The sequence below is a fragment of the Coptis chinensis genome, chromosome 9 (assembly GCF_015680905.1).
Source record: "Coptis chinensis isolate HL-2020 chromosome 9, ASM1568090v1, whole genome shotgun sequence".
In the NCBI taxonomy this organism is placed as follows: Eukaryota; Viridiplantae; Streptophyta; class Magnoliopsida; order Ranunculales; family Ranunculaceae; genus Coptis; species Coptis chinensis.
The window spans coordinates 62,863,351-63,006,651 of NC_141464.1; the positions used below are offsets into that span (position 1 = coordinate 62,863,351).

General features: G+C 37.4%; 9 protein-coding genes, 1 non-coding gene and 2 pseudogenes across 21 annotated transcripts in view; 4 read left to right on the plus strand and 8 right to left on the minus strand.

The window, feature by feature from the left end:
- The first annotated feature begins 22,117 nt into the window (after positions 1–22,117).
- Positions 22,118–23,696, plus strand: LOC147477251 (uncharacterized). The gene is made up of 3 exons (XM_086583948.1): positions 22,118–22,887; positions 22,961–23,110; positions 23,252–23,696. The coding sequence occupies exons 1-3, from the start codon at positions 22,246–22,248 to the stop codon at positions 23,522–23,524; spliced, it is 1,065 nt and encodes a 354-aa protein (XP_086440074.1). The 5' UTR covers positions 22,118–22,245; the 3' UTR covers positions 23,525–23,696.
- Positions 23,697–27,089: 3,393 nt separating this feature from the next.
- On the plus strand, positions 27,090–29,623 carry LOC147477252 (chaperonin CPN60-2, mitochondrial-like; annotated as a pseudogene). Its single transcript, XR_015209795.1, has 10 exons — positions 27,090–27,094; positions 27,251–27,296; positions 27,396–27,452; positions 27,609–27,686; positions 27,769–27,862; positions 27,983–28,082; positions 28,161–28,261; positions 28,744–28,849; positions 28,941–29,018; positions 29,151–29,623. The product of XR_015209795.1 is annotated as a chaperonin CPN60-2, mitochondrial-like (transcript).
- Positions 29,624–31,944: 2,321 nt separating this feature from the next.
- Positions 31,945–32,026, minus strand: TRNAS-AGA (transfer RNA serine (anticodon AGA)). Its single transcript has one exon. It is a non-coding gene; the product is annotated as a tRNA-Ser (tRNA).
- A 614-nt stretch (positions 32,027–32,640) lies between these two features.
- LOC147477254 (uncharacterized) lies at positions 32,641–37,837 on the minus strand. Its single transcript, XM_086582735.1, has 5 exons — positions 37,259–37,837; positions 37,103–37,166; positions 36,254–36,418; positions 33,370–33,435; positions 32,641–33,221 (listed from the first exon to the last, which is right to left on the minus strand). The coding sequence occupies exons 1-5, from the start codon at positions 37,555–37,557 to the stop codon at positions 32,979–32,981; spliced, it is 837 nt and encodes a 278-aa protein (XP_086438861.1). The 5' UTR covers positions 37,558–37,837; the 3' UTR covers positions 32,641–32,978.
- A 4,809-nt stretch (positions 37,838–42,646) lies between these two features.
- LOC147477255 (uncharacterized) lies at positions 42,647–50,932 on the plus strand. 3 transcript variants are annotated; one of them, XM_086583423.1, is made up of 6 exons: positions 42,648–42,809; positions 43,780–44,903; positions 45,054–46,591; positions 46,809–46,910; positions 46,980–47,154; positions 48,098–50,932. In XM_086583423.1, the coding sequence occupies exons 2-6, from the start codon at positions 43,908–43,910 to the stop codon at positions 48,302–48,304; spliced, it is 3,018 nt and encodes a 1,005-aa protein (XP_086439549.1). In that variant the 5' UTR covers positions 42,648–42,809; positions 43,780–43,907; the 3' UTR covers positions 48,305–50,932. The 3 variants fall into 3 exon arrangements, with proteins under 3 accessions (XP_086439550.1, XP_086439549.1, XP_086439548.1); XM_086583424.1 differs by lacking the exon at positions 48,098–50,932 and adding an exon at positions 47,361–47,633 and having other exon boundaries at positions 42,647–42,809; positions 43,780–46,591; XM_086583422.1 differs by having other exon boundaries at positions 42,649–42,809; positions 43,780–46,591.
- Positions 49,424–52,377, minus strand: LOC147477256 (S-locus lectin protein kinase family protein). The gene has a single exon (XM_086583430.1). The coding sequence runs from the start codon at positions 52,166–52,168 to the stop codon at positions 49,703–49,705; it is 2,466 nt and encodes an 821-aa protein (XP_086439556.1). The 5' UTR covers positions 52,169–52,377; the 3' UTR covers positions 49,424–49,702.
- Positions 52,378–54,397: 2,020 nt separating this feature from the next.
- LOC147477257 (G-type lectin S-receptor-like serine/threonine-protein kinase At4g27290) lies at positions 54,398–59,527 on the minus strand. 2 transcript variants are annotated; one of them, XM_086583426.1, is made up of 8 exons: positions 58,745–59,526; positions 58,077–58,597; positions 57,120–57,221; positions 56,849–57,018; positions 55,947–56,157; positions 55,199–55,436; positions 54,896–55,046; positions 54,398–54,791 (listed from the first exon to the last, which is right to left on the minus strand). In XM_086583426.1, exons 1-8 carry the CDS (start codon positions 59,365–59,367, stop codon positions 54,483–54,485), a joined length of 2,325 nt encoding a protein of 774 aa, XP_086439552.1. In that variant the 5' UTR covers positions 59,368–59,526; the 3' UTR covers positions 54,398–54,482. The 2 variants fall into 2 exon arrangements, with proteins under 2 accessions (XP_086439552.1, XP_086439551.1); XM_086583425.1 differs by having other exon boundaries at positions 58,077–59,527.
- A 287-nt stretch (positions 59,528–59,814) lies between these two features.
- LOC147477258 (cysteine-rich receptor-like protein kinase 10) lies at positions 59,815–70,346 on the minus strand. Of its 3 annotated transcripts, none has more exons than XM_086583432.1 (7): positions 69,018–70,346; positions 62,448–62,549; positions 62,181–62,350; positions 61,401–61,611; positions 60,753–60,990; positions 60,447–60,600; positions 59,815–60,358 (listed from the first exon to the last, which is right to left on the minus strand). In XM_086583432.1, the coding sequence occupies exons 1-7, from the start codon at positions 70,288–70,290 to the stop codon at positions 60,071–60,073; spliced, it is 2,436 nt and encodes an 811-aa protein (XP_086439558.1). In that variant the 5' UTR covers positions 70,291–70,346; the 3' UTR covers positions 59,815–60,070. The 3 variants fall into 3 exon arrangements, with proteins under 3 accessions (XP_086439558.1, XP_086439557.1, XP_086439559.1); XM_086583431.1 differs by having other exon boundaries at positions 62,181–62,359; XM_086583433.1 differs by lacking the exons at positions 61,401–61,611; positions 62,181–62,350; positions 62,448–62,549; positions 69,018–70,346 and adding an exon at positions 61,073–61,339.
- Positions 70,347–70,493: 147 nt separating this feature from the next.
- On the minus strand, positions 70,494–75,694 carry LOC147477259 (G-type lectin S-receptor-like serine/threonine-protein kinase At4g27290). Of its 3 annotated transcripts, XM_086583428.1 has the most exons (8): positions 74,270–75,694; positions 73,591–73,692; positions 73,324–73,502; positions 72,519–72,729; positions 72,011–72,248; positions 71,678–71,831; positions 71,246–71,584; positions 70,494–71,072 (listed from the first exon to the last, which is right to left on the minus strand). In XM_086583428.1, exons 1-7 carry the CDS (start codon positions 75,549–75,551, stop codon positions 71,279–71,281), a joined length of 2,472 nt encoding a protein of 823 aa, XP_086439554.1. In that variant the 5' UTR covers positions 75,552–75,694; the 3' UTR covers positions 70,494–71,072; positions 71,246–71,278. The 3 variants fall into 3 exon arrangements, with proteins under 3 accessions (XP_086439554.1, XP_086439555.1, XP_086439553.1); XM_086583429.1 differs by lacking the exon at positions 70,494–71,072 and having other exon boundaries at positions 71,179–71,584; positions 73,324–73,493; XM_086583427.1 differs by lacking the exon at positions 70,494–71,072 and having other exon boundaries at positions 71,179–71,584.
- Positions 75,695–86,134: 10,440 nt separating this feature from the next.
- LOC147477260 (uncharacterized) lies at positions 86,135–87,394 on the minus strand. The gene is made up of 2 exons (XM_086583437.1): positions 87,005–87,394; positions 86,135–86,926 (listed from the first exon to the last, which is right to left on the minus strand). The coding sequence occupies exons 1-2, from the start codon at positions 87,297–87,299 to the stop codon at positions 86,685–86,687; spliced, it is 537 nt and encodes a 178-aa protein (XP_086439563.1). The 5' UTR covers positions 87,300–87,394; the 3' UTR covers positions 86,135–86,684.
- Positions 87,395–91,495: 4,101 nt separating this feature from the next.
- Positions 91,496–102,078, plus strand: LOC147477261 (uncharacterized). 3 transcript variants are annotated; one of them, XM_086583434.1, is made up of 9 exons: positions 91,497–92,221; positions 92,728–92,811; positions 94,653–94,719; positions 99,298–99,546; positions 99,642–99,851; positions 99,936–100,025; positions 100,129–100,233; positions 100,316–100,667; positions 101,835–102,078. In XM_086583434.1, the coding sequence occupies exons 4-9, from the start codon at positions 99,475–99,477 to the stop codon at positions 101,924–101,926; spliced, it is 921 nt and encodes a 306-aa protein (XP_086439560.1). In that variant the 5' UTR covers positions 91,497–92,221; positions 92,728–92,811; positions 94,653–94,719; positions 99,298–99,474; the 3' UTR covers positions 101,927–102,078. The 3 variants fall into 3 exon arrangements, with proteins under 3 accessions (XP_086439562.1, XP_086439560.1, XP_086439561.1); XM_086583436.1 differs by lacking the exon at positions 99,936–100,025 and having other exon boundaries at positions 91,496–92,811; XM_086583435.1 differs by lacking the exons at positions 91,497–92,221; positions 92,728–92,811; positions 94,653–94,719 and adding an exon at positions 95,157–97,714 and having other exon boundaries at positions 97,965–99,546.
- A 7,299-nt stretch (positions 102,079–109,377) lies between these two features.
- The window catches only part of LOC147477262 (G-type lectin S-receptor-like serine/threonine-protein kinase At2g19130), a 40,672-nt pseudogene continuing 6,748 nt past the window's right edge, over positions 109,378–143,301 (minus strand). The window contains exons 3-7 of the transcript XR_015209796.1: positions 136,276–137,247; positions 134,885–134,986; positions 134,656–134,787; positions 127,926–128,593; positions 109,378–109,755 (exon numbers count right to left, since the gene is read on the minus strand). The product of XR_015209796.1 is annotated as a G-type lectin S-receptor-like serine/threonine-protein kinase At2g19130 (transcript). The remainder of the gene's footprint in view (positions 109,756–127,925; positions 128,594–134,655; positions 134,788–134,884; positions 134,987–136,275; positions 137,248–143,301) is intronic.

The window sequence follows — 143,301 nt, forward strand, 5'->3', positions numbered from 1 at the left end:
TGTTCTAGAGAATAGGGTTTTTAGAGAATAAAATAATAAAAATGGGGGCAGATATAAAAGCTGGATTGCTGGAGGGTGGAATGCGACGATTCGAACTACGAGGGATTCGTGGAGTTGTTAATTAAGGTGAGTAGATTAGTTTTCTATTTCACGAAACATGTTAATTATTCTGTTATTAATCTTTGTCCTGTTGTTGTTAAACACTTGTTAAATTGTCGTTGTTAAATTTTGTTAAACTGTCATTAGTGGTTAAAACTCAAAATTTGACATTGAACTGTTGAAGATTTGATTGGGCCGTTAACGGCAGTGCGAGCCCAAACAAACAATTGTCCGGTATATTGTTTGTTACACTGTGTTGTTGAAGTAGATTGATTAAAGTGTGGTTGGGATGGGTTGTTGGTGATGGGGCAGCTAGTGTAGAGTGTGTGAGTGCTGGAGATGGGCGCTGGTGGAAGCTCAAAGCAAGTTGTTAATGGCGGCCAGAGAAATCGCCAGTAAAGTTTATGTTAATTGTTTTTGTTGTTTTGTTGTTGATTGAAGATGGGTGGTAGTAAGGGGATGAATGTTAGGTTGTGGGTTGATGTTGGAGGAGTTAGGGATGGATACTTGGTTGTTAATTGGAGAGTGGGGGCTGTTGGGAGCTTTAAACAGCTTCAATGGCGGTCGAGTTTGAGTTTTCAAAGGGTGAGGGAATCGAGTTTTTATTGTATATAAATATGGGGTTTTTGTTCAGGAGTGAAACCGTGGGATTGAAAGGGGAGGACGAGTGGTGGTGTGGTGGTGTGGGCGTATGAAGCTAGTCTTGATGGATGGAGAAGCAAACTGGAGAAGACGACTCTGTTCTCTGGTTGGGCCTTCGGCCAAATTTCAGTTTTGTTTGGTTGGGCCCAAAAATCTATTTTAGTTTTGGGCCGGTTTTGATATTAGTTGTTGGGCCGGACCAGTTTAATTAAGTTTTGGACCGGTTTTAGTTTTAGTTCTATGGGCCAATTTCATTTGTTTTGTTTGGGCCCGGTTTTGTTTTAGTTTTGGGCCAGTTCAGTTTAAAGTTTTTGGGCCAATTTCTAATATTGTTTGGGGCCAGTCCATAGGACTTAATAGAGATTCAAATGGGTCTTTCAATATTTAGACTTTCGGGTTCTATGGTTTGGGCTTGGCCAGTTGGGTCCGAACCATTACCTTGGTCATGAGCCCATGAGTCATGCACCTTTGACCTTAGCCATGAACCATGGCTATGACCCTGAACCTGTTGAACATGGAAATGACAGTTTGACTTTGACAATGACATGTTGACTTTGATCGTTGGCCGTTGACTTTGACCTTTGACCGTTGACTGTGGAATGTTGACTTTTTCTAGATTTTTCACACATTTAAGAATATGGACAAATGTAGTAATAAAATATTGTCGTAAATTGTATAACTTTGTTGGTCATTATCTAATTAAGATTTGAGTGTGTAAAGCATATAATATATTGGCACGTAACAAGCGGGGAATTTTTATAAGACTTAGATATATATGTTTTTATGAGTATTAAACTACATACGGACTTAGATTCATGGACTTTAGATTTTTGGGATTTGATTGTGGACTGTGGACTGTTTAATTGTGCTACGTTTTATGTTGTAAATTGTATGGACAAATCAAATGCTAAAATGCTGTGGAAGCTTGTATAAATTTGGTTGTCATTATCTAAGAAAGATTTGACGTTGATATTGTGTATATTTTGACACGTGACGAGATAGAAACTTTAGGAGATATAATATTCCTAAAACGCTATAAAAATATTATACGATACATTTTGAAGCAATTGTGACATTATATAATATGTTGGGATATATATATTAAATGCAATAGTTGTGGAGAAATAAATGTATAAACCCTCCATTATTTTATCTGTGAGATGCTAGTAGAGTATTTGTGGATATTTCCCACGGGAGTGTGGCGTAGTGCAATAATACATTGGCACGTGAAAGAATGAAAGTGGTTACGAGATATAATTGAGATATTTCTAAATACTGTGGCTTAGTGCAATAAGGTATTTGACCTGCACGTGATATAGTGGAATTATTATGAGTCATAAATGTATGAAACCTGAATAAATTACGTAACGAAAATCCTAGAACCTAGCTACCACAACTCATGTCATTTGCCCTGTGTGGACGTGTGCAATTTGATTGGCCCTTATATAGGGTGTATATATAAGATGTTGATTGACCCATGTGTTGGGCAATCGTAGCCGAATGGTGGCTTGATTATTCCGTTCGCAAAATTAGAACGAGACGCGCGATATTTTATGCCGAATAGTGGCAGTACTTACATAATGGCTTTCGTGTGAGGGTTACCGGGTGCGCGCATCCATTTCGGGTAGTAGTTATGCACGGAGTGGTTCATTATGTAAGGGGAGGCATGTGGATGTACATGCTCGGCGTTGGGAAGCGATTGTGGTAAACCGGGAAACTAGGTATGACATAGATACGACGTGATTTTAGGGACACGCAAAGAAAGCCTTAATTAATATAATTATGGCAATATGTTGGTTAATGATATATCTTTAGATAGATGATTGTATATGGTTTTGCAGAAGGGTGGGTCAAACTAATTACTCGTGTAGAGACGACTCACTTTGTAATTGAGCATAAAATGCGGTACGTATATAATATGCTTGGTTGGTTATTTGTTTAGTTCGAACTGGTGTGCGCCTCGTTAGAGGAACTACATGTCTTATTTAGTATGAGTATAGTTTGTGGTGTGGTTAGTGGGAAGTTAAGGTGCCTCAGTGGAGGAACTACCTGCCTTAGTTATTGTACTTAAAGATGTTGTATTAGTTGTTGGGAGTTAAGGCGCCTCGGTGGAGGAACTAATTGCCTTATAGATTGTGTATGTATATGTATATATATATGTTGTATTTTAGAGCTACTCACACCAGCATTTTTTATAATGTTGACCCGATTTGCATGTTTGCTTATCGGGTGTGTTCATTAAATGAACATAGTTGATAAGTCTTGACAGGTTTCATGTTGAAGAAGGTTGGTTGTTGTTTGTGGTTTGCGTTAGCGTCGCATTTCAAGATAGGTTTTGTTTTCCTTGAGGTGATATAGATTTTCAGTCTAGACAATGTTGTTTTATATTTTCAGTTGTATTTAAATAAAAAGTTATTGAAAAGAGATCTGTAACCTAATATTATTTGTAAATTTTTGTAACAAAGAGGACTTTTGTTTAAGTTAAAATTTTTATTGGTTTTTAATTATCCGCATATTTAAACTGTTTATGGGTTTTTGGGAGTTGAGAGTACGTCACACCTCAAAGATCGAAGAGTCGGGAACAAATATTATTTTTCCAAATTCTGTCGAAATTCGGGGTGTGACAAAAATCCTGGAGGTCCACATTTGAAATGCATATCGAATGAGGAAGCGCAGCTAATCATTATCGAGTATCACAAAGGCGAATGTGGAAACCACTCAGCTGGTAGATCGTTGGCAAATAAAATCACGAGGCAGGGATATTTCTGGCCTCAAATGCGAAGAGATTGTCTTCAATATGCGAAAAAAATGTGTACAGTGCCAAATACATGGGAAAGCCATACATGTTCCAGCTGAAGAGTTACATTGTGTCTCAAACCCATGGCTTTTTGCTTTATGGGGTATGGATATTGTCGGTCCACTAACACCAGGGAGAGGCAAAAGAAGGTTCATGTTGGCGGTCACAAACTATTTCACAAAGTAGGTAGAAGCTATTGCTTTGCAGCACATTAAAGAGCAGGATGTCATAAACTTCCTTTTTGAACGAGTCATATGTCGATATGGGTTACCCTATGCCATTATATAAGATAATGGGCCGCAGTTCGAGGGAGGAAAGGTGAAAGCTTTCTTGGAATCTTACAAGGTAAATCATTTCACATCTGCACCATACTATGCTCATGGTAATGGGCAAGCCGAGACAACAAATAAAACCATTATGGATAATATCAAGAAAAAGTTAGAAAACAATAAAGGTCTTTGGGTAGATGAGCTAAACAACGTTTTATGGGCTTATAGAACGACACCTCGAACGGCCACAGGTGAATCACCTTTTTCTTTGGCCTATGGCATGGAAGCAGTAACTCCATCTGAAATTGTGGTGTCGACATCCAAAACCAAAATTTTAGTGAATGGTCAAAATGATGAAGGAATGGCTTCAAAAGTTCTCAATCTTGAGGAAACAAGGGATCAAGCAAGGGTAAGGCTCGACACCTATTATTGGCAGCTCAGAAAAGTTTTCAACAAGAAAGTAAGAGAAAGACATTTTCATAAAGGGGATTTGGTCTTGAAAGTGGTTACCCAAGCTACCAAAGAAAAAAGGGCTGGCAAACTAGTAGCAAGTTGGGATGGGCCTTACATCATTCACAGGGTTGGGATCAATGGAGCTTACTACTTAAAAATGGATGAAGGTGTAATATTACCAAAGCCTCAAAATGTAAGCAATTTGAAAGCATTTTATCAATAAAGAATTTTTCAAGTATCATGATGTATTTTTTAATCAAGGTTATACATTCAATAAAGATATTGTCATTCTCAAAATCAATATTTATACAAATATAGCAGATCTCCGTATCTTTAGAATTATATGATTGATAACTGGTCAAACAAAAATCCTAGTGATCTGTAGATCTTCATCTCGATACCAGGTCAAACAAAAACCCTGGTGATCTGTAGATCCTCATCTCGATACCAGGTCAAACAAAAATCCTGGTGATCTGCAAATCCTCATCTTGATACCAGGTTAAACAAAAAATCTTGTTCTTGCCAGCAATGCGAGTTCAGGTCAAAAAATCCAGTTATTGGCAGAAATGTCGAGTTCGGGTAAAAAAATTCAGTTCTTGGCAGTAATGTCGAGTTCGGGTAAAAAAATCTTGTTCTTGGTAGCAATGCCAGTTCAGGTAAAAAAATACAGTTCTTGGCAGAAATGTCGAGTTCGGATAAAAAAATCCAGTTCTTGGCAGCAATGTCGAGTTCGGGTAAAAAAATCATGTTCTTGGCAGCAATGCTAGTTCAGGTAAAAAAATCCAGTTCTTGGCAGAAGTGTCAAGTTCGGGTCAAAAATCCAATTCTTGGCAAAAATGTCGAGTTCGGGTAAAAAAATCCAATTATTGGCAGAAATATCGAGTTCGGGGAAAAAAAATCCTGTTTTTGGCAGAATGTGAGTTCATGTTAGAAAATCCATCTTTGGGTAGCAATGCAAACTCACATCGAGATCGTGATGACAGAAAGTATGGAATATGTGGTATCGGGTGATCAATACTACCTTATAGAATAAGGAAAAAATAAGGTATGTCTTTATAAGTGATATTTTTTAATCAAGAAATTGGGCTAGAGAGTCTCATTTAAAAAAAAACAACTCTAAAGCCCTATCCATAATTTTTTTGGGTTTTAATACCCCTACATTGTTTTTATTCGTCATAAGTGTTTTTTTATAGAAAATCTTTAGAATATAAGCTTTTGACTCGAGACTAGGTGCCACCTGTTATTTTTTAATATAAATTATTCTCTTTTTCACCCTTCCAAGATAACTACTTGTAGATAAGATAACTACCAGAATAAAGATTGAATAAGATAACTACTTTTAGATAAGATAACTACTAGAACAAAAAGAGTAGATTTTGGGTTTGAATAGAATTTAGCAAAAAGTACGTGTATTGCTCCAAAAGTTAAATTTGACACTACTACCTGTTTTCATCCGAATGTGGACGTTATAAACTTATACATTTTAAAATGCAGATGCACCATGTTATAAACTTATATATTTTAAAATGCAGATGCACCACGTTATAAACTTATATATTTTAAAATGCAGATGCACCACGTTATAAACCTATATATTTTAAAATGCATACACACCATTTTAAAAAATAATACAAAATGCATTTGATTATTTATTTTGTGGGTTTGATTAACTACTATTAAATGAAACGGGTTGGTTTAGAGTTTATTGTTTATAAATTTAGAATATAGGGATTAAGGTTTAGTGTCTTAAGGTTTAGGCTTTAGGCTTAGGGTCTAGTTTATAGGGGTTAGGGTTTAGTGTCTTAAGGTTTAGGGTTTAGGCTTAGGGTCTAGTTTATAAAGATTTTGGGTTTAATGTCTAGTGGTTTGGAGTTTAGACTTAACGACTAGTGTCAAATGCCTCCACAAAATATTGGAGGCATAATATTTTTAGTTTTTTCATTAAAAAGCTAGTGTGTGGGGTGTACTTTCACAGATATAGCATCGGGGCCACTCATATAGGCACAAGTCTTGGTGTATTGCAAAGCAAAGAAGTATTGTCCAAGGGCTCTCATTCCTGCGCAAGACTCATACACTCGATGCACCCTAGATGCCCTCTTTTTTCATTATATGCATTTTTAAATGTGAAGGCAAGTAGTTATAAGTGAATTTTTGTGTGAAATTTAATTTTTATTTTGTATCCCACTATATTCTTCGGTAGATAGTCGGTTATGTTTGTTTCCAAGTGAGGATATTTTCGTCTATTCCCCGTAAAGTTGGATAATGTGTGGTTAGTTCGGTCAAATTGGGGTATTAAATTCTAAACAAATTTAAGAGGAGTCTTAGGACTACTAAATATTTATAACTAAGTCCTCTAGACTAATTTTCTGATTTTTTAATACGATGTCAATATCGAATGTCGAATATCGACGTTAGTTTAATTATGGAGACATTGTCGAAGGTCGAAGCATGTAATAATAATTAAGGATGCCAATGGACGAGATAGTGCGATAATATTTCATTAAAAGGGAAAAAGCGTAGGCTAAACAGCCTATTACAAATTGAAATAAAAACTAAAAATATAGAAAACAATGCTAATCATCATCTTCATTGTCATCGTCATCATCATCTTCTTCTTCATCTTCATCTTTATCATCTTCATCTTCATTTTCATCATCACCATCTTCACCATCATCCTCATCATCACAGGTAGTGGAAGACTCATCGCCATCTTTAACGAAATCATAGCAGTATGGATCTCTCAACCATTCATCATCATATTCTTCTTCCTTTTTTTTTTCTTCTTCTTCTTCATTTTATTTTTCTTCTTCTACTTCTTCTTCTGTTTTTTCCTCGTCATCGAGTAGTTTGTAGTAGGACAGTCAGACCAGTGAGGAGGCCAATCGGACATAACAATAAAAATGGCTAAGATAATAAGGAAAAGGGAGATAAAAGACATGTTTTTTTGTCAGTTAAACTAATGAGGATTGATCAGTAGGGAAATTGTAAGAGATTATTCAAAATAAGATGTTTAAAGGGTTTTTATAGTGGTAAAAATTTATACAAATGAGAGAATTTAATGGTGATTAACAAGAAAATGAGGAATATTAATAGTAGGTGAGCATGAAAATGATGAACATTAATGAAAAAGTAACTCTTTGTTGTTTGTGCGCGGGACAATTTAAAGTTTGAATGATAATTAAATAAGGGTTAATGACATGGTTTAATTCAACGGATGTTGGTTTTTGAGCCAGTTGGTTAGAGTTATTGTTTGACAAAATATAAATATTTATTTATTTTATCTAAGCATGGCTAAACAAAAAATCCTGGTGATCTGTAGATTTTCATCTCGATACCATGTTAGAAAATTATGATTCAAAAAGCAATGGTATATATTGAGATATATCGATGTTAAACCTAAGTATCGATACTGCTTTTGGTTGGAGTGGTATCAAAACTCAATTTTAATTTTCAAAATATATTCTAAGTATCGATACTGCTTTTGGTTGGAGTGGTATCGAAACTCAATTTTAATTTTCAAAACATATACGAAGTATCGATACTGCTTTTGGTTGGAGTGGTATCGAAACTCGATTTTAATTTTCAAAATATATACTAAATATCGATACTGCTTTTGGTTAGAGTGGTATCGAAACTCGATTTTAATTTTCAAAACATATACGAAGTATCAATAATATTTTTGGTTAGAGTGGTATCGAAACTCAATTTTATTTTTCAAAATATATACTAAGTATCGATACTGCTTTTGGTTGGAGTGGTATCGAAACTCGATTTTAATTTTCAAAATATATACTAAGTATCGATGCTGCTTTTGGTTGGAGTGGTATCGAAACTCAATTTTAATTTTCAAAACATATACAAAGTATCGATACTACTTTTGGTTGGCGTGGTATCGAAACTCGATTTTAATTTTCAAAATATATACTAAGTATCAATACTGTTTTTGGTTGGAGTGGTATCAAAACTCAATTTTAATTTTCAAAACATATACAAAGTATCGATACTACTTTTGGTTGGAGTGGTATCAAAACTCGATTTTAATTTTCAAAATATATACTAAGTATCGATACTGCTTTTGGTTGGAGTGGTATCGAAACTCGATTTTAATTTTCAAAACATGTACGAAGTATCGATACTGTTTTTGGTTGGAGTGGTATCGAAACTCGATTTTAGTTTTCAAAATATATACTAAGTATCGATACTGTTTTTGGTTGGAGTGGTATCGAAACTCGATTTTAATTTTCAAAATATATACTAAGTATCGATGCTGCTTTTGGTTAGAGTGGTATCGAAGCTCGATTTTAATTTTCAAAATATATACTAAGTATCGATACTGTTTTTGGTTGGAGTGGTATCGAAACTCAAGTTTAATTTTCAAAATATATACAAAGTATCGATAATGCTTTTGGTTAGAGTGGTATCGAAACTCGATTTTGATTTTCAAAATATATACTAAGTATCGATACTACTTTTGGTTGGAGTGGTATCGAAACTTGAGTTTAATTTTCAAAATATATACTAAGTATAAATACTGTTTTTTAGTTAGGAGTGGTATCAAAAATTATATTGTTCTTTTTCATGGATGGTAAATATCAGATGTATGACATGCATAATGAGTTTATAACAAGCAAAAAGATATATTTCCATGATTCAGAAGGAGTTTAAACAGATCCAGAGAGATAGTTAGATCATTGTATCAAAATATTACAATCAAGAGATGTCAGAAACATAAGACTAAAGCTAGGAGGAGTTCTTGGTGGGCTTTGCATCAAGGCACTTGGTTTCAAGAAGGGTGTTGAGGGCAGTCCGCATTTTGATTCCCTCCAAGCAGCTAGGTGTACTGATGAACGAGTCTGGATTGAAAGGTGGGGTACTTATTGCTGTATTGACAACTTCAACAGTAGGGGTAGCAGAGTCCACAACATCTTTTTCCAGATCAGCAGCAACAATGTTGGAAGGCATCTTGCTCTCGTCGTCAGAATCAAGATTATATTCAGCGATGACATCAGCAGAGAGATATGGTCGATCTGAAACTCCTCATTGTTTAACACAATACTTCATCTATTGGTCAGCTATAACCAGATCAAGCTTAGCTTTTTGAACTTCTGTTTCAAGACTAGCTGCCTTTGTCTCGAGATCAGCTATCTTTGTCTCGAGATCAGCTGTTTTTGTTCTTTCTAGCTCGAGGCTCACTACATTTGCGTCATAAGATTCCTTCAATTTCGAGACCAACTCAGTATTCTCCTCAACAAATTTCTTCATCTCGGCGTTTGTAGAATTGAGTTGGGAGCAAGTGAAAGGATGTTTTTTCTTTTCTGCTTCCAAAGAACGTTGTATTCTTTCCTTCTCTTGTTTCAGCTTGTCATTATCTTCTCGAAGAAGGCGCAAGGTCCTCAGATCATTCTCAAATTGGCCAACAACAACAACTTTAACCTAAAAGGAAGATAGGATTCATGAATATATTATACATCATGAGTAAACTAGGACAAGAGTACGACCAAAGTTGTTTCCTCACCTTTTCAAGGGAGGAGCACAATATTTGAAAATGTTCGGTTGTGCAAATTTTAGCCATTGATGATCTATCTCGAAGGAGTATAATATTCATGACAAGAGCTTCTCCGAGTCCAGGTGTCGGAGGATCAGAGAATAAAGAAGCAGATTTAGGAACTTTTTGTTTATTTCGAAGGACGAAATCAGTGACATATGCTTCAGAATGAGAAGAGGAGTCTGAAGCTGTGGGTTGAACAGTGGGTTTGTGAGTGGCTGGTATAGTTGATGATTTGGCAGGCATAGGAACAGATGTTTCAGTGGTGGTAGTTTTTGCAACTTACGGTATCCTTGAGGTGGGTGGTGCATCAGTGGAACCAGGTTCTTTTCTTTTCTTGTGGAGAAAACCGGTATCGACTTCTAAACAATTAAAAAAAATTAATATTTGAAATATAAATATCTCAAACATCACTTGGTTCAATTGTCTAAAAATCCAGGCTATGACGGGATGGATACAACACATGTCAAAACCTAAAACCCACATCATAAACAATCTTAACCACAAATTCAATCTCCAAAATTCTCTTTATTACTTTATAAAAAATCTATCTTCCGTCCCAATAAAACATCAAACCACTCTAAGAATAACAGGTCTTCAACATCGTATTTTCATGTCATATGAAAAGAAAACTACGTTATTACATACTTCCAAAAGATCAGACCTAATAAAAATAAACTCCCGGACTGCTCCAGATCAAATCCAAATCAAACGCCGCGGTTCCACTGCCTTCCACCTATGTTCCCAAGAACACACCCACGTTGCCAAAACAAAGCAAACATGGGTCAGCAAAATGGAATTTGCTGGTATGAGTAGACTAACCACATAAAACCATTATCATACTTTAATTATTCAAACAATCACTTTATATTATCCCATAACTTAATCATTCACAGCTTGGAAGACAGGTAGTTCCGTCATCTCAACCGGCATAATTTCTTCCCAAGCAAGACTTCCATTATATAACTCATTATAATAACTCGTTTTAATATCTAAACCATTGAATTAAAACTTATCGATATCCACTGCTGTATAAGGGTAGGACCGCGTCCCTACACAAAATGTTATTAAGTCCTACCCTCCTGCAAAAGAAAGTTATAACTTCTATATAACATATGTAGATATTATATTAGGTATTCAAAAGTAAACCCAAACACTCGCATAATCAAAGAATACAACTAACCCGCAAGGCTAATACCTTAGTTCCTCTCTAGGGCAATCCAAACAATCTGGTCATTCATGGCACATTCAATGAATACCCGGGTCATTCATGGCACATTCAATGAATAACCCTATATAACGCTAACGGGCCATTTATGGCACATTCAATAAATGCCCACCTAACATATGACATCAACAGTCATAAAACTCAATTCCAAAACTTGAGGCGTGGAGAGTTCTAAAAAAGTGAGGTAAATTGTTTACGCATTATTGAAATTTATTACATATATTATTTTAGAGAACGAAGGAGTATCTTGATTCATGTATTTGGTTTACGTGTTATTAATTAGATTAATGTCTAAGTGTCATAACGGTGCATATCATAAAAACTGAAATATCACATAGTAGTTAATACACATACACACGTATATCTAACGGTCTTAGCCTAAAGCCAAGCATGCTAATAGCCTAGACCTATCCTAATAACCCAAATCATAATCCGAGTTAAAAGGTCAAATTGGGTTAACTGGTCAAAGTCAACCCTAGTCAAAAGTCAACTCTGGTCAAAGTCAAAGTCAACCTGCCAATGGTCAACATCAGTCAACCAACCCCAAACTCCTATAACCCAAAAGCCCAAAGCCTAAGGCCCAAAGTTTAAACTTAAGGCCAAAATGAAAATATCCAAAAACACTCAAGCCTACTTTGTTCGATTCGCCCAAGCCCAATCTAAACTTATCGCTCATAAATTATAACCTCGACCCACTTGGATTTATAAAACCATCCCACAAAATAACTTAAAACCGCCCAACTCAAAACTAAAACTTGGACTAAAGCCCAAAACTGAAACCAAATTTTAAACCAAACAGATTTTCGCCCAAGGCCCAACCGAAATTCACTGTTCATCTTCTACAGCAGCTCCCCTCCACCGTCAGCCACTACTAATCCACCACTCGACCACCTCCATCATCCTATCGGTTTTGACATTTTGGTATGATCTAGGAGGAACCTGGGAAGAGCTACCAATTGTTGTTTTTTGCAAAAACCTTTTCAGGTGTTTGGCTGATTTGTCTTGAACATGAGGAATGCGAGAGCCCATATCTGTGTACAATAAGCAGTAATTATCAAAAACATCTTGCAAAAATGGATAATTATAGAAATCGGGAATCTTTTGTTTAATTTTGGGAAAAAGATCTTTAGTCATTTTAAAATCATTTAGCATATAATCAAAATAACATTGAGGAGTGTTAGCATGCAATTCAGCGAAATCAAAAGTTTTTCTTAATATTTTTTTAGATGAACAAGGTTGTAAGGGACATGGAATAGTTTTGCATGGTATAATAGATTTGGAAAGTAAAGGATCTTGACCTCGAAAGACGGTATTTTTTAAGAAATATAGAGGAGCGACATAATTGTCGATATCTGGAAAATTGATATTCAATTTTGGATTGCCATATTTATCAGCACCAGTTCGAGCAGTGATTTCTTCATCAGTGCCTTTTAAAAGCTCCATTACTCTAGTGGATTCTCCAAGACTTCTCATCGAGGCTGGTCTTGGTACTGAAACAAGGTCACAACGATAGACCAGTCAGATAGCAGGTCCGAGACAGAGGGTTGAAAGATGGGTTCAAGGGATGGGGTGCTATAAAATAACGTACCTCTAATATTAAAGACATGATGTGCCAAGGATGGAACAACGATAGAAGCAGATGACTCCCATTGTCTAAATATAATGATAGGATATAATGGCCACCTGAAATCAATATCTCGATTTATCCTTATGATGCCTGCGCAGTTGATTCGTTTTTTGGGATAAAAATAGCCACTAGACTCCGATATACCGTTTTTATTCTTTTCATTACGTTCGACAAAGGTATAGTGTTTTTGAATGTCGATAAGACGGATTCTTTGGGATCTCCGTACATCGGATACAAGGTGAGAATTATAGTAATTACAAATGTGTAGCAATCTCCAAAAATTGCCTGTGCCTTGGCCAGGAGAGATGGTCAGATAGTTCAGTACCTCTCGATCGAGGTCAGATAAGGGAAGGCGCAAACCAGCAGCTAATTACCCAACAGTAATAATGGTTGTTTGAGGATCGCCACTTTGGCATCTAGTTCCTCTAATACTTCTAGCGTAATGTCGAAGGTGGACAGTGTCTGGTATCTGGTAGGCAGCTTTAACTATGTCTAAGTTGGGTTTTTTTGGAAAACAAGGGTTCAAGCCACTACTCCATATGCTATTATCGTTCATAACTTCGCGCTCAGACTTTGAGCTCACAGTCTCAAAAGGATGGCATGATAAGCCATCAGCCAAATACATAGGACACCACTCTGGTTCGTCAGTCTCAGTTCTTTGTGATGAGGAAGACGAGCTGATTCGAGTTGCATATTCAATACTTTCATTCGACATGTCGGTATCACTAGAAACAATAAATTTTTTATTAGAATTATATCATTTATCTTAGCTACTATCCCTATATTTAGTATAATTGTATAATATATTATTTATTAAACACGTATCGAGGTCTCTGGATGATAATATCGGGATTCGAGGTGAAAAACTGTGTCTCAAATGCATACGTTCTTGATGTTGAAGCCAGGATTGTTTTGAGAGGGTGCGTATAAAGTTAACACAAGTTTTTCTCCTAGCCATATTGTCAAAAATTATAATTCAAGGTCTAATTAGTATAGAGATATACAGATAATATGTGAGTACTCAAAGCCTAAGCCCTAAGTATAATAATTTGGAAAGAGAAACAGGCGAGATTATTCAACATGTTTAAAGACAACGATAATTAGTATGTAGCTTGTTAAGTTACTCTTTTTACTAACCTGATAAATGTACAGAAAGATTTGGTGACGATGATAGCAAATACAACCAAGATTAAGCTTTCCAGGTGATGTTAATGGTGGTGGGGTTTGGGTTTTTTCTCTCAAGATTTTTCACAAATAAGTGAAGAGAGAGAAAGTGAAATAAAGCTTTTATAATTTTGATGCAACTGGTCTATTTCCAGCTGTAACCGCTTGATTTTTTGAATTTTGAAATTGGTAAAGTTGTTCTGGTTTTGAAACATTCAAATTTTTCGTGGTCGAAATTTGAAAGTTTTGAGAGGGGGCGATGTCGTGGGCAAATATCGTCACCCCGATATTCCAGCCCAAACATTGTGATTCGATATTTCGCACTATAATTTGTATGTTGCAGGTTTAAGGCGGGAAAAGAAGGGAGAAGAAGAGAATGGACACGTGGCATTAAATGATTGGATAAAGTTATTATCACAACATTATATAAAGACTGGAAGGAAGAAGAAAAGATTCATTCCAAATTCATTAGAGAAAAAACAAACAAAACCAGAACAAAACCAGAGCAAAGAGAGAGAGAAACTTGTAACCACTGTTACTAATCAATAAAAGTCGAAGTCACTTCGATCTTTGTTCTTGATTAATGTTTAATTGATTATTGTTGATCTTTGAGAGACTTCTTTGCAAACTACAAGGGGGGGCGAGTGTATACGTATAATCAAAATACAAGGGCGGCCGGACGGAGCTAGAAATTTGACTTAGGGGGAGAGTGTTTATAGTATTTGTTAGAAAAATGGATTTGCACAAATCCATTGAGATATGAATTAGTAATTTGTCTTCCAAGTTATCCCACATTGAGATGAAATGAGTTTCTCTTGAAATAGTACGTAAAGTGAGAAAAACCTTTTCAAAATGATACACTGATTCGAAATAGTGCATTATGCCGAAAAGGTATGACCTTTCGAAATATGCATTGGTTCGAAATAGTGCATCATACTGAAAAGGTGTGACCTTTCAAAATAGGCACTGGTTCGAAACAATGTTTTATGCCGAAATGGTATGTCCTTTCCAGAACATGTGACTTTTCAAAGAGTTGCTTACTTTTTCCTAAGAGTCACTGTGTTGGTTCGAAGAGACACCACTCACCTATAAATAGTGGATGAATTTGGAGAGAAAGACACACCATATCACACAGAGTTTTGATCTTTCTCTTCTTCATTTGTTCTTAGTCAAATACAATGTTGTGTTCGCTGATTCTATAAAATTGAAGTGTTAGCTTTCTATAGAAGGAAATCCGTTCTATCTTGGGAGACAATTTCCCATCAACCTTCAAGCACTGTGAGGGGAAAAATCTATCTTAAGGACATAGTGATCATCACTAGGCTTGGATTTAATAAATGGTAAATTAAGTTCATTTGTTGAACTAAAAAGTTTGTTTGTTTGATGAAATTAAAGGTTTGTTCATGATATATTTGTTATATCAATTTGATTTCTTGTTTACTTAACAACAAATATATTTTTGGTACAAACTTAAGACAGATTGTTTTTTTGCCTTGAATTAATTTGATCTAATTAATTTTTGCTATACTTATTGTTTAGTTCAAATGCACTAACAACTTTGAAATGGATTTTTTTTGTTCACGTCGCGTGAATAAGCTGAGGAATCATAAACGCAAAGGGTTGCTATATTTCGAATATAGATAAGTTGGTCACTGAAGTCGTACGGTTTTATTGGTAAAGAAAAAAGTGGGACAATAAAGGAAATCAACGCCTAAATGCCTAATAACAGCCTTTCAGTTTTTGATTGGTTATGGCTTGGGCCTAGTTAGTAAAAGGTGCGCATGTTTGAAAGAACACATGTTCGAAAAAGGGGCTATGTTCGAAAGGTACACATGTTCGAAAAGTAAGTACAATTAAGTTTGAAAGGCCACAAAACTAAATAAGTGGTACCACACCTGTTGGCAAGAGACGGTTTACAAGGCAACTGTTGGTGCCAGAGACGGTTAAAAGCATGGTCTTTTTCTCTTACTGAGAATGGTAAATTGGTTCATCTCATGGTTTGATAACCAGTAAAGGAAATCAGAAACAACAAGGTACTTTTCACACCTTCCAATTTTGAACCTTCTAAAAAGGACATCTCATGCACTGTTTGTCTTTTACTAAAAAGGTACTATAGACGCCCATTCTTTCTCTCTCAAATAGAAGCAAGTTCACATATTAGTTTGTGAGTGTATCTTCTTTACTAAACAGAATTTTTTTATGCTTTCTTTTTTGGTTTTAAAGAATAACAAAGTGTGTTTCTATTTCATAATAGAAATGACAACACCACCAGGTTCTCCTATGCATGTTGTTCCTATTTCATTTGCTAGACCTACTAGTTCGTTGAATGGTATGAACATTTTGGTCCCCGATGATGACCTTATGTTCGTAGAGGTGGAACTCAACAACTATGGTTGTCTACTAGCAATGGTGGATACTAGTTCAACTCATACATTAATCTCTAAGTATGTATCCGAGGTTATTAGATTGAAACTCGCAGAATGTAAAGGCTCTATGAGAGGCTTGAACCAAGAAGCTGAACCGATGAAAAGACTCTCTTTGGAAGTTGACATTAAGATAAACAACTGGCAAGGAAAGGTGGACCTGATGGTAGCTCGCTTACACCATTTTCAAGTCATTCTTGGAATGGACTTCTTGAAAGCAAACAAGGTGGTGGTAATGCCACACTTGGAAGGGGATTATGATCCAAGATTTCAAGAATCCTTGTTTTATTCCAAATGTTAGGAATGGCGGGTGCTAAAAGGGTTCTAAAAATATTTTTATTTGTAAGATGTATGTGTTTTACTATTACGCCAAAGAGTGCCAATAAAAAAGATTGCATAAGATATTGTTTTGTAAGCAAAATTGAGATCTTAGAAGTGTTTTCGATACTATATGAATGATATGTAATATTCTTTAACAAGACGCCTCACTTGAAAAACATATATCTAAATGGTTTTCCAATTTATTAACTTTGTCATGAGAAATTGAAAAATGTGGGGGATTATGTATCTTCTTGAATTAATCAATTCAAAATTGGAAATTTGTTGAAGCATTATTCAAAAGACAGCAAATGTGGTGTTTTGCTCTATGAGAGATGCATAAATTTCAAGAAAATCCTCAAAACAAACGTGCATAGCGAGATCCACTATGAAATCATAATTCATAGCATTGGACAAGGCTGGAGAAGAAACAGAGTGGCTTCGAAATTTCTTAGAGGATATTCCGAACTGGGCTAAATCTGTGCCAGCAGTGTGTATACACTGTGACAGCCAATCTGCTATTGGTAGAGCACAAAGTAGCATGTATAATGAGAAGTCTTGACACATACGTTGTAGACATAACACTGTTAGACAATTGCTCTCAAATAGAGTTATCTCAATCGACTATGTAAAGTAAAAAGATAGCATTGCAGATCCGCTTACAAAATGTTTAACAAGAGAGTAAGTGGAAAGATTATCAAGGGGAATGGGCATAAAGCCTTTGAGATAATCAACCAAGAGTCCTAATAATGGAAAAACCAACCTAGTTGACTGGAGATCCCAAGATCTAGGTTCAATGGGCCAACTGAATTATGTATGTGACTCAGTTAACACTAGAGAGTAATATTATACTCTAACTCATTCCTATATAAGACAGTGCATATCTGTCGTGAGAACCAGGATAAGTCAAGCTTTTAATGATTTACTATATCTTGGAAAATTATGTTATCCAAGTGGAGTATTACAGGATACTCTTTATAGAAATCACCTATATTAGTGTGAATTTTAAACCAAGAAGTATTCAAGTCCAAAATGAACACAAACGTGAGAACCAATATACTTATTGAGGGGTGTAGGGGTTTGTAGGAAACTTATTCTAAAAATATATTTATTGTTAAGTAAACAAGAAATCAAATTGATATAATAAATATATCATGAACAAACCTTTAATTTCAACAAACAAACAAACCTTTTAGTTTAACGAATGAACTTAATTTACCAATTATTAAATCCGAGCCTAGTGATGATCACTATGTCCTTAAGACATATTTTCCCCCTCACAGTGCTTGAAGGTTGATGGGAAACTGTCTCCCAAGATAGAACGGATTTTCTTCTATAGAAAGCTAGCACTTCAATTCTATAGAATCAGCGAACACAACATTGTATTTGACTAAGAACAAAGGGAGAAGAGAAAGATCAGAACTCTGTGTGATCTGGTGTATCTTTCTCTCCAAATTCATCCACTATTTATAGGTGAGTGGTGCCTCTTCGAAACAACATAGTGACTTTTGGGAAAAAGTAAGCAACTTTTTGAAAAGTCACATGTTCTGGAAATGACACATCATTTCAGCATAAAACACTGGTTTGAACCAGTGCCTATTTCGAAAGGTCACACCTTTTCGACATGATGCACTGTTTCGAACCAGTGCATATTTCGAAAGGTCACACCTTTTCGGCATGATGCACTGTTTCGAACCAGTGCACCATTTCGAAAAGGTTTTTCTCACTTTACATACTATTTCAAGAGAAACTCATTTCATCTCAATGTGGGATAACTTTGAAGACAAATTACTCATTCATATCTCAATGGATTTGTGCAAATCCATTTTTCTAACACTATTTCTAAAAATGAAATAGCATGAAACGTGTTTACAACTTTGACTATGTAATTAACAAGGGATAACAAAACGTATTAGTAGATGAAGTAAAACATTCAAATTATGAACATATATACCCCATGGAGTTAAATATCAATTTCGTTTTTAACAATACCTTTTGTTTTCCCAAGCTCTGAAGACTTAAGTTCCCAAGTATTGAGCAAGAGAAAAGTTTCACAGAAGTCAGAAGTGTGGATTTGTCATTTCACTCATTTTGAGGTGCTAAAAGCCTAAAACAGTAAAACCAATATTTCTCAGCAAAATAACAAGTGGAACAAACACTCTAAGGCTGTGTCCAATGGCTCCCTATCCCCTTAAAAGTAGAGCTAAAGTCAACAGATTTTACTCTCTATCATTAATTTCCTCTTAAAAATAGAGCTAAAGTCAACATATTTTACTCTCTATCATTAATTTCCTCTTACAAGTAGAGCTAAAGTCAACTGATTTTACTCTCTATCATTAATATATACAAAAGATTTTACTCTCTATATATAGAGAGTAAAATGAGGATAGAGAGTAAAATCTTTTGTATATATACAGAGTAAAATGAGGATAGAGAGTAAAATTTGTTGACTTTAGCTTTACTTTTAAGGGGACAGGGAGCCATTGGACTCAGCCTAACAACAAAAAAAAATCAAAATCAAAATCAACAAATTACAAACAAATAGAAAAAAAAAATAGTTTAATATCTAAAATGCTTACATCTTTTCTAACATAATTTCTTGACTTCTTTTCATCAGAATTAGCAAATCCTTGCTGTGAATTTAAATAAATTGGCTTAAGAAATTATGGAAGGATTAAAATGAGCGATTTTCCCTTTTTTTTTTTCAAAACTCATAAAGATAAAGTGAATAGTTAAGACAGAATGAGACCTTATTAAAGAAAGGGTACAAACGGTATAAGAAGGCTTTACTTTTTTATATTTGAAGATATTTGGAGAGAGCAAGTAAACCGTGACTTTAGAAGGATTTTCTGTTTGACTTAATTTTGTGTTACTTGACTTACTTCTATTTTCGGGTCCCGTCTCTTTATATTCTCTAAGAGTAGATTAATGATAAAATATTTGGATTTGATATGACGCTCCTACGTACACCTAATCACTTATTATAAGAAGACTATGTTGTGGCTTCACGTTTAAAAAACATAGTCAAAAAGTTTGAGGGAGCATAGTAAAATATTTGAACTTATTTTTTTTGGGCTGGGGGAGGGGAGGGGTATGATGAACTTCTATGTATTTAGAAATTTTCATACTGATAATACATAAAACATAATGATTCTTCAAAATCTTTGAGGGGGAAATTGCCCCCTCCACTCCCTGTCTCCATCCATAATCATATCACACTATGTCTAGCTAGGTGGATGGCTATCATAAACTTTTTATGGAATTTTGAATAACATGAATGTATATATGCAACCGAAAACTGCACTGCGTGCTAGCATTTTTCCAGGAGCAAAAGTGTGCCTTCTGAAAAAATGGCTATTGCAGTGGACCTAAACAGTATACAAGATACACTTATTAACACTACACTACTTGAACAATACCTGATTTGTCCAAAACTTGTAAATTACTACCAAACTGTTCAGGTTAATCCCAACTGACACCTTGACCTAGTTCTCAAAAAAAATGTAAAAAACAAATAATGAAAATTGTTAGGGATAGTTTCGAAATACTAAAGTAAAAAAGAAGGATCTTTGGTACAATTTTCACAGAGAGAGGAGACGACAAAAGAGAGCACAGACAGTGCAGCAATGTCGGTTCTTCAAAACCAAAAAAATGGTCCCGTAATACAAAGTATACAACAGTCGATGCTCACATATAGCTTCCCTACAAAACCAATCATTCCATGCAGAGCGGGGGATCTGTTCCCAGTTGTCCAGAATCCTCAATGTCTCTACATAACCAGCAATAAAGCAACCTTGTTTCTCTCATCTTCTGACACGTGTCTCCATCACTCTCTACGATTCTTCCACGTCACTTTCCCAAAGCCGCCAATCGCCTCTCCTACTATTTCCTCGTACAACAAACCCAAGATTCTCTCCCTGGTCTCACATTCATTAAAAAATGACACGTAGGGGACCACTGTTTGGAAATCTTACTGTGGGCTCCACTGAGTAAGAGTAATTATTCGTTTGAGATTCTTACAATGAAAACGATGCTTGTAGATCTATAGAGAGATTGAGAAGTGGATATTTGCACCTATTTTGTCCATGTGGCAGTGTGGGATTGGTTGGAACCTCAGCATTTTATGTGCGGGAGTTTTTATTGAAGAAAAATCTTACCGGATCGGATCCATACGTATTGAGTTGATCACGCCGATTGGATTTTGTTGGACATTCCTCAAAACCTCAACAATGGATTGACTGCATATCTATCTATCATGCGTGTGTACGGTAATAACATATTTTGTTTTTGGTCTTTCTTAATTTTCTATCAAAATTCTTAACTTCATTTCTATAGCATATGCAGTTATATGAAATTTTAAACTTCTTCTCCGAAACTATCCCTAAGTCACTCTAACATCGCCGATATGACCTAGGTGACCGACACAGTAGTTATTATTAACAACCGTCACTGGATCTGTATTTCAGATCAGTGCACGTTTAATAGTTAAGTTACGACCACTGTGTCAGCCAGATGAACTATTATTGCAATACGCGTCTGTTTTGACTAACCCGATACATGATTTTGATAAGATTTCACAAAAACTTATTCGATTTATCAATTTTAAACACTTGGTTGTGAAGATTTCCAAAAATAATTGCGAGGTATATCGATTTTCAAAAGAAGAATATATTTGCTAATAACGACAAATCGGACCAGACTTTTTAAGCACATTTTAGTAATCTATATAGATTTCAAAAAAAAAAAATATTATATTAACTCATTTACACTTGCCCAAATAATCTTTTGTTGAGATTTAGTTGTATTAGTTTTGGAATCCAAATTCAAGATTGAGCATCTACAAAGGATTGTTCCAAACTAAACACCACTGCACCTTCTCTGCTGTTCCAACCCCTATCTTTTTCTCATAATACCTTTTTAATATTTAGAACTTAATTATGTTTTTAAGCTAAAATTAGTAGTAGGGATGATATTAGTAGTAGGGATGATGGAGTGACTAAATTTGTAATGCCTATAATGAAAAAACAGGTCAAGGATTTCCATTTATACTAAGCTACCACATGGTTCTTCAGCTAGCCCAAATCATAGATTTGATTCACAATCTTCATTACCAAATCTTAAGGTATCTATTTAGTTAGACCACAAAGATGGCTCACCAATCTAGACTTGGACCACTTCACCATCTCAATCCCTCATTTCCTCTTACATTTGAACCATCCCAAGTCTAAATCCAACTAGACTAGTTCAAAATCTTGGACTTTAGAAAATTTCCACAAGAATGTGTCGATATATAATGCAACTCCACGCTGAAATCTTGAAAACAGTAGAATTTTGTCGAAATATCAGGAAATCAAACCATTAATCTTCATTAACTCAACATTACAAAAGTGGAAATTGCAAAGTTGGAAAATACAAATATACAATCTGGTGTTGAAAAGATTTGGTAATGATATAGAGATGATGCCACGTGTCACCACTTTATTGTAATGTGAAGACAAAAAAGAAAAAAAAGAAAAATGTCCAAAAACATGTCCTTTACTGAAAACATTTTTTGCAGAGATGATTCTGGTGGTGGTGATTTGCGCACCCCTTCTTTCTTTGCCAGTAGCATGCTTGTTTCTCTATAAAAAAACCCCTCTCACTCTCACTCTCTCTCTCTCTCTCTCTGTTTGAAGCATAAATGGCAACTTCATTTTTGTTTAGGACAGCTTCAATGGAAAACAAAAACAACAACAACATGATGTATGTTGAACAAAACAATGAAACAACAAACATGGGTTTTTCAGGAGAGCAAGAAACAAGGACTAGTACTGAAACTGCGAAAAAGGGGAAGAAGAATGCGAAAAATGGTCGAAACAAACAACCCCAAAGAGGACTGGGTGTGGCTAAGCTTGAACGTTTAAGGAAGGAGAAGTTATCAGAGTTAGAACAAGTTGAAGAACTCCAACAACCACAACACCCACTTCTTCAAAATATCCAACAACAACCATTTCCTTTTCAGTATCCATTTTCTTATTTCAATGGGTCGAAAAACCATGTTTCGGTCCCAATGACTAGCTTTTTTCCTGTTAACTATCCTATTGAGAATCAAACAAACATGGGTATGAGTGGTTTTAGTCCTTATAAGTATGGGAATGGTGGATTTGCTGGTGTTTCGATTAGAAGTTTTGTTCCGGAGCGATTCGGCGTTGATCAGGTTCCAATGGAAGAGCGTAATGAAGCTGGATTTCAGAATATGAATAATCCATTTGTTTGTGAGAAAGAGCTACCTTCAATTCAAATGATGCATTGCTCCTCTGATCACTGCAATCACTGCTTCAAGGTACTGTTACATTGATTTTTTTTTTTTAACATTGTTACTAGTCTTTGTTCATTATTTATATTGTTTGTTACAGAAGAAACGTATCAATGGAGAGACTAATTGGATGAATACTGACAATGAGAAAATGCGGATGAATGGCTGTAATGATTCTCTTGGATTAACCCTTGGACGCCGCAGCCCCGTTGATAATGGAGGTTTCAAAATAGATCTCAATGCTGATGAGGTTATTATTTTCATCCTTCCCCTCATTATCTCTGTTATTTGATATCTTGGAAAAACATGTTTCTATTTTTATTTACTATTGAATGTGAGATTTTTTAAAGATTTTAAGGTAAAAATTTATGGTTGGTGGGAATATTTACAGGAAGTGGAGGTAATGGCAGTACATAGGAAGAAAAACGCTGTGAGAGGAGAAACTGTGTTAATGGAATATGAGTTCTTTCCAAATAACAAAGGTTGCAACATCAATGGGGGCAGCACTAGTACTAGTAGCAGTAGTTGCAGTGGTTCTGGTTATGGTTCTGGGTTCAACAAAGAGTGGTCAGTTTCAGATGGAACAGTAGTGGGTAGTGGTGAAGCTTCTCCTACTACAACTACTACTAATTTTCTTGATTTGTCACTCAAGCTTTCCTGTTAGACCTAGAAAGGTGCTTTAAAGCTTTCTATTTGGGCTTTTGTTTTTTGAGTTTTTCCTCGTTTGTCTATCTCTGTGTAATGTAACAGACTAAACTTTGGAGAACACAGTTTTTTATTTTGCTGTTGTTGTGAAAAAGAAACCAACTGATGAGATGGTTCACTTTTTCTCTTGATATTAGTATACTGCTTTCCTCTTTTCTCTATTTATGATTTATATCTTCCATTTGTGATCTTGTGTTGGTTCATTTTTGAGTAAATCTATGGCTGGAACTTAGAGGTTCTTTTGGTATGTTTGAAGTATGAGCCATCTTTGTTGGTGGGTCACAATCATATTTTGTTTAAATTGAATTTTCTTTGATACTGATGAATGATGACAACTGTTTTACTTATTTTTTCACTAATATACTTAATTTTGTGAAAATGAATCTAAGGTTTCTGAAATTTAAATTAACGAGTCCTGTTCAGTTTGAAGTTTGTAGAAATGTCCTTGGTGCAATTTGCCAGCACTCATGAGAGGTGCCAACGGGTCGGTTTTGGGTCGGGTCTTAGCGGTTTCGGTTTGGATTTTACTATTTGCAGTTTCGGTTCTCAACGGTTTTAGTATGAGAATTATAGAACCCAACCCAAAACCATAAAAACCTATGGGTTTTTATCGGTTTCGGTTCTAATTCGGGTCTTTATTATTTATTATGATTATTAAACAATTTCAATAATTTAAATACTAAAACTTGTATTGTTTTTATTTTTATTTTTTTATTTTCCTACACGATAATATTTTATATATAATTAGTGATGTATCAACAATCATATTTACATCAATTTATGAATATGTATCAATCATACACGTTAAAACATTTACTATTCATGTGATAATTTAAACCTTTGATATAGAAATTAAAATAATCAAATATCTAACCTTATAATTTTAATTTTTTTTTACGTACATACACATATAATTGTTTCATTGTATTAACTCAATCGTTTATACGTGCAATCACATATATTTGTTACATTGATATATTTTACGTGCATACACATATATTTGTACACGTGTATTAATTCGCATTTTAAATCGAACATGCGAGTACATGCATCTTACAATTACATCTCATCACTAATTTTTAACATGAATACTATATATTGGTTTAAAATAAGTGCGTGTACCACAATATATCAAGCATGTGTATCCTATTTAAATATACACGTGCATAAGTTAATAAATATAAAATGTATTAGTTAATTCATAATATACACGTTGACATTATTATTAACAATCTATGATACACTTGTTTAACATATAATTATAAAATATACATTTAACAACACATATTCATTATTATGCTATATATATTTAATAGACTTTTACACGTAAAAAATATCTTTTATATTATGATGTATGAGTTTGATTATCTTAAATGTAATACAATATTAAATTTTATATATCGAAATCATAATAATCGGTTTCAGTTTCGGTTCGGGTACCCACGGTTTTTACTATTCGGTTCAACAGTTTCGGTTTTTTATCGGTTCGGTTTTTAATGACCCATTTTAAATGGGTCTAACTTTTTAAGACCCAGAACCGAAACATTCGGTTTTAGTTTCGGTTCGGTTTCAAGTAATCAGGTACCTATTGGCACCCCTACTCATGAGTTTGTTCATTACCCTTCTGGAAAATATGATTTTCTTTTATAGTGATATTATTAAGATTTTATCATAATAATTAGGCCAGGTAGTGAATACTTTACTGACAAAATGTCTAAATTGTTAAGAAAATAAACAGCTAAATCTTATGTGTATCTTTCACTAAATGCACTACATAGTACATACTCGGTAGATATTAGTTTGTGAAATTCCCCATTCCAACGGAAGTTCAATTTTTTTTTTATAAATTATCTTGCCTTCCGTTGAATTTTCTTTTTCTCTTTTTAGTTCATTTTCCATTTAACAAACAAGTAAAACCAATATTTTCCTGCAAAGTTAGGAGTATTTTTATTCTGAACCAATATTTTCCTGCAAAGAAAAATAAATTAGTTTTCCCATTGCATTGTTATTTAATTGGATTCACTTGGATTTGGTAAAATCCAAAATCTCTTTGCTATAAATTGCTGAGCTTTGGGAGTACAGCTAGTATGTAGAAGTTTAGAACAGTAGAGGCCTATTTGCTAATAAGTAACGTGGTTGCCTTCAAACATCTCTTTCATGAAAGTGTCTTGAAAAGTACTGTGACTGATGAACTGATCTAAGGCATATTCTTTCATAGAAGAAATACACTATTAGACTGTTGGTGCGAATTTTGTTGTGTTCATGATCTCATTTGTCTATTGGACATTTTAGCTACTAGTGTATCTTAAATATTCAAGACAGAAGACCACTTTGCCCAAATTTACAATATAATTAAAGATTGTAAGGAAGTTGTCTTTCTTGGAGTTTTTGTCAATCATATTACAATTTACAATTATGAATCCACACTCATATCTATCATTTTTCGGACTCCCGAGCAAAGGAGTGCGCGCAATGAGCCATTAGACATGTCACATTAGTGCGTGCAATTGGTCCCGTGGGGTACAGCCGTACAGGGTAGCTTAATATGCCTTCTATGTTGTGTATGATAGGGGTGTGTATGGATTTGTGATCTTGAGATTAAAACTCTGAATTTTGGCATACCATAAAGCAATTAGCAAATTTATACGGATTCAGTTATTACCTACATTTGTAAGTAAACTTTTTGTGAGTCTAAATAAGAAACACACAAATAGATGAACAAAAAAGAAAAGAACGAAAGCTGCACTATAGTAGCCGGCCTTCTGGTCTTAAATTCACGGAGGAAGTGGAAGAACTCCACCAAGAAACTGAAGATCAGAGGCTAGCTTTACTACAGAGTGCGCAGGTTTCAAAACATAAAAGTAACTAATACTACAGAACTCCTAGCAAGGAAGAGGTGGTCCTATTTCCCACAATTGAGTTAGTTCTTCTTTTAATGACCTGAAACACTAGGAACATCTCCCTGCATTTGCCTAATGAGGCTGGTCATCAAGAACATGAGAAGAGAGAGAAAGAGAGTACTTTAATCCATATTTCTAAACGAGGTGATATATAGTGGGGGAGTGGCTCACATAGGGACAAAGACAGTGCTACTGACAAGTACTTTCTGTACTGGTACTGAGACTCTGGAGAGAGAATTGCTTTTGGATCTATCATTTCATTGGGTAGTCAGTGAACACTCTTTCGTAGCAGCCTTTCCCTTGGTATGATTACTTTAGATGTCTACCTTGGCGAGTTGGCGTCTCTGGTCTGTGTGATTCACTAGCTTAGGAAAATACGATCGTATAAATCTATCTAATAAAAAAATGGTGGTGGGCCCTCGCAGGCCTCCATCCAAGCCGTTACTCATTGGGTTTTTCTAAGTTGTGGCATACTACTGTTTCAAGATATCCTAAGTGGTGTGCTATTCTCTAACTTTTGGTGCGGTTTCACAATATCATTTTCTATAATATAATATAGGGTAAAACGTTTAGGTTCAATTCTCTTTTCTTCTCTTCTCGATCTGCAACCCCACTCTCGGACCCATGTCGTATGCTACTCTATCCTCTTCTTATCTTCCTTTTCCTTTATTTCTCTTTTACTGAAGTTTGGATCTTGATTTTCATGTTTTTTTTATGTTTGAGAAGGTGGATTATCTTCAGTGGATATGTACTGTGGCCGTTTTTTTTCTTTGTTGTTGTTTTAGTTCAAATGTTTTTAAGTTTGGTGTTATAAGGGATAGAGGGGAGTTGGTGAGTTTTAAGGAGATTAGTGGATTGGATTTTGGAGATGGTATTCGATTCGAGCGTTCGAAATTGTTGGAAAAGTTTCAGAAAGAGGCTACTACTTAGTTGAACTTGAGTAGACCTCTTGTGAGGTCAGGAGTTAGGAAACCTCAGCTGGCTTTGGTTAGTAATGCTTTTTCTGGTTCATCTTATTTTGCATTCTTGAATATGTAATCTTTAGTTTAGTTTAGTTTAGTTTGGTTAGTAATATGTAATCAAATGAATCTGTGATTTGTACTGATGTTCACAGTGATTGAGAATTCTAATGACAATATGTAGGTAACAATCTCAAAAGATGAAACAGTTGTTCTTGATGGGGCAGGTGACAAGAAAGCCATCGAAGAAAGATGTGAGCCGGTATGTTGCATTTCATCACTCAATGTCAACGTGAGACCTATAGTAGCCTTTATAATTGATTTTGTTGTCTTTGTGATGACAGCTTAGGTCTACAATTGAATTAAGCACTTCGGAATATGACCAAGAGAAGCTACAAGAATTAAGCAAAGCTTTCTGGTGGTGTTGCAGTTTTAAAAGTATAGTTCCCTCTTCCTGGTCAATGATATACTTAATTTCCATTCATTCAGATGATATCAGATTCATGATGCTTGCAAGTCCATAAGAACTGACTTTCAGTTGTGCTAACTATTTTGCAGTTTGGCGGAGCAAGTGAAGCTGAAGTTGGTGAAAAGAAGGATAGGGTTATTGATGCTCTAAATGCAACTAAGACAGCTGTTGAAGAGGGTATTGTGCCAGGTAATTTTTAATTATTTCTCTGTTTTCCATAGTTTGTTTCTACAGTACAGTGGGATCCTTAAAGAATTTTTTTTTCAGGTGGTGTTGCTCTTCTTTATGCATCAAGGGAGCTGGACAAGCTGCAGACAGCCAATTTTGACCAGAAAATTGGGGTTCAGATAATCCAAAATGCTCTGAAGGTAAATACTAAACACTGCCATATTTCTGTTGCAATTTGTTTCTCAAGTTTTGTTTAAAAAGGAAGAGTTTGTGTTGGCTCAGTTTTCTAGCCAACATAAGGAGATACTTGATCATGATACTTGTACGCTATCAATTCGTAATCCCAGTGTATTGGTATCTGTTATCCCAGTGTATTGGTATCTGTGATTATACTCATGCTTTGTAACGTGCTAACGTAAATGTTCTTCCAACTTTAATACGTCAAAACCTTCTTGAAGTGTCCATATTCATTATGTAATCGTTCTTGGACCCCACTGGGATATGTCAGTTGTGTTACATGAAGGGTTGTGTACGATTGTGATCATACTTAGCTGATTCTTAAATTGCAATCACTGTACAAAAGATGCCAAGTGAAGTTCGCTGTCATCATGTTTATTTGTCGTGCCTGATCACTGCTGTTTACTCTATACATGACTTTTTTTGGGGGAATTTTTTTCTTCAGACCCCTGTGCATACGATCACTTCCAATGCTGGTGTGGAAGGGGCTGTGGTTGTTGGCAAGCTGTTGGAGCAGGATAATACCGATCTTGGATATGATGCAGCCAAAGGTTTCTAATTTGTTTTGTAGTTTTAGTTTGATTCACTGTTTGATGTTTGATCTGATGTTAACTTTTATTCCCTGCTGCTTTGGGGATCAAGTGAATACGTGGACATGATTAAGGCTGGAATTGTTTATCCTTTGAAAGTAATAAGAACCACATTGGTGGATGCTGCTAGGTAATTTTAATCCATTCTGTAAAATGCTGATTCTCTTCAGTTACATTTTCAGATTTTCCTCTTGATTCATAGATTATAGTTGGTTCCTTCTTTTTGATTGGTTGACTTAGTTTTTTATTTCTTTTTGTACAGTGTGTCATCTTTGATGACCACAACTGAGGTTGTTGTAGTTGAGGTTCCAAAGGAAGAGAACAGCAGTGCTTCAACAATGGGTGGTGGTATGGGTGGCGGTATGGGTGGCATGGATTATTGAAGGCAGTCGTGGACCTGACATATATCCCTTTCTTTTGAGGAGTGACATTAAATTGGAGAGAGCATTGAAAATCAATCGAGTCAATTTTTCGATTTAATTTTGATATACCAATATGATTTGATAAATCTCTGCTTTGGAAAAAATGTTTCTTCCCTTGTCATGTCAAGAGGCAGGATGTATTCATAGTGAGAGTGAGGATGTATTCATAGTGAGAGTGCTAGCTCATGGGGACGTTTGTTCTATAATAGTTGGTTGTTTCACCTCCATTGATTTACTACTCATTGATTCTCAGATTTGAGGCAAAATTTTACTGAACATATAATAAGTAAATGTTAAAAAAGGTTTTTGTTCACTAGGCCACTCTGTAACATGTTTATTAGATTTGGAATTGATAATGAAAATAAGGTTGAGCTCGTTTGCAAGCCAAAACAATGTGGGTTTGAGCTAAACAAGATTGATTTGCAAGTAGTTAATGGGCTATATCACCCTCAAAACTTGAAAGAAGGGATGCAAAATTAGTGAGAACTTAGCTGGTGTCTACAGTGAGAATTTTACTTGTATTTTGCAGGTTTTCGGAAGGAACTTTGGGTAGAATAACTCAATTGCTGTTCAGCTTAATACTAGATTTGATCATTTGATGACATGGTCGTCCACAATCTTTTAAAAAGAATTGGCGTCACGTTAACAGATGCTCTGGGCTGCTATAACTTTCGTGGTCTTTCTTTTCACTCCAACAAAGAAAGAGAAGTTCGTAAAATTTAAACTGGTATAAGCAACTCGAAGCAATATGCAAACAGTTTAGCACTATAAGCTTTGCCTATATTGCTAGAGCAGTCACAAAGCAAAATTATGCATTTTTTACCCAAATCAGAGATTCATCTATCTTAACCGATCAAACTTTTATGGGCTCTCACCTTTACAAGACCTATGATTAGCAAATTGCAAAGTGCTCCCCAACAACTTGAAATTGGTTACCATGCACATCAATAAACGTTCCATTTCTTCAAATGAATAGACACGGTGTTCAATAACCAAACTAAAGACAGATTAGTAAGATGAACCAGCTGATTACATATTACATATTACATATTACATATTACATATTACCGCTGATTGTCACGCGACACAGTTGTTCAGCCGATCTCACAGTAAAATTAGAACTATCCTTTCTTTGTTAAATCTCTGAGTTCGTAAAAGGTTGAGCTTTATCAATATCAATAAGGCCGGCCTGAATAATTTAAGTAATGACATTCAACTGAATGGTTTGAAGAAAATCTAGAGCAATATTTTATTTGAAGCTTGCTTTTTGAAAGTGTACTAAAAAGGCCATCTCACAATATTTTTTGCTGGTAATAAGTTTTTTAGTTCCTTATTGATTGGTACGGCTGGTATGTAATTTGACATGCTTTGTTCATTGCATACATCAAGTTCCAACCACACCTGGTTGTTGAATTTTGTTTACGTTTAGGATCTGCTGATCAATAATTTTTTGTTTACAATTCTCTTTCAAATTTATATTTTCTGAAAGGTTTATAAATTTCTAGGTGTCTCCAAAATTCTGGAAACTGATAAAAGATTTCAACAAAATTTTTATACTGGATATGTTGTGGTACATTAGCTTTCTATCAGAAGCTCGAAGTTGGTGCCACAGGCCGGTTCATGCGTGCCGGAGGGCACGGGCAAACCCTAGTGCATATATAAATTATAACACTTAATACATATTCAACATTTAGTATGCTGTATGCATAACCCTTATTGCCCTTAACATCACTTTCTGAAGTAGTGAGATTGAAAATGAGATGAATTCATATTAAAAATGCCGTGAAACTGGTATATAGTGAGTTGATATGACCTCTTGAAATTTTGTTTGCATCAATTTACCTTCATTGCAAAAAAATCTGAAAACTTTCGAGAGCAATTTATTTTATGGTTGAACCTAGTTACCCTCTTCAATTTAGTATCTGACTACTGTTTCTGGAATTCCAATTCCATGAAAATCTTATTCTTTATCCAAGAAATGATTTTCAATTTGATGACCTAAGAGTTCCACCATTAATTCACATCCGCCAAATATTCTACTTGCTATCTGCAAAGTCGAACCGAAAATCTGAGATGGATGATCATGTTGATTCTCAAGTGCTAACAACTTTGAGTACTTAACAAGTGTATCCATGTCATATATGGGACATACATCAAGGAACTGGCCAATAGATTCTTGAGTAATAATTGCTGCGACGACGCATGTGCTTAATAGAGGAGTAATCCTAACAATAGTTTCTAAGATCAGGGATATCCCATTATATTTATTTGAAATCCATATATAATAGTCCATGGATTGCCCAAATCACTCGGTAATAGACAGGACGCATTTAAAGGGAGGTGTATAAATTCCTAGCAAATCACAAAGGGGCATTTTATTTCAGTGGTGTGTTGGCCGGTTGATCAGAAATAGATCATATGTAAGACAGTGCTAGAATACTCATTGATCTTTAAAATATTTCAACAAGATTACTTGAACTCTTTCCTTCATTACCATATGGCGACAACAAAAAAATGGAGCAGAGAAGATTGATATATCTAGTTGTTTAAAGCGAGCTTCCATGTATATGGCGCTTATGCTCATATACGTCAAAATTATTAGTAATAAAAATTTGAGCATTACAGTAGTAGGGACGTGGACGGCAGGATTCGAACCTGCGCGGGCAAAGCCCACATGATTTCTAGTCATGCCCGATAACCACTCCGGCACGTCCACCATTTTGCTTATAAGAGGAAAGTCATAATAATGCTTATTTAAAAGCAAATTATCAAAAGAAAAAACATTATCTCAAACAAGCAATAAAATCTCGCCAAAATGTGACAATAAGTGACATCATAAGTGATTATCGAAAAAAAAAAATAAAAAAAGTGACATCATAAGAACATCTCTCACCATTGAGTGTGCATCAAGATTTAGAATTTCAAACTCATCTAAGACACGTGTTAATCTAACAGTTGGAATCACCCCCTACCAAAGGACACCCATACCCTTCACAAAGACACAAACTAATTTACCAATTTACCCTCATCCAGATTTTCACAACGAAATGTGTCATTTGGAATAGACGATGCCACGATGGCGTATGCATTAGCGAGTTGACGTTACCTATTCTCCTTGCAAGAGCAATGAAAGAGAAGGATTACACCTCAGATGCTATGATATCAGTAATATCACTGTACAAACCCATTAGCAATTGATTAGAATATTTCAACCAAGAGTCCCCAGTTCACCACCTCGGATAACAGTTGAGTTTAAAGATTGTTGTTGTAAACACGTAACTGTTCTAACAAATGGCTAAAACTGAATTTGAAATAAAACCCTAAAACATATAACCAGCAAAAACTAACATTACTTTGATTTAGTTAACTAAACAACAAGGGGCAAATTTAAAGGCCCCAACGTTTATCGGTTTATGTACATACAAGATGGACCAGCAAGGCCACATTACGCCAAAATGAATCGTTTTCCACACGCATATTCCCCTCTCATGCGAATCAAGTCACTGAAATTCTTTTCATCAATCGTCAGCTAGGCACCCACGGCCAAGGAAAGAACAGAACATAAATGGTCGAATTCCAGGAAATGTGGACATAGATTGAGCCCATTACCTAATGTTGTTAGGGAAAGAACCCACAGACGAGAGCCTTCACATCATTCACTCACACTGCTACAGTTTACTTGATGAAACCAAGGGTTCTGAATGGTTGACACCTACACTCCACGAATGATCGCTACCATTTGAAGCTCTTTGCATGCTACAGGGATCAGGAGATTTGGTTTGTATTAGAGGAGGCTGGTGTAACTCAACAAAACCCTTGCTCCCCTCCCCATAACTTCCTATGCATATGGTATCACCTCTGCCTCGCCATACACCGTCTTGAACATTGTTTATGTCCAATGTTCTGGATTCCTGATATTTATCAAGGGAATACTAGTTATACTCAACATAAAAGAAAAAAACATGGCTTCACCAACAAAAGCACAAAATGAATTGCAGTTACTTGTCTAGTTCAAACATAATAATAACTTTGCCATCAGAGTTTTCAAATAAGACAAACCTGGCATAATGTGCAACAGGGGCAGATGAGATGGTTGACACAATCATCCAAAGGACTGTCGCTACCCTGTATAGGCAAATGTAGCACATTAGACGTGTCTTCAGCACAACTGAAAATTCGAAACTATTAATCAAGAATATAAAAACTTATTCAATTGGATAGCACTTTCATATGTAATTATGTAAACCTAAAAGCTGAAAATGCACAGTTGGTGTAATTTTTGGTAAAATATGCAAGTATGACAATAAAAATTTTGGGTTGTGTTAGAAGAAAATTGGACTGCAATAAACCATATCTTTTATCTGAACAGCCTAGGACCAAGTATTACCAAATATAGTGTATCAGTGTATGTAGTTCTGTTAGTAACAAAATCGGAGTTGGCAAAGACCCTGGTATCTATGGTGTTCCAAGTCAAACTCCGTACATATATTTTTTCCAAAGTGCAATCACTAAGGGCGTTTGAGGATGGATATGACGACACCAAACAAACGAAATTAGAATTAGAATTATATTACAGATAGAAAATTACAAGTTAGCTTTATCAACGAAACAGGGAGTGGAAACCCAAGCAGAATAACTAGTGTGAGTTGTTAAATGCTGAAACTATCTTTCTTTTTCTTTTTTTAGGTTGTTGACAACTAATAATGTATGAAATCGAGATAAAACTTTAACCTCAAGCTAAAGTTTCAACCCAACCAACATGTCCACGTTACCACAGCATACCATGCACAGTAACTAAAGTGTGCAGTGTGAAATGTGGTTTAGTTTAACTACATAGATTGCCGAGAGTGAACAAGTAGCAGGGTATTGCTACTTAGGAGGCCTAATTTTTTAACAGAAAGTTTAAACGGCAAGAATAAGGCATGGATCTTATGTCTAAGAACAAGAGAATAATTAAACTGCCAACACAAAAGGACCCACTGCGTCATCATTATCAATTTCGAGAAACTAATGAAGTCCTCCTTAATCCAGTTTGGAAAAAATATACATGGAGAGAGGACAAGGAGGAAAATGAGAGAGGAGAGAAGGAACACAAATCAGAAAAAATATGTTTCAATGTTTTATTAAATTGAAATAATCATTTTACTTTTCTTTATCTATTTCTTGTGAAAGTATCCTGAACTAAACTGAAACTTACAAAGCCCATTCTATCGACTATCGTACAAGCTATCATCACCACTAAAGTTTTTCAAATTGACCATGACTCATCAGTAGGGGTGTTCATATGGACCCGTTACCCAAATCCGACATAAAAAACCTACCTGAAACCGACAAAAACCGAAACCAAAACCGAAGCGGCGAAGCCTACCCGGCTTATATCAAGGTACGGTTCGGTGAGGATTTGGTACCCGAAACATAACCGAACCCAACCCTACTTTTTAACCTGAAACAGAACTGAAACCCGGCCTCAAAAACCCGACTCCAAATCCGCCAGAAATTCTTTGGTTGGATTAACTTATTTGAATTTTGGAGTTGGACTGTCAATTCGTCCTCTCATCCCCCTTCAATTTCTACTTTCTTCTACTTCTTTTTATACCCTCCAAAAATTTGGTGAATTGGTTTTCCAATTTGATAAATAGAAGAACTAGAAAGAGAATGGAGTTATAGTGGAATTTGGAGTCGGTAATGGGGATTGTGAAAATCGGTGTTTAATTTGATAATGGACGGTATAGAGACGAGATAAAGGCGTGAGTTGGCAGTGCCAAAGGAAGGTGGCTTCTCTACTTCTCTTCTGTATTAGTGAGTTGCAGAAAATGGAAATTGAAAAATTAAAGGTGATGATCCCATGGTACAGGTTTTAGTATAACGGGTGAGCATTGGATCAAACTACTAAGTTTTTTGGTTCAGTTGAGTACCCAACACTTATGCTTGCTGCCACATATATCCAAGCCGCAATTTATTTTTTGTCTTCTCCTTTTCTATTCAAATTACACCCACTAATAAATACTAAGTATCAATACATTTTCAACCCAATTCCATTAGATGTCTTCAGGCTATACAAATTGTACATCTTCATATAACTCTTTGATAACATCTACCAGCTCGTGCCCAACCCATTCATATGATTTGAGGTTGCTTCATTTTGACGCTTAATTTACATAGAGTGAGTGAAGAGTTTCTATTGGTTGAGAAAGAGTGATGCGTGGATCGTGATCTCCTGTCGTTCATATCAGCACCACCACCACAAATCCTCATAGATAGTAATGTAGATTGAAGTGGTGGAAGCAACACTTAGTCGAAATCTACACTTTATAGAACCCTAAAAGTCTCACCTTTATTAATAATCACTCAATAGTTCATAAACACAAACACAACTACTCAATACCTAATTACAAGTCCTTATTTATACTAATAACAATAAAGCAACAACTAAACTAGTGAGCCCACGGCCCGTGGGCTTGGACTCGACTAAGGGGCGCACGCCCTCAACATCAGCAACCCTAATGTTCTACATCAGATAGATATGTAGTTCAATTTCTTCTTCTTCATCTAATTTTTTTTTTGGTTTTGAAGAACCAGGTTCTAAACTGGTTACCTGAAACCAACCCGATAGGGTAACCGAACCTAATCGGTTAGAGGTAGGTTTCGGTAGTTCTTTTCATTTTTCACCCGACACCGACCCGAAAACTCTCGGATAACCCAAAACCAACCAAAACCCGAGATTTTGGATACAGAAAACCCGACCCGACCCGAATGCACACCCCTACTCATCAGCATAGCAATAGCATACACCCACGGCCCACATATATATGCTATACATTAAGGGAAAAGATGCATACCAAACTACACAACAAGGAATGAAGAGGAAAAATACATAAATAGGTACCATTATACCAGCCAGAAAGTCAAAAGAGTAAAATGAAATCAAGGAAGAAATGTGCACCCCAATGTTAAACTGCTTCCTGATCTGTCTACGGAAGAACCCCAAATATGTTCCAGAAGAAACGGTTAAGACAATAGCTAGATATAAAAAGCCACGTTGGTTGGTGATAGCATAAGCAATGTAGTTTACAATCGCAGCGACAGTAAGAATCAAATAAACACCCCCCTGCAAAGGAAACAAAAGTACAGTCAAGTTACTAAAAGTTAGCATAGACATAGACAGGCATCTACTGTTGTTCCTCATTATGTTTCAGCAAAATTCAGTCAATTAAGAAATAGTCTTTGATGACCCCATATACAAAATGGAGAAACAAAGAGGTCAGACACCAACTTCACAGTGAAAAAAACATATTAGATTATTAGTTAATGTCGACCAAAAAAAAAAATGCTCACAGTAGAACGATCAGAGAGATAACAAAAAACACATAACTAATCTCTCTATACATGCATGCAAATCAATTTCATGTTGTCAGCAGTACTAGCATTCTGTGAACTGTGATAACTTCATATCTCATTCATTGATGACAGAAAGGTGACAAATAACAACCAAGAGCAGAGCTGAAAGTATAATTTTAAAGCTTAAGCTTCTGTTACTTCTCTATGGCGAGGAAGGTTAAATGAAGACAGGTTCTCCATTTGGATAGGACCTGCCTTGGAATGACTTCCCACCCTCCCACTTAGACACACTTTTCAAATACTCATAAGACTAATTACATAACTTTTTACATCCTTCTGTTGAAACTATCTCACAATTTTCCGATTAATATGTAACTCAAATTCCCCAACAAGTACTATAAACCAATAGGTACAAACATATGTATGCACCATAAAGTCGTATACATATTTTTACCTGAATAAAACAAGGCCCAAATCCAGCTCTCCTCATATTTTTCCCAAATCTATAACATGGACAACTACAACAGAAACTCAAAATCAATTACCAGTTTCCAAAAATATCCTCTAAAACCGAAATTTATTTTTAATCTAAAAAAAAAAACATGTTTACCAAGCTGTTTCGACAGCGATTCTCCGGTCTTCAAAACAATCGAGAATTTCACCTTCCCACATCCTTTGAACACCACCACCAAATTCCCCACTACTTTCATAGTCATCATCTAATTTCTCTCTAGAAGAAAACCCACCTCCAGTTTGTGCTTGTAGAGCTACTGTTGCACATAACATATCAAAATCTAATACTGATATTCCTTCCATAATAAACTTCTTTTTTTCTTCTTCTTCTTCTCCATTTTCTTCTCCCCTTATAATGCCCAACCCCTCTTTCTTCTTCATTTCCATTTCTGCCATTAATGGTTAGGTTTTGACGAAAGGTCTCTTTTTTTCTCGTTTTTTTGTTTAAGTGTTTGTGATGAAAGATGAGTTTTTTTGGATTTAAATGGTTTTTGTTAAGGAAATGAACAAGGATAGGTATAAGTTGTAGTTTAGCAATCCATTTTAAAGAGTTGCACCTGTGCTACCTATCGCGGAAACGAAACCGGTAATTCATTAGATCTTCATAGGTTAATGAACAAAAAAAGCGACATTTATGAGGAAGATATAGTGCTACACATACGTACTTTTTAGATCTATTATTGCAACTCACTATTTGATTACTATTAATAGGTCGATTAAGTAGGTTAAAATAGTAGGTCTCCCTATATATTGTAATATTTGGAGATATCTATTCAAATTTCAGAAAAAAAATATATAAATATCACGATAAGTTAAGAGATATATACGACTGCAAATATCGGGGATATTTTAACGATATTTGCGATATTTTTGATATTTTGTGTATATAACAATTTTATTTAATATTTACCATTATATTTTAAATAAATATAAATAATGTATCATGATATATCAATAAATATTTACAATATTTACGATATTTATCGATATTTTAGATATATTCACGATATTTGCATGTGAAACAATATCAAATATCCCTAAAAAGAATAATATATCCACGATACATATCCAGAAATTGAATATCGATAAATACTCATATCTTGATATTTTGTACTATGAGTCAGTATATCATTACTAATTTGTTAGTGGTATTTTGAATCTACGATTGGAAACTCTTACACAATTTTTTTTTAATGTTTTTATTTGCATGTGTAATACCCGATTATTATGGTGTTTGTTACTGTCGGACCCCATATTGTGTTGGGCAGACCCCAAAAACTAAAACACCTATTACAAATGTATCATTGGTCCCAAAAGTTGTTTTGTGTTAGGCACCTCCCAAACTAAAGTGAATTTGACTTGTTGTAACCTTTTCAGCCCTTTACTTCTTCTATTATCTTCTCTTTTCACCATCAAAAATCTTAAACCCTTAAACCCTAACAATAACACTAAACACTAATGGAAGAACTCAACCCCATTTTAGAACATGAAGATGAAGAAGAAAATGTAATGCATCATGACCCCCATTCAAGAAGAAAATATTAAGAATAAGGTAAATCTAAATTAAATGTAATTATGCATGTAGTAATTATGCATGTAGTAATTATACATGTAGTAATTATACATGTAGTAATTATTGATGTGTACGATGATTGACCAAACCGGAATTTGAAAAACAAAATTCGAGGCTTAAACGACCTGGGTAGGTCGTTTTTATTGCACACCAAACGGTGTGGCCACACCGTTTGGCCTTAGTCCCAAACGGCATGGCCACACCGTTTCGGATTTGAACTGGGTTAAAAATGGTTTTGTCTGTTTTTTTTTCCTCTTGAACGGTGTGGTCACACCGTTTGGTTTTAGTCCCAAACGCATAGCCACACCGTTTGGTTTTAATCCCAGCGGTGTGTGGCTACACCGTTTTGGATTTGAACCGGGTTAAAATGGTTATGTCTGTTTTTTACTTTTGAACGGTGTGGCCACACCGTTGCCTTTTAGTCCCAAACGGCATGGCCACACCGCTTTGGATTTGAACTAGGTTAAAATGGTTTTGTTTTTTTTTTTTTTCTTGAACGGCATGGCCACACCGTTTGGCCTTAGTCCCAAACGGTGTGGCCACACCGCTCAAGAGGCAAAACAAATGTTTTGTGTTCTCGTGATTAGATTGCGTTCTCGCATTAGATTTGTGTGTAAATTGTTATTGATTGGATAATGGTAGACCTTTTGTGAAAACCATGGGGTTATAGTCCGCCACTTTTCTAGCAAACGAATGAAGCGGGGATATTGTCGTGGGCTAAGCAATAAATTCAAATGAAGCAATGCCATTTACTTTTCGTGCTATGATGAATCCATGCATAGACTCATAGAGGCAATAATACACAACACAACATTTTGCAATGAATACAAACAAAAAATAAAAGTGTAATCAATCGGGTCGGGGCAAAAGAACGGTGTTTGTTTGTGTAATCAATCCCGACCACCTGAATAATAAACTGCATTACCCTCCGAAAGTACTAATAAGTTTTCAAAATCTATGTTATCAAAATCTAAAATGTGAACAGATAAGTTATGAAGCTTCGTGAACTGTAGTAACATGTTTCAGAACGTAATTTCAGTGGTTAACATGTTTGTTACACATGCTCAAATACTTTGACATCCCAACAAATGACACTACAGTTCTCCAAGACTTAAAAGTCTGCAATCTCTCCAAAGAAGTGGACATAACTTTCAAAGCAAATAAGCGGATATATAATGGACCACTGCTTTTATGCCTAAAGAGAGGGCACTCAAGTCCGAACCCGTTTCCTCACTTTCTTAACTTCAACTTCTTCAACATTGTTTGCGTAACCATTATCATGAACCTCGCACCAAGAGAAACACTACAAGTCTTATAAGGATGAACATTGTAAGCAACAACGTATTACAAATGTTTCAGATAAAGCCAAATATAATTAACCATGCAATAAACCTTTTGCAATCATTAAGCGTAATATCTATTCTATTAAGGTCTCCAGTCCAGTATTCAGTTATGTAACAGTCAAGAAGAGCAAACAAGCTTCTATTAACAGCCTATAAGACAAGTATCTAAACACAACAAAAAGATTTTGGTATTCATAAGAATGGCTTTCTAAATCCAGCTCCAAACCAGCTTGATCTCACAATCATGAAACTCGTAAAAGGAATAGTTATAATGGATTTTAAATTTGCGGAAACATCATTGTCTTCATATATCTAGCAGACATTAATCAGCTAAAGGAATAGTCCAAATAGAGTGTACCCTAGAGCAGCAATTAAGTTACTCAAGCTTCAGGAACTGTAGTAAAAGAGCTATACAGAGGTTAGTGGAGAGCTATACAGAGGTTAGTGGAGAGCGAGTACAATGGTGTCCCATGATCTAATATACCTTTTAATAAAAACAGGGGCAATGTAAATATTAAAACACAGTCGTAAACTAAAGAAAAACAAACCTTTAATAAATGTAAACAACATTAAAGATCAAGAACAATAGAATGAAAACTTACAAATTTGATCTAGAGCACAAAGTTTTCGCCTTTTACAGATAGAATGAAAACTTTTCACCTTTTACAAATTTGATCGAGAGCATAAATCGCCTTTTACAATTGGACACGAAGGGTTGTTTTTTTATGGAGACGAAGCTGGTTTTTTGTATGGAGACGAAGCTGGTTTTTGATGGAGACGAAGCTAGTATTTGCCGGTTACACGGTTTAGACAGTATTTTGGTTGGGGGGTGTATGGAGTCAAGTTGTGCCCAACACAATGGGGCCCAACTCGGGGTCTGCCCAACACAATATGGGTTCTGGCAGTAACAGGACTCATTATTATTGTTTTGGACAAAATCTATGAATTTTATGACAAGCAATACCAAAACGTTTCACGAAATTTGGATAAGTTTTGGTAATTTAGTAAATGAGAGTTCCAAATTTCCAACGAGATTTAAGATTATTTTGATATTTCAATGAAATTTGAGTATAGGGCAAAGGTGCAACTCTTTTTTAGTGGGCTGCTAATTGGCATTCCAACATGTGGTAATTGGGTCGAACTGAAATGGGCGCGCAATAATGCAATATCTTGTGGGACCTACCGGCAAGTTGCCATCTTCGACGGTTTTGAGTGTGACACCTGGGAATTAGCTTTTGTGGATAGGTTTGCGGCTGCTAATAAAAGAGGCATGGATGATTGATTTTTAGATTTTGATTCCGCAAAAATGGAGATTTGAGTCAACTGTCATTTTAAGATTGTCTAACCTGAATTTGTTGTTGGACAGACAATAACACCCCTAAGAATATAGTCAACCTCAAATTCTTGTGCATCAAAATGAAGTGTAGGCACACAATTTTGCTGATAACAATCCGAAAATAGTGTGCATTAAAATAGGCTGGATTAGGATAAATTAGATTTTTGGTGTTTATTTTAGACTTTTGTCACAGAGAATTAAGAAACAGACTGTTTATTAAGACATGAAATTCTTTGGATGTTTCTATTTCTTTTTCATTATATTTATATCGCCAGCGTAACTTGTTTAATAACATAATCGTTTATAATTTTACAGCTTCTTCACTTAGAGGTATTTTTTTTTTCCTTTTGTTGCTGAATACTGTACCTCAAAATAATGACAAAGATAATGGTTAAGGCCAAATTCGTCTTAAAAAATAGAACATTATTATCATATTGAAACTGTTTGTGGAATAAAAGTAGCTGCTGGAAAAGGGAGATAAGAATGAGTAGAATAGATAAGGGAAGGGTAATGGTCTAATTGGGCCACCAGCCAGCATGACCCTGAGTCATCTGGGCATATAATTTGGAAAAGGTCTCATGTGGGCGGCTACAGACATTTTCAGTTTATACCTTACGGATAAGGTTGGCTTCCGACATCAAGTGACCTAACAACCTCAACAAAATCACGTGCCTCCGTGCCTATTTGTTGTCTGAAACTCTGAATGCCAGCTTCTTCTTTGCAAGTCCTTGGGCTTGGACTAGATACTTACGAGTAACTTGGGCTTGACTAATGTTCTCGTCACCAACATGAAGTTTTTGCGCACTGATTCTGTAGCTTATTGAAACAGTGAAAAGTACTTGCATGATAGTGTCAAAAATTCACGAAAAAGTGTTAAATTGAAGTGAAAGTTCAATTTTTTTGTCTATTGAAATTTTGAAAATTCCTAATTTGTCATCTATGGATTAGTGTATTACTATTGCTAGTACTCTTCAATGAAATCAATGGATTACTTGGAAATACAAAATGATGTTGGTGCAGATTGCAAAAGGGGTTCTCAAGATATCACTTCTGAGTCTCTAAAGGAAATTTTGTTCAGCTGTTTTAGCATGTAGTAGAGCAAAATTATATGTACAAATTTTCCATGAATTTATATTTCGTACACCATTTTCACTTGAGATGTAAAATTATCGAGAAAAAGAAAAGTCTGAAATTTTAGCTTGCCAAAAAGCCAAAAATACAATTCTTACTTCATTTGGTTATATCCCTTTTCTAAATGTTCAACGGGCGTGCAAGAAAACCGTCTAAACCAACAAACAAAAAAAAAAAAAAAACACACGACAAACAAACAAAACGGAACGAAAGAGATATAAAAAAAACCCCGTTTCATTTAAACCTCATAACCTCATTTTCTCAGGTATCTCTTTATAATTTGCTTTTAATATTTTCATTTTGAGTAAGGATATATATTTTATGAAAGAAATGTATATTAGTAATTATTTCTTTTAATTAATTGAATTCTTGATTATATGACACGTATATAAAATAATAAGTTAAGTTTTCTTGAAAGAAATACTACTAACACTTTATTATTGGAGTATTTAGTTCAGGCTTAAGATTTTTAGTAATAGTTTGTATAAGGGGCTGTTTTAGAATTTTCTTGAATTTGTTTTTTTAGTGTTGGTTTGAATTCTGTGGAAGTTTGGATGTTTCGAAAAGGAATTCAAAATTGTTATAATGTTTTAATAGGAAAGTCAGGCTTTTGTGGAATCTGGCTGATATATTTCAAGTGACACTGATGATTAAGAAGAAATTCGAAATAATTAAGCGTGCCGAAGGCTAAGCAACTAATAGATCTTTCACTGACTTGGGAGCGGACGGGTGGACAAAATAAGTCCAAACCTCCCAAGAGGAACTACATTGGATGATAGTGTTAGAAAACGACTCTCCATCAGACATACATAAAGGTCAAAATTTATTAATGATTTTTTTCCTCTTAATGAGGCTCTCTATAGTGAGAATTGTATTCTGTGCCGCACCCGTCTTCAAAATTTTATAGATTTTCTTCCTCTTAATAATGTTTCTTCAGTATCCATTTCTTCAATATTTTTTAAATGCCCACCCGTTCTTTCATACATGAGACTAGTTTTGCAACTCACATTGCCTTTTATTTGAAGTTTGTTCATTATACTTGTTGGACATACTAGTTTGTTTATAAGCTATTCTTCTTTTCAAGTTACCTGTAAATATTTATTTTAACTGGACATTTTTTTAATAATGACGTTTTTTTGTTAGTCAAAGGTTTTGTGTCATTCTTGAATATATTCTCTTTCCCAACTGGTAGAACTAAATATGGAACTAACAATCTTTTATCTATGGTTTTGTAGTGATCAAAGTTTTTGCTGTCATTGGTCCAGTAAAATTACCAGCAACAAAATCTGAAAAGCAATGTTGTAGGATCTGAAACTTCTTCAAAGTGTTCTACAGTCGGTGATATATAGATAGCATCAGAGTTATGGGAGAACCAGTGGAATCAGTCGATACAGTTGCTTCAGATGCCAAGCCTAAAGACAATTGGGTAGATCTTGGGACCTGCCAGCAGGCTGATGACGCTTTCAATGATCTTTCAAGCCCTTTAAGTGGTGATCCATTGGGTATTAAAAGTGCAGCCACTTCTATTACTGATACTGCAGGCATAGATGATAAACCTATAACAAACATCAAGAAGAAGAATAAAAAGAAGACGAAGAAGAATAAGAAGCCCTCAGGTAATACCTTTGCTTGGGCTGGACCGGTAGAGTCTGATCCAAATACTCGGTCATCATCTTATCACCTGTTTAATGTCGATAGAACAACAATAAAGTGTCACAAAAACAGCCAATCATTTTATCCTGCTGATATCACATCTGTATGCCTTTGTGAAACAAGTGGGGGGTGTTTGAAGGATGCCGCTAATTATGATGGAAAGCTAATTTCTGTATGTTGTTGTGGACCTTTCGAGGTTAGAGGGAACCATGTACATTCTGGTTCTAGGAGCATTAAGGATGATAAGTTTGGGTTCAGTGGCAGAGGTTTGAATGCAAACATGCAAGAAGCAGAGGACATATATGCTCTTGATCCAAATATCATCAATTATCAATTTAAATGCACCAAAGATCTCAAGGAAATCGGAGACTTATCTCAGTACAAGTTCTGTGGAACTGAAAGAATTATTTCTTCTGCCTCTGAAAGTTGTAATGGTGGTGGAACTGACAAATCACATCATAACTGCCAGAACACTAGTTTCAGAAAAGCTCATGCAGCTCACCCAGCACACGATACTATAGTTTCTCATAGTGATCTAGACTATGAGACGAGGTGTCCAGATAATTCTCAAACTGGGAAGGAAAATTGCCACTCAGTCTGGCAGAAGAGTAAGAAACATAACAGGGCTGCACTCAACCATCCGGTGAAGACATCAAACCGCATATATGTAGAGAAGGGCACTAACTTGGTGGAGAGAAGTTTTGAGGTCAAGTATAATTCATTTTATAGTAATGGATTGCTTCCTACTCCAATAGTTTCATCTTCTGGGCATCATGTTTTTTCTCATGATATGTTGAAAAATAAGCATAGATCGTATCATAAATCTCATAGAAATATACATGTTGAATCTCCTCAGTGGGTTGCTCAGCAAAGGTGTCACAGTAACACTCAGGTTGATTCAGAGTTGAGGCATGATGGGGCTGTGTGGAATAAGGAACTGGGAAAGTTGAAAGAAAAGCGAAGTTCCTTACATAAGCATGAGAATTTGAGTACAAACAAGAAACGTTTCGGGGACTATAAGGCAAACTGGTTAAGGTTTCAAAATAGGGCTGCTCTTTCACAAAAAGAAGCATTTGACGTTCCAGAGCAGCCGCGTCAATGTAGTAACCAAGATTTTGCTCAAAGAACGACTTACCACCAAACTGTTCTTGATGACTCACACTGTTCACATTCTTATACTACCTCTGATCGTCTACAGCTAAATTTGCCACTCACAACAATGTCAAGTGTACTGGATTACCCATTTTTGGATAGGGTCCTACCGTACACTTCAGTGAAGATTCCCTGGACGGAACATGTATCTGTTGAGTCTCTGAATGCTTCCTTAGATAAAATACAAAGAAACACTTTTGGTTCAGATATGAAAATATCTTATGAAGATAATACCAGGCAAGATTTTAATTCTCAAGTGAGTTCACAAAAGTGGATTCCTGTTGGTAGAAAGGATTCTGAGGTGCTGAAAAACATTGAGACTGTTTACACCTGTAACAATCGAGAAGATGTGCTAAAACCATGCAAAATAAAAGATGATGTGGACTTAGAAGAGTATATAGTTCCCGTTTCTGCTCCTTCAGTGGGTCCTGAAAAGACTTGCTTGGTGTCCAGGCATGATATGTCGAAAGAAGCGACTATGGAAATTGAAATGCTGCAGCTGAACTCAGTTTGTAAGAACACTGAACACAATTTCAGAAAGGATCGGCCTAGAGATTACATATCAGCTTCTACTAAAGGTAACGACACAGATTTACTAAGCATTGGTTCAGAGATGGCAGTAAAAGCTTTAAATGCTTCCTACCAACTGCAAATACTTTCTGAGAGCATTCAGCAAGCAACTGGCAGCCCCCTTGCTGAGTTTGAGAAACTTCTCCAATCCGCTAGTCCTGTCATTGCTGCTGCTCCATCTGTTTTGCTACAATGTCGTGCTTGCTTGGGTAACCCGCACCCTTTTAGTTCCCTTTGCAAGCATCAGTTGGCAAATATTTCATTACGTGATGTTTGGAGTTGGTATGAGAAACCAGGGAATTATGGACTGGAAGTAAGGGCAGAAGACACAAAAACCCTCAAGGGAATGAATATCAATTCGCTTTCATTTAACGCTCATTTTGTTCCTTTTCTGTCAGCAATTCAATTGTTTGGTCACTCTCAGAAGTCCAGACATAGTGAAAGCGTAGTACATCTTAGCCCTGAATTTTCAAAGAATGGAGAAGCTGAGAACAACTATTTTCATGTTGAGGAATCAATAGATGAACTGGCGAGTTCACCCGGAATTATATCTGCTGATGGACGTGATTTTTCGGGCTTATCTTCTGCACCTTCCTGCTCTAATGATATGAACCTTATATTTGAATTTTTTGAGAGTGAGCAACCACAACAGAGGAAGCCACTTTACGCTAAGTAAGATTCTATGTCTTATTATGATAATAAATTGCTGTTACTATTTTCACTATTTTTTATGTTATTGTAGTAGTGAATGCACGTTTGATTTTATGATTTAATCTCCACCTGTTTGTATTCTCAATATACCCTTCGCAATTCATTCCTGTTTGATCTAAGGGTTGTTTTGACTAAAAATTAGTATCTCATTTTCGAGCCTTCATCTTCTGATCTGTAGAGTAAGGGAGATCGTAAAGGTTGGCACATCTAATCACCAAGTATTTGGGGATCCATCAGGGCTACAATGCATGCAGCTTCACAATATACATCCAGCATCATGGTAAGAATTATGCACATCAGAGTTTTTACATCACTGGAGAACCGTTCGTTTAATCTTTTGTATTTTCAGGTACTCGGTTGCTTGGTACCCTATATATCGAATTCCAGAAGGCAATTTCCGCGCATCATTTCTGACTTACCATTCTTTAGGACATTTAGTTCAAAGATGCATAGCTGAACCTCTGAAAGGAAGCCAGTATTGTGTTATATCTCCTGTATTGGGATTGCAGAGCTACAATGCACAGGTAACAATTATTTATGAAAATGACTATCCTTTTTTCAAAACCTTCATGAAAAAAAAAAAAAAAAAAAAAAAAAAAAAAAAGATAAAAAGAAAAAGAGTTCAAAACCCTTGGTGGCTGAGGAGATTTACAAGTTGGAGTGGAAGTAATCATAGTTTCTATCACAAGCTTCTAAGTTGCTAGTTGTTTAAAGTATGCTATCATTGCAGAATGTAGAATATTGGTATACGGAGGTCCAGAAATTTTCCTAAGGTTGCTCTGGAATTGAAAAGGATAATAACGCTAACAGAAGATTAACCTTGGAAATTGAATTAAAGATTGGAACATTACAATAGCACAAATAGGCATGATGCCATGATGGATGCAAAATATAATTTTGTTATGTGAATCAGTCCCCAGACTGGGTGTGGGCAACAGGGTAAGCATATAAACAGAACCATGAGCTTGATGTTTTGTTCCCAAGATACACGTAAGAAGTTGAGACAAGTATAAACCTGCACATATTGTGAAAACTGAATATACTGAACATAGATTATTACTGTACAGACATCTTATTAACTAACTTCTAACTAAATATCACCAACCATATGGTAGGATCAATGTTCTGTGGATTGTAATACTGGTTATAAATCTTTTCCTGTTGTATATATGATATCCAGGGCGAATGTCAAATTTTTAAATTTAATAGAAAAAGACAAACCCTCTTTTTACTGAAACTGGAATTGTCAATGATAACTAGTTCCCAGTTGCTAATTGATTTTCTTATACCGCCTCTGTCGTTTTCCTATTCATTTCAACTTTTAGTTAGATTATATTTGACAAACTATTGTGATGTCTTTCTTGATGAAGATCATGCATCAAGAAAATCAAATTATATACTGTCGTAGGCACTGAGGTCTATGCATGTGTCATGGGTGGAAATCTCATGAGAAACTTACATTTGCAGGGAGAGTGCTGGTTCTATCCTAAAGTTCCTACTGAATCTTTTTCTAAAATAATCACGCCTTTCAGTAGCTCTGAAGTTCTCAAAGAACGATTGAGGACACTAGAGGAAAATGCACTTCTATTTGCTAGAGGCTGCGTTGATAAAGGCCATGCCAAAGTCACCAATCGGCAGCCTGATTATGAGTTCTTCTTGTCCCGAAAACGTTGAGGTTACGTCTCATTGAAGCTTCTATATCTTTCTTATCGGCTTACAAGGCACATGCATTTGCGAATGTGACTACTTGCTTTTAATATGTGGAAGAGAATAGTTGTTGATTAGTACAAACCCCTGTTTGGTATACGGTCTAAAAATAGAAGCTAGCTTGTGCAGATAGTCAAGAAGCAAAGAAGTCCAAGGTTGAATTTAACGGACTGGTTGGCTCACGTTACATAGGTTTTAGACGGTCATTAGGTTAATGAGTATGAGAAATTTTTAGTATGTTTTGTTACGTAGGCCATTTTCTATGTAAAGTTTCTAGTTCTTGTTTTAAATTGCTTCGACATTAATGAAGTGTGTCATTGCCTCATCATTTTCTTTAATCCCATTTCCATTTTGTATTAATCAATAGCATTCCACATTTTATTGAATTTCTATAAGGCTGCAGTATGACACGCTCTTTATATCCCCGGCCGGGTCCATGGACCTGAAGTAGACAATGTAAGGTGTTGGGTAGGAGACTACGGCGGTAAAAACATCTACCTAATTTCTTCATTTAGGTAGAAACAATCCAGTCACATTCCACTGGCTGCGCGTCTTAGAAATAAATTGAATGATAGGCACGTTTTTCTTCATATTTTCCGTAAGTCCCTTAGCATAACCCCTCCCTCTCCATGTATTAGCTTGAACTGAAGACCTCTTGAAACAACCTCCAAGGGTCTTGCCAACTGACTTGCAGGCCGTGCTCAAGGAGAGTGATAGATGCTGCTCTAGTATAACATATATTTGGAGGATATAATATCCTCCAGTAGTCCAGTACTAGATTGTCTTCCATATCATACCTCAGACATCAATATTATGTCCATGCTGACTATCCCAAACTTGATCCTCTTTGCCAAATATTTTTGTAATGGATCTGTAGTTCAAGAAATTGCATATTTGGATGAAACATAACCTCTTGTGAAAAAAATGTGTATTTTGTACAAACAACAGAAGATTAGCCTACTTTGAAACTGGAGAAGATTGGATCGTCTGTTTATTATATTACTAATTTTTCATCTGGTTTAGTTTTGCTAGCTCATCAACAAATTATTGTAGCAGGTAATGCATTTTTAGAAGAAAAGTAAGAACTTAATAAAAGAAAGTTTTTTCTTGGTGATGGTACAAATGCCATTTGGAATATCTATTATATGGCGAGTTAGAATTAGCACATACACTACGTACCTGATTTTGTTCCCAATCAAACGACTGGATTTGGGAATTTTATCAGGTGTTCACTTTTGTATAAAATTCACAGCATTGTAAAATTATATGAAGCAGATGAAAATCATAGTACCTAAAATTTAGAAAAGACCTAGGGAATGCACTGCAAAGAGAACTGGTTCAGAATTCTTCTCGGACGTCACTGTCTTACGTCTTAGAACTTGTTAATGAGATGTTGCTTTTGGTTTGAGAAGAAGCAGATGATGTACTGCGCGTTTGTGAGCTGCGGTTGGAGGTGGTTTCTGAAAAGAAATGTATGTTCCCTTCGTTCTCCACAAGAACTTGGAGTGTTCTGGGGATGGGAGGAGGATTCACCTCCATGACCCCCTCAAGGATCTGAACCACCTGCCCCATTGTTGGCCTATGAGATTCATCATCTTGGATACACCAACAAGCAACTCGACAAGCTCTAGTTAGCTCTTCAACATCGGCAGTACCCTCTAACCTGTAGTCTAATAATGCAAGGACTTCTTCATCTTCGCTTATTTTGCGTGCAGCCCAAGTTGGGAAGAACTTCACCATCTCATCCTCCGAATGCTCTGAGTTTCTTCTCCCTGAGATTATCTCAAAAAGCATCATGCCGTAGCTATAGACATCAGCTTTGGCTGTGATAGCTACACCGGAAATCCATTCTGGCGCCAGATAGCCCCTAGTTCCCCTCATGGTTGTCAGGACCCTGCTGAATTCGCGACCAATAAGCTTCGCCAAACCAAAGTCAGCCACCTTGGGACAAAAATCAGCATCCAAAAGTATGTTCTCCGGCTTGATGTCACAGTGTATAATGCAGTCTCTGCACTTCTCATGGAGATAAGTTAAACCTCTAGCTGTTCCAAGTGCAATTTGGTACCTTACCTTCCAGTTTAACATCTTAGAAGCCTGTTGATTAAACATGTGATGATCTAAAGAGCCATTAGGCATGTAATCATAGACCAGCAACCTTTTATCTCCTTCAGAGCAAAAACCACGTAATCTGACGAGATTAACATGTTGTATGGTCCCAATGGTGCTCACTTCACTGCGGAATTGCTTTTCTCCTTGACCTAGGGCTTCAAGTTTCTTGGCAGCAATGACCGTTGTATCAGGTAAAGTCCCTTTGAAGACTGAACCAAAACCACCACCACCTAACTTTTCGGAAAAATTCTTCGTCGCATTTTGCAAGTCTCTGTAGGTGAATGCCACCAAGGAGCCCTCAACTGTCTTTGACGTTCCAACTGATTGTCTTATCCGCCATCTCCAAACAACTAAGAAAACAAGGCCTAGAAAGGCCACAATCCCTGCAGCGGCACCCACTATAGCCGGAGTACGTGTTCCCTTATTCTTAGCACCAGTAGATGCAGCAAGTCTGAGATAGAGATCTATTCCACTACCATCACCATCTGGGGTTTTCTGTAGACTCAACAAATCTCCATTCCAAACTGAACATCCCCCACTGTAAGCATAAGCACTGCAAGAACAGTTGTTCAAGCAAGCCGATTTGCACTCATCAGCACCTGAAGCACTTGGAACTGCCAAAGATTGTTGATTGGAACGCTGATTTGCAGGAAATTTCACATTTTGCAGCAGTGAAAATTCATCAGTATTGCATTGCAAAGATGTTTGCCTCACACATCCACCAGAATAATCTGTAATATTCCATTCTTTTGGTGTGCGTGGTTTGAAACCATCCAAACACGTACAAGAGGGTAAGTTCTGATCGCACATACCGAAAGCACCACAAAAGTCATAGACATCACACTGTTGTCTTGGTTGAGACCAAAATAAAAACCAATTTTTTGTATTTGCAGCCCATGAAGATTGCTTGATTTGCCCTGACACATCCATCACAAATCTAGAAACAATAGAAGCATTATAAAGACTATACGTGAAGTAGCTCTCATTCTCATTTTTCGTATAGCTGAAATTGTAAATATAATTCGATCTCATCTCTGGAACTCCACTGAAAATCCGTCCATTCCATGGTCCACTAGTCCAATACCTTTGAGTCCGATTCCGCGATATAACATACTGATCCCCAGTTGGGTCCAACTCTAAAGAATATAACCCTGTCCCAGGATCATTTATATTTTTCCAAGAAGTCAGTAACTGCGCTTTCTTCGTTCTATTATCATATCTAATATTTCCACCAGGCAACCATGTATCTGTAGGGTGATCAAAACTCTGCCAAAACACATCAGATGGTTTTACCCTATTTCTCAAAACAAGATTTCCATCATCCCCAAGTACTACTTCAGATGAATTCATGGCACTTGAAGTAATATTTGTCGACCAAACTGCAACTTTCAACTGGTTTAACAGAACTAAATTACCATCTTCTGAGAGTTTTAACTCAAAAGAAGCAAGGTCAGTAAGAGGAGTATCTCTATTGGCAACCCAAACAACAGTCTTGTTTTCAACAGAAACTTTCTTATACCATATTCCTATGTAGGAGTTAGGAGAAGTACCTGGTTGGAAGAAACCAAGTTCAAAGTTCTCATCCTTAGAGATCAAAGTTTGGTTTGGAATGAGAGATTGACCTGCAGAGATGGTATCAGCAGCAGTACAGAAATGAGTTTTTGGTGCTAAGAACAATAACAGAAAGGATAGAAGCATCCATGTTTGGTTTCTTGATCTCATCTCAGCAGAAACTACCACAGAGAGGTTCCTGAGGCAGAAATATGTAGACTTTTTCAAGCACTAGTCTTATTATTATTAGCCAGACAAAGTCTTTTAACTTTCAGCTGCAGATCTTTCTCTGTATTGAAAAGTCAATCCTACTTTTCATGGTGACTATTAAACCATGTGTGGAAGCATCTTATTAAATCTTTTAATAGGAAGAATTGGTAGTAAATGATGAATTACAAGAATATTCAATTATAGTCAGCAACACTTGTTCTTGCATTATTATTATTGTTATTATTAAACCACACACGACAATCTAATGTAAGACTGAAAGACACCTTTGTTCCTTCCAATATTATATCTGATCAATTGATTCAACGCAACCATCTATGTCAGTGTTATAATAATTAGTATACCACTTACAGTGGTAATTAATACAAGCAAACGTCGCAAAACTATTTTGTAAAATGAGGATGGTATAGACACTTACCAAGTTGTGACTCCAGTGTCATTATCATCGTATTATATGATCATATCACGGTCCTATTGTACGTGAAATTCAAATTAAATAGGTCCCAAGTTCGGTGTGTTATTAATGAGAAATAAAGCACACTACAATACAGCTGCAAATCTTAATGCATTCTTTCTATTGTTATTAATGAGAAATAAAGCACACTACAATACAGCTACAATTCCTAATGCATTCTTTCTACTGTATTTAATCGAATTTGTGAATGCTGACAACTGTATGATGTTGCAATGAGCTCACTCTCCATTCAATCCTAGGTTGTTTGATTTAATGTTAAGGACCATCTTTTCTTTGTCCATGGGGTAGAAAGTTTCTCTACTAGAAGTGTTCAATTTGGTCCCCACGCGCTTCTAAATGTTCGAGAATCACTCGTGAAATGATGGAGTTGTGGACTATTCAATATTGACGACTTGACGTCCAGTCCATTCTAGTCTTTTCCTCCTTTGCGCATGGCTTTGTTAACGATAAGAAAGGTTATTGTGTCCCTGTCTTACTGTAATAAGATCTCTGTAAGTACCCTGATTCCTGACAGTTAAAAGTAGTTAGGAAAGACTAAATAGTCAGAAATGGAAATAATATTAGGCATAATGCAGAACAAAATTTGGAATTTCATTGTTCCACCAAATATCCAATGCCTCCTTTTAGTACTATGCCATTCTACCAAGTACCAACTGAAGATGAAATTCAGGATCAGGATCTATAAGCTCCAACATTATATCAGTCAAGTCATTGTTGGGAGACTGTCTAAATGTTATTAAATATTGTAGAAAAAGCAGTAAGGGGTTTATTTGTTTCATGTCATTTTTGTTTTATGTCATCGAAATTGTAAGCACCTAAGTAGATTTTAAACAGCAATGGAGATCTGAGTTGTTTTGTACTTTTGTTACTCTCCCTGATCTGAAGTTTTAGCCCATAAACTGGCGTCTTGTCTTAAAACTCTTATAGAGAAATTTCAACTTGACATATGACTATATAGTTTAATTGCTAAACCAATTAGATATGGCTTATAGGTTTTAGCTTTCTGTCTTTTTATGTTGCAAGAATGACTTACGAGCATAAGTTGTCACAGAGGTCAGAGGCTCTTTTATGGGTGCTAAGGTATTGATAATCACGGAACAGTGTATAAGCATGCAAGAGTTCCAAGCAACCTAGGTTGGCAACACCCACTCAGGCACTCACCCAAGGCCCAAGCAAACCTAGGTTGGCAACCTTTGGTACCAATCCTTGCTTGAAGCATAATACCATAGATGCTTCCTCTCAACCCACCTTATTCGCTCCAAAATTGACTTCTTTCCGAGTAGAGGAGATCGATGGGGCAATAAAATTATCTTTATGAGGCAATACGAGATTTATGCTTCATCTTATTCATTGCTACTTCATGTTCCAAAGAAGGTTATCTGAGATTGTTGATAATAATATGGATTAATACTGTTACTGTCTACTGCGTGCAGGTAATTAGTATGTGAAATTTAGAGGAACTGGAGGAATATATCCACTTAATGAACCAGAGCGCTTTCTTAATCGAAGTTTGTTTTGAGAAATTTTTAGGCCAACTGATTTAATGTGCAATGTGATTAGATGAATTCAGTTCAAATTGCATGTGGTTGGTTCTCTCCGGCACCAATGTGATTCAACCTATAACAGAGCTACCTGGATAAAGTGAATAATGAAACTAGCTCTTGTGAAATCAGACAGATGAAGATTGAAGAGTTCAGTTACGTACAAACAAGACAGCTACCTTGTTCTAATAATATTTAACAAACTAGCTGTTAAAGATAATGAATTGTATACTCAACCAAGTTATCTTCCCTGGGGAACCGTGATTGTAACAAAATTTATAGACATTGCATCATGGCTATTAGAACGAATACCAGATTGTACAAAGCTCCGCCTTTCTAGAGTAAATACAGGTTGCTTTGGAATGGGAAGTGGTGTGTCGCTACCAAGCATAGAAACTATTGTAGACATGGTTGGCCTATCAAGGGGATGGTCTTGTACACAAAGAAGCCCCAAATGGATGCATCTCACCAGTTCTTGTGAATTATACGATTCGATCAATGTTGGATCCATTAAGTCCAATGCCTTATTTTCGTTCCACAATCGCCATGCCTTGAAATTTTCAGGATACGCATTTAAATTTTGAAGCAAGAGATCATAGTAGTAAATTATAGCTAAGGTTGGGAATGGATCGGAACTGAAAAGTATGTACTTACATATCCTAGAAGGTTATATGATTCTTCAGGCAAACAGAAGCTGTTATTCTTCTTACTGCTCACAATCTCTAATAGCACAACTCCAAAGCTAAAGACATCGGATTTCTCAGAGAATATCCCTTCCATGGCATACTCAGGTGACATGTAACCACTGCATATGATTGTAAAAAGAAATTAAGTTCGAGGCATGCAAGTTGATCTAGGGAAAACGTGAAAATGAAAGTCTCTAGTCATGGAATGACAGAAAACACATAATATGAAAACCTTGACAGCCAAGAACTACAGATAAGATCCGATACTTACTATGTTCCGACAACCCTAGTAGTATTTGCCAGTGTCTGCTTTCCACCAAATATCCTTGCCATGCCGAAGTCTGATATTTTCGGGTTCATATCCTCGTCTAAGAGAATATTGCTAGTCTTCAAATCTCGATGAATCACTCTAAGTCGAGAATCACGATGTAGATAAAGAAGCCCTCGTGCAATACCATCAATTATGTTGAAGCGTTTACTCCAATCTAGAAGAACTCGTCTGGTTGGATCTAATGTTCATTCCCATTAGGATATAATGATATATAAAATAATGTTAACTTACATTGCAAACTTCAAGCTAGTGCTGCAAACATGTACCTCAACTCATAAGAAAATCAGCACCATGCATAGTATGTTTTAATAATCGTGTAATTGCCCAAGCTAAGGACAAGGCGCTGGAAAGCCCAAGTCATTAGTTGGAGACCAATTAGGATGCCATCCAAGATTTATAAGGTGCGATAACGAGATGCTACTTAGCACCAAGGCCTTGAGACTCGCCAATACTCCCACATTTTGATACTGTGTCAACTAGGCCACGCACCCAACTTACACCTCCATGAGGTGGTGATTAGGTGAGGAAAGTATGCCGGCAGGACCACATATTGACTATTAATTAATGAAGCTAATTACAGATTCTGATCCCCAATATTGTCGATTTAAATTTCTGTATGATATATAGATTTCTCGAATTCTAGAACATAATAGATTAAGCATAAATATTGAAAAGAACATGTACATACCAAAGAGAAAGACATCCAAACTTTTGTTAGGCAGGTACTCATACAGTAATATCTTCTCTTCTCTATCAATGCAGAAACCTAGAAGCCTAACAAGGTTTCTGTGTTGGAGTTTGGATATTAACATAAGTTCATTTTTGAACTCTTGTACACCTTGCCCAGAGCTTCTTGACAGTCTTTTCACCGCAATCTTTCTTTCATCTAGTAGCGTACCCTACAAAAAAAGATACAATAGACACATAATTACACAGTTTTTATTTCCCAGTTTTTATTAAGCATAAATATTGAAAAGAACATGTACAATCAAAGAGTTACTGATCTCGTTTAAAACAGGTTTGCCAAAAAAAAAAAAAGGTTTCAGGTTGCAATTTTTAAGTTGGTTATGCTAGAGAAGGGTATTTGAAGGTCTTGCTGTCTAGGAAGAGGCCGGGTCTACTACAAACTAAATTACGAAGGCAATGTTCTTCGATCAATAATTATGAAGCGAAATAATTAGCTTAAAGAGCTTAATAATGAATTGCATTGTCATTTCTCCCCTGCATTCCATTTATATTGGGTTCAAAGTTCTTTATACTCTTAATGATGTAAGTGCTGCACTGCTGCCTCATCTTACTCCTGCAATCTTTCACGGTTCACAGAGCAAGCCTGTGTGTGCCATTGTGTCCTTCAATCTATCAGCTGAGCTATTTAGAACGGGAGCACAAGTTTTGGTCAGAACTAGTAAAATGAGTGACTGATGCACTAAACTAAAAAAGTTCGGTTTTTCTTTCACAAGCCATAGCAATGGTGTTAAGAGCAGCTTTTTGTCACGCCACAATCAAAGAAGTTTTTTTGTTAAGTTCAAATTAAACTCCTAAAGAGATAGTAGGTATTACTAAAATAAATTTCACCCAAGCTTATATTACCTTATAAACAGGACCAAATCCCCCCTGCCCTAGCTTATTTGAGAAGTTGTTTGTAGCTGCTGAAACTGTATTGAAGTCAAATGATGGTAGTTCTAACTTGCCCTGGTCAGTTTCATGAGCTATTGACAAATCTGACAGTGAAGTCTCTCTACCTTCATATTTGATTTTACCTGAATCGCCTCTTTCCAGATGAAATAAATAACCAATGAAAAATAAAATATAATATGGTATGTACATCAGAAGTCATTGCAAAATTCGCCAAACTGTTTACCTCTTTGTTTCATTTTATATGCAAACAAAACGCAGGCCAATATGCTAATGCAGCTTGATCCAGCAATGAGTACGATGATGTATGCCTTGAGTGGCTTTTTGCCTGCAGGCCAAAAATATAAACGAAACTGAAGCCGTTACATGAGTATTTTAGATCTCATTGCAATTTTTCTAATATGAATATGCATCTCTTCTGAAATGAATATACTAAATGACAAATTATTCTTGAAGATATTGAGAACCCATAAATAATGAGTCTTTTAGATTTCATTGCACTTTTCCCAATATGCAAGTTATGTAAGAAATTGAGTTATAACAAAATTTACGTGCACCAAACTTATACATAATTGATTCTCACTTAGACAGTATAAATAGCCTCCGGCAATCCACAAAGACTTTGCTGACAAATATCTCCAAGATTGAGACCAGTGAAAAGACCATCAAGGATTTGCTTTGTTCACAAGTGGTGCAAGAAACAGAGCAGCAGTGAAAAACTAAATTGAGGAAAACAGGGTAAGATGGATTTCATTACATTACAACAAGTCCATTTAATGAGTTTTGGAAGTCGATTACAGTAATATTTTGGAGGTTAGTTATGATTTTCGTAGACAGTTTTAAATAACCAAAAATGTATTGGACAGTTGGATCCGAGTTTGTTAACTATGTTGTAACTGCCTGTTCTTGTTGTCAATCTAGTTTCCGGTCTTGTGGATGAGGGTTTTGAGAACATTTGAGAAGGATCGAGGAAGCCCTATCGCAAAAAATATCAGCCAAGTGAATTTGGCAGATGCGTGCGGAAGATCTCTCTATTATTAATGATATCGATCAGTATGTTGTTAATGACCACAATTTAATTATGAACATAAACTTGTATCATCGTAAAATCTATCTATGAGAACAAAATAATTTGTACTATTAAGAATTGACTTGTTAAGTACTAAGTATCATGGGTTCTCACCTGGGCGCTCCAAAGCTGCAATTCGAAGACGGATACTTACTCCATCACCACCATCTAGGAGTTGCTGTTGATTTACCAAAGTTTCATTCCAAATTAAACACCCAGTGTTGTTGAAAGCGTAAGCATTGCAAGAACAGTCGTTCAAGCAAGCTAGCTTGCAATCGTCAGCAGTTTCAATGTACGACCGTTGTTCATCGTATCTCAATTTTTTTTGATTGTCAGGCCATTTCATTAGGTACACCTGCAGAAAACTGTCTACTTTTTTTTCGCACGCAAGTAAAGATGTTTTCCTTACACAGCCACCCGAATAATCAGTCAAATTCCATTCTTCAGGTGATCGTGGTTTGAAACCATCCAAACACGTACAGTAGGGTAAGCTTTGCTGATTGCATACGCCAAATGCACCACAAAATCGATAAACATCACATACTTGTCTTGGCTGAGACCAAAACACGAACCAATTTTGTGTACTTTCAGCCCATGATGATTGCATGATCTGCCCGGAAAACTGCATCACTAATCTAGAAATAATAGAGGTATTATAAAGACTATATGTGAAGTAGCTCTCATTCTCATTACGAACATAGCTAAAATTGAAAATATAATTTAATCTCATCTCAGGAACAAAGCTGAAAATTTGTCCATTCCATGGTCCACTATTCCAATACCTGCGATTCTGATTCCACAAGATAACGTACTGATTTTCATTTGGGTCCATCTCTAATGTAAATAACCCCCTTGCAGGATCATTTGAGTTTCTCCAAGAAGTAAGTGACACTGATTTCTTTGTTATATTATCATATCTAATCTTTGCACCAGGCAAAAATGTATCAGTAGGGTGATCAAAACTCTGCCAGAAAACATTAGATTGTATTCTCAAAACAAGATTTCCATCATCCCCAAGCTCTGCTTCAGCTGTACTCATGGCGAATGAGGTCGTATTGGTTGACCATATCACTCTTTTCAACTGGTTAAACAGAACTAAGTTACCATCTTCTAAGAGTTTTAACTCTATGGAAGTCGAGTCAGTAAGGGGAGTATCTCTATTTGCAACCCAAACAACAGTTTGTGGAAGAATGTTCTTGTACCATATTCCTATGTAGTATTTAAGCGAAGTACCAGGTGTGAAGAAACCAAGTTCGTATTTACCGCCTTTAGATATCAGAGTTTGGTTTGGAATGAGAGATTGACCTGAAGAGATGGTATCAGCTGCAAAGCAGAGATGAGTTTGGATAGATGAGAAGAAGAACATAACTAAGATAAACAAACGTGATTGGTCTTTTGAGTTCATCTCTTCTCAGAGAGGTTCTTTGACACATGACAAAGTAAGGATTAGAATATAGGATCAATGTGTACCAACAAGACTTGGACTTTTGGAATTTGCAAGTCTTTTTGAAGAAAATTATTCTTTTAGGACAAATTATTTTACCAAGACGTAGAGTTGTAGCATTTGGAATTTGCAACTCTTTTGAAGAAGTACTCAAATTCGTGTAGTTTTTGAAGACCAATTCAGATTTTTTCAATGCTTTTAAAAGTCTATCATAATTAGCGAAAAAACTTAGTCCTAAGGTAGTAAGGTCCCACTTTAGGTGTCTTATTAATTAATGAAATAATGAGAGATGAATGCATCACAGAGGCTTCAAAGTACCTTCAGTACTGCAACCCTTTAAGCTTTGATGTTCTTAGCTCATTACTTGAGCAGTTGGGATGGGATGAAGCTTGAAGGAAGAGATCCAAGTATCCAACACAAGTTTTTACTTAATGAGCTTAATATACATAGTAATGTTATACGAAAATTGAATGCAGAGCATAATACGTACAGTAGATGCTTCATACTTACATGCCACTTCGCTCCAAAATTTGCTTCTCTCGGAGTAGAGTGATTGAGTGATGTACAAACAAGACAGCATGCTTCTAGTAATATTTAACAAGCTAGCTGTTAAGGGATAATGAGTGTTATACATTACAAGTGTATAAACTCTATAGCACGAAAGTTATCGTCCTTGGGGAATTGTGATGGTAATAGAATTTATAGATCCTGCATCATTGATATTAGAAGGACTCCTTTGTAGAGTAAATGTAGGTTGCTTTGGAATGGGAAGAGTTGCGTCGCTACAGAGCATGGAAACTATTGTAGACATGGTTGGCCTATCAAGGGGATGGTCTTGCACGCAAAGAAGCCCCATATGGATGCATCTCATCAGCTCTTGTGAATTATATGATTCGACCAATGTTGGATCCATCAACTCCAACGCCTTATTTTCATTCCACAATTGCCATACCTTGAAAATTTTCAGATTACCGGTTTGAAGCAAGAGATCATAAAAGTAAATTATAAGTCGAGGATAGAGCTGAAACGTAAATACTTACAAACCCTATAAGGTTGTTATAAGATTCTTCTGGCAAACAGAAGCTGTTATTCTTCTTACTGCTCACAATCTCTAACAGCAACACTCCAAAGCTAAATACATCGGATTTCTCAGAGAATATCCCTTCCATGGCATACTCAGGTGACATGTAACCACTGCATATGATTGCAAAAAGAAATTAAGATCGAGGCATACAAGTTGATCTAGGGAAAACGTGAAAATGAAAGTCTCTAGTCATGGAATGACAGAAAACAAATAATATGAAATCATTGAAAGCCAAGAACCACAGATAAGATCCGATACTTACTATGTTCCAACAACCCTAGTAGTATTTGCCAATGTCTGCTTTCCACCAAATATCCTTGCCATGCCAAAGTCTGATATTTTCGGGTTCATATCCTCGTCCAAAAGAATGTTACTAGCCTTCAAATCTCGATGAATCACCCTAAGTCGAGATTCACGATGTAGATAAAGAAGGCCTCGTGCAATACCATCAACAATGTTGAAGCGTTTACTCCAATCTAGCAGAACTCGTTTAGCTGGATCTGATGTTTTCATACGAATCAGAACATTTAAAATAAAGTTAACTTACATTACAGATTTTAAGTTAGTGCTGACCACATGTACCTCGAATCATAATATAATTGGCGCAATACACAGCACACCCTAATGATATTGTGTAATAACCGGCGGACGGGGGAGAGCTATAAAAGCACCTAGGCCGAGCTAGGAAGGAAATTGCTATTTCCTCCATGAAATTTATTTAATTCCGCACAAATCAGGATGTAATCCCAAGTGAAACTCTACAAGGGAGGATATGTCCTACTTAACAATAAGGCATTGAGGAAGACCCACGAGTGGTGGTAGGTGGGGAAAGCATCATGGATATTGTTGACTTAAAACTTCTCAGTAACAGAATGGGCTAGGATAAATCTTGAAAAGAGCATGCACATACCAAAGAGATAGGCATCCAAGCTTTTGTTGGGCATGTACTCATAAAGTAACATCATCTCTTCTTTATCAATGCAAAAACCTAGAAGCCTAACAAGGTTCCTGTGTTGGAGTTTGGATATTAACACTAGTTCATTCTTAAATTCTTGTACACCTTGTCCAGAGCTACTCAACAATCTTTTCACTGCGATCTCACTTTCGTCTAGTAGCTTACCCTGAAAAACAGAGAGAGATGTTTTTACCATAACAAAACACAGTTTTGATTTCCAGATATTCCTGGTTGTTATACTATGAAATATTACAGGCAACTTTTGAAGGTCTTCCTTTCTTAGTCACAGGAAGCAAAAACTCAAAGGCAAAGTTCTTCGAAATTTTGCAGCTTTTAAATTAGTTGCAAAACTAGATGAATAGGACCCACCCCTTCCCCCCTGCTTCCATACATATAGCGTTCGGAAAATGTTCATACTGATAATGTCCCTCTCATCTTACAGTTGCAGTCTTTCACTGCTAATGAAGCAGGGCAGTCCCTGTTAATGCATTCCTCAATATATAAGGTGAGTTATGAATAGCAGGAGTACAACTTTTGGTAGACTGATGCATTAGCTATAACAGTGTTGGGTGTTTCTTTAATTCTTTCATAGGCCATAGCAATGGTGTCAAGAATAATTTTTTGTTGTTGTAGCGTTAGAACAGGATTTGTTTCAAGTTCAAAGCTCACAAACATATTGTAGCAATCCTAAACCAGGTTTGATAAATTACATGCATTTAAACAAGCTAATATTACCTTATAGACAGGACCAAACCCTCCCTGCCCTAGCTTATTTGAGAAGTTGTTTGTAGCTGCTGAAACCACATTGAAGTCAAATGATTGTAGTTCTAGCTTGCCCCGTTCTACTTCATGAGTTTTTGACAAATCCAACAGTGATATCTCTCTACCTTCATATTTGGTTTTACCTGAATCTCCTCTTTCCAGATAATAAGTACAACAAAAGAAAATATAGTATAACGTGTTACATACAGAAGTCATTCTATAAATCAAAGAATTGTTTACCTCTTTGTTTCATTTTATATGCTAAAAAAACGCAAGCCAATATGCTAATGAAACTTGATCCAGCAATGAGTACAATGATGTATGCCTTGAGCGTCTTTTTCCCTGCTGACCAAAAAACTGTGACACCAATAGTTGGAGCAGGGGCGGAGCCAGGGGGGAGGGCAGTTGCCCCCTCCCCCTAAAATTTTAAGAAAAAAAAATGAAATATATATACGTGAGAATGAAATCCATGGCCCCTGGCATAAAAAATATTCAAAGTCCAAAATATTCAAAGTCCAGCCATCATTCCCACAATTCCACAATTAGTTTCTACTCTAAATAAACTAGCTAATAAATACTCCATCACTCGATCTCGTCTTCTCAGTTCTCATGCTCTTGTTGGGGATTACACCAATACCAATCGGTTCCCCCACTACACAGATAACTTGTATGAACACACTTCAACTCCAGATAAATCTCAAATATCACAAACTACCTATACTAACATGCCCAACTCGCTAAACAACTATTAACAACCGAGATAATAATGTAAAGCAAGAAAAAAAAACCACAAGACAAAGATTTTACCGTGGTTCGCCAATGATGCCTACTTCCACAAGAGTGGAGTTCTTTATAAAGTGGGAAGGAAGATTACAATCTCTCCTTTCGATCTTCACCTTACTAGATCACTCTTATATCTTTCTGAGGGTTGAATCTCGTAAAGGTTATCTCTCAATCTTGATAGCTTTCAAGATTGGTTTTCTCTTTTCTTTTTGTCCGGTTCTCGGTCTTCTCCGGTTTGGTTAGCTTAGGTTTTCCAAAACCTTGATTTTGGTTTTATCTCCAAAACCAAATTTCGCGGAATCTTGTAAATAAACCCACGAAATTAAGCGCTGGCGCTGCCACTCGAAGCGCGAAGTCGCTGAAAACACCGGACACGGCGAGCGCTGGTCGCCTTCCTTGGCGCTGGTCGGAACCGGCCATCGAACTCTTGGAACGCCGAAGGCGCTTCTATCGTGAGCGCTTCGACATCTCGACATATGAACGCCCGTTTACGTCGACTCTGTTTTCTCTCCTCATGTGAGGATAACTCAACAATCTCCCCCCCTCGAGCGGTGAGGGGGCTTCCTCCATGCAATTGCCAAATCAGCGGGGAGAGAGTGTCGCCATTCCCGCAATAGCACAAACAAACATCAAACTTACCTTTCGGTAAGACTTTGGTCATCATATCCGACCCGTTCTTGTCGGTATGGATCTTCTCGATACACAAATGCTTGTCTTCGAAAGTACTTCTCTAATCCAATGATAACGCGTGTATGTGCTTGGATCTAGAATGAAAACTTCGGATTCTTGCTCAAGTGGATGGCGCCTCGACCACGTAGAACTAACTACAAACCGTTTCGCTTTTTAGCCCTAGTTCGAAGAACCTCTTCATCCATAGCAACTCTTTTGCAACCTTTCGATTGGTCGCAATATACTTCGGCTTCAGAAGTGGGAGAGGGCAACACACTTTTGCAACTTAGATTGCCAAGAAACCGCTCCCCCGCAAAAGTAACCGGATAACCGGAGGTGGACTTCATCGAAGTCAACATCACCGCCATGATCGATTAAGCAGCGCCCAGTCAAGTAAGGGCTTTCCACCAAAGCACAAACATGATTTGGAAGTGCCTTTGAGATATCTCAATATCCACTTAACACCTTCCCAATGCTCTTTACCCGGATTTTTGAGAAATCGCTTACCACCCCAACGGGCGAAAAGCAATATCCGGTCTAGTACACACCATGACATACATCAAAGCGCCCCATCGCGGATGCATAAAGAATCTTTTCCATCCGACTCGCTCATGCTCACCCTTAGGACACATCTCTTTGGTCATGCGAATCGGCCACCAAGCGATTAACCGACCGGGTTTCGCTTTTTGATCCATGTTGAATCTCTTCAACACCTTTCAATGTAGCTTTCTTGAAAGCCACAACTTCCCACTCTTTTCGTCACGAGTGATCCGCGATCCCAGATATCCGCTTTGCTTGACCCAAATCCTTCATCTCAAAGGACTTACTCAAGTCTTTTTCTTCATTTTGATATCTTGTTGATGTTTGGGCCAACTATCAACATATCATCCACATACGAATAAGACAATGAAATCCCCATCCGAAATCTCTCAACAAACACACAATGATCGGAAGCGGACTTCTTGTATCCTTGCTTCGCCATAAAGGAATCAAACTTTATGTACCAATCGTCGCCCGGTTGCTTGTTTCAACCCATACAAGCTCTTTATCACCAGATACTAGGTGCTCCTTGCGCTTTGACCTCAAACCCCTACGGTTGGTCCATGTAGACATCTTCTTCAAGGTCTCCATGAAGAAAAGTCGTCTTAACATCTAGTTGCTCAACCTCTAGGTTCATACTTGCGGCCATACCCAATACCACCCGGATAGAAGTCATCTTCACTACAGAGAGAAAATCTCATCAAAGTCAATTCCTTTCCTTTGACAAGAATCCCTTCACAACAAGGCGAGCTTTGCCATGCTTGGGTGAGGATTGTTCTCTCATGCTTGACTTTGTATATCCACCTATTTTTGAGAACTTTTCTCCTGTGGGTTTCTCAACTAACTTCATAGGTGTGATTCTTATGCAAAGAATCCATCTCGTCATGCATGGCCTTCAACCACTTTTTTTGTCGTACGCTTCAAGTGCCTCTTGATAGTACATAGGTTCTCCACCATCCGATAGTAAAGACGACATTATGTGGTGGATACCTGGTTGAAGCTAGTCTCCTCTGTCGGACCTCCTTGCCCCATCTGGCCGGTGCCACCAAGAGGATGCACTTCGCTTGCTCGGTGGTGGTTTCATGCATCTCATCCGCATCTTCTATACCAATAGGTTCTATCCCATCATGAAAGCAATAGGATTCTCATCACGAGCTTCAAACTCATGGTTCTCGTGATTCTCAATGCCTTCGTGACGTTCCATAGGAACTTCGGTTCAATCAACAAGATCATTGGTAAAAGCCCGTGATTTTTCTCCTCCTCAAAGTCCGCTATGGTTTGGTCTTCTAAGAACACAACATCTCGACTTCGGATTACCTTCTTGTTAATCGGATCATAGAGTTTGTAACCAAACTTTTCATCTCCATAACCGAGGAAAAATGCACCGCTTGGCTTTGTCATCAAGCTTGGATCTCTCATCTTTCGAATATGCACAAATGCCCCCGCACCCAAATACCTCAAGTATCCATAATCAACATCTCTCGCCGACCATACTCTCTCCGGATAATCACTATTCGAGGATTTTTCGGGCGACAAGGTTGATCACATGCACGATCAGACGCATTGCTTCTACCCAAGAGCTTCTAGGTAGCTTAGAGTGAGATAGCATGCATCTCATCCTCTCTACAATGGTGCGGTTCATTCTCTCGCTATTCCATTCTCATTTGCGGTGTCTTGGGAACGGTGCGCTCATGATTTAATCCCATGACTCGGCAATACTCTTCAAATGGCCCTATGTACTCACCCCCATTATCCGGCGAATACACTTCAACAACTTCCCAGCTCTCTTTCCACCATGTGGAATTTTCAAACACGCCAAGTACTTTCATCCTTGGTCTTCGGGACTATAGGCCCATATCTTTCTTGACGATCATCAATGAATGTCAAGAAGTACAAAGCTCCCTGGTGGGACTTCACTCTCATAGGACCACATAAATCGGTGCACTAGTTCAAGGGCGGTGTCCTTTTCGTGGAGACGGGAATCTTTTAGAAAGACACCCTGTTGCTTTCCTACCAAACGAAATGAGTACATGTATTTAAATGTGTACCTTTGATATCCGGCAAGGCCTTTTGCTTAGCAAGAACTTCCATCCCTTTTATGCCCATGTGACCGCGGTCTCTTGTGCCTGATTCTGGGATGAAGCTTCTTCTTCTCACAAGATTTCGCTTCGCTTTACACAAACTAGCCCGTGTTTTGTAAAGAGAGCAAGTTTTCTTTTTCCTCCGGCCGCTTCAATGGAACATCTGCGCCGTTTCCATACCCCTTACCAAACGAAGTTTACAAAGCCATCGTCATCTAATTTCCCAAAATTAAATTAGCTTAACCGTATGTCAGGGACATGTCTTACATCTTTGAGTGTCAAGGTGTAGCCGACATTGGTTTCTACATGAACATCTCCAATGCCTATAATCTTCGAGACTCCACTGTTACCCATCCTCACTTCACCATATTCACCACAACTGTAGGTAGTGAAGAATCCCCTGTGCGGTGTGACGTGATAGGATGCTCCTGTATCTATCACCCACTCTGTATCCTGACATGAGGTACTAAGATAGCACACACCACAATCTGACACAATTCCCACTAGGTCCTCGACTAGTGCGGTAGTATCTCTGCCTGTGTTTCCGTTCCTCTGCACCATGTCTTCATGTACACAGTTATTCTTCTCATCCCTCTTCAGTGTCATGCACTCATATCTGAAGTGGCCTTTGGTGGCACAATAGTAACATTGCCTCTCTGCCTTAGGAGTTCTAGCTTCACCCCTAGATTTACTTACGCCATCACCTCTAGAACGAGATGGTTTTTCTGTTTTGACCTCTCCCCGTTTCTACGTGAAAAGGACCCTCGAGTGAGAGGAGCCGCTTTGCACTCCTTCTAGTCTCTTCATTCAACAGAGACATGGTAGCCATCTCCATGGTAACAATTCCATCCTCGGGTCGCTCCATGTAGAAACCGCTAATGTCTCCCAACTTTCGGGAAGAGAGCCTAATAGAAACAAAGCCTCAACTTCGTCTCCCAAATCGATCTTCATCAAATGCATCTGATTGATGATACTCTGTACTTCATTAAGATGCTCAGACATTGAAGAACCTTCTTTGTACTTCGTGTCTGCAAACTTCTTAACGACTAGCACTTTGTTTCCACCCGATTTCCTCTCATATAGGTCTTCGAGTTTCTTCCATAGACTGAAGGTTGTAGTCTCTTGGGACACATGGTGAAAGACACTGTCGTCAATCCACTGTCGAATGTATCCAATTGCTTTTCTGTCAAGCTTTTTCCACTCAGCCTCATTAGTCTTTTCTGGTTTTACTCCCCCATTCTCAATGGGTAGTGCCAAGTCCTTGCAGTAAAGCAAGTCTTCCATCTTGGCTTTCCAGATGGTGTAGTTCTTCCTATTCAGATTTATCATACGAGTGTTCACGGAATGGTCCATCTCTACAAGTTATTTAACCTCAAATCTTCTCTCAGGAATTTCGTCAAACACCTTCTGACCAAGATTCGGATAACACCCTAGGCTATTCTAACCAAGGCTCTGATACCACTTGTTGGGGATTACACCAATACCAATCGGTTCCCCCACTACACAGATAACTTGTATAAACACACTTCAACTCCAGATAAATCTCAAATATCACAAACTACCTATACTAACATGCCCAACTCGCTAAACAACTATTAACAACCGGATAATAATGTAAAGCAGTAAAAGCAAACCACAAGACAAAGATTTACCGTGGTTCGGCCAATGATGCCTACTTCCACAAGAGTCAGTTCTTTATAAAGTGGGAAGGAAGATTACAATCTCTTCTTTCAGTCTCTCACCTTACTAGATCACTCTTATCTCTTTACAGGGTTGAATCTCTGTAAAGGTTATCTCTCAATCTTGATAGCTTTCAAGATTGGTTTCTCTCTTTTCTTTTTGTCTGGTTCTCAGTCTTCTCTGGTTTGGTTAGCTTAGGTTTTCCAAAACCTTGATTTTGGTTTTTATCTCCAAAAACCAAATTTCGCGTATCGTGAAATAAGGGCTTCCACGAAATTAAGCTGGAAGGCGGCGCTCATTCGAGCGAAGTCGCTACCGAAAAACATCGACACCGAGCTGGTCGCTTCCTCTTGGAGCGGGTCGCCTCGAACTCTTGGAGGAACGAAAGCGAGTGTTTCTATCGAGAGCGCTGGCTCTCGACATCACGCCGAATGCGAATTAAGCCCGTTTCTCGTCGATTTTCTCTCCTCATGTGAGGGATAACTCCAACAGCTCTAACAGAGTAATAGTCTGGGATCTCGTCTTCTCATTGCATTGAGACATGGCTATTTATGATTCACGGTATGCTTATAATCTGTTGAATGTTTTTGAGTTACAAACTTATTTTGCTTACTATTATCAATGTCTGTAAAAGCTTATTTGACTAATTTAGAATTATAGAATTAATGTATGTGATTTGTTATAAGTCCCCCTCCCCGCCGATTTGGAGTTAATTATTGAAGACTAACAACTCAGATACCGAAAAAAATTTCACAGGTAAGAAATGTTCTCTGTTGTTAACTAAAAGATTGACTTATCCATAGCTCCTAGCTAAACATTCCCTAAATTCTAACGATGGAAGGTTCCTCCATCCTACATAGAACGCACTGGACGACTCTTCAATTCATTTTGACTGCAAAATGGATTTTGCACTGATTTTCACCGCAACAGACTTTTTTGCAGTGAAAATGCATGTTGTTAAGGATAAAATTTCAATTATTTTCACCCTGAAGCCATAATCCACTCTAAAGAAACCATGTTTCTATTATTTTCAATTATTATCACTTATTAATCTCACCTCTAAAGCTTGGGATGTCCGAAGCTGCAATCCTGAGGTTGATACGTACTCCAAGTTCGTCGGGGAATTGTTGTTGACTGAACAAATCTCCATTCCAAATTAAACAGCAGCCGGTGAAAGCATAGGCATTGCAGGAACAGTTGTTCAAGCAAGCTAGTTTGCAGTCTTCAGCCGTTTTAATGGACGAAAGATTATTGCTTCCCAAAGGTCTATATGGAACCTGCCTAAATCCGTCTTCAGCGCCACACTGCAAAGATGTTTTCCTTACACATCCACCTGAATAATTAGCTGAATTCCATTTTTCAGGTGATCGTGGCTCGAAATCATCCAAACACGTACAAAGGGGTACGCCGTCTTTTTGATTGCATATACCGAAAGCACCACAAAAGGCATAGACATCACACTCTTGTCTTGGTTGAAACCAAATCAAAAACCATTTTTTTGAATCTGCACCCAATGAATATTGCTTGATTTGCCCCGACACGTCCATCACAAATCTAGAAACAATAGAAGTATTATAAAGACTATAGGTGAAGTAGCTCTCATTCTCATTTTTCGCATAGCTGAAATTGTTATAATTAGATCTCATCTCTGGAACAAATCTGAAATTCTGTCCGTTCCAAGGTCCACTAGTCCAATACTTTTGAGTCATATTCCTCATTATAACAAACTGATCTTCATTTGGGTCTAATGCATCTGAAAATAACCCTCTTCCAGGGTCATTTGGATTTTTCCAAGAAGAAAGTGACACTGCTTTCCTTGTTATATTATCATATCTAAGCTTTGCACCTGGCAACCATGTGTCAGTAGGGTAATCGAAACTCTGCCAAGAAACAGTAGATGGTCCAACCACATTTCTCAAAACAAGATTTCCATCATCTCCAAGCACCACTTCAGATGAATTAATGGATTTTGAGGCCGTATTCGTCGACCATACCACTTGTTTTGTCGAGTTGAACAGAACTAAATTACCATCTTCTAAGAGCTTTAATTCTGAGTAAGTTGGGTCAGTAAGGGGAGTATCTCTATTGGCAACCCAAACAACAGTTTGTGGAAGAATGTTCTTGTACAATATTCCTATGTAGCATTTAAGCGAAGTACCAGGTGTGAAGAAACCAAGTTTGAATGTACCGCCTTTAGATATCAGAGTTTGATTTGAAGTGAGTGATTGACCCGAAGAAATGGTATCAGCTGCAAAGCAGAGATGAGTTTGGGTAGATGAGAAGAAGAACACAACTAAAAAAAACAACCATGTTTGGCTTTTGGATTTCATCTCTTCTCTTTGAAGTTCTTTGACACATAACAAACTGAAGATTGAGAGTGGAAAATTTCATTTTGTATCAAAGTAAACAATTATTGAAACCGGCAAATTAAAGTCTGTTTGAAGAACAACCACCCAAAGACTTTCGACAACAACTTAAGATTTTTCCAATCAATGTCATACTTGTGTGATTAATGAGAAATGAATGCATCATAGACTTCAAAAGTTCAAACTTCCTTCAATACTGCAAACCTTTAATGAAGATTTGATGTTCTTATATATTAACTAGGGAAGTACCACGGCTGAAGGTTTGGCGAGGAGATTCTTGATAGCAACTGACCAAAGTCGTTGGTGCATGAATAATTGACATTGGTGTATGAATAATTGAGTTATCAAATATAAATCACTATTGTTCTCTTACCACTCCATCTCTCTACGTGTGATAGGCTGATGGCTGCACCTGAGACTTTTCCTTTGCTCTTTCTTCTTCTTAATTAAACACTCCCAAGATAATGGCACACACTTCATCTTCACATCAAATCAACAAGTCTTCTTGTTCTTAGTCAACTTGAATGTGCAAATTCTACTCGAATTATTGTGATCACAGAGATAATAGATGGTTTCCCAATCAGTCAACTCTTCATACTGTTCATAATCGAAATAGAAATTATCACATTTTCAGATGTCCCTTAATGCAAGGCCATCGTCTTTGGCAATTGGCATCCAGTCCATTAGAGGATTCTCTTCATTCCTTCGTGCACGATTTCTTGAACAGAAAGACAGACTTTGCACATCTGCCCATGTGTCGTGACAGTTATAATTGGTTAGGAAAGACAAAATAGTGAGAAATGGAAACAGTTTCAGACTTTAAGCATAGTACGACAAGTCGAGATTTAGCGATTTCGAAATGAATCTAACTCTTGTGATCTCAAATAGATGAATAATTGAGTACAAATTTTATGCATACACTTTATGTCAAGGAATGTATATGCCCATCAAATTATCGTCCCTGGGGAGTTGTGATGGTCATAGAATTTATAGATATTGCAATATTGATATTAGAAGGAATCTCAGGTTGCTCACAACTCCTTTCCAGAGTAAATGCAGGTTGCTTTGGAATGGGAAGAGTTGCCTCGCTACAAAGCATGGAAACTATTGTAGACATGGTTGGCCTATCAAGGGCATGGTATTGCACGCAAAGAAGCCCCATATGGATGCATCTCATCAGCTCTTGTAAATTATATGATTCGACCAATGTTGGATCCATCAACTCCAACGCCTTATTTTCATTCCACAATCGCCATCCCTTGATCGAAAAAAATTCAGATTACCCATTTGAAGCAAGAGAACATAAAAGTAAATTATAAGTCGAGGATAGAGCTGAAAAGTATATACTCACAAATCCTAAAAGGTTGTTATAAGATTCTCCTGGCAAACAGAAGCTGTTATTCTTCTTACTGCTCACAATCTCTAACAGCAACACTCCAAAGCTAAATACATCAGATTTTTCAGAGAATATTCCTTCCATGGCATACTCAGGTGACATGTAACCACTGCATATTGTTGTGAAAAGAATTTAAACTCGTTGCATGTCAGTTGGTATGATCTAAGGAAAGCGTAAAAGTTAAAGAAGACTATAGTCATGGTCTCATGGAAGGACACAAAACATATATTTGAATACATTAGAAAACCTAAAAACCACAATCAATATTCATTACTATATGATACTTACTATGTCCCAACAACCCTATTAGTATTTGCCAATGTCTGCTTTCCACCAAATATCCTTGCCATGCCAAAGTCTGATATTTTTGGGTTCATATCCTCGTCCAAAAGAATGTTACTAGCCTTCAAATCTCGATGGATCACTCTAAGTCGAGAATCACGATGTAGATAAAGAAGGCCTCGTGCAATACCATCAATAATGTTGAAGCGTTTACTCCAATCTAGCAGAACTCGTTTAGTTGGATCTGAATTTTTCATACGCATCAGAAAATGTAAAATAAAGTTAACTTACATTACAGATTTTAAGGAAGTGCTGACGACATGTACCTCGAATCATAATATAACTAGCGCAATACATAGCATGCCCTAATGATATTGTGCAAAGGGGGAGAGCTATAAAAGACCCACGACCCACAAGTGGTGGTACGTGGGGAAAGCATCATGGATATTGTTGACTAAAAATTTCTCAGTAACAAAAAAGGCCGGGGTAAATTTTGAAAAGAGCATGCACATACCAAAGAGATAGGCATCCAAGCTTTTGTTGGGCATGTACTCATAGAGTAACATCATCTCTTCTTTATCAATGCAAAAACCTAGAAGCCTAACAAGGTTCCTGTGTTGGAGTTTGGATATCATTACTAGTTCATTCTTAAATTCTTGTACACCCTGTCCAGAGCTTCTTGATAATCTTTTCACTGCAATCTCTCTTTCATCTAGTAGCTTACCCTGAAAAACAGAGAGAGAGAGAGAGAGAGATGTTTTTACCATAACAAAACGCTGTTTTGATTGCCCAATATTCCTACTTGTTATACTATGAAATACTGCAGGCAGCTTTTAAAGGTCTTCCATTCATAGTCAGAAGAGGCAAATACTCAAAGGCAAAGTTCTTCAATATATTGCAGCTTTAAAATTAGTTGCAAAACTAGATGAATAGGATTATCACCCCCTTCCATTACATATAGCCTTAGAAAAATGTTCATATTCATAATGCATGTAACTGTTGTCACATCTTACTGTTGCAGTCTTTCACTGCTAATGATTAATGAAGCAGGGCAGTCGTCCCTGTTGATGCATTCCTCAATTTTTAAGGTAAGTTATGATTAGCAGGAGTACAACTTTTAGTAGAGTGACGCACTAGCAATAACAGTGTTGGGTGTTTATTTAATTCTTTCACAGGCCATAGCAATGGCGTTAAGAACAATTTTTGATTGCTGTAATGTTAGAAAAGGATTTGTTTCAAGTTCAAAGCTCACAGAGATATGGTGGCAATGCTAAATCCAGGTTGGATATATTACATGCATTTGAACAAGCTAATATTACCTTATAGACAGGACCAAATCCTCCCTGCCCTAACTTATTTGAGAAGTTTTTTGTAGCTGCTGAAACTGTGTCGAAGTCAAATGATGGTATTTCCAACTTGCCCCTTTCTACTTCATGTGTTTTTGACAAATCCGACAGTGATATCTCTCTACCTTCATATCTGGTTTTACCTGAATCTCCTATTTCCAGATAATAAGTACAACCAAAGAAAATAAAGTATAACGTGGTACTTACAAAAGTCATTCTATAAATCAAAGAATTGTTTACCTCTTTGTTTCATTTTATATGCTAAAAAAGCGCAAGCCAATATGCTAATGAAACTTGATCCAGCAATGAGTACGATGATGTATGCCTTGAGTGGCTTTTTTCCTGCAGACAAAACAATGACAACAATAGTTGGAGTTAAATTACTCTGCCCTTACTATTACAATTTATAGAGACTAACACAATTCATATAATGAATTTGTTTTTCACAGGTAAGATATTGTCTCTGTTGTTAACTAAACAATTGCCTACGAAGCATAGACTGATGGATTTCCCTGCTATTTATATTTATCCATAGGTCCTAGCTAAGCATTCCTTGAATTCTAGCGATGGAAGGTTTCCTCTATCCTACATCATTCAGAATGTACTCGAGGAAACACCGGTTTGCCATGTGGAAACGTCATTGCACTGGACGACTCTTCATTTGACTTCAAAATGGATTTTGCACTGATTTTCACTGCAAAAGACTTTTTTGCAGTGAAAATGAACGTTAAGAACAAAATGTCATTTATTTTCACCCTGAAGCCATAATCCACTCTAAAGAAACCAGGCTAACCAATACTATCTCTGTAAGGCCCGAATAATTACACAAGTGAAAACTTCCTAGGCTAGGTACCACAAATCCACAACTGCTCCGAATTGTGTAACAAAAAATGACAAATTAAAGGAGTTGGAGAGGTACCCATAGAGAAATTGATATCAGATGCAGCAAGTCTGAGGTAGAGATCTATTCCACTACCATCGCCATCTGGGGCTTTCTGTAGACTTAACAAATCTCCATTCCAAACTGAACACCCCCTACTGTAAGCATAAGCACTGCAAGAACAGTTGTTCAAGCAAGCTGATTTGCACTCATCAGCACTTGAATCACTTGGAACTGCCAAAGGCTGATTTGCAGGCAATTTCACATTTTGCAGCGGTGAAAAGTCATCTTTCCCGCATTGCAAGGATGTATTCCTCACACAACCACCAGAATAATCTCTAATACTCCATTCTTTTGGTGTTCGTGGTTTGAAACCATCCAAACACGTACAAGAGGGTAAGTTCTGATTGCATATACCGAAAGCACCACAAAAGGCATAGACATCACACTGTTGTCTTGGTTGAGACCAAAACAAAAACCAATTTTGTGTACTTTCAGCCCAAGAAGTTTGCGTGATTTTCCCTGCCACATCCATCACAAATCTAGAAACAATAGAAGTATTATAAAGACTATAGGTGAAGTAGCTCTCATTAGCATTTTTCGTATAGCTGAAATTGTAAATATAATTCAATCTCATTTCTGGAACTCCACTGAAAATTTGTCCGTTCCATTGTCCGCTAGTCCAATACCTTTGAGTCCGATTCCACAATATAACATACTGGTCCCCAATTGGGTCCAACTCTAAAGAAAATAACCCTGTCCCAGGATCATTTTCATTTTTCCAAGAAGTGAGTAACTGCGCTGTCTTCGTTCTATTATCATATCTAATCTTTCCACCAGGCAACCATGTATGAGTAGGGTAATCAAAACTCTGCCAAAAAACATCAGATGGTCTTATCCTATTTCTCAAAACAAGATTTCCATCGTCCCAAAGCACCACTTCAGATGAATTAATGGCTTTTGTGGTCGTCTTTGTCGACCATATCGCTATTTTCGACGAGTTGAACAGAACTAAATTACCATTCTCTAAGAGTTTTAACTCTGAAGAAAATGGGTCAGTAAGGGGAGTATCTCTATTGAAAACCCAAACGACAGTTTGTACAGTGATTTGTGTAGGAATATTCTTGTACCATATTCCTATGTAGTAGTTAAGAGATGAGTTTGGTGTGAAGAAACCAAGTTGGAATATACCACTTTTAGATACCAAAGATTGGTATTGAGTGAGAGATTCACCTGAAGAAATGGTATCAGCTGCAAAGTAGAGATGAGCTTGGAAAAACATAATTAAGAGAAACAACCATGTTTGCCCTTTTGATTTCATCTCTTCTTTGACACATGACGAAGTAAGGATTAGAATATAGGAACAATGTGGACCAACAAGGCTAAGAGCGAACTTTTGGAATTTGAAGTCTTTTTGAAGAAAATTCTTTTATTAGGAAATTTCCTTTTACTAACAGAGTTGTAGACGTTTGGAATTTGCCTGTCTTTTGAAGAACCAAGGTTCAAAATATCGATATCGATCAATATATCGGTGTACCCAAAAACCGATATATATCGGATATATCCATTTTTTTGGTGACCATTCCAAATTATTTAAAATATCGGAAATATCGAATATATCCGACACATAATATTAGAAATATCGGAAATATATTAGAAATATCGGATTTATATTAAAAAATAGTTAAAAAGTCAACCGATATATATCGTAAATATCGGATATATCGATTATATCGGCGATATAAAGTTTTATATCAGAAATTTCGATATATATCGGGAAAAAAAGGATTCTATATTCGGTGGATATATGTCGAAAATATCGATGTCGGTGTACTCAAAATACCAATATATATCGGCGATATATCGGATATATCGGCGATATTTTGGTCCATGTGAAGAACTACCAAAAGTCTTTTCCAACGCTTTGAAAAGTCTTATCATAAATTCATAATTAGCAGAAAAAAAATCGATTATTAGGCTTTAGTCCTAAAATTATCGATTATTAGGTTTTAGTCCTACTTTCATCTTCGATTTTCTTAAATGACCAAAATACCCTTAGAATATGTTTATCACGTGACTTGAAATTGCATAAAAGTATGACCAAAACCTAATTTATCCAATTACAGGAGGGGTAAATCCTAAAAATGAGATTCGACTACGCAACATAATGTTGCGTTTATTGAGTCCTTTGAATTGGAGTGCTACATTCATGGGATTGAAATCCGTTCTGTCTTGGGAGACAATTGTTCATCAACCTTGAGCACCGAGAGGGAGCAAATTTGTCTTAATAAGAACATAGTAATTATCACTAGGATCGAATTTAATCATTGGTAAATTAAGTTAGTTTGCTAAACTAAAGGTTTGTTCATGACATATTTATTGTATCAATTTGATTTTCTTGTTTACTTAACAATAAATATAATTTTATAATAAGTTTTCTACATAAATTACATCTACCATTCGATCATTGATAGTTTTCATCTTGATGAATTAGGTAAGATAATGAGGGAAAGTTCTTCTCTCCCCTATTTAGATTCGGACACAGTCGTGAGAGAGAGACCGAAGTGAGGAGATTTCAATTTATTTTTTTCGTTTGTTTAGCCCTACTGGAGCACTAGTTTAATACAATAATGTCCATTTAGTTTTAATCGTAAACATTTTAAAAGCGAGGCTATACTTGTAAAATCAACTCTATGTAGTAGATTTTGGACTCACTAAAACCATTTATGGGCTTGGGCTTTTCTGAGCTGAAATGTCTCTCTGTCTACGTTCTACTATTTTAGAGAAGAACCTCAATTCAAGCGGTAAATTTTTCACTATATATTTGTATTAAACACGCGACTCGTTAATATTTGTATTTGTATTTGTATTTTTATCATATGAATGTAGCACTCCAATTCAAAAGACTCAATGAGCACAATATTGTATTGTCGAATAATTTAAAATTAAGACTAATAGAGAGAGAATGCACAAAAAAACAATGCAATGACTTTTCCCAAAATACATTTTTTTTAATGTTAGTTAAGAAAATGTTAAAAATTATTACGTAGTCGAATCTCATTTTTAGGATTTACCCCTCCTTTAATTGGGTAAATTAGGTTTTGATCCTACTTTTATGCAATTTCAAGTCACGTGATAAACATGCTCTAAGGGTATTTTGGTCATTTAAGAAAATCAAAGATGGAAGTAGGACTAAAATCTAATAATCGATAATTTTAGGACTAAAGCCTAAATACCCCATAAAAAATAGGACTAAAGCTTAAATAACACAAAAAGAAAACTAGTCTTAGGATCTTGTGTGTGTGGGTGGGGTGGGGTGGGGGTGGGGGGACACTATTTATATTTATTTGTCAATAAACATTTATCAGTAAAAAAAACCCTTGGGTGGGGGGTGGGTTTGGATCCTATTTATTTATTGGTCAATAAATATTTATTAATAAAAAATATTTTTTGTTATGAAATCCGTGGGCTTATATGGATGCCCACCATTGATTTGTGTTTATCCTGATAGTCCTCTATCTTGTGTTTATCTTGATAACCCTCTATCTGGTATTTATCATGATAATCCTTTATCTTGAAAAGGAGGTTACCTAGTTGTATATAAAGGTAACCTCCTCCTATTTAGACTTACCTCAATGAATAAGAATTCTCTCTATCTCATTCTCTCAATGATTCAATACATGTTAAGTTAGTGTTAAGTTAGTGTGGTGTTCTCTCCAAATCGGTTTAATTCTAACACGTTATCAGCACGATAGTCTCTAGTTTTGGATTAAAGCAATTATTACCAACAATTTCAAGGTTGTTCGACAATGAATATGAAGAAAGGTTTGTTTATCGGTTTTCGTTTGTGGGTTAAGCAATTAAGAGGTACGTTATTGTATTATGATTAAGGTATTATCTAGTATATTATCATCAAGATTGCTCTACTAACAGTTAGTCTGTGGAGCCGAAGGCATTGATAAAAAAAAAAAAAAAAAAAAAATGTGCTTCAATTAGATTAATGATAATCCTGGATATTGGCATGGTAACAACAATTGTTGTCGTTACTGTACTGCTTAAATTTTTTGATGATCTTTGTTTGTTAGCGATGCAAGTTTCTTTATAGTCTGTACATGTGATTCTTGGTTTAAAGGATAGATGTTATAGTTGGTCACGATATATAGGTTCATAAGATGGGTGTCATCAGAAAAGAATTTTTGCATACTCTATCTTGAGTTTGAAGTGCAAGAAATTAAGGTTTTGGTGCACATGTGCTTCAGCGTGAGCAACTTGTGAACACCTATGATAACTATAATAATTTGTTTATTATATAAGTAGCATGACTTCAAGTCTAATTTCTTTCTCATGCGATGAGGCGATAAGGTTTCAGTAAAAAGGATTGAAACTAGATTCATGAAATATGGATTGTAAGTCTGTAAATAACATGTGACCAGTTTAGTATCACATGCTCGGTTTATTTAGACGATATGATTACTATATAGTGGAACTCTTCTAATTGCTATTCTTTGTGCATCTACGTTTGAGTTCGAAATTCGGATATCTAAGCCACTCTCAACGAAAACTGCTATAACGTTTTGCTCGATGATTGGATTCACAATCCGCCTTTTGTGTTAGAAAGCTAACTCAGAGATGTTTCCAACGGTGTATGGCTTGGAGCCTAATTCGTCCAGAGCTGATTCAATTTTACAGTTCTTTATGGGACAAGTTCTCGTCGAATAGTGAAACGTGGTAATCTAATTTTTCAATCAGATAGGTATCATATTCCTTACCAAATCTATGCAATTCTTTGTTTTATATTGTGAGATGGATTAAAACATAGAATTACATGCTAGGGTTTTTAATTTAAGGAATTTTTTTCTTCTTTTCATTTTTTTTTTTAATGTATACTATTGAACAATGATGTAGACCCTAAAGTTCTACGATATATTTGGAACCCAAAGTTCCAAGATCTATTTTTTTTAGGAACCTGAAGTTCTAAGAATTAAATTGTTAGGAACCCGAATTTCCAAGATCTATTTTTTTTAAAGAACCTGAAGTTCCAAAGATTCAATTTTTAGGAACCTGAAGTTCCAAGATCGTCTGGTTGACTATATCGACTTAGTCAGGTCCAACCCATAAGGACTGGTCCGGTTTTAATTTGGCCCATTGCAGTGGTCATTTATGTAGGCCCAATTCGTTTTTATAGCTATTTTGTTTTCAAAAACTTGAAGTTCTAACATAAATACTGCCGAGCTCCTATAGGATAGGTTGAAAAGTATAAAGCCTCTAGGAAAATGGAAACAAATGTGATAGAGAATTGGAAGAGTGACCACTTTAATGATGGTACTCATTTGGATTGTTCCGATTTCCTTGAGGTTCAGTATGAGGATCCAAATAGCAATGAGAAAGTTTGATGAGCAAACTTTCATCCTCAGAATGATTTATTTAGTTAATTATATTTTTATTACCAATTTATGGAACGTTTACCGTTAATATTGTGTTTTCTTCATGGAAAGTCTAGGCCAAGATTGTCGTTAATATTTTGAATTTCCTTATTATGAATCTCAAGTTTTATTTTTCTTAATATACTTGTGCTAGTATAAATCTGTACAAATTTATTTTGCTTTATGTTAAAATGTATGGATATATAAATAGAGAAAAGTATTATATATGGATATATGTCCGGTAGACTATATCCATAAATGAGGAAGACATTGTGTATCATATCTAACGTTGGGAGCAAGAAGCTCACTTAGGCGATCAGTATTACATAATTGTCAATTTCATCGAGACAATATTCCCGTCGTTAGGGGGAGAAGAGCAATGGTTGCTCTAAGGAACGACGTGAAGCAACTTGGATCACGTCCTCTGTCTCATTAAGGATCCAAACAATGAATGTGACTATATGAGATAAGGAGAATGATACACTTGCAAGCGGTTGCAGAGAAAATGCCTAAGCATTTAATGATATGGTAAAAGTAACCATGAATGTGCAGCCAGAATTGATGTTCCATTTGGATAGGGTCCAAACATGGCGGCAAATGAATCTACTATACGCTAAAAACATAGTAGACCTATAGGATCCAAAGAGAGTGCTCCTAGGAGAGGAGAACTGAGGAACCATCTTGTCAAAATAATAGCCAGGTAATGGCTGGAGCTCCATAAACAAAAAATGAAAATGTGCAAATATCCAAAATTCACTGAAACGCATATGGTTGCCCATGGAGAGGCACATGTACCTGAAAATGAAGAGATCGATCTTAATATTGCATGCATGTTCAGGTGAATTGTGGGATAGAAAAGCATTTGTCATGGATGACATATTTAGCTATGGTATAGCTATTGGAACATCAAAGGACAATGATGAAAAATAAATGAACCACGTGTTTTGTCGACAAAGGAAAGATTGGCCAATCTGGAATTTGCTATTCAAGAATAATTAAACTCTTTCAATAAACGTGGTGTATTTGGACCTATAGTACAAACCCCAGAAGGTGTTAACCCTGTAGGTTACAAATGGGTGTTTGTTCGAAAACGAAACGAGAAAAATGAAATTTCTCGATATAAGGCACGTCTTGTGGCACAAGGTTTTTTGCAGAAACCTGGGATTGATTATGAAGAAACATACTCTCCTGTTATGGACGCTACAACTTTTAGATATCTAATAAGTTTAGCAATTTTCAAAAGCTTAGATATGAGACTCATGGATGTAGTGACTGCCTACTTGTATGGGGACATAGACAAAGATATTTATATGAAAATCCCTGAAGGATTTGGTTTGCTCAAAAAAAAATCAAGGAGTATCGTGATTTCAATTAAACTAAGACGTTCATTGTATGGTTTGAAACAATCCGAAAGATTATAGTACAATCGTCTTAGTGAATATTTGTCTAAGGAAGGATATGCAAACAATGAAATTTGCCCATGTGTCTTCATAAAAAAATCCTTAAATGGATTTGCAATACTAGCCGTTTATGTGGATGACATAAATTTGATTGGAACTCCAGAAGAGCTCGAGATAACTGCTCAATACCTAAAGAAGGAATTTGAGATGAAAGACCTTGGGGAAACAAGACTTTGCCTTGGCTTGCAGATCGAGAGAAGTTCTAGTGGTGTATTAGTCCACCAGACTAATTACACGAGAATGTTTTGAAACATTTTCATATGGACAAGGCACATCCATTAAGTACCCCAATGGTCGTCCGGTCACTGAATACAGAGAAAGACCCATATCACCCCAAAGAAAAAAATGAAGAAGTATTGGGTCCTGAAGTACCATACTTGAGCGCAATTGGTGCATTAATGTATCTAGCACAATGCACTAGACCGGACATTTCTTTTTCTGTAAATTTGTTAGCCAGGTACAGCTTAGCGCCTACTAAAAGACACTGGAATGATGTTAAACACATATTGAGATATTTTTATGGAATAATTGGTATGAAACTATTTTATTCTTATGGTTCCACTAATGATTATGATCTAGTTGGCTATGCAGTCTTTGGTTATCTATCTGACCCTCAGAAGGGTTACTCCCAAACAGGTATGTATTTCTTAGTGGTAATGCTGCCATTTGTTGGCATTGCACTAAACAAACTTTAGTGGCAACTTCCTCTAACCACTCTGAAATTTTAGCTCTTCATGAAGCTAGTCGTGAATGTGTATGGCTAAGGTTATTAATTAGGCATATTCGTAGTTTTTGTCAATTACCTTCTATAACAGGTGTTCCCAACATTATTTATGAGGATAATGCAGCTTGTATATCCCAGATTCAAAGAAAGGATTTATAAAAGGAGACATGACAAAACACATTGCGCCAAAATTCTTTTACATTCATTAACTTCAAAAGAAGAAGCAGATTAAGGTCGAGCAAGTTCGTTCCAGTGACAATCTTGTTGATCTCTTCACTAAATCACTACCGAAGTATACATTTCAAAAGCTTGTATATGGGATCGGCATGTGCAGAGTTCACCACCAAGCCATATAAAGACTTGTCTTTATCAGGGGGAGTAATAAAATAGGGGGAGCATCCTAAAGAATGTGTCCCAGGGCATATACACTGTACTCTTTTCCCTTATCTAGGTTTTATCCCACTGGGTTTTCCTAGTTAAGGTTTTAATGAGGCAGTATTAAGCAAGTCACAATGATTCTAAGTAATGTTGTACTCTTTTTCCTGCGCTTTGGTTTTTTCCCACTGGGTTTTCTTTAGCAAAATTTTAATGAGGCAACTGTCATTTGATAGTTATAGAGCATCTAGAAGAATGCTACAAAAAGATGCATCCACCATAATTTCCACAAAAATGGTGGACATCCAAGAGGGAGTGTTATGAAATCCGTGGGCTTATATGGATGCCCACCATTGATATGTGTTTATCCTGATAGTCTTCTATCTTGTATTTATCCTGATAACCCTCTATCTGGTATTTATCCTGATAATCCTTTCTCTTGGAAAGGAGGTTACCTAGTTGTATATAAAGGTAACCTCCTCCTATTTAGACTTACCTCAATGAATAAGAATTCTCTCTATCTCATTCTCTCAATGATTCAATACATGTTAAGTTAGTGTTAAGTTAGTGTGGTGTTCTCTCCAAATCGATTTAATTCTAACATTTTTGAAAAAATAAACATATTTGGTCTCTATTTTTATAGAAAATAGTTTTTCATCCAAAAAACATTTATTGGTTCAAAAAACAGTTTTTTCTTTTGACTTTTTCATCCAACTCTAAAAGCATATGAATTGCTCATTAGTGAAAAATGCTGAGATATGCTAGGATATTTTAAGAAATATCACAAAATTTTCTAATTTTATAAAATAGCTTTTAAGAAAAAATCTCAACCAAACACGTTTATTTAAAAAATGTTTTTAAAATAAATATTTTTTCAAAAAAATATTTTTTAGAAAAATTGAAAAAATGAGATCCAGACACCCACTTATATTTTTTCTTCCCGGGAGAGGATTCAACTTCAGAACAACTGTGAATAAAGCATTGCTTAATATTAAAAATAGTAATAATAATGCATTGCTTTGGTTCCTAATTAATTTCCACATATCATATTGCTTTTCTTCGCAGTCAATTCAATTCAAACTGATCCTTTCTTTTTTCCATGTTTTTTTTAAGAAAATTTTTAAGCTGGGGTTAGACAGACCCCTACCTGCATTAATCAACCAAATCTTACATATATGGTACCTGCTGCATCCTCCTCGACAAGCTTGTATACATCTCTATCTAGAGGAGGACCAACATGCAAAATATCCCTTACATGGGAACTAGAGAGTCCTGCAAGATGATCTGCGACTCTATTGGTCTCCCGATATACATGAACAAAATTACAACTTATAAAGATGGACGACATTTATAAGATATGTGTTAACACATCGAGGCAGTTCCAAGGTGGCTTAGCCAGTTTTGTTATCATTTGGATTGCTAGAAGAGAGTCTGACGCCACATCTACTTTCTCAAAACCCATATCTATGCATCTGCCTAGCCCAACCTCGATAGCTTTCAGCTCCTAGAATAGGACTGACCGCTCGCCTCCACTACCAGAAAACGCTGCCAGAACTTCCCCTTGCTATTCCTGATTGCTCCACCATGACCTGTACCCTCTCTTGTTAATGACCCATCCGTATTCAGCTTGACTCGTTCTTGTTCTGGCGGGATCCATTGGCAGTGCTATTGTGTCGCTCTTTGGAACTTGACTTGGATGCCGATAGCCTGAGCCAACCTTCTGGCTTCAGTAGTGTCCTCCATTTCCGATACTTGTACCTGAATGTAGGTTTTCATATTCCTTAGGACTCTTCTCAAAACCACTGATGCTGGCCTTTCCTGATTTTGAAACCTACGAGCATTTCGCCCTTTCCAGATTCCATCAAGTTCTATACAAAGATTATGCACATAAACATGTTTATAACAATATAACATCATTGTATTCCAGCTGAAACTTACAGCTTTATCCATGTATGTAAGAGTACAAGCCACCATTGCAGAATCATATCTTCTGTACTCAGACAACAGACATTTAAACTATTTTAATACAGAATCCAAATTTCAAAGTCTCATTAGTCAAGGTTGATAGTTTCCACAATTTCCACACCATGTCTTAGTCTTCTCATCACACTTACCCTTTTCCACGTACACGAGGTTTCATATATCTTTTCCCTTTCTAGCTTTAAATCAATGGACTTATTACGACCAGTTACAGGCTTTACTTGGACTGTCTCAACGCTGGCATTTACGTTTCTTCTTTGAAACTTCTTGCTTGACTGCTCAATAGTTTGTTTTGGCCCACAGAGGTTGCCAAGAAAGTTATGTGGGTCAGTGTCACAAGAAGATGACGACACTATACCTTTCATAGTCAGAGGCTGGAAAAGGTTTACAAACTCTTGTAATTCATTGAAGCACAAGTGATCTGAGTACGGTACTGAATATATGCAGTGATGAAACTTTCTAACAGAGCCTGACACTTCCACCTGCTGACTTCTATAAGCAATATCACTTGAGTTTGTAATCTTGCTTCTATCGTGGAAATTAAAATGGGAAGAACCAAGAGAGCAGCTATTCTCTTCGAAGGTCTCACTACCCATGGGAGACCAGAGGGCATAATTCCTATTGTAGGGTGCATTTTATTTAATTCCTCGAGAATGTTGATGCTGAAACTGTAAAAAGGAACGGCTCTCACTCTAGTGTGGCAAATTGTTGTTGTGAAGATGTCTCGGAAGCCCAGGAGATGCATTGTTTGCAAGCGTTCGGGCCAGACCCTGATCTTTGCACAATTGTTAAAAAGGAAGAAAGATAAGAAAATAAACTTGTTACCCACTTCCAATATTAAGGAAGTTCCTACTTAATCCTTGAAAGTTTCCTACTATAGGTAGGATTAAATATGGCAGATTTTAAACTCAGGTCTGTGGAAACTATACCTACAAACTTTACCAAACAAGCTAAGTGGGACCTGTTAGGACCTAGGCACACCCGCCAGGCCTGGGCCTCCGCGCCCATGAGATAACTAATACTGATATTGTCCCCCACTTAACCACCCATTGGGCTTGGGCCACATCTTGGCCATAGGTGTGGGGTTTTATCCTAAAAGGCCTCGGTACTAGTTAGTGAACTTCCCACTTTATCAACCCATGATGAACTCCTTTCTTGTTCAATGTCGGACTATTCATCTTTTCGGTCCACACACTCTAACAATCTCCACCTTGGACCGAACTCCAAGGGACTCCATTCGTTCATTGTCAAACACGATCCAATGCCAAAGCTCTGGTGTGTTTGGGTCTCTGAGGGAGGTGGCTTTTACTTAACCCTAGAGCCTATTTCACCTCGAACATCATTCCATGTTGTTAGATTCACCTCGAGTTACACCTTTTCGAATCTCTACAACATCCACGGGGCACTAATCTTTGGTGTAACGGGTACACTTCGTTAAGCAACTCCACCTGAGTTGCGGCCTTCACTGGCGTGCTCCAACTTGAAGGATTTCGTCTCTTGATTTTGCATGATCAGTGCCTTTGTCCCTGCCGAACCATCGGCTTTGATACCAGTTGTTAGGACCTAGGCACACCCGTCAAGCCTGGGCCTCCGCGCCCATGAGATAACTAGTACCGATATTGTCCCCCACTTAACCACCCATTGGGCTTGGGCCACATCTTGGCCATAGGTGTGGGGTTTTATCCTAAAAGGCCTCGGTATTAGTTAGTGAACTTCCCACTTTATCAACCCATGATCAACTCCTTTCTTGTTCAATGTCGAACTATTCATCTTTTCGGTCCACACACTCTAACAGGACCTAGTAATAAACGCACAGAGATGTAATGAGGAGAAGCTTAAACGGCAAACACATAGAATTGTTTGCAAAAATATCAAGCAGGAATTTGTAAAAATTGTACATAAGCAAACACATAGAATTGTTTGCGAAAATATCAAGCAGGAATTTGTAAAAACTGTAAATAAGGTGTCAAATTGAATACCAAAGTCAGATGTGTTTGTTTCTTCCTGTATCACTCTGAAACAATGGTGCGTAACTTGCAAATACGTGGGTGTGTGTGTTGTGGCCTGTGGGGGATCCTGAATCCCATATCAAATAAATGTCAAGGATCCAAGAATGATAATCGGGATTCAAAATGTCAGACAGAAACCTTATGACTTCTTCACAAATTTCTCACTTCAAGAACCTAACCTGAATTAAGAAACCCGACAACTGATTTTCAGGGCCCTGAAATTTAATTTTGACAGCCACAAAGTTCCAGAAAGAGAACTTTAACAGACTTCTCTGAGTTGAGTTAGGACTCCATTTCATCTCAGATAACAAAATTTCTAAAGGGAGATTTTTTTAAGTAAAACTTAGAAGTTTATCTTCGTAATATATCTCTATAACAACAACAAATACTCAATCATCATAAGTGGTTTGCTTTTCATTTTTCCTGTGGCATTTCCTCACTAGTAAACAGTAAACTAAAATGCTAAACATGAAACTTGAAACACTACTGAAATAAATAATACAGACAGAGATGAACCTGTTGAGCAACAACTTCTCGTGGTGGAAACGAATATGACGGATTGCAATACGTATTATCTAAATAAAGTACATCAATCCTATCACTCCCAAGAGCATTGAGTAGCATACTCTTCCCTAATAAAGCTTTCTCACTAATTCCTTCCCAACGAAAATCACCAGTATACAACACACATCCAAATTCCCCACGAAACAAATACATCACCGCACCTGCCAAAAACAAAAAAAAAATCCTTATTACTACAATAGAAACATAAGAATCCAAGACAGAGATGGAAAATTACGTACCAGGGCAATGGTCAGCGTCAATTGCCATAACTTGGACAGTAATTTCCGCTCCAGAAGAAGGAGAGAAAAGAGAAATGGAATAGTGGGACCCAATTTCTAATACTTTAATAAGTAAAGAAGATTTGAAGTCTGGGAATTTTGATGGGAAAAGTTTAGCAGTAATTGAAGAGCAAAAAAGTGGGCCTTTATTCCAATTTGAAGATAAACCTTTTGTATGGTCTGAATGAAGGTGGGTTAAGAAGTATGCTTGACTTGATTCTGTCCATTTGTCTACTGAGATTATACCCTTCTCCATTATTCACAAATTTTGTGTTGATTTTTCATTTTTTAGGGTTTTGAGGCTCTGGGGAAAAGGGCAGGGAGTGTTTGGTTTGGCGGGTGTTTTGAAATTGGGTTTTCATGTTTTTGAAAGTTTGAAATGCTTTGGGCTTGGGTTTACATTGGGCTGGGTAAGTAAAAAGCCGAATGTAGTATGATGGGCTTTCGAAATGGGCCACATCTGCAGAGATAGATCTTGTAAAGTGTGATCCAGCCCGACTGAATTTGTTGCTCGTTGCACATTATCAGTAAACACTTCCACATATATTTTTGAGTTGCAAGCCGAAGCATAACAAAAGCATATATGCTAAGAGTCTGTAATTTTGATCTTTAATCATTTAACAACAATACTGTAAGAGGCAGAAAGGATAATGCATTTAACAACAATATACATATTAAAGAAATAAAGATTATCTTACAATAGTGTAGGGTGTTGAGAATATAACTTCGATCACTAATCTAAAATGAACTATTTTTTGGGCGAGTAGCTCACTTAGCTCATTTGTTGACTAAATTATGGGTACAATTAGGGGCGGTGCCAATAATGTATCAAGTGACCAAACTATGAGGCATTGTGGTGGCCAAAAAATACCATTACCCTATGACCCTATCACATGGTAATGGTTATATATTTTAATCTTGAATTTTTTTATACGAAGATATTTGTTTCGGCAATAATCTGTTTCAACACAACGAAAACATATGATGAAGAAAGCGCTGAGAAACAGAAGAAGATTGAAGGTTGGGAGAGATGAGATTGAACCAAGAAGATGGTTGCCTACAAACCCAAGATCTGTTTTCTTAGGATCAAGTCTTTAGAACGAAGTTCTTTTGTGAAAAATATTTTGGTATAAATATATGTGTATAGAGTAGAGGTCTCTTATAGCTCAAGTGTCATGCCTCGAATTTTTAGACAATTAAATAGGGAATTATTCAAGATGTAAGTATCTCAATAATCGTCATCCTATTCAATCATATGAAAACTAGGGTGAAACGAAAAGCTAATAACCTATTACCAAACACTACATGATATAAAAAAAAACATCTGAGATCAAATTAAAACCAAAAGAACAATTCTTCAATCACATTATTAAATTAGAAAAGAAACTAACCAACTCTATTACATCTGTCTCAATTCAAAACCATACACTCTATAAAACTTAAAACCAGAAAGACTCCAAGAGTGAATCCAAATCAAGCGTCCTCATCCACTGCACTCTACCATCTATTTTCCCAAGAACACACTTACGTTGCAAAAGAAACATGGGTTAGCAAATTGAATTTGCTGGTATGAGTAAGACTAAAATAAAATATACAATACTACGTTAAATTTTCTAAGAAATAAATATAACATTACCAACCATTTCAACTTGGAAGACAAGATAGTTTCGTTTTCTAAAATGCCGTGTAGTTTCTTCCAAACAAATTCACTATACATAATTTCAAACTAGTAAACAAACAAATTATACCTTACTTTTAATCTATCCCGTCGTGTCAGGGTAGGATAACTGTCACTGCATAAAAGGTTAATAAGTTCTACCCTCCTGCAAAACAAAGTTATATTTCCCAAACGTAATCTTTTAAAGTATACATCTATTTCACTCTCACAGCAACCACCATGGGCATATATAATCAGACCGACGATATCACAAATATCAACATTCATAACACCACCATATCCATCATATCACATAAACCAGATACACATATTTTACTTAGAAACCACTCGTCTACTTATGAGAACGAGGAAAATCACATTTGGGGAATACATTCATCTCTCGTGAGTATCAACTCACACAAACTACATACACATTCCTTTATAATAAATCATATACATTATAATACATAAATATTCATATGCAATAACTCAGTCATATGCAAAATCAATATTTCACTTTGATTATTAATTATCTTGTTGACTCATTTATAAATAAACCTAACCCAACCTTTAGTTCATACTCCACAATTTGCACTTCACACATTTGCCAAATCACACATATCCGTGTGCCTCTCTCATACAAAGTACCACTACAAGACATATGTCCCAAGCGGAGATATCGTCTCCAAGAACATATTTCCATCTTGTAAACTCATAACCTGTGAGTCACAGCCATCTCTGGGCTTTCCATGCTCATAAACAAAGCCTCATTTGGACATAAAAAAAAAATAACAGGTCATTCCCGTACATTCAAGGAATCCAGACCTATATTCCCGTACACTCAAGGAATACAACCAGCCCGCAAGGCAAATACCTTAGTTCCTCTCTAAGGCGGCTTTTCACATGATATCATTAGTCATAAACATTTCTTTTCTTTTTCTTTTTTATCAAAGAGGCGTGGAGAGATCTAAAGATGTAGGCAACACATTATATTATATAAGTGTTATTTACGCAAGATCACACTAATACCGTTTAGACTCAACTTAGTATACGTATAAAAATCACATCCAATGTCAAAACTCAGCAATAAACCAAATATTCTTTAACGCATAGAAGACTGAAAATATAATAACAACGACGTCTCTCTCAAAGAGATTAAATATATGTAATCATAAATATATCCATAAAGATAGAAGTCAAAAATGATATGACATTCCAATTCCAAAATACCACCACATTTCGAAACACGTGTGTAAGTAAATTCAAAAGAAATAAGGACTTGAGTCAAAGTCAAAGAACAATAAGAATTCATACCTTAAGGTTGCATACTTCATTTCCCTTTTATTCTTCAATTATATATATATACTAAGCTCAAACTTTAATGTGACATGCATGTCACATGTTATAACATACCTCTATACTAACATTTAGTGTATATGCAACAAATCTGTACTTGGAATATAATTCAAATATTAAATTAAGCAATCAAGACACCCATATGTCTAAGTACAATCATTTATTTCATTACAAAAAAAAAAGTTAACTAGAGCTCACCCAAAAAGAAAACACAGTAGATTATCTAGCTAACTTGCCAAAGCAATAACTTTTTCTACAGTCATCCAAATGATACACCACTTAATTATTTGAAAATTAGGATATGTAAATTTGCATTTTCATGTTGAACTCGAAGTCCCAATATTATTATAGCTAGGAGTAAAAATAGCTCAAACTTGGTAAAAATCATACTTTTCAACAAACTAAAATTCCAACGCGCTTTCTTCCAGAGACCACAAATCTTTCCACAGGTGTCCAAACGCTACAAGGCTTTTTGCGTTGAAACGAAGACTCTCAGAACTTACTATTTTATGTTTTATAAAAATTCTAACTCTCACTCTAACTATATGAAAACTGGACTCGAACACAGTGCGCAGAAACTAATTTCTGATGCACTGTTTTCTGTCAACCAAACTTGCAGACATCATAACTATCTCCACAGGACTCAGAATGTGACTAGGCCAATTGGGTTGGAAAGAAGACTTAGAAAACTAACTTTTTCATGCTTTGGCAAGAGTTTGAATCTAATGTAAAACAAAGTAGTGATTTAGAAGAAAGAGACATGGAAATCTCGATTAGAAGAGAAGTGAAGTGAAGAAGAAAGATAAGAAATTTAGATGAACAATGATAAGCACCCAAAACTGTAATATAAAACCCTGTAGAGACGTAACATTTTGATTAATTATGTGTTTAATAATCATGAATTAATTATATTTACGTGGTTCTATAGGTTTTTGCGATGAACATAAAAATAAGAATCAAACTAGTATTTAAGTACAAAATAGTGTGCCTACGTGAAATATTCTAATTTAGCCCATGCAAAGCTCAATGAAGCCTGGGGACTCAAACAGGACGGTTCTAGGTCAGAATAGGATCAACGTACCGGAAAACATCAAACTTTTGAAGCCCATATCTTCTGAACCTGGACTACAAATCTAGCAAGTGAACCATCAGAACGATCAGTGCAACAAGCTCTATCTCATGTCAGATTTTACAGAAATCAACTCTCAAACCCGCCACTAGAAAAATCATGTGGGCCCACTATGCGGACCCACATAATTTGGTGATGAAGCTCACATGTCAAGCTTTCGCACAAGTCAAGCACTTTGGCACAAAAGTCTTGATAGGTAGCACAAAATTAGGAATCACAAAGTCTTGATTAGTTGGATGGTGGGAGTACGTTGAAATTAAATGTGTCAAAAGTCTTGGTTAGGTGTAAGCAAAAGTCTTGATCAAAATAGAGCATTAAATGATATGAATGACATTCACGTGGAGCAAAAGAGAAAGGAAACAATCTCTTGCTTTAAAAGGATGTCTTCATTAGTAAGACCCAACTTTTGCATCCTTAGCTAGTTTTAGTTTTCATTTTGCTCCAAAATTAGCAAGTTTACATTTTCTAGTTCTAAGTTGTAATTAAACCTGGTACTAGCTTTCAAAAGCATTCTAATAAAAGAACTTCCTTGTAAAATTAGGATTCTTCTTGTTATTCTCTTTTAGTTCTATCCATTCAATTTTCTTTAATTCATAGAATCTAAGGATCATGACACTACAACAAACAAGTTTTTTAGCGACGATATTTGTTGCGACGTTTTAGAATCGTAGGTGAAATACACTTTTATCGACACTTTTGTACGTCTCAAATTGTTTATTGTCGCCATATAAAATCATCCCTTTTTGCTACGCTTATTTCGTCGCTAATAATATTAAATTACTTATAAAAAGCAAATATTTACTTTTCAAGATATAAACATATCTTTGGCGACGTCTTGAGCGTGGGAAATACTATCTAATTTTTATGGATGCTTTGGTACGTCGCTGGTAAGGGGATAAGTGGCGACGCGTTTGGAAAACGTAGCCAATTGTTCATAGTTTACAACGTTTATTAACGTAGGCAAATATTTCACGTGGAATTGGGAATTCTTTTTCTTGCCACAGCTTTTTCGACAATAGAGTTTCGTCGGGATAAGGTATGTAATTGCAGCATTTTTTGTCAATTATGTGGTCAGTTGTTTTCAGCACGAATTTGTTAAGATCCACACCAATTTTACCTTTTCATTGGCTCTTAATTTGAGTTTCCAGAAAAATAAAAAAGAGGGAATAAACCCTATTGCCAAAAATAGTTTGTAAAAAACCAAAAAAAGAAAGTAGAGAAAAATAATAACACAAAATCACGTCTCTCTACTACCTCCATAGCTCCTACTTTTGCTCTCTCTCGCTCTCTCTACTAATATTCCTCCATTACACTCTGAAATTTACCCCCCCTCTCTCTCTCTTCCTCCCTCACCTCACTCTCCCTCTCACACAGACAGGTAAGAAGAAGTCAAAGTTTAAACCTTTAATTTTCAGTTTCTTGATTAATCGATTTTTTCTATTAATTTTTTTGTTGCCAATTTTCTCCAAGTTGTAACCAATTGAAACATTGGTTGGTAGCAGCGATAACCATATGACATCTCTTTGATTTTGTTTTGCTAAGTTTATCAAGGAAAGTGGAATTTTACCGCGCGCCGTCTGTTTGGAGAAAAAAGTTGTTAAACTTGAAGCAACCCATCTGGAAAAGGTAATAGAATATGTTTTTTTTTCTTCTTTTCTATGATTTTGGAGTTGTAGAGAACATGATTTATTTTTCTTTTTTGTTTTTTTTATTAATTTGGGGTCATTGTATTTGCCGACTCTTGGAGGAGAAGAAGATGGTTTTGGTTTTGGGTGATTGTTGTTATTGGTGGTTGGGGTGTTAGATTTTTTAAGGGATTTGAGATTTTGGAAAAGAAGGTTTTGGACAAGAGGAGATAATGGGCGAGGATTATTTGAATTGGGATTTGGAATGGGTTGATTGTAATGATGGAGAGGTTGTTATTGGTCTTGGAAAATTTGTTTTGGTGGAATGGGATAGGCTTTTTAGCCAGAGGATGGGTACCCTATTATATTGAGAGAATAACAAAGTTATTACTGGATTTGAGTGTTTTAGTAGGTCAAGTTCAGAGACCTTAACATATAGATAGTGCCTACTATTCATCTAAAGGATTGAAGGAAGATGAAACCATAAATAATCTGGTGGGTATAGTAGTCTAGCTAATGCAAGCTCATCAAATAGTGGGAGAACACTTGAGCCAAACTAATTCCATTATTTGCAACACCATTAATTAATACTCTTATAATTATCTAACACGCATGTCTGAAGTTTTTATTTGTTTTATAGGTTTCATGTCTTTCATTTTATTATTATTGACAAATTTTGTTATTCATGATTGAATTTTTATGTATTATATATTTTTGGCTTACTTCCTTATTGAAGGCTTACTCCCTTATTGAATTAAGGAGCCAATTAAAAATAGGTTATCATTCAAAGGCAGTTCTCCTGGTGCTTGATGTACAAGCATGGATAGCGAGGGATGCACCTCAATTCCTCCATCTTGTTGTTCTCATAGTGCATAAATTCATTTATTGGCTTTTGACTGTTCACTCCCTGTTCTATCAAGCTATCTTGTAGTCTGTCTTAGCAGTCTTTCCCTGTTGAACTTTCTTGCTTCAAACTTTACTTTATTTATTTATTTTTTTTAGAAGAAGCTAGGGGTTAAGGATATCCCAACCTTTATTATAGATCAGCTAACTCTTGGGTACATAGTTCCTTCTTTATCCTCCCTTACAATGGAATCTAGAATAGAGTCTAAGGAAGGTATAAAGTACGCCACATCCATATCCGGATAGTCATAGACTTTAGACAAGTAATCGGCTGCCCTATTACCTTCTCTAAAAATATGAACTATTCTGACATACACAAACAAACTACTAAGGCTCTTAAGCTCAGCTACTAGATTCTTGCAGTGCCACGGTGCTTTCTCCTTCCCGTTTGCTATGTTTACAGCTCTAAGAGAATCAGATGCAACTTTGATGTACCTCGAGCTGAGCTCGAGAGCAGCCTTTAGACCAGCAACTATGGCTTGTAGCTCCTAGTATAAGACTGAGATATGTCTCGATCTGCCATAATAAGCCACCTTCACTTGACCGTCTTCATCTCTTATCAGTCCACCATATCTTGCGATATTGTCCTTCACCGACCCATCAGAGTTAAGTTAAGCTCGCCAACCAACCGGTCTTACCCAACTACACCACCTGGTTTCCTTCTGTTGGTATCTTGGGGAGATAACCAACCTCTGTAAAAGAATTCTCAGCTGGATATTGTCGGTCACTTCTATCAAGCATTTGGCCAAGTATTTCTTCATAGTGTGTTTTAGATTATCGCTGACCTCTTTTGCTGTCTTGACCTATCTTTTTTGCCTTCGCCTGTTACTTTATTCTTGAGTGTTCGTAGTTGATGCAAGCAAATGAACATCTGCCAGTTGGCAACAATGTCAAGTTTCCAAATTCTTTTAATAGATTTGAATTTCGTTTTATTTTCAGGAAGAAAAGCATTTGTCAAAGACCGGCCAAGTGCTCTTTTGCTGAAGACCAAGCTCTCCTGCTTTAGGTAAGTCAATCTTTATATATATATGTGTGTGTGTGTGAGAGTGTGTGTGTGTGTTGCTTTTTTAATTGATAGAGAAAAATTGGGTTTTGTTGTGTTAGTTCCATTGTATTTAATAGTTCCATTAATGTTATTTGATACTATAATGGGTTGATTTGTCAATGGGTTGTATAAATATTTAAAGCATGAGTTATAATTAATGTTCTTGAACTGTTTAGGTAATGAAATTGTACCTATTGTTATTCCACTATTGGATAGTTTTGGACTTGAAATCGGTCTTGATAACTGCTTTTAATAGAAGCAAAGCTTTGTTAATTCTTTTTTATTATCTTTGTCGATAAACACAAATATGGATAAAAATTGGATGAGTATGCCGCATAGGCCTGAATATGTACAAGGTCTTAGAGATTTTATTGTGCTTGCCAAAAATCATTTAGACAAGAAAATCCGATGTCGATGTCCGTGTAAGAAGTGCAATAATAGGTACTACTTGCACATCGATGAAGTAAATGATCATTTATTTACTTCAGGTATCGGTAAAGATTATACTCGATGGGTACATCATGGTGAACCTTTTGAAGTAGTGAGTGAGTGATGATGATGATGATGATGGTTCGGGTGGTGAAGGTGGACTCTATCGTGGGGGTAGAGGAGATGCTCGTAGATTTAGAACCAAGTCATATGGGTATTTCACAGCCAGAAGTGCAGCATTTAGAACCATTTATTGATCATAATACAAAAGATATCAATCCAAAACCATTTGATAAACTCTTGTTTAATTTGAAGCCCGTCAGCCTCTGTATCTGGGTTGTGAAAAATTTAGTAAATTGGATTTTCTCGTGAAGTTGTTTCATCTAAAGATAATTAATCGCTGGAGCAATAAATCATTTGAGATGGTTCTCAAGTTGATTAAGGCTGCATTACCATCTGGTGAAACACTCCCGAAGTCCCATTATGAGGCCAAGGCGTTATTGCGGGACTTGGGACTTGGTTATGTATCTATACATGCATGCATGTATCATTGTATGCTCTTCTGGAAGGAAGACAAAGATCTTGAAAGTTGTCGTGTTTGTGGTGAATCGAGGTACAAAATTAATCAAGGCAAGGGTAAAAAATAACCACAGAAAGTCTTGAGACACTTTCCACTTAAGCCTAGGCTGCAGAGGTTGTTTATGTCGAGAATGACTGCTGAAGGAATGAGATGGCATAAAGAAAAATGAGTTCGGGAGGATAATGTACTAAGGCATCCTGTAGATTCAAAAGTCTGGGAAGATTTTAATAAGGAGCATCAAGCGTTCGCTAGTGATCCTCGCAATGTTCGACTTGGCCTTGCAAGTAATGGGTTTAACCCTTTTGGAGACATGAGCAATGCCTATAGTATGTGGCCAGTAATGCTTATATCGTACAATATGCCACCTTGGAAATGTATGAAAGAATCATTCATTTTCATGTCTCTTCTTATACCTGGACGTACAACACCTGGAAATGAAATTGATGTCTATTTACAGCCGTTGATAGAAGAACTAATTGATTTGTGGGAAAATGGGGTGGAGACATATGATGTCATGACGAAGCAGATGTTTGTAATGCGCGCATCAGTGTTATGGACTATAAATGACTTTCCAGTATTTGGGAACTTGTCTGGTTGGTCCACAAAAGGTAAAATGGCTTGTCCGAATTGTAACAAGGATACATTTTCTTTGTATTTGAAGAATGGACATAAGCAGTGTTACATGTACCATAGTCGGATTTTACAGCCAAGGCATCCTTTGAGAAAACGTCTTAAGCAATTACCTGGTAGAATTAGTGGGAGCAAGTCTGAACCCAAGAAGTTAACTGGGGAAGATGTATGTTTACAACTTGAGCATGTTGAAGAACAAATATTTGGAAAAAATCCAAACAACAAGAAGAGAAAGCGGAATGAGATTGAGTATAATTGGACGAAGAAGAGTATATTTTTTTCTTTTACCATATTGGAGAACCATTGAGCTGCGTCACAACCTTGATGTCATGTACATTGAAAAGAACATTTGTGAGAGTGTTTTGGCAACATTATTACATCTAGAAAAAATAAAAGATACAGCAAAAGCTCGAATGGATTTGGCACTATTGGGTATTAGGCCAGAGTTACATTTGAATCCCAGAGTTAATAAGTTTGTTATGCCCCTTGCTTGTTATACGATGTCACCTGCTCAGAGAAAGAGCTTCTGTGAATGGTTGAAAATAGTAAAGTTTCCTGATGGCTATGCATCAAATATCTCTCGATGTGTTAATAACAAAGACAACAAAGTATATGGAGTGAAGAGTCATGATTTCCACGTACTTTTACAATGAATTCTCCTGGTTGCACTATGTGGTTTCTTGGCTAGTGATGTATCAATTACATTAATCGAGTTGGGTTTGTTTTTCCGAGAGTTATGTTGCAAGACATTAAAATTGGAAATACTGGAGAAATTAGAAAAAGACATTGTTGTGATACTTTGTAAGCTTGAGTTAATATTTCCACCGGCATTCTTTGATGTCATGGTCTACCTAGCAATCCACTTACCTCATGAAGCGAAACTTGGCGGACCTATGCACTATCGCTAGATGTATCCAATTGAAAGGTGATGTTTGTTTGCTATAACTTAATTTTTGAAATATTTTTGTTAAGTACTTGGAATTCACTAATCCTACAATCTTAAAACAGGTTTTTGAAAACGCTTAAGCAGTATGTTCATAATAGAGCACACCCAGAAGGTTCAATTGCTGAAGCCTACATTGACTCTGAATGTCTAACGTTCTGTTCGATATACCTTCAAGATATCGAAACACGTTTTAATCGTGAAGAACGGAATTATGATGGTGATCATGCGAAACAACACAGAGGGTTGAAAGTTTTCACACAAAATGTTCGGCCATTAGGTGCTCCTAAGATGATTGAACTGAGTTCACAAGAATTCAATAAGGCTTGATACTATGTGTTGAATAATTCAGGAGAAATATCTTCACAATTTGAGTAAGTGTGCAACTTAGTATGATGTCATATTTATTATTTACATACATTTATGAAACTATTTATGTTAAATGCGCAATCAGCACATGATTGAGCTTAAAAGAGAAAGCCCACACGATTTAGAAGAAAGCAAGGCAAGAGCAACACTTCATAGAGTAGATTAAAAAGCGCATAAGCAATGGTTTAATTATTCAAGTAGTTCTTTACTTGATTTTGATAATTTTCTATTTACATTGTTTTTTTTATTGATTAGATGCAAGTATTGCGAAAAACAAAATCTCCTGATGCAACTGATGAACTGTATTCATTAGCATGCGGGCCTGATCCTCGTGTGACTCGGTATAGTGGCTGCATTGTTAACAGCATTAGGTATCATACTAAGGACCGTGAGGCAACTCTACGAACTTAAAATAGTGGTGTGGTGGTAAACGGAGAGCACTTGTCAATAGAAATGGACTTTTATGGTGTCTTAACAGATGTTCTAGAGTTAGAATATCTATTTGGAAAACAAGTTTTTCTTTTCAAGTGTGACTGGTGGGATGTTGGTAACAAAAAGACAGGAATACATATAGATGGAAATTTCACTAGTGTTAATGTCTCAAAGAAGTGTTATAGGGATGACCCTTTTGTGTTGGCGACCCAAGCAAGTCAAGTTTTCTATCTGGAAGATACCAAATTGCGTGGTACTTGCCAAGTTGTGCAGAAGGTAACTCATCAGAATGTGTATGATGTTTTAGAGAAAGATGAATTGAATGATGTAGAGCATGATGATGAGGCATATCAACAAGAGGAGCAACTTGGAGTAGATGAAATCCGAAATGAAGATGTTACACTAGTACAACTAAATAGGGAGGATGTGGACCCCGATGAAGTTGATGTGAATATGGTAAATCAGGATGTGATGGTTGTGGACGATGCTTCATTAATGACGATGATGAGGATGAGGAAGATGATACATTACTAGACTACTATACTGAAGAAGAGATCGTTTCTAGTGATAATGATACAGACATTGATTAAGAGTTCATGTAAAAACATTATTTCTTGACAACTAGTTGTTATTGCATTTAATTTGAATGTGTTTACAATGGATAAGTAGGAGTTCTTTTTAATTTCACGTTTTTGTCTAAATGTTGTTTTACATAACTAAAAATTAGGAACAATTATGTAATACATTGTTTATAAATAGTGAATTTATTCTTTATCCCTTAAATGTCTCCCTTTGAAACCCAAGTTTAACTAGGAAATTCCTTTAATGGTGTTCATCATCCCTTACAGGTAACACAATTCCTTCTTCTCTAGATGGTCCTTGTGGTTGGACAGTACACCTAAAATATTTTGATGATTTCATTCGTACAAATGGTATACTTTTGTTGTTTAGAAGTATTAACACCTCATGTTTCTTGTACAATTATGGCATCTGGACCTGGTCGTTGACGTGCATATGCTAGTGTTCAGGCTCAATCCACTCAGGATGGTTCTTGTAATGGAGATGAACTCATTCTTATGTCTTGATTGTTTTTTTTTTCTTATTACATACAGTTATTTTAGCTTCCTAACTAACTGTTTTTATGCATTTTAAATAGCTTATGTATAGAAAAAAAAAAAAAGTTAGAGGGAAGGTGAAAAATAAATTTCTCACAAAACACATCAAGCGCGGGGGCGGGAAACCAAGAATAGAAATTCCTTTTGGGACAACGAGGCCTATAGGCGATTGGAGCCAATAATGGATCAATGAGCTTGGCATCATTGCTAGGTTTTTCATGCCGCAGTTTGCCCATAAATGGAAAGATGTGGATGATGACACAAGAATGCTTTTACATGACAAAGCTTTGGTAATTGACTTATACATAATAGTGACTCAATATTTCTTAGTTAGTTTTTTAAATTTATCACAAAAAATTCTTTTGGTGGGTTATTTATTTTTTAGGAGAAGTTTGAAATGGATATGAGTCAACCACATGTGGTGTCAGCAGTGAACAGATATTTAAGGGATCGCTTTAAAGATTTCAGGTGTAAGCTTCACACACACTATGAGAAGCTTCCAAACAATATAAACAAATGTGAACGCCCATTCAATGGTGTTTCACAAGAAGCTTGGGGGAGTTGGTGTGATTTTTGGGAGACTAAAAAGTTCATGGTAATTGAGAATCATCTCTTGTTGTTTTTTTTTTGATAATTGGTATGTTTATAATTAATACAAAATGTATTCGTGTGTATACAGAATGTTAGTACCAATAACTATAGTCGCTCGTGCTTAACAACTGGCCACCGTGGTGGCTCAAAGTCTTTTATGTGGATTCTAGCTAACATGGTATAACCAACTGCTCAGTACTTAGATGATGGACACTTTTTTATCTGTGACTGGTTATTTCCGTACTATCATTATAATATGTGTCTCTTTGGAAATGGTGCAGGCTGGTCTCGAGAGCCAACAAGAGTCTAGTCAGATTGAATTGTATAAAAATACCCATTATAGTGAGAAGAAAGGCTGGATTTCTCACCAAGCTGAAGAGAACTATGTAATTACTTGTCTTATATCTATTTGTATGCTAAGTTTTGGTATTTATATAGTATTAATTTCTGATCTAACTAATTGTACAGGAGAGAATGCGTGAACTCAGAACTCAGCCTCCTAAAAAAGGCTCCAATCCATTGACAGATCAAGATATATTTGACAAAGTATTGGGTGTAAGATGTGGATATAATAGAGGTCTTGGTCATGGACATGCTGTTACATCAAGTAGAGCTGGAGGTGGATTCGTGAATGTAGAGGTGGATCAGCTGAGGAGGAGGGCAGCAGATGCAACGAACCAGCTAGAGGAGTTACGTAATGTGACCCAAGAGAGAATGGATGCCCAACAACAAACAATGAATGCCCAACAAGCTAGAATCAATGAGCAACAACGTGCATTGGACTTTCTTATGTCGAAGTTCCAGGTGGTCCTTGATTGTGGTACAAACTCCTAACTTTTGCTCTCTTTATAATTTTTGGTTAGTTGTATTTACAGTATTCATTAGTAGATATAGTTCATATACTATCCATTTCTACCTCATTTGAGTAGCTAGTATTGAAATCATTATGTGTTTCAATTTTGTTTTTGATGATATATGCCATTCATTACAGTTAGTTTTTCTGTACTACTTATATGATCGCAGTCGAAGCTTTTGTGTAGTATATGTGGACTGCAATTCACTTTTAGTGTCTATTGAAGTCTTGCTCTATTGGGGTCTGCTTGTGCCATAACTTTGAGCTGTGGGAACAAGTTGAATAGGGGGAATTCTGTATGTGCATTGTGGGGTTGTAGACAGTGGGACATGAGGTACTTAACCTGTTCTGAGTTTTATATATCTATGTTATGGGAATTGTTCTGAATTTTATATATATGTATTTCAATGAAGCCTTGGGAGTTTTCCCTGTGCTATACTATATTGGAGTCTTGCATATGTGATGGTCTGGATCTAAATTGTGGTTCTTATATTGGTATGGATTTGGCCAGATATGATAACACTCTAATATGAATATTTATGATGATGGTGATGCCTGTTGCATCTTTTTATGTGGTTTGCTGGGTTCGTTGCTTATGATATGAACTTATGGTATGAGTTTCAATTATTGAGTTTAGACTAATTTTAGATGTAGGGGCTTGCAACACCTACTTAAGTTTGGAGTTTTAGATCTGTTACTCCTAATGGTGGTGCTCTGTTGATGGTGGCAGTCCGAACAAATGACGTGCCATATATTTCATATAGTGTTTCTTTTTGTTAGTCAACTCAACTTTACTTGTGTTTATCAGTCAATTTTAAAGCATCAAGACTTAAGGTCTGTTTACTTGAGATGCTATATAAATATTTACGACTTTTTACTCATTCCGTCAAATGAAATGGATGTCTTCTTTTTTTTTTCCCATGCCCATCGAGGCGCTACACTTCACCTATTTTAGTTGTGAGAACAGTACCATGATCTAGCATTGAATGTCGAATTTTATTAATAATGAATATGGAATTCTGATATCGACTACTCACCATTTCATTGCATGTGAAGTAAATATTGCATATATTTGTGTTGGTACGTGTCCAAATAACTTGTTAATGGGGTACCATCTTTATTTTAATTTTGCAGGTTTAGGACTGAGCGGTTTAGCAATGAAAGAAGCTATTGGTGTGTGGGTCTGTTTTGGTAGAAACGAAGTCTTTCTTTTGTTAGTGAATTAGACAAACAAGACTTGTCTGACTTGGGCAGAAATTTAGATGTTAAATGTAGGATGTTTTCTATTCATGGCTACTGGTTTAAGAGTGGATCATATTACTCTTATTTTGCTTATGAGATGATCTCAATAAAAATGACATTTGGAATTGGTTAAGTATGAGATGGTTTAAGTAGTTGATACTTTTTTGTATCTTTCTTTTAGATTTAAATTATTGTGAAAAATAGGTGCACAAAGAACCTGTGTGGTTGAACCAAAATAGGGGAAAAAATAGCAAAAACAGAAAATTTTGAAAAAATTGGAAAAACATTTAGTGACGTTCTTGGAGAATCAGAAAGACAAGGTCTAAGCACAGTAAAAATCGTAGTAAATAACAAACTTATAGCGACGTTCAAAAACGTTGCAAGAAATAGATTATATTTGAAAATATCATACAACTTATGACAGCTACAAACGTTGCTACCACATTATTTTTTGCTACGTCCATAAAAACGTGGCCAAAACTTACCCTACTGCGACGATTAGAAACGTAGTAAAACAATTCACACGAAAGCAATTTTAGGCTTTTAGTGACAGACTAAACCGTCGCTAATATTAGTATTCAATCACTGTTTCATATAACGTCGCCACAGCTATATCTTTTGCCACGTTTCAAAATCCAAACGGGGAATAATTTTTACGACGTTATTTTACACACTGGAGACAATAAAAAGGGTGGCTAAATTTGGCCTTTTAGCGACAGTTTTAATTCGTCGACTCAGGGTATTTGTGACTATATGATTTTCCACGTCTGACTGACGATTAGAAAAACGTCACAATTGAATTCCAGCGACAGTTTTTGAAGTTTTTGCCACGCTTTTTAATGTCGCTAAAAGGATTTTCTGTTGTAGTGTGAGCTAAAACCCTCCTTGGTGGAGGGTTAATGACGCTCATGTGAAGATCAAACTCCGGTTGAGGAGTCTTGTATCATTGCTTAGGACTTAGGTTGTATTTAACATCCTGTCACAAAATGACAGTGATCATCCAAGATTGGAGCCTAGACCTTTAGATCAGCTCGTGTGCGCAACCCAGATGACACTGGGGATAGTCGCGCGCGCGAGTCTCTGGTCAATCCAGACTCTGCAATTTGAGCGACTGGTGTAGAATAGAACCAGGGATTGAAAAGGTATTTTAGATATGAATATCAGTTCAATCTCGTATGCTAACAAGATAGGCTTAGAGATAAGTTCGTGTTGTTAGGGATTGACGACTCAACTCGTTTTGGGTTTGTCTGTGAACCCAAAACAAGTAAGAGACAACATGATTTAGGTTTCTTAATTGTGGGAATGAATTAACATGAGTCGAATTAATTCTCCACCCTTCTTTCTCTCTATCTCTTTTGTGTTAAGAAATTAAAATCAGTTTTTTTGTAAGTTTTAGTAATTTGAATTCCAAGTAACACCGTAGAGTAGTTCGAATAATCACAAAGAAAATCCTTCTCACGAGTTCTCTAGCTAGGTAGTAATTCTAGTGAAGCAACTTAAAAGTTATAGTCTTTAGGTGTTGAACGATACCTTTACTCGAAGTGTATTCCAACGTACACGTGAGTTAGGTAGTGAATGATTTGTGTTTGAGCGTGTGTACAATTCAAGCCTTGTATACATACGAAAGACCGAAGATTAAACAAGAACAATATGTTAAAGAAGAAGATGAAGATTAGGAGTAGAAAGATAGATAATAACAAAGATAACTCAATTAAGATATTATTAAATAATAATCAAATCATAATAATTATAATAGGTTGGTTTACAAAATACTAGAGAAGATATCCACGTCACCACAACTAACTCCATTAGGAGAGGCCACCTAGGAGAGAGAAAAGTTTATCTCTCATATTAGAGTGCCACCCAGGAGAGAGAAAATATCTCTTAGAGGTCTTTACTTTAGTATATAGATATATAGTAGATGTTCTAGGTAAAGCTGCCCATATTGTTGGCTTCTCAAGATTCTAATCATTTTACTTTATAAGAGGCGTGGGGAGCCGCTGTTTGAGCTGTTCGTGCCCTTCGTCCTCTATTTTGTCACTTTTCTTTCCTAATATCTAGCTTGGCGCCACCGTCCCACAAACCCTTCGCCACTATTTTTCCTTTTGATTTTTTTTTTTTTCTTTTTTTTTTATGTAAAAAAATGGCTCCACAATCACACACGTGTCCACAACCCTTCGATAGCTTTTTTGTCGTTTTTCTTCTTATGATTGTTTTGCTTTTTGGTCTCCTAAAGGGCCCACTAATCAAAACAAACACAATGTCCTTAAAGATGGCCATACTGTATATCCACTAACTCTCTATTTGGACTTTGTTAGCCATGGGCTAAATTCTTCAAGCCCCCATCCACTATCTGAATTTAGGAAATTATTAGGTAGGGATGTAAATATTACCTATGGGACGGGGATCCATGGAGGCCCGACCCTAATGGGGTGGGTATGGGGGGTGCTAAATGGGGATGGGGGCGGATATGAGGAATCCCCGACTCTTTCCAAGCAAATATGGGGCGGGTACGGGGATTGGGGACCCCTACCCGAACGCGCCCCAATTAAGTATGTATTGTATATAACTAGTGGGTTTAAATACAGAAATATGCAACGTACTTAGGTCCTAGTAACACTTGTATCAACATAGAACTTTTTTTCACAAACGTATCAATGTACTATGCCCAATTTCACAAAAATAGCAATCCGTTAGGATCCGTCAGTTAAGTGATTATGTGTCATTGTTTTTTCAAGTTCATTTTATTTGTATTTTCCACTTGGCATGCCACATCAGCATTTTCTACCAACTCAGCATTTCCACCTCAGCGTTTTATTTTTCATTTCATATTACTTCTTTTATTTATTATTTATTATTTCTTTTTATTTTATATTATATTTTTTTATTTATAGTTAAGTGACTTAAAAATAAATTAATAATTTTTTTGAATTAATAAATATATAAAAAAGAATAAATTAATAATTATATAATAATAAAATATTTATAAAAAAAAATAAAGAAATATATAAATAATATATTATTTTATTTATTATATATATTTGAAAATTATAAAAAAACTATAAATTATATAAAAAAAGATTATAATATAAAAAAAAAAAAGAAATAAAAAAAAAATATATAAATAAAGAAATATATAAATGATATATATATTTTTTTTATATATATATATATATATATATATATATTATATATATATATATATATATATATATATATATATATATATATATATATATATATATATATATATATATATATATATTATATAATTTATTATTATTTTATTTTAATTTATAATTTGTTTTATAATTTTCAAATATATATAATAAATAAAATAATATATTATTTATATATTTCTTTATTTTTTTATATAATTTTTTTATTATTAATTTATTCTTTTTATATATTTATTAATTCAAAAAAAATAAATAAAAAATAAAAAATAAAAAAAATAAAAAAATAAAAGTAATATGAAATGAAAAAAAAAACGCTGAGGTGGAAATGCTGAGTTAGTAGAAAATGCTGATGTGACATGCCAAGTGGAAAATACAAATAAAACGAAATTGAAAAAACAATGACACATCATCACTTAACTGACGGATCCTAACATATTGCTATTTTTGTGAAATCGGGCATAGTACATTGATATGTTTGTGAAAAAAAATTCTATGTTGATACAAGTGTTAATAAGACCTAAGTAAGTTGCATATTTATGTATTTAAGCCTTTGCCTAACTAGTATATAGCCCGTGCCCATGACACTTTTTCAAATTAGGCCCAAAAGAACCCCAACCAACCAAATGATAAAGGTCTAGCCACAAAGCAGCCATTGTTGACCAAATCAACAATGATCAACAATAATCTAGTATTCTTTCAAATTAATATTTTAAATTGCACATACCCTATAAGACTTTGGATCTGCCATGTCATAACTTGTGAGAGATATTTATAGCCATCGGATGGGGTCTTGTAGGCCCCACACCAAGCCTTTTTATTAGATAGATTTGTATATATTATGTATATTTATCAAAATATTGCAAAATTATAAATTAAACTCAAGACCTCATTCTTAAATTATGACCAATTTTTCAGTAGGCTAATGCAAAATCCATGAAGGGTCTTTAATATAAAGAAGAAAAATAGTTTAGTTGGGTGATTATAAGTATAAATTTTGTTTGCTTAAGTTGGTTAATGGGGGGTGGGGCGGGTATGGGGAATCCGGTACCTTGGTGGGGCGGGTATGGGGAATCCCTGATTACCTATCGAGTGGGGATGGGACGGGTATGGAGAGTGAAATTGAAGTCGGGGATGGGGATGGAGATGGCAAACCTGCCCCCGACCCACCCCATTTGCATCCCTATTATTGGGTAGATAAGCTGCTCATGGATGCAAGTTGCAACCACTTCCATACTTTTGGTGTAGTTATTTACTTTCACTCATAATTTTACTATGCTCACCCAACAAACCTGATTTTTCTTATCATCACCCATTTTCATGTTTTTTACTATTTACAATTTACTTTTATGAAACTAATTAAAATTTAAGTAGGATTAAAATGTAGATTCTTGAAAATGTAATTGCTAAAATAAAATACAATGATTGAAAATAATTCGCATGTAGTGCATGCACAAGACTAGTATGATAAATAACAGTAAAGAAAAAAGAGTTATACTCCAAAAGATATGATGCTTGTGTTTTATTGGGCTGGGTTTGTAACAAGGGCAATGTAGAATGATGGGCTACTGATACAGAGACATAATTTGTAAAGTGTGATCTAGCCCAAGTGAATTTGTTTCTTGCTACATTCATTATGAATAAGAGAATGAAATTGTGGACATACACTCAATACTAAGAATATTTGGGTGTGTAGACCTCCTAATTAGTGGGAAATTTTGTGGTGAAATTTTATTTTAAGGTTTTGAGATACATCACCGCACTTGCAAAAATAGAATAACCACACCATAAAACACAAAAAAAAAATAAATAAAAAAATAAAAATAAAAAAAAAATAGCATGGATTCATCTTTTATCTCTGGTCTTATTCGTAAGTGTATTGAGAAAAGTTTTAATAAGCTGCTGGATACACTTGTGCAGCTGAAAGACCCACAGTGTAAATTGACCCTTTTACGAGCATGTGCAGCAGTAAGTTTGTCAACCTAAGTTGATATTTGCTCTACGTATTTGTCAACCTGCTTACTTTTGGAAAGCATCTAGTAAGTTTGACCATGGTATTCGGTTTGCTATTCAGGACATTGTCGTTTATGATGGACCCGATTTTGGTGATCTCCAGTGGTGTTAATTTGTTGACCCTCCACTCTGTCTTGGTGGTCTTGGTATCTGTTAGTTGTGTAGAGGATGCCATCATATGTTCTTTTGTAGCCTCACGGAGTTAGACCGAGGAGCTCCAAAACCACATTCTTAGATATTGTAACACCACTCCTATGTGTGTTGTTTTGATGCCTTCAATTGAAACTGCATAGGCATCTTCCTGATTTTGTTCTTAATATTATAACCTCAGAGGTCGCCGCCCCCAGCAAGCCATAGAATGTCTTGGCGGAAGCTAAGCCTACTACGGTAAGATTATTACAGGACTTGATGAAAAGGAGTTTGACTTGTCAGATCGTCATAAAGATGTTATTAGTTGATTACAGTCTGAACATGCTAAGGACTTTCTCCTTGTTATTCCTATAGATGGTCTTGGACAACGTATGTCACTGGTTAAGTATTAGTCTATTCTTTGTTACCGCCTCATGATCCCTTTGAATATCGATGGTGATCGATGTCTTGTTTGTATGAAGTGTTGCCTTGATGCTTTTGGAGATCATGCATCACAATATAATTAAGCATTTTCCAGGGTTTAAATACATGCATGACCATGTACGTGATATTTTGTATGATGCAGTCTGGCATGCTAGTATACAAGTGAAGAAGGAGGCTTATGTTAACTTCCTCATATATTGACCACAGAGAAGGTAGATCGATGCTTCGCCCTACAGATATCTTGATATATAATTGGTCTGATAGAAATAAAACATGCACGTGTGGATGTCACAAGAGTATCTTTTTTTTGTTGGTTTTGGTAATGGAGTTTTTGGAGTAGGGCAAGCAACTATTAGAACAGCTGCAACAAAAGTGGATAAACATAAAGGAGTGTCCATGGCTAACCACCATTGCTTCGTCCCATTTGCATTTGATACGGAGCCAGATGCGGCTGAGTTGCTTAGGAGGGTGTAGAAAGTGTTAGACATCAATGTGATGACAACTAATTCTCACAAATATGTGTTAGGAGGATTGGTTTTGCTATTTAGAAGGGGCTAGTGGTGCAATTTGTAGGGTGTTTAACCTCTAAATCATTTGTTTAATTTATTTTTCATATCAATATATAATAAATAAATGAATAAATAAATAAATAAATAAAAGAAAACATTGTGACCAATAAGTTGCCAATAATGTAGCTACTTCGAAGGTAGAGAAACAAGAGAGACTGTGTGTGGCCACCCAACATTGTTTCATCCCATTTGTCATTGATACATTAGGATTCTTAGTGGCAGAAGTTGTTGAGATGCTCAAAATGTTGCAAAAAGTAATAGACAACAATGTGGCAATAACTTAATCTGATGAATATGTGTTTAGGAGGGAAGGGTTTGCTATTCAGAAAAGGTTTACGGTGCAATTTGTAGCGCACTTTACCTTTAAATCTTTTGTATAATGTAGTTTGGTCTGTTTGTGTGACACCCTAGATTGGGTTTACTCTCACACCGGTTAGGAGGTCGTTTAGGATCCTGATTATATTGGATCGACTACCACTTACTAATGTCAAGGCCTTCTGAGTTAAATCCCTATGCCCATGGTTGGGCAGGCTTTGGACCTGGGCATTTGGGTGACGTAAGTGGGGACAGTATCGGTATTGTTTGAGTGTGTGGTAGTAGGGCCATTATAGTGGTATCAAAGCCAAGGATAACTCTCTCCTAAGGTGGTGGGATTGTGAATCCTAGATTGGGTTTAGTCCCACATCGGTTAAGAAGTCGTCTAGGATCCTGATTATATTGGATTGACTACCACTTACTAATGTCGAGGCCTTTAGTGTTAAAACCCCACACCCGTGGTTGGGCAGGCTTTGGACCTGGGCCTTTGGGTGACATAAGTGCGGACAATATCGGTATTGTTTAAGTGTGTGGTAGTAGGGTCGCTACAATTTGGATAACAAATAAAATATATCACTGAGGCAAAATATATTCTTTTTGCCTCAGTGATTCAACCCATATTATCATATTGAGTAATTCATAACCAAGACAACGTGCTTTTAACGTAAAATTATATGAAGCAAATGAAAATCATAGTACCTACAATTTTAAAAAAAACCTAGGGATCAGAATGCACTGCCACTTCATACAAAGTGAACTGGTTCAGAATTCTTCTCGGACGTCACGGTATTACATCTTTGTACTTGTTAATGAGTTGCTACTTTTGGTTTGAGAAGAAGCAAATGATGCATTACACGTTTGTGAGTTGCAGTTGGAGGTGGTTTCTTAAAAGAAATGTATGCTCTCTTCGTTCACAACAAGAACTTGGAGTGTTCTGGGGATGGGAGGAGGATTCACCTCCATGACCCCCTCAAGGATCCGAACCACCTACCCCATTGATGGCCGGCCTATCAGATTCATCATCTTGGATACACCAACAAGCAACTTGACAAGCTCTAGATAGCCTGTAGTATAATAGTGTAAGGACTTCATCTTCCGCTTATTTTGCGTGCAGCCCAAGTTGGGAAGAACTTTACCTTCTCATCATCTGAAAGCTCTAAGTTTCTTCTCCCTCACTACACTAGAATAGCTATTTTGTAACAGTGCAAATTTTCAATAAGTAACGGATATAACTGTTACTGCGTCAGTAATAGTTATATCCGTTACTTACTACAACAAGCGTTTCTTAAAATCTTGAATTAATATTTAATAATGTTTTCACGGTTATTTTGGGATATGCTAACATTTATATCCGTTAGAAAAGGAAACAAATATGCATAATAAATTGAAAAATAAAAAAATGTCATAAGTAGACAAATTTGGTAACGCGGTCACATCTCCCCCTTCTTTTTTCTTCTTTTTTTTTTTCGGGCTAACACTTATTTTTTTCGGCTAACACTTATGAAAGGAATTCTAATCTCGCCTTTTTTTTCGTACGGCTTTACAATGCAGGAAACAAAAAAAAAACTACTCTCTGAAGAACCCCTAGCTTATCTTTGCATCTTCTCCAATTTCTCTTCACTAGATTCTTGATGAACCAGGTCAATCTCTTCATAGATTCTCGATTAAAAAAGGTTACTTTTTTGCTCTCTCTCTCTCTCTCTCTCTCTCTCTCTCTCTCTCTCTCTCTCCTCTTGGTTGTTTGTAAACACGTTTTTGCACTAATGAGAAACTATAATGAAATCCTTGTTTTTCTTTTTCTAATAGAGATCCTTGTTACTGTTTCGAGCTAATTTCAGTATTAAATAGAAATTAATACTGAAATACTCAACAGACTTCATGTTTAGAGAATACCGTTCAGTTGACTGTTGATTGTTGCTTAGATTAGTAGCATGTATGCATGATTTGATTGAAAATTCACTGGAAAATACTGATTGATTGTATGTTAATCTATTCATAGCATCCTCAATTTGTTTTTGTCTGTGATTTGTAAGTGGGAGTAGTGCATACTAGGGGCAGTTGGCTTACAGAAACAACTGTAAGATAGAATTTCTTTTAGTTAGTGATTTCGTAATTATTATTTTTTATTCATTGAGAAAGAGAGATGTGTTAGTGGAGTCGTGGATACAATTTTCTGAAAATGTTAGTGTATGACACTTATCCATTGTGTATCTGTTTTTTTTCTCATACTTGATATGTTTCCTTTTTGAAGGGTTGACTGATTTTCTCAAAAGTTTCACTTGTTGCAGCTAAGTCTAATTTTGAGGTAAAATATTAATCTTTATTGGTTTAATAGATGTGGTTATAAAAGTTTGCTTCTTTGTTGGTTATGTACATAGCTCCTGGATTACATACTACTTGAAATGTGATAATTAGTTGTTGAGGATATAAGAATATAACTAGGCTAGACCTTTTCTTTTAGGTCGGTGCATATTTAATTGCATTAGTTGCCTTGCATTAGTTGCCTTGTACTAGAATAAAGCAAATCAATAGGTAGTGCTAAAGTAGCATATGTACTCACAAATACAATTTCCTAGTGGCTCTTTCATTTTGAAAATATGGGCTGTAAGTAGCCTCTGTTCTACATTCATATCACTACAGCACACGTGTCCACACACCAGGTTGTATCTTCAATGCTCCATACATCACCAGCTCGTACCAAGCCACCAGGAAGTAACAACGACCCAGACTCAGGTCATCCCAAACATCAGATACAACCATATATGGAAGCAAATGATCTACCACGATCCTGGAGCTCAGTCAACGCACCAATCAAGGAGACATTTACTTTGTAACATCAGGAGTAATGAAGAATCATCAAGATAGCACAAAATATGGATCTACACTTTACAACGGCCTGGAGCAAATAAGGAAAGTCAGCTCAAACATCTATAAGTAGAGAGAGATGAACTACATAAGGCTTGATTCAAGTTTTACCCAAGGAACTTAATACGTAGGCAACTCTTGTCTAAAGAAAGAGTGCATTCATTCCCTACCAACCTCAACATCAGGTCGTACACACAAAATCCGCACCTCTACATTGGCACCGTCTGCCAGTTCGTTTCCTTGAGAAAAACACACACACTATTTTCTCAAGCCCACAAAGCTGGTCAGAAAACCACCATGGAAGCACAGCTACAAGCTCTAGTAGATCAAGTTAAGTTCCTCCACAAGTTATTCACCATGCTCCAACAAGAAAACCAAGCTATGCGCGAGCAAACCACCTCCAACACCAACAATATGGCTCCAGACGCAATTGAGAAAAATGCAGTCACAGCCCTCACCACAGCCACCAATCAATGACTAGAAGACTTCGCCCAGAGGTTGGAGAAGTCAAGCGAAAAGGCCAGCGCAGCCCAGATTGTACAAAAGATACTACATTCGTACAAGGCATCACTATTCACCACCGAAGTCGGGGACAAGTAGCCTCCCACAGATTTTATCCAACCAAAGTTCCCGTTGTATGACGGTAGCTCATGTCCAGGCCAACATATAGCTCGCTTTAGCCAGATCCTTGCGCTTTACAGTGCTCCAAACTATGACTACCTAAAGTGCAAACTCTTTCCAGCAAACTTCAAGGATAGAGCATTAGACTGGTTCTACACGGTCACTCCTAATTCAATCAACAACTTCGACAAGCTGGCCGAAACATTCAGCAGAGTTCATCCACAATAGGAAGAAACAAGGCAACCTAGACTTGTTGTTCCAGCTGACGCAAGCACACGGCGAAACTATCCTCATGCACAACAAGCTAGAATGCCTAGACGACCTGTACCACAGAGTCATCAAGTACATGAAGTACGAAGAATGGATGGCCCAGTGGAAAGGCAAAGAAATCCTCGCAGTAAGCGACAAGCAGGGACCCAAAGAAAGCAATCAGTACTCAGGCAACAACAACAAGGGCAACAACTCCCACAAGCCCTCATACACCAAAAGAGAATTCTCCAACTTATCCAGGAAGCCAAGCCACATCCTGAAGAAGATATATATAATACCTTACTTCAAGCCAAACATCAACAAGGTGATAGCAAAACCAGGACGTCCATACTGCCACTTCCACAAACTCCACCACCATGACACCGATGAATGTTGGAGTCTCAAACACTACCTCCAAGACTTAGTCGAAGAGGGAAAGCTGAAAGAGTTCCTACCAGAGAGTGACCTCAGGTATAAGCTGAATGCCAACCGCAACAGAAGCAGGAGCTGGAGCCATGAACGACCTGCTCGCAGAAGGAGCAGAAGCAGAACAACCCGACAATCTAAATCTCCAGGTCGGTCGAGGCACAACAAGAGACAACACTCCTCCGATCATGACAAGGAAAAGATAATCCACATGATTACAGACACCTCCAACAACGAAACCTCAGGTCAGGAAAAGCGCAGGCGTATAGGAGCACTGGAAGAAATCTACCACCTCTCCCACAAAGTTGAAGTAATCACTCTTACTAACTCTCAATCTATGACCTCCATATCATTTACTAAGGAAGATCTTGACAAGGTGTGCCTATCCCACAATGATACCCTGGTAATGCACGTCAAGATTAATGGATGGACAGTCAAACGGGTCCTAATTGATCCAGGCAGTTCCTGCGACATCCTCTTCTACCAAACATACAAGGATATGCACCTGCCAGACTCAGTGATGATAGGGTAAAATGCACCACTCTACGGGTTCAATGGAGACCGCACAGATGCCATTGGAGACGTCATCATACTAGTCTCCATTGGAGAAAAAGAGGACATGGTCAAGACCTCAACACGCTTCAGTGTGATTGATGTCAACTCATTTTACATTGCCATCTTAGGACGCAGGTGGATTCACAAGATCCAAGCAGTTCCATCAACCTTACACCAAGTCCTGCGGTTCCCTGGACCCTGAGGCATCATGGAGCTCAGAAGCAACCAAATAGAAGCTCATCGATGCAATCAAGTCAACGCAACAACCACGGCCAAAACTCAGGTCATCCAAACAAAAGAAATCCCAAAGCCGCAAGATCCTCAAGCTTCCAGCCCTCCAATATCAGCAACAGACAAGCTCAAGGAGAAACACACACAAATCGAACCGGGAGAAAAAGTCAATTTGGGCACAAATGATGACCCAAAATTTGTTTATGTAGGGGTTGATTTAGACCCCAAGCTCAAGGAGAAACTTGTCAAATTTCTATCTCTCAATAAAGATGTTTTTGCTTGGTCGTATATCGATATGCTAGGAATCGACCCTCAGGTCGCTTGCCACAAATTAAATGTAGATTCAACTATAAAGCCTATCAAACAATGACGTAGGAAATTAGCACTCAAATTTCAAAAAGCCATCAATGAAGAGAGAAAAGCTCAAAAATATTGGATTCATCAGAGAGGTCGAGTACCCGACCTGGTTAGTTAACATTGTAGCCGTTCCCAAGAAAAATGGCCAGGTACGACTCTGCATAGACTTCACCAACGTCAAAAAGCATTGCCCAAAGGACAACTTCCTCCTACCAAGGATTGACAAACTGGTAGATCAAACTTGTGGACATGAGCTTCTATCATTTATGGATGCATATAGTGGGTACAATCAGATACCACTTGCAGAGGAAGACCAGGAAAAAACGTCCTTCATAATCGAATAGGGAACGTTCTGCTACAACGCCCTACCATTCGGTTTAAAGAACGCCGGTGTGACCTACCAAAGACTTGTCACAAAGATGTTCAAGGACTTGCTGGGCGACACTATGGAAGTCTACATAGACGATATGGTAGTCAAAAGCGAAAAGGCTGGCGATCACATTTCTCACCTGCAAGAAGCCTTTGAAAGATTGTGCCAAAACAAGATGAAGCTCAACCTAGCAAAATATGTATTTGGCATTTTGGGGTAGCCTCAGGGAAATTCTTAGGATACCTCATTTCACAAAGACGCATTGAAGCAAACCCAGAACAAATACGAGCTCTCCATGAAATGCCAGAACCAACTACCAAGCAACTAATTCACAAGCTATCTGGCATGGTTTCAGCTCTCAACAGATTCATCTCACGTGCATCTGACAAATGCAGACCGTTCCTGCAAATACTCAAGAAAGGCGCAATATTCACATGGACAGACGAATGCCACAAAGCGTTCAACGACCTAAAGGCTTACCTATCAACTCCACCCGTCCTGTTCAAACCAAATGAAGGAGAAACACTGTGGCTTTACCTTGCACCTACCGACTTTGCCATCAGCTTGGTCCTCTTTTGCGAAAGTGAGGGAATCGAAAAACCAGTCTATTTCACCAGCAAGACATTGGCAAATTTAGAAAAATATTACTCTACAATTGAGAAAACAATGTTATCTTTGTTATATATACTCTGCTCGCAAGTTTCGACCTTACTTCCAGGCTCACAGCATCAAGGTCATAACAGATGTACCCATCAAGCAGGTTTTGAGTTATAATAACAAAACAACCCGCATGGCCAAATGGGCTGAAGAACTCGGAGAACATCACATTGAATTTGTTCCCAGAGCGTCTCGCAAAGGTCAGGTCATTGCTGACTTCCTTGCTGACTTTCCTATCGAAGATGTCAACTGGGAACCCAAGCCTATTACTTTACTCCATTAACCAACCACCCCAGACAAATGGCACCTCTACGTAGACGGAGCGTGCAACAACAGCGGTAGTGGACTAGGGGCTGTGTTAACTTCACCAGAAGGAACCCAGCTACAAAAATCAATCAAGATCGATTTTGCAACATCAAACAGTGAAGCGGAATATGAAGCATTAATTATAGGCCTCCGCATGGCACAATAAATACAAGTCTGAAAGCTCAAAGCTTACAGTGACTCATAACTAATCGTCAAATAGATTACCAAAGAGTATGTGACAAATGGAGCAAACTTAGCCAAGTATGCCCAGGTCGTCAATGATATCATCAGCTCATTCACAACATTCTCCTTGGAACATATTCCCCGAGAGGATAACAGACATGCAGACAGCCTAGCTTTCTTAGCCTCCAAAACCTAAGATACATGTCCCAGTGTAGTCTACATTGACATCTTAGAGAGTCCCGCATACCACCAAGAAAGCATCAATAGCCTCACGGACTTCTAGCCCTCATCCGAAGAAGAGATCACTCAATCTTGGATAGGCCCATTCCTAAAATTTATCTTACATGGCGAGCTCCCAGCAGAGGCAAGGAATGCTCGTGCCATATAATTTTGATCCCCCAGATATACCGTGATCAACGAACAATTGTTCTGTAAATTCGTAGGAGGACCCCACCTAAGGTGCATAACTCCATGCGAAGGCCAACTCATCTTCGACGAGATTCACAATGGCGAATGTGGCAACCATGCAGGAGTAAGATCTTTGACCCATAAAGCAATCGTCCAAGGGTATTATTGGCCAGGCATGCACATCGAGGCAAAGAAGTTTGTTCTCAAATGCCACCAATGTCAAACATTTGGCCACAACCATCTAAGTCCAGCATGGGAGTTGATCAACATAGCCAACCCCTGGCTTTTCCATATGTGGGGCTAGACATCATGGGACCATTTATCCTACAAAAGAAAACAGGACTCAAATACATCCTTGCAACCACATATTACTTCACTAAATGGGTTGAAGCAATACCACTCATTTAAGTCAAGGAAGTTCACGTCATCAACTTCATATATACCAATATCATCATAAGATTTGGTCTACCCCACACCCTCGTCATGGACAATGGAAACCAATTTGCTAGCACACAAGTTAAGGCTTTCCTATAAAAATGGTGCATCACTCAAGCATTTTCTACACCTAGATATGCACAAAACAATGGCCAAGCAGAGGCCACAAACAAATCCATCAAAGAAAATCTCCAAAAGAAGTTGGAGAGTAAGAAAAGCCAATGGCCAGAACAACTCGAGAACATCTTATGGGCATATAGAACAACTGCCCGAGCCAGTACCAATGAGTCTCCTTTCATACTTTGCTTCGGAATAGAAGCAGTCATACCATCATAACTTACAATCACAACCACGCGTTCTGACATCGTTGAATCAGAAGAAAATAACTACATCTTAGCCAAAGAAGTCAACCTCCAAGAGGAGCGAAGGGAAACAACTACAATATTTCTAGCACGGTACCACCAAACAATCCAACGATCTTACAACAAGAAGGTCGTCCCAAGATCTTTCCAAGCTGGCGACCTAGTCCTCAAAAAGACCTTAGCACCAGCCAAGCTTGACCCAACTTGGGAAGGCCCATACATAGTTTACAAAGTCGTTGGAAATGGAGCTTACTAGATCAAAACTCAGCTCGATGATGTGCTTCCCTGACCTTGGAATACAGCTCTACTTAAGCGTTTTTACCATTAATCTGTCTCCAGATGTATCAATCAATTGAATAAAATTTCATCAGTATTTCGCGTATATATGTTATCCTTGCATTACATGAGTACCACACATCTTGCACTCGCTGCCCGATCCGGGGTATCAAAATAGCCGACCTAGCACCAATGCCAGGGTTGAGCACGACTCAACTATAATTACCATGCAGTGGTTAATTATCAGTCAAATTTAATCCACGGTCTCCCTAAAATGACTGCAAATCAACTTAACACCAACGCCAGGGTTAAGAATGATTCAACTGTAAATGCCACACAAAGGCTAATTATCAGTCAAATACAATCCAAGGTACCCCCAAAAGGACCACAAGTCAACTTAAGGCCTTTGAAAGGTTTAAGTTTGACTCAACTATAATTACCAATCAAAGGCTAATTATCAGTCAAGAATTAATAAGAAGTTCCCCCAAAATGAACCACTCAATCAATACACACACCTAAGGACACAAGGAAACCTAGGTGCCAACTACGTGCATCTATTAGGTCATACATAGACACTTACGACCTATAAGCATCAGACGATCTAACAAAGTTCAAAAGGTCGTCGAGTCTATTACTATGTAGCACAGGTCGTCAAATAACAAATCCAAAAGTAATGGAAGTAATCACATTCATGCAAAATTCAAAGACAATCTCATTCAAAATCAAGTAAGTAATTTAAATATTTTCACTTAATACAATCTCGGTTAGACACTAGAGGCCCCTAGGTTATCCTGGGAAAACGACCTCAGCATCCCCATAAAAAATAGAAGTATCAGTATCAACAACAAAAGAGAAAATTATTCAAACACTTTGTCCATCATCAAAACAACTTACAAGAAGAACAAGATCAATTGACACAAGGAAGATTCTCCACATTTAAGGGGTCAAGTTGGCAGCCCTCTTCACCAACAGAGCTGGTAGCCGGATCACCACTTGCATTCAGCACTTCTGTGACAACATCTTCAGTGGGCTGAGCAGCGGGAGCAACACCTAGGTTGGTTGGTTGAGCAGATCGTCTACTAGCATCTGCAATAGTACTTTCTACAGTTACTGTTGCAGCCCCACTTTTAACTAATCTCTTGAGGGTTTTGTACTTACGTTTTAGCTCCATATAATCATCCACCAGAATATAGACATCACCACTCTCTACCAAGTAGACCAGGTCATTATATTCATTCTGACCTCACTCAATAACGGTCTGCGTATTTTTGTACTCCGCAATCTAATGCCTTACCTCCACCCGTGAAGCATCAAGAGATGGCTGCAACAAGGCTACCTTCCCAGCTAAATCCCCAACCTGAGCCCTCAGCCCCACCACTTCAGCCCGCTTCACCTCTTGCATAACCAACAGCTTGTCATAGGCCCCCTTGGCAACCTCCAGCTCCTTCTTATACAGGTCGGAGATTACTGCCATCTCCCTTAGCTTCCTATACATTGCCAAAACCTGACAAGATAACAAAGTAAGTCAAAAATCAATATCACAAAGCATAAAACAAATTGTAGGTCAGATTTAAACTTATAAAGTAGATCGAGTGATCCATATCTTTTAGATTTGCCTCCACATCCTTCCCCGTCTCCAATTGATGCCTATCTCCATTAAGGGCAATACTTTCCAGCAGCCCATTAGTAACCAGTGAAGACTTGAAGCTACAGTCCTTGTTCTTCACCTGCCATTTCAACCCACTCACTGGGTCATAGTAGGTGATAATTCTATCTAGAATGCCAGCCTTGTCTCCTAGGGCCGTACTCCCCGATCCCTTGCACTTCTAGGCAGTTGGCTCAGTCTCACTAGCCTTCTTCTTACCCCGGGCATCAGCCACCCTAACATCTACTGCCAGCTTCTTCAAGTTCATCCTCTTCAAAGGAGCCCGACCTGATAAGGTACAACCTTCCACTGAAACAGGTCGTTCCTCAGACTCAGTTCGAGTCCTCTTCGCCCCCCTCAAGCTTAACCACCTCAGAATGCCTCTTCAGCTAAGACCTACGAAAGGGAGCGGGAGCATCACCACCTCCCCTAGCACTCCCACATCCACATCCAGCCTTATCACCCTCACCCACCTCAGCTTGTTGGGGGCACAAGACGGCTATCAGAGCCTCCTCCAACAGTTCTCACTCCAGAAACAAGTTCTCTCCTTTGGCTCTCTCTCTCTCCATCTCAATATCCGACCTAGGATCAGAGATATCAAACACTAGCTTTTGGGCCCTCTTCTTTTGCTCAACCTTCTCCGATTGATCTTCTCACCTCCGTGCTTCTTGAAGTAATGCGCAACCTCTCCTAAGATAGATTGTTTCTCCTCCCAACTCAAACAAGCAAAATCTTCGATAACCCCGCTCCTTGTACGCCCACGAATAGCAACCTTTACAAAAACAAAATAAACTGATCAGAATGTTCAAAATATCAGCTACCCTACATACACTACGACCTATAAAATAACGACCTACCATCCTACTTTATAGTACGATTATCCAACTCCCAGTTAGAAGGACTATAATTACCCACAACCAGTAAAGGCCTATGCCCCCAATCCTCCTTACTCACCCCCACAATCATAACAGATTTCCCCTTCACCACCTGCAAACTAAAGTTCATTGCATACGACCTCTTCACAGAGAAATGCTCTAGCACATATGATAAACAGATGTTATAACCCCTCTCATTCAACAAATTTAACACATGGAAAACCCTCCAGTTGCACAAATCTCGAAAACTTGACAAACCATTTTGCCTTCCCCCAAAAAGCAATCATAACCTCGCCCACAAACCGCCGCGATTTGGGCCCATGGATCAAATCCAATAGTTTCTGCACATTTTCCAAACCCATTCAAATGAACCAGCTGTATGACATGTGTTTGAAAGCTTTATTTTATCTTTTCTTTTCACACCATAACTGTCTAAAGAATAAATAAAATAAAAGGGGATGTGTCAGTACCCTCCGTTCATATCACTATAGCACACGTGTCCACACACCAGGTCGTATCTTCACAGCTCGTACATCACCAGTTCGTACCAAGCCATCAGGATATAAGAACAACCCAAACTCAGGTCGTTCCAAACATTAGATACAACCATATATGGAAGCAAATGATCTACTGTGATCCTGGAGCTCAGTCAATGCACCAATCAAGGAGATATTTACTTTGTAACATCAGGAGTAATGATGAATCATCAAGATAGCACAAAATATAGATCTATACTTGACAACGACCTAGAGCAAATAAGAAAAGTCAACTCAAACATCTATAAGTAGAGAGAAATAAACTACGTAAGGCTTGATTCAAGTTTTACCCAAGGAACTTGATATGTAGGCAACTCTTGTCCGAAGAAAGAGTGCAGCCATTCCCTACCAAACTCAACATCAGGTCGTAGACACAAAATCCACACCTCTACATAGGCGCATGACATATATTCATTGTATTTGTTAGTTTTGAGTTGTAGATATGGTGGAAATTATATGTTGCATTAAGCGATGAGCTATACACCTACAAAATTTAGTGTTCTAACTGTTGCTGCCCTTATGGATTGAAAGCAATGTTACCTACATTTGAATCTTATCTTTTCAACTGAAAAAATATTTACTTGGTGAAGGGCTCGTGTATATTTCTTTGAAGAGTATTATTCCTTAGTTCTATAATAAACGTGTATGTATTTAGGATTGGATGGACTTATTTACTTGTTTTTATTTACTTTTTTATTTTACGCATGTAAAGTGTATATTATTTATATTTATGATGCCACTTCTTTCTTGTTTTTTGTTTATACATAGTTAGAAAATTAGCTAACTGGTATTTATGTTGACCATTATTTTCCTTGGTTTCTAAATATAGTATAGAATGTCAGAACCAATAAACAAAGAATGGATGAGTGAAAACAAAAGAGGCGGCGTAGTCTATTCATTGGGAGTTGAGGTTTTTCTTAAATTTGCAGAGTGGAAGTTGGGCGGGAAGAAGTGTCCTTGTCCGTGCAAGAAGTGCCGAAATAGGTATTGGTTAACTTATAAGAGGTTGGATACCATTTAATCTCAAAAGGTATAAAGAAGTCCTATCATGTATGGACTTTACACGGTGAGGACTTATCTAACACTGTTGTTCATCCTCCATTGGTTGCAAATATTGGGGAAAAAACCTCAGGTTATGATGGGTTTGAGATGGGGGACACCGAGGAAGAAACTATTGGGGATGTCGGGATTGGGATGGGAAACTCTATCGACTATGCTTTTGGATTACACGGTGATGCGGTGACAGGTGATGGCAGTTTGGGAATTGAATTTGATGAACCTTATGTTCCTAAAAGCAGAGTTTCAGATGTTGTCTTTACTTATACCCAGTCCAAAGGCACCAAAAGGAGACATCGATGTTTTTCTTAAACCATTGTACGATGAGTTGAAAGAGTTGTGGAAAGGAGTGCCGGCTTATGACATGAACAAAAGAGAAAATTTCACTTTGAAGGCTATGCTAATGTGGGGTATCCATGATTTGCCTGCATATGGAAACTTAGCAGGCTGCGTAGCACATGGTTACAAAGCTTGTCCTATTTGTGGTGACAATACTCCTTCCATATATTTGAAGTCTAGTAGGAAAAATGTATACTTAGATTACCATATATTCATTAAAGGTAATCACCCGTTTAGGAATGGCAAGTACTTAGGACTAGTGGGTAGCAAGAAAGAAGAGCGTAGAACTCCTCCTCAACGATTAAATGGCGATGTACTTTTGCAAACATTGAGTTATGTGAAGTATAAACCTGGTCAGAAGCATAAGAGAGGTGGTCAAATTGTGGTTGACGACAATGAAGGTAATGAAGTTACATCGGCATGGTATAGAAAGTCCATATTGTTTTTCCTTGTTTACTGGATCTATCACAAAGTTTGTCATGTTATTGATGTGATGCACATTGAAAAGAATGTTGCATAGCACATACTAGACATGATCTTTAATAAGAAAGACAAATCGAAAGATACAATCCAAGCACCAGAGGATATGAGGGAACTTGGCATACACCGGGATCAGTGGATGCAAACTGACCCTGCAAGTGGGAAACAAGTTAAACCTACAGCACTGTTCATCCTAGATAAAGCAGAGAAGATGGATTTCCTTAAAACTTTGAAAACTTTGAGGCTCCCTTCAGGTTTTTCATCTAATATGAGTAATATTGTCAGTCTTGATCCACCTGGTTTGCTTGTAATGAAGTCACACGACTATCATGTGATTATGCAATATCTTTTGCCCATGCTACTTCAACATGCTTTTCCAACTCATCCTGATTTGCGGAAAGCTCTTCATCAGATAAGCTTATTTTTTAACCTTTTATGTTCGAAAATTGTAATTCATAAAGAAATCCAAGATGCCAAGTACATGGTTGCAAAGGCTGGAAAAGTACTTTCCACCATCATTTTTAGATATTAGCATTCACCTTGTTGTGCATCTAGCTGATGAGGCATTGATGTGTGGACCAGCTCGAGATCGTTGGATGTATCCGTTTGAGCGGTAAATAATCCTTCTTTCAATCCTAATTTTTTTTCCTTGCTTTTAAATGAAATTAATAAATGCATTCATGGGTTTATCACTTAATTAGGTCAATGAAGGAGTGCAAAGATATACCCAGTAACAAACGATTTGTTGAAGGATCGATTGCAGAGTCGTATCTTGTCTCAGAGTCTGTTAGGTATACAATGCAGTACATTCCAAATTCATAGCCCAAGAATCACAAAACCACTGGTTAAGTGTTTCTAGATGAAAATGATGAATATAGCGATGAGGGTTCTGTGCTTGAAGGTAAAGATGTGATTTTGTCGAAGGAGCAATTTGTACAAATCCGTAGATGGCTACTTTTCCGTTTGGAAGTCGATGGACTTGACGATCACTACAGGTGTTAGTTTTTGGCATGAATGTTTACTTCCCTATTAATAAATTCACACATATATACTAACTTCTTTGAATAAATTGTAGTGAGTATCGTGAGTCTTTGCAATCTAGTTCCCGAGGCAGCAGAAAAAGGATAGCAAAGACAGAAGTAGAGATACAAACAGATTTTATATACTGGTTATATAATAAAGTCTTTGTTAATTAGGGTAGTAAGTTATGCTTTTATGTTATTTTCACTTTTTGAACTGTGGTATGTTCTCTCCGTAGTTGTTGGAGAATGGCGACACTTCATCTAAATTGTGGTTCTTTGCTAGAAGGCCATTGTTTAAAGCTAAAACTTTTCGAAAGTATCGCATCAATGGTTATGTATTTTCTACTAAGTCTCACGATGAAACCATTCTTACACAAGACTGTGGTGTTTGCATGAGTGCAATTACTACATTTACATCAAGTAGGAAAGATAAAAATCCTATCGATGCGTCTGCTAGGTGGTATGGAGTCATCAAACATATACTAGAGGTGAATTACACAAATTTCAAGGAAGTGGTGTTTTATTGTGACTGGGTTAGGGTGGAAGATAAGACCAATGGATGTAAGCTATGCCCAGACTCTAACTTTGTGGTGGTAAATTTTAATCGGCTCAAGAGTTTCGACAAAATGTTAGATGAGCCGGCTATTTGTGCCAAAGAAGCCCATCAAGTGTTCTATTCGAGGGATTTAAAATATCCTGATTGGTGGGTGGTCATACATTCACCAAGGCAAATGATTAGCGAAGTGGACAAGCTAGAAGCACCAGAACTAGAAGAGTTCCAATCTACTATTGCAGAGCAACCTCATTTGAGATCACTGTTAGAACCACGTCGTTGATTGTAGTGTGCAATAATTTTGAAAATATGTTCAAATGCCTGCCTTCCTTTTTTGATGATCATCTTAAGATTTTCTAATAGTTTGGAAAATTAATTTTGGATATTATGGTTAATTTGATAGTGCATATTCTTTTATTTCTTTTCGTTCTTTTTGAATAATTGATTATGTCATATATTAAGTGTTATGAAATCCTTAATAATTTGTTTTCAAATGTTGTTGGAAATTGTTAGGCTATTTTTAAATAATGGAATCAGGTGGTACAACTGCACACCCTAGTGCATTAGATCCCTTTTCTCCCACAAGTCAATGTACTTCTCAGTCATCCAAGAAGACACAATTAATGGGTCCTTCCGGGAAAGTGCTTGTTAAGTTATGGCATAATGGCCAAATTGTTGGACAAAATGCAAGCAAGTTCAAAACTGCAATAGGAAACTAAGTGAGGCTTAATATGCCTATCAACACCAAGGATTGGAGACTAGTGGATGATGGCTTTAAGGATGCAATTTGGAAAGCCTTGATGATAATTATTTTTATTTACGGTTTAATGCTTAAGGTAAGTTTTTTCTTGGCAATTACGGTTAATGGTTAGAGTTAGTAATATATAATCCACACTTTAAAATTATCATGTCATCATCTATACCCGCACAGGTTCTCCTTCAACAACAACTAGGCAATACTATGACAGGCAATAATGTGACAGCCAATACCGAAGCACATATGGGTGTGACTACACCCAGAACTGAAGTTGGTTCAAGTTCCACTTAACGCCATTCTCCAGCAACCCCTCAGAACTTGACTCCTTCTTTTGGGTCGCTTGAATAGCCTAGAGTCACATTACTAGATAAGTTTGGTACAGAAGTTGCTAAAGGGTCTATTGATGTAAGTGCAAAAAGTTGTCATGGCAGAATTCTGGTTGGTGGAGAGAGAAGAGTGTATATTGATGAAGTATTGGTTCCTGATGCTGCTGTTTATGATGGTCCACAAGATAGTAATGAAACTTTGAATGCTTGGCTTGAAGGAGGGTATATAGCTTGGTTTGATGGGCGATTAAAGTATGATTGATGTTTGTAGGATTGATGTTTGTAGGTTTTAGACCTTTTTTGGATTTCTCTACCTTTTGCTCTTCCTGCTTTAGTTTAAGCTCAAGACATATATTTTTATGTGGTTATGGTTGCCATGACTTGGAACTTTTTGGGTGCGTTGTCATGCCTTGAAATTTTTATGTGGTTAGTCTTGTCTAGTTGTAATAATATAACGAACTCTTTAGCTGTCAAATCTTTTTATTGATTTTATGTCGTGACTTGCCTTGTTGTAAACAAACCAAGGCCTTTTGTGTATTTAAGTTTCTGGTGCAGATGGCAGATGTCGAGATACTTGGAGCAATTAGTAGTGAGCCGGGGGATGCGTAAACCCCTGGTTAGTTTTTGTTTATTTTCTTCTTCTTCTTCTTTCTATTAGTTATTTTAATATGAAGTTCTTATTTTTATTTATATCACTAATAAATGTGTAATTGTTTGATGCATGTGAGGTTCATAATGTTGGAGAAATGCTGTCGACTGTCAACCTTCGAACACAAGTAATAGTTTTTTTCTTCAGACACAAGAAATCAAAATTCTTCGTACTTGTTATGATTTCTTTGTTAAATAAATGTTAAATATACTTTTTCTTGGATCATTAATGGATTTTAATAGATCTTTTATGTTTCAAGAGAAGAAGATTGTACGGCCAACATTTTCTGCTGAGCATATCTTTGGAGGAACCTTACTTGCAATATGCTAAAATGATTTCATTTGTTTCTATGATTGGGCTGAATGCAGGTTGATTCGCAGAATTGATGTTAATGTCAAAGTAAGTATGAAGCTAGCTAAGTCCATTGCTTGGTTAAATTTGCTTTTTTTTAGAGAGATAGAGTGAAAACATTTTGATGTCTTTTCTATATCAGAACCTGTATTGGGCCGATAGTGGTGACTTAGTGGCTATTGCTAGCGACACATCCTTCTACATCCTGAAGTACAGTGTAAGGACTCTCTCCTCTGCTTGTGTTTGAAGAGTTTGATGACGGTTCCACCCTCATTTATAAGAACGAGACATACTTTTCATGTAGTATGCTTACTTGGATGTGGTGTTCCTCCTGGTGAGCCTTCTGTCCAGTTCTAATTTGTTATTGGAAAATATGAAATTTTCTATCTGAAGGCGTTAGGTGGTACCAATGTTTTTTCTAGTTTTCGTCAAAGGTCATTTTATGTACATACATGTTTTGTATTTGGTTTTATATTAGTTCACCTTACTGTCATGATGCTAATAATTGCCTTTGGATTTTTTTTACAGCAAGGCATATCTTATATGAGAAACAAGGAAAGATCAATGAAGCATACAAGAAGCTACAAGATGGTTGGCTAAACAACGGAGACAAGGTTCCTCCTGCTGAATTTGCAAAGGTGAACTTGCATAGCATTTAACCCTTAATTTATTTTTTCGGATATTAATGTCAGGACAGGAACTGTAAACCCTAAGCGAACAACAAAGATAATCATATGAATTCTACTAAATGTCTAAAATAGCAAGCTTTAGGTGATTCTACATTGCTCATATGATGATTTGTGATGATAAGTTTGGATCTGTTGAATTGTAAACAATCAGAAATGAGTGGGCAGATTGTTAAAATAAAGAGAATTTACAAACACTAAGCTTTTTACTTTGTTTTGTATTTTCAGCTAGCATCAGAATATTCAGAATGTCCGTCAGGAAAGAAGGGTGGGGATCTTGGATGGTTTCCTCGGGGAAAGATGGCAGGTCCTTTTCAAGATGTTGCTTTCAGCACTATTATTGGAGCTACCAGTGCACCATTCAAATTAGAGTACGTGCTTTCTGTGACAATAATGAGATTATAGGTCATAATCCCAGTACAAAAAAATTAGCCAGCATAAGTAGGTGTCTACTTGTAACCCTTGTGTGGTTCATGAATAAACCTTTATTTATTTGTATCCTTAACATAATCTTGACTTATTTCTTTCACTTGCAGTCAAAATTGGACGACCTGGCGACCGGGTAACTAAGCGATCCGGAGACAAAGCAGCGGTCTCTTCTCTTCCAGGTGTTTATCTTTGTCTAATACCATCCGTTTAGTTAACTTCTGTGACATTTTTTTTTACTAGTATTCCATCCTAATGCCTTTGTCAAAAAAACATTTTACTAGAGCTAGTACAGTCACAAAAACCATTTTGGGTCAGCTTGAAGTGATTTGTATGGGCTGAAATGTTTTAGTATGCCTTCGACTATAGAAATTAGTTGTTCTTATCCATAAGCTTTATTCAAATAGTGGTCTAATAGCTGAGGAAGTGCTATTGCAAGAGCTGACATTAGCCCACCACACTAACCCACTCATCATTTCTTCAGTTCTCACAACCCGATGAAAAGTTTCATAAGAAATTTTGTAATGTTTCTCTCACTTTTTTCAGTTCTTGCCAGGCTTTGTCAAATAAGTGGTGATATCGTGGGAGAATTAAGTTACGGGAATTGTAGATGTGCACCCCTAAAACTGATGGGGGAACACTCCAGAGAGCAATAACAGGCGAGAAGTGATGACCAATACAATGGGATATTCTATGACAGCATATTAGACATCCCAAGATTAGTTTAGGTGAAGTTATTTCTATATAAGTTTGATTTGTAAGTTGGGATTTGGATTGGTGTCTATATTTTTATAATAATGTTTAATTGACTAGTGGTTTTGTTTTTTGTTATTATATGTTAATTAAGTTTGTGGAATGTGATATCTCTATAAGATGGAATATTCTTATGTGCTAGAGTTAGATGTGCAGGGTGAACTTTTTTTGACATTTTGACCTGGGAAAAAAATAAATTACTGACAAAAATTTAGTAACGGATATATCCGTTACACACATCGATATTAATAGCAAGTGACACATCTATTACTAACGAATATATCCGTGACATATGAAAATTGATTTCCCACTAGAAAAGTAACTGAAGCAGCGCCAAACGTTACTAACACATACATTCATTAGAAATGAATAGATTAAACTGCCTATCAACAGTTGGCTATCTGTTACAAAGAATTATAGTAACGGATATAAGCGTTACTAAGATTAATTTAAGTAACAATTATATCCGTTACTAAATTTAGCCTAAGTGACTGTAACACCCCAGAGCTAACGGATATAAGCGTTAGTAAAAATATAAGTAACGGATATTGCTATTAGTAAAAACCTTTTCTGGTGTAGTGCCTGATTGAGATAATCTCAAAAAGCATCATGTCGTAGCTATAGACATCAGCTTTGGCAGTAATAGCTACACCCCAAATCCATTCTGGCGCAAGATAGCCCCTAGTTCCCCTCATGGTTGTCACGACCCTGCTGAATTCGTGACCAATAAGCTTTTCCAAACCAAAGTCCGCCACCTTGGGACAAAAATCAGCATCCAAAAGTATGTTCTCTGGCTTGATGTCACAATGTATAATACAGTCTCTGCACTTCTCATGGAGATAAGTTAAACCTCTAGCTGTTCCAAGTGCAATTTGGTACCTTACCTTCCAATTTAACATCTTAGAAGCCTATTGATTAAACATGTGATGATCTAAAGAACCATTAGGCATGTAATCATAAACCAACAACCTTTTATCTCCTTTAGAGCAAAACCCATGTAATCTGATGGGATTAATATGTTGTATGATCCCAATGGTGCTCGATCACTTCACTGTGGAATTGCTTTTCTCCTTGACCTAGGGCTCCAAGTTTCTTGGCAACAATGACAGTTGTATCAGGTAAAGTCCCTTTGAAGACTGAACCAAAACCTCCACGACCTAACTTTTCAGAGAAATTCTTCGTCGCATTTTGCAAGTCACTATAGGTGAATGCCATCAAGAAGCCCTCAACTGCCTTTGACGTTCCAATTGATTATCTTATCTGCCATCTCCAAACAAATAAGAAAACAAGGCCTAGCAAAGCCACAATCCCTGCAGCGGCACCTGCTATGTTTGTGGAGCCTGATCACCACATGGGTTTCCACATTGGAATTGGAAACCAAAGACCGCCAGCACATGTCCGCATAGTTTTGGAATTGTGTTTTGGAAACCATTTCACGTCCTTCTTCAACATGACTTGGAAGTCTAAATTAGTTTTGGAAACCAATACCAAATTGGTTCTTTATACGCTTTCGGCAATTGGGAGTCTATAAATACCCCATGAGACTAGTGAATTAAGAAGACACAACTAAGAAAGCTCATAGTGTATGGGGCGCATAGCGAGTATATTATTTGAGCAATAATTAGTGTAAGGCAATAGTCAAATATTTGAGTGCATTGTGATAGTGCAATAGCATAAATTTGTGAGTACCAAAAGTGTGTGCGTGTGAGAGAGAGAGATTGGTGTTTGTGTGAGGCTCGTGACATTGTAAACAACTTTTTGATTATAGTTGATTTTGGTGCATTTGTGGACGTAGGCAATTGCTAAACCATATAAGTTCCTTGTGTTCATTTATTCTTTGTTATTTTATTATTACTTTAGTGGTTGTATTGGTACATATTCTTGTTTTGTCATTGATTCCAATATCTTGAGGATAATTATCGTTAGACGGGATTAGTATGATCTCTAATTCCTAACAACTAGTATTAGAGCCAAGTTTGTGAATCGAATTACTGAAGCTGTTTGAAGAAATTCTTGAGTGGTAAACTCCGTCGTTGTTTGACACAAGGTGTTTGAAGAAATTTCTTGAGTGATCGAAGATTACTCCACCGTAATTTGGTTTAAGTGGGAGCAATGACAACCGAGAAGACTACAACCATGGTTGAGAGATTTGATGGTACAAACTTTGGCTTTTGGAAGATGCAAATAGAGGATTATCTTTATAAGAAAGATCTCTATGAACCGTTGGTAGGAAAGAAGCCTACAACGATGGAACAAAGAGCATGGAATTTGCTTGATAGAAAAGTGATATCTGTGAAAAGAGTAGTTTACCTACAAAATGAACGATGAACTCAAAACGTAAGTAAACTAAACTTATCTTCTTTCCCGTTAATGCTATCAAGTTTTCTATACTCTCAATTCTATCGAGATAGAGTGGAGTAGGAAGTTCGTTCCACTCCTAGTTCTTTAGCATGGAATGATTTCGTAGTTAACTAATCGGTCCTAAGTCTAATGAGAGTTTTACGGGGGAATTCTATACTACGAGGTGAATTTAACTAACAAGTTACGAATAACGAAATGCTACGGAATACTGAAATGTGAATCTAGATAAAGAATTAGAGGGGAATTGAATCCACCTCGAATCCAACTTAATCACCTAGCATAGACTGCTGTAATCCAATTCTTACGTTCTTACGGTAAGAATTGCTCGTTCTAATCCTTAATTAACATGGCATTTCTACCAATTATAACTAGCATGTGAGGTCGTCCTCCCATTCTCATGGCGAAACACGACCTTCTAGAATGGAATAGACTCTACAACGATTCTACACTTATACAACTAAGTTTTCATCAAGGCTTCATCAACCCCTCTAATGGAGGTTTTAGCCTTGATTCATCAAACCATCATTTCCCATATTATTATAGCTAGACATCATGTCAAAATTCTAACTTGACTAATTTAACTAACAATGCTTTAATCTAATTAAACAACTAAGGAATGATAACTAACAAGAATCAAAACTAGATCTACAAATCGAAATTGACAAAATAGCTATTTTATTTATCAAACTAATGAAGAACAATGATTAGAGAGTTTAATCTAAAGCAAGAAATGAAAACTAATTACTTTAACTAATTCAATTGAAACAAAACAGATCTAGAATTATCTATGGTTTTTTAGGTCTAATTAGCTACCCTTAACTAAGAGCTAAACTTTTGTTTTTATATGCTCAGATCCAAAAAATCATGCATGGGCTTGGAGCCATGTTTTGGGCCAGAGAATCAGGCCCAAAACCCAATTCTTTCAGTCCAAAAAGGCCTTTTCAGCTGGATTCGACTTCAACACACTTTTCGTCCACTTTTGCTCCTCTGATTGGGTCAAGGCTTGGACCATTGGAAAGCTCTTTCCGAGCCGGTCGTTTTGACATAAGGTAGGCCCAATTCCGAGGTCTGAGTCCAAAGATATAGCATTCGGAAGTTCTGCTGACTTGTGCACTATTCTACCCGTGTTGACTTTTCAGCTTTTGACCGGGATTACAAAGGCTTTGTCTTCTTGAATCTTGGCCTTTAATCACGGGACTCCCTAGCAACCGACCCTTGCTCCTTTATCTTGCTAAAGTGGCACATTTCTGCACATAATTGACTTTGAAGCCTGAAATGCATAAAAACACGTAATTAGTATTAACTCTTAATTATTACTCACATAATTGGTCTAAAAGTATAATTGTTAAGGGGTTAAAACTACAGTTTTGGGCTCTTATCAAAAAGCATTGGCTACAATCCAATTGAGTTTGTCTAAGTCCATAGCCTTCAACATCAAGAACGAGAAGATGATAGTGTCTCTCATGAAAACTCTCTCAAGTATGTATGAACAACCCTCTGCGACGAATAAGGTACATCTTATAACAAAACTCTTTACATTGAGAATGTCTGAGGGAGATTATTTCAGAGAACATCTTAATTTGTTCAATGAGACTAAAGACCAACTTGAGTAAGTTGAGATCACTTTTAGTGATGAGGTGATGGCTTACACAATTCTTGGGCAGATGCCACCGAGTTAGAAAGCCATAGTTTCTGTAATTAGTGGTTCTTCTGGTAAATCTAAGTTAAAATATGATGAAGTTGTTAGTATGATACTAACCGAGGAGATCCGAAGGCAGTCGGATAGTGCCTCCACTTCAGAGTCTACATTTATCACAGAGAGTAGAGGAATGAGTTCATACAAAGGCCGACATCAGTCAGAACATAGAAAGGGGAGATGGAAATCTCATAGCCTTGATGATGTTGAACAAGAACCTAGAGATACAAGTGATGATTTGTGTTATAATTGTGGCATGCCAGGCCATTATACCTATGAATATAAAGCTGCATGAAATAACAACAAAAACAAGAATCAAGATGTTAATGTTGTTGAAGTGGATGATGACGCATTATTATGTTCTATGGAGAAGAACAATTAGGAGTTTTGGGTCATAGATTCTGGCGCATCGTTCTATGCTACTTCAAATCGGAAGTTCTTTGAGAACTACACCAAAGGTGACCTAGGCAAGGTATTCCTTGGTGATGATCGACCTTGTAACATTGTTGGCAAGGGTGATGTGCATATCAAATTGAAAGGGTTTGCATGGAAATTGAGGGATGTGAGATATGTCCCTGATTTGAGGAAGAACTTGATTTTTGTGGGGCAGTTGGCGGATGAAGGTTATGTGACAACCTTTACTGGTGGTGCTTGGAAAGTCTCTAGGGGTTCTATGATAGTGGCAACAGGAAAAAAGAGTGGTACTCTTTATAGGACCATTGATGCATGTGGTTCATTTGCTATTATGTATAGTAAAGAAAATACAGATATGTGGCACCGCAGACTTGGTCACGTGGGTAAGAAAGGAATGCAAGTCCTTTACCTAGTTGGAAAACTACCCATGTTACAGTCGACTGAGTTTGGCTTCTGTGAGAACTGCGTTGAAGAACGGAAGCGGGTAAGTTTTCAAAATGTAGGCAGAACTTTGAAAGCAGAAAATCTTGAGTTAGTCCATATAGATGTTTGCTGATCAGCTACTGTCTCCTCCCATGGCAGAAAGTCATATGTTGTGACTTTCATTGATGACTACACGAGAAATGTGTGGGCATATTTCTTGAGACATAAATTTGAAGATTATAGAGTGTTCAGGATGTGGAATGCCAAGTTGAGAATGAGACAGACTTGAAAGTAAAAGAGTTGAGATCCGATAATAGAGGAGAGTACGTTGATGCAAGTTTGAGGAATGATTGTGCATATAATGGAATGGAGATGGAATATACTTTGTGAGGGACACTTCAACTGAACAAGGTGGCAGAGTGTATGAACAGATCACTGACAGAAAGAGCTAAGTGTATGCGTATACTAGCAGGGATGCCCAAGCAGTTCTGGGCAAAGACCATGAGCACGTCAGCTTACCTGATCAACAAAGGACCGCCAGTATCATTGCCACGTACTGAAGGCGGTGTGCCCCAGTGCTATGATAAAGTATTGGAGGTTGATGATGAGAGCGAGTGGGAGCTTGCAATGAAGAATGAGATGAAGTCCCTCGTCTCTAATTACACAGAGATATTCTCTCCAGTTGTGAAACTAAATACTGCGATGTCAGTGTCGAGTATTGTTGCAGCAGAAGATTTACACCTTGAGTAGTTAGATTGGAAAATTGTCTTCCTCCATGGTGACCAAGAGGAAGAGATGTACGTGCAGCAACGTAAGTGTTTCATTAAGTTGAGTATAGATAATTTGATATGCAAGTTGAGAAAGAGCTTGTGTAGTTTGACACTATTCCCTAGGCAGTGGTACATGATTTGCAAACATCCAGATATTTTCTGAGCAGTGGGAGCTGTTAGCAGGTTGATGACCAATTATGGCAAGCAGTACTGGGAAGCAGTGAAGTGGATATTGCGGTATCTAAGATGTACTACTGATGAATGCATATGTTGTGTGAAGGGTGATTTGTACTTGCAAGGGTATATTGATACAGACTTTGCAGGTGAAGTTGATCGCAAGAAAGGCACTACTGATTATGTCTTTACAGTGGGAGCTAATGCAGTGAGCTGGGACTCACAATGGACAAAGACAGTGACTATTGAGAAGCTGAAGCTATGTCGAGCTTCAGTTGGTCTTTTAGTTTGAAGATCGTAGATGAAGTGCATCATTATGCATTGGAAATGCATGGAGTTGATTTACATTGGTTATCAGTCTCCAAGTGGGAGATTGTTATGTTTGCGGAGCCTGACCACCACATGGGTTTCCAAATTGGAATTGGAAACCGCACACTGCCAGCACATGCCCGCATAGTTTTGGAATTGTGTTTTGGAAACCAATTCACGTCCTTCTTCAACACAACTTGGAAGTCTAAATTGGTTTTGGAAACCAATACCAAATTGGTTCTTTATACACTTTTGGCAATTGGGAGTCTATAAATATCCCATGAGACTAGTGAATTAAGAAGACACAACTAAGAGAGCTCATATTGTATGGGGCGCGTAGCGAGTACATTATTGGAGCAATAATTAGTGTAAGGTAATAACCAACTTTGTGAGTGCATTGTGATAGTGCAATATCATAAATTTGTGAGTGCCAAAAGTATGTGTGTGTGAGAGAGAGATTGGTGTTTGTGTGAGGCTCGTGACATTGTAAACAACTCTTTGATTATAGTGGATTTTGGTGCATTTGTGGACGTAGGCAATTACCAAACCACGTAAGTTCCTTGTGTTCATTTATTCTTTGTTCTTTCATTATTGCTTTAGTGGTTGTATTGGTATTCTTGTTTTGTCATCTGTAGGGGAATTTTTGAGTATCTTACGATCCTCCTCTGTACCGTGTGATGAAGAAATTTAGGGATGGAAAAGAGAAATGAGATGAGTTGATTGAATAATCAGGGTTGAACAGCTATGGGACTGCCTACGTATCTTCAATATTTTGTAGCTTTTAAATTAGTTGCAAAACTAGATGAATAGGATTACCACCCCTCCCCTTCCAATACGTATAGCGTTCAGAAAATGTTCACTCATAATGTACCTCTCATCTTCCTATTGCAGTCTTTCACTGCTAATGAAGCAGGAATACACCTTTTAGTAGACTGACACACTAGCTATAACAGTGTTGGGTGTTTCTTTAATTCTTTCAGGCAATTGCAATGGTGCCCAAAATAATTTTTTGTTGTTGTAGCGTTAGAAAAGGATTTGTTTCAAGTTCAAAGCTCACAAACATATAAACATATTGTAGCAATCCTAAACCAGGTTTGATAAATTACATGCATTTAAACAAGCTAATATTACCTTATAGACAGGACCAAATCCTCCCTGCCCTAGCTTATTTGAGAAGTTGTTTGTAGCTGCTGAAACCGTATTGAAGTTGATGGTAGTTCTAGCTTGCCCCGTTCTAGTTCATGAGTTTTTGACAAATCCGACAGTGATATCTCTCTACCTTCATATTTGGTTTTACCTGAATCTCCACTTTCCAGATAATAAGTACAACAAAAGAGAATATAGTATAACGTGGTACATACAAAAATCATTCTATAAATCAAAGAATTGTTTACCTCTTTGTGTCATTTTATATGCTAAAAAAACGCAAGCCAATATGCTAATGAAACTTGATCCAGCAATGAGTACAATGATGTATACCTTGAGTGGCTTTTTTCCTGCAAACCGAAAAACTGTGGCATCAATAGTTGGAGTTAATTACTTTGCCCTTGCTATTCCAACTTATTGAAGACTAACAACTCATATACCGAAAAACATTTCACAGGTAAGAAATCCTCTCTGTTGTTATACTTATCCATAGCTCCTAGCTATACATTCCTTAAATTCTAGCGATGGAAGGTTTCCTCCATCCTATATAAGAACACACTGAACGAGTCTTCAATTCATTTTGACGAAAAAATGGGGTTTGCACTTATTTTCACCGCAATAGACTTTTTTTGCAGTGAAAATGCATGTTGTTATTGTTAGAGCATTCCCAATGCAAGTCACTTTTTTTCACTTCCACGTAGTACTATTTCCCCTCTTTGCTTCTTTTGTGGTGAAAAACAAGAAAAGGTTGCCCAATGCAGAGATAAGTTTAAACCTCGGACGGAATGTTTGATTCCGTCTCAATGTAAAAATTGAAAAAACGACCGGACGGAATGAAACATCCCGTCCAAAAAAAAAAAAAAAAAAAAAAAACAAAACAAAACAAATAAACAATGAAAAAAAAGTCGAAAAAAACATGCGGAACATCCTAAAAAAAACCGAATTTTTTTTAAAAAACACACAAGACGGAATAAAAGGTTCCGTTTGAAACTCACAACTCAGTGACAATCTCGGTAGCAACTGCTATCCTTGTTGTGACTTAGTTACAAGTCACCGTCATTGTCACCCTTACATTAGGCAAGTGTTTTCTGATCCACAAAAGTGAAAACTCTCAATTTCCCCTCATAGTGACTTGCATTGGGAATGCTCGTAAGGATAAAATTTCAATTATTTTCACTCTGAAGCCATAATCCACTCTAAAGAAACCAGGCTTCTGTCTCTGTAAGGCCCAAATAATTACGCAAGTGAAAACTTCCTAGGCTAGGTACCACAACTGCCTCCGATTGTGCACTAAAAAATGACAATTTATAGGAAATTTATAATTTTAAAGAGTTCAAGAGCATGTAAGTGTGTAATTCTACTAATACAAGACAATACGTCCTGAAAGACAAATTAAATTCACTCGATCATAAATAAGAGCACTCCCTATTCGGACTATTTACCTAGTTACCGACCTTACTGTTGATTTCGGATGAAATTCAAGTCGCATATCTTGATATGAATCTTTAGTGGTCAAATAGGGAGTCCGTGTATTGTTTTCCCATTTTCCACAAAAAGGGAGAATTTATCCACACTATTACGACAACAATACTGGGTTGTTAATGACGAGTTTAGGCGAATTATCACTTATTAATCTCACCTCTAAAACTTGGGACGTCCAAAGCTGCAATCCTGAAGTTGATACTTACTCCAGGTTCGTCGGGGAATAGTTGTTGACTGAACAAATCTCCATCCCAAATTAAACACCAAGCGTTGAAGCATATGCATTGCAGGAGCAGTTGTTCAAGCAAGCTAGTTTGCAGTTTTCAACCGTTTCAATAGACGAAAGATTATTGCTTCCCAAAGGTCTATACCGAACCTTCATAAATCCATTTTCAACCCCACACTGCAAAAATGCTTTCCTTAGACATCCACCCGAATAATCAGCCAAATTCCATTCTTCAGGTGATCGTGGTTTGAAACCATCCAAACACGTACAAATGGGTAAGCCGTCTTTTTTATTGCATATACCGAAAGCACCACAAAAGGCATAGACATCACAGTGTTGTCTTGGTTGATACCAAAACACAGACCAATTTTTCGTATCTGCAGCCCATGAAGATAGCTTGATTTGCCCCGACACATCCAGCACAAATCTAGAAACAATAGTAGTATAAAGACTATAGGTGAAGTAGCTCTCATTCTCATTTTTCGTATAGCTGATATTGTTATAATTAGATCTCATCTCTGGAACAAGTCTGAAATTCTGTCCATTCCAAGGTTCAATAGTCCAATACTTTTTGAGTCAGATTCCTCATTACAACAAGCTGATCTTCATTTGGGTCTAATGCATTTGAAAATAACCCTCTTCCAGGGTCATTTGAATTTTTCCAAGAAGAAAGCGACACTGCTTTCCTTGTTATATTATCATATCTAAGCTTTGCACCTGGCAACCATGTGTCAGTAGGATAATCGAAACTCTGCCAAGAAACAGTAGATGGTCCAACCCCATTTCTCAAAACAATATTTCCATCATCCCCAAGCGCCACTTCAGATGAATTAATGGCTTTTAAGGCCGTATTCGTCGACCATACCACTTGTTTTGTCGAGTTGAACAGAACTAGATTACCATTGTAAAGGTGTGATTGTACTTTCCTTTACATACACAGTTGAAGGGGAACTGGAATGGATTATTGGAGGGACCGAGTTCGGCTAATGAGCGACCTGCATACGTATCTTGCTCTCGGTTCTAAAGGGAGAGAAGAATCAGGTTTGGCGTAGTTCATAGGAGGGGTATTTATAGATGTTGAGAGTGAATCCTCACCCACCACGTGTAAAGTGTATCACAAACGTGGGGTCTCGATTAGGAAGGCATGTGAGAACTGTTTTTATAGGTCTGCTGTGATGATGAGGATTAGTAGTCTGGGCAAGTAGCTTGCGGCAGCAGTCAGTAGCAGGTGGCAGTGATTTGTGCATGTGCACCTTTGTTCATGATTGCTTCTAGGAGGTAAGCTGAGTCACGCTTTAGCCTGGTTCGCGTCTGGTGCGAACTGGTTTGAAGTGTTCTCTTAGCTTGTAGATGCGATCTGGCTCCAGAGGTCGATGAGGTATTTCCACCATGTTGAGTCGTGCACGATATTCACGGAAGAGAGTATCACTCCCCTTACACGCCCCTCTCTCGAGGGTCGCGGATTCGGTTGGGGCGACTGGCCGCGGAGAAGAACGGAAGGTGTGTGTGTGTGAAGCGCGTCAGATGTGGAAATAGCCAACGAGCTGCGGAGAACGATCTGCTATATCGCGTGAGCTGGTGGGCGTAGAAATTTGACACGTGTACGTCACGTGAGAGGATCTGAGCAGTTGCAGGGAAAATGTGCCGGCCTGTTTTTTCAGGATTTGAAAAGACAGGACAGTTTGTTGGAAGTCGTGTGCAGTTAGGGCTAGGGTGTAATCATGATGCGTTGGAAATTGGAGGGGCGGTTGATCAAAGATTACGCTGGCTCTTTGAAGCGTCATTTTGTTGCTTCGCCTTGTAGAAAACACTTCACGAGAGCAACAACCTTCAGGTTAGTTTTCTGCCATTGTTGACCTCCTGTTTCGTGCTTCGTGCTTAGTCTTTGTTCTAGAGTTATTAGGACGTCTGATTAGCCGTTAGTGGCTAGAACTGTTAGGGATAGTGGAGAGATGTCTGACTCAGATGATACGCGATCTCATGAGGTTCGCGAGGTTTCTCTTGGTTGGAATGATGAAGAGGGAGAGAAAGATGAATCGGTGTGTGGGGTTAGCAGGAGTGGTGATGAAGATGAGGCTGTTGAAGAGGGTGGAAGTGGGGAAGATGAGTCCCCGATCTGCTTTGTGGTTCTTTGAAGCTAGTACTCCAGTCATTTGTGAGGAGAGGTCGTCTTCAAGTGGGCTGTCGCCTAGGGCTGTGGACAGACACGCTTTGAGGGCATTTCCCTATTTAAAGAAAAAATATGGGATAACCATAAGCGGTCTGGAGATCCATGGGCTTGATCAGAACGCTCTGGTCTTTAGTGATAGGTACACCCCGCCCAACAATGGGGTTATCGTCTGTGAGGGGCAGCTGAGGGCGTACTTGACGATACCACTCTCGAAGCTGGTTTGTGAGTTCTTGAACCGCTGTGGCAAAGCGCCTGTCCAGTTCGTGGGTAACACGTGGCGGTTGTTCAAGGTGTTCGACATGTTGAACGCCAGCGGTGAATACCGGATTGAAGTCGCTGATATCATTGAGCACTTCTCATTAAAGCGATCTTGGGCGCTTAACTTTAGCTTGCAAACTCGAGCTAAGCTGTCGAGCGTTCTGGATGGTGTGAGTAACGAGTCTTGGGATAAAAGATCATTCTTCGTTAGTTGAAAATTACCGCTTGTGGCCGGTTCGATTAATGGAAAATAAAATATGCGACTTTACTGGTGGGTACCAGTACGCTTTGTGAGGGTATAGATCTTGTGTTGGTTGACCTTGTACTGATATGACTATTTTGTTGTCCGTGCAGATAAGGCCCTCGAAAAGGAGACGAGACGAGAGGTGATTGAGGGCTTTGCTAGGTTGACGCGAGCTGAGAAACGAGCGAAGCTGCCCAAAGTCGCACATTTCTTTGAGGAACGGGGAGGGCGTGCAATTAGGGAGAAAAAGGTAGCACAGAAAACAAGGGCGCAGGGTAAGGTGATAGTTAGGGTGTCAAAGAAGCCTGTGATGGAAAAATGGCAGGGTGATCTAGTGACGAGGGAAGATAGGAACCGAGGCCGTGCAGGGCCTAAGCGACCTGTTGGAGGTGCTGGTTCCTCTGGGGCTGGTTCGGGGAGGGGTGAGGAGGACGCTCCTTACGACCTTGATGACAACATTTTTGAGATTCCTGAGCGGACTTGCTTGCCCAAGAGGAAGGGTACCGATGCTGAGACCTGACCTGCTAAGGTCGCACGGGTGGTGGAGGCCGTGTTTGGGGGTGGTTATGGAGCTGGGGGTTCGGGACGGACCAGGGGGAGGGCATGTTTCGGCTCTCGCGCGCAGGCCGATGCCGGACTTCGTCTTTGGGGAGGAGAGCACGGAGGTCGCTCCAACCAAGGTCGCTGGAGATGCTCCCGGGAAGATGAAGGGGAAGGCTGTGATGAGAGACACTGGCAAAGGTCACTCCAGTGGTTGGAAGGATGAGCTGGAGCGCAACCTGATGTATATAGATGAAGCGACTGGTAAGAAGCGCTATGTGAGGAGGTCAGATTGTAGCTATAAGTCCGCACCGATAGCCGCTTGCTTGCTGGAGGGGATGACGTTGGATGGTGGTAGGAAAGACCTGGATTCGAAGGAGCTGGAGTCGAATCTGAGGGGGATGGGTAAGGCGCTGTGCCTGGTAAGTGCCTTCTGTACTAGGATAGTTTGGTTGAAGTGTGCGTCCTCTTATTGTTTGACTTTAATGTGTGCTATTGTGGGAATTCTTTTAGCTTATTGCTGGGTACCAGAAGCTAAAGACGGCCGCGCAGTTCGCTGAGCTGGAGAAGACTGAGGTGGAGACGCTGAGGGATGAGCTCTCGACTCTTCGGGAAGTGGAGCAGTCTGAAAAGAGAGAACTGGACGCTTTAAGGCCGCAGATCATTTCTTTGACTCTAGAGAGGACGACTGCTGTGACCGAGTCCGTGGAGCTGAAGCACGAGGTGGAGGTATTGAAAGGGAAGTTGGCTGCAGCGAACACCTATGCTGAAAGGTGTAAAGTTGCCACGTTGCAAGCGAAGGATGCCTATCTTTCCATCCATGATGAGGTAGAAGATCTGGAGAGGAAGTATGAGGATCTGCAAGAGGAACGAGGTCGTGTAGCTTCGGGAGAACGCGGGGATGTGGCTCTCGAAGATGTTCGTACCGTTCCTGCTGTCGTGCTTCCTCTTGTGGCTGGTGTGGTGAGTGAGCCGCCTCAGGGTTCTGGCGATCTGGATGCAACCGTAGCTGAGGTAGTTGTAGCGTCTGCTGGTGATCTGAGCTCTTCCCAAATGTTGGATGCCCTTCTTTATGAAAACTTCTGATAATGTTGCTTGAGAAACTGTTTGCGTCCGTGTTTGTACTCAGCCTCAGGCTTAAAACAATAGAACTGGTTTCCTGGGGTAACCTGGGCAGTTCGCTTTTCATCTTTGCTTGTGATTATGTTGAATATTGGCTAACTGAGTTGGATTTCCTGAGTATCCTCAGCAACTCGGTTAATCGGTGAACTGAGGTTTCCCTGATGTCGACAGTTCGTTTATATTCGTTATATTCATGAACGGAAAATAGGTTGCTTTGCTTTGTTCGAGTAGGATTGTGTATGATATATGTGATTGTAATATGTAAGCATGTGTGTGTTGTTGTGATTTGTTGTTTGCGTTCAGGCGCTGTAGTTCGCTCAGCTCTTTGAGGACACAAGGGCGTTCTCTACCATGGAGCTGCTTGGCTTCAAAGGCGAAGGCGTAACGCGGTAGGAATATGGGCGGTCGGGAGATATGACATGATGGCTGCCCGGTAGGCTGCCGTTTGGCGTCTCGATGCCATCATGACCTGTCTTGGGAAGAGACGTTACTTGAGCATAAATAGGAGTTGTTTTGCTCTTCCTGTTGTTGCAGCTTCTCTTCTCTCGACTCCGCTTTGTTTGCTTTGCCAGTTTACTCAGGTATGTTTGGCTTCTCTGTTTGGTCTTTCATCTTTTTGAAAAGAAGATTGTTGCTGATCTGTCTAACCAGCGTCTTGTCGTTTTCTGTGTGTAGGTTTTATTATGGCCAGGTGCCGTGAGTATGTTAGGGGAGAGGGGATCTGATAATGGAGGAGATGGAGTTCCGTCCGCATGTGCATGGGGATCGTGGAAAAAGAAAAGTTGTAGCGTCAGGGGCCAAGAAGAGCAAGCGACCCAGGAGTTCGGGTCGCTCGACTGGCGGCATTGTCTTCAGGTCGCCTCGGCCGGTGGATGATACCTATTAGGCTGCTGAGGGAGGTGACGACCTGGGGCAAGGTCGTCGCTGGTGAGAGTTCGCCCCCTCGTATCGGGGATGTGGGGAGCGAATTCTACTACATGGGTAGGACGGGCAAGAAGCGTGCTATCAAGCACTCTGATTGCATCTTTCACTCGGCGCCCATAGCGACTAGTCTTTTGAAAGGGATCGTGTTGGATGGTGACAGAGCTGAGGTGGAGGATGAAGATATGGAGACACTGTTGGGGACCATGGACATGGCTACTTGTTTGGTGAGTGTTTATTTGCTAGCTTTTGCGCTCTGTTTCATAACTGATCTTGATGTTGTGCTTGTAGTTTCTGGCGGGGTACGACATAAGTTGAAGAACCATTTGTCGGCAAAGACGCCGATATCGACATCAACTCCCCGAAGAGCTAGGGTGTATGCGAGCTGCGAGGGGCGTTGACAAGAAGAAGCTGGAAACAATGACTAACAAGTATCGTGCTGCTGCTGATGAGAACGCTAGGCTTGTTGCCGCGATGACTGCTCTGCAGGGGGAGCTAGCTGAAGTCACTAAGTATGCCAAGCAATGCCAGGGAGTTGCGCGCCAAGCGCAAGATGCGTATACCACGGCCTGTATCGAATATGCCGAACTGGATGAGAAACATTGCCAGTTGAAAAAGGCACATGGGGATCAGGGTACGGGTATGCGTGTTGTGCTGCTACGGGCTGCAAGGCAAGCTCCCTCGACCAGTACTGCTCCACAGGACAAACATGTGGTGGCTGCTTCTTGATGGTGATTTCTCTTCTTATTTTTGAAAATATGTTGAAATTTGATGATTGTTGTGTATGTTCTTCGCCCCTATGAGGGTTAAACAATAGAGCTGTGTTTTCAGGTTTGCCTGAGCAGTTCGCCTTTGTTGATACATAGAACTGGTTTCCACGAAAGTGGCAGTTCGTTAATTTGTTGCGACTTTTGCAAAGGACCGATCTGGATTTTCTGGGTAGACCCAGCAGATCGGTGGATTGCGAACTGGTTTTCTGGCATTGGCCAGGCAATTCGATTGGAAGATGTACATGGAGTGCCTGCTTTTGTTTGACTTCTTGTAGTTATTATTCTGTTTATGATGTTTTTGATGTTGAGTTTTGTATGATGAGCGTGTTAGCTTAGGAGAGCGTATTGCTCACTGGACACGTTTTCGCTAGGTCGATCGTAGGAGTATAGGTCTTCAACTTAGCGAGATTTGGAGAAGCTATGAGCCTGTAAGCTCCTCGAGAGCGCTCGCCTGTGGTGGAGTTTAATTTAGCCTCGGAAGGCGCATCGCTTCATCGAGGCGTTCTCGCGGAGCTGATCCTAGTGGTATAGGTCCTCAACTTAGCGAGATTTGGAGAGGCTATGAGCCTGCAAGCTCCTAAGAGCGTTCTGCTCGTGGAGAGTGAATTTAGCCTCGGAAGGCGTACTGCTCACTGAGAGCATTCTCGCGGAGCTGATCCTAGTGGTATAGGTCCTCAACTTAGCGAGATTTGGAGAGGCTATGAGCCTGTAAGCTCTTGAGAGCGTTCTGCTCATGGAGAGCGAATTTAACCTCGGAAGGCGTACTGGTGGTGCACCTGGTGCCAGTGCAGCTTTGTTTGTAGATGTACTTGAACAGAGTGTCTGACCATACAAATATAACTAAACTACCCGAATTGACAAAGATTTAAAAAACACGACTGTGTACAAGACTGAATCTTTATTGGTAAAATCTCTTTAACAAATACATGTTC

Excerpts from the sequence above, each read along its gene's own strand:
- LOC147477251 (XM_086583948.1), top strand. The coding sequence starts at position 22,246 with ATGGCAACTTCATTTTTGTTTAGGACAGCTTCAATGGAAAACAAAAAC. Across the intron at positions 22,888-22,960 it reads ACTGCAATCACTGCTTCAAG|AAGAAACGTATCAATGGAGA; the intron begins GTACTGTTACAT and ends TGTTTGTTACAG. Across the intron at positions 23,111-23,251 it reads TAGATCTCAATGCTGATGAG|GAAGTGGAGGTAATGGCAGT; the intron begins GTTATTATTTTC and ends GAATATTTACAG.
- LOC147477254 (XM_086582735.1), bottom strand. The coding sequence starts at position 37,557 with ATGGCAGAAATGGAAATGAAGAAGAAAGAGGGGTTGGGCATTATAAGG. Across the intron at positions 36,419-37,102 it reads TTGGGCCTTGTTTTATTCAG|GGGGGTGTTTATTTGATTCT; the intron begins GTAAAAATATGT and ends TTTCCTTTGCAG. Across the intron at positions 33,222-33,369 it reads CCTGTTGCACATTATGCCAG|GAATCCAGAACATTGGACAT; the intron begins GTTTGTCTTATT and ends GATAAATATCAG.
- LOC147477255 (XM_086583422.1), top strand. The coding sequence starts at position 43,908 with ATGGGAGAACCAGTGGAATCAGTCGATACAGTTGCTTCAGATGCCAAG. Across the intron at positions 46,592-46,808 it reads AGGAAGCCACTTTACGCTAA|AGTAAGGGAGATCGTAAAGG; the intron begins GTAAGATTCTAT and ends TCTGATCTGTAG. Across the intron at positions 47,155-48,097 it reads TGCAGAGCTACAATGCACAG|GGAGAGTGCTGGTTCTATCC; the intron begins GTAACAATTATT and ends TTACATTTGCAG.
- LOC147477256 (XM_086583430.1), bottom strand. The coding sequence starts at position 52,168 with ATGAGATCAAGAAACCAAACATGGATGCTTCTATCCTTTCTGTTATTG.
- LOC147477257 (XM_086583425.1), bottom strand. The coding sequence starts at position 59,367 with ATGAACTCAAAAGACCAATCACGTTTGTTTATCTTAGTTATGTTCTTC. Across the intron at positions 57,222-58,076 it reads TGCAGCTTTGGAGCGCCCAG|GCAAAAAGCCACTCAAGGCA; the intron begins GTGAGAACCCAT and ends TTTGGCCTGCAG. Across the intron at positions 55,047-55,198 it reads ACTAGGGTTGTCGGAACATA|TGGTTACATGTCACCTGAGT; the intron begins GTAAGTATCGGA and ends AATCATATGCAG.
- LOC147477258 (XM_086583431.1), bottom strand. The coding sequence starts at position 70,290 with ATGAAATCCAAAAGCCAAACATGGTTGTTTTTTTTAGTTGTGTTCTTC. Across the intron at positions 62,550-69,017 it reads GGACATCCCAAGCTTTAGAG|GGAAAAAGACGCTCAAGGCA; the intron begins GTGAGATTAATA and ends TTTGGTCAGCAG. Across the intron at positions 60,991-61,400 it reads CTTGGATGCCTATCTCTTTG|ATCCAGCTAAACGAGTTCTG; the intron begins GTATGTGCATGC and ends TGAAAACATCAG.
- LOC147477259 (XM_086583428.1), bottom strand. The coding sequence starts at position 75,551 with ATGAAATCAAAAGGGCAAACATGGTTGTTTCTCTTAATTATGTTTTTC. Across the intron at positions 73,503-73,590 it reads ATATAAAATGAAACAAAGAG|GAGATTCAGGTAAAACCAGA; the intron begins GTAAACAATTCT and ends ATCTGGAAATAG. Across the intron at positions 72,730-73,323 it reads GATTTGGTCCTGTCTATAAG|GGTAAGCTACTAGATGAAAG; the intron begins GTAATATTAGCT and ends TCTGTTTTTCAG.
- LOC147477260 (XM_086583437.1), bottom strand. The coding sequence starts at position 87,299 with ATGGAGAAGGGTATAATCTCAGTAGACAAATGGACAGAATCAAGTCAA. Across the intron at positions 86,927-87,004 it reads TGACGCTGACCATTGCCCTG|GTGCGGTGATGTATTTGTTT; the intron begins GTACGTAATTTT and ends TGTTTTTGGCAG.
- LOC147477261 (XM_086583434.1), top strand. The coding sequence starts at position 99,475 with ATGCCGCAGTTTGCCCATAAATGGAAAGATGTGGATGATGACACAAGA. Across the intron at positions 99,547-99,641 it reads TTTTACATGACAAAGCTTTG|GAGAAGTTTGAAATGGATAT; the intron begins GTAATTGACTTA and ends TTTATTTTTTAG. Across the intron at positions 100,668-101,834 it reads CCAGGTGGTCCTTGATTGTG|GTTTAGGACTGAGCGGTTTA; the intron begins GTACAAACTCCT and ends TTAATTTTGCAG.